Source organism: Lichenostomus cassidix, chromosome 9 (assembly GCF_008360975.1).
Source record: "Lichenostomus cassidix isolate B80296 chromosome 9, HeHo_3.0, whole genome shotgun sequence".
Taxonomy (NCBI): Eukaryota; Metazoa; Chordata; class Aves; order Passeriformes; family Meliphagidae; genus Lichenostomus; species Lichenostomus cassidix.
The window spans coordinates 13,721,026-13,865,204 of NC_139490.1; the positions used below are offsets into that span (position 1 = coordinate 13,721,026).

Genomic DNA, 144,179 nt, shown 5'->3' on the forward strand with positions numbered 1-144,179 from the left:
CTACTTGTCAAAAAATAGGCAACAGAAACCTATCTTGCACTTGCAAGAGATTAGCAAGGATGTTTTTTATATCTCCAATATCTGTGATTTAGCATTGCTCTCCCCACCATGCTCATGCATTTGGTAAAGCTTTTCAGGGTAGTTGCAGGTTATTAAAACTAGATATGATTTACATTTTAAAAACTTTGCATATTGTGTTTTAGTTATAGGATCAGTGGTTTGTAATTGTTTTTCCCCATGAGGTGCCTTCTCTGTGTACCATGTAGTGCAGAATGTAGATACTCTCCAGGAGGTCTCTGAGGTAAGAAAACATCATCTAAATTTGAACACTCTCCTCTGACACTTCACTAACAACTAATGGCAGGAGCTGAAACTTGGTAAGAGGAAACAAAGCAAAACAAAGGAACAAAATAAAACACAACCAGAGGTTCTAATTCAACACATTTTAGCATAAAAAATCCAACACATTTTGAGACTACATTGAATCAGAGATTTCAGACAATACTTCTAACACATTTAACATCCTGGTTCCTGCAGTGTTCATTTTCTTTCCCTATCTTTATCGATGATCATTTGCATTATGCTGAAGACCCAAGAACTCTAGAGTTTTATAATTTTTTATTCTTGTTTATTTATTGTGGATGTCCAGTGAAATGTATTACTGTGTTCAAGCCCTTGTCTCCACAGAATGTTGCAGCAAGAAGATACCTATTCTGTAAATACCTGTAATTAGTGTTGTTAGTGTAAATTCTCCAGATAAAGAGCTGTACAAAAACACAGAAAACAAAGAGCAGAGGTGATGTTAAAAAAACAACCTTCTCATAGAAATCTGTGGTATTTAAAAAGATTTTAGAACTAGAGCAAAGGTGAGACTACACAATATAAGCACTTCAGTTTGCATGGAGCTCAAAAAGTAAATGTGGAAATATGGATTAGAGGTCAGGGAAATGCTCCCTCTATACCAGCCTGGCAATGAGGCTTTTGGTGGGCTGTGGCATTCAGCTCTCATGTCTGTGTTTAAAAAGATGTTGAAACTCCTAGACCTTAGCAAAAGTGCTACAATAATTATTTTGCATTGTAAAACAGTTTACATTTTGAGAAAGAGCAAAATAAATTCTAGTTCTGAACATATTTACCTAAACAAAGAAATTTTGATACTGGACAACTTACTCACGCCTATATAAGATTCATCATCAGTTCAGCTTTTTAAATCCTGGTAAGATTTTTTAGAATTAACAGAAGTTCAGAAATTGAAAGATGTTATTTGGCTAAAAGCACCATTTACTGAAACTCAAGCTGTCTGTTATTTCTGTAGAAGTCACACCAAACAAGTTTAATGGTCTGTTCTCACAATAACAATCAGTCTATAGGTCTACCCAGGACTAAAAGTTAAAAATGTTGTTACAGCTTTTCAAAGCATTATCATTGAATTTCACCAATATTCTTTAGTTCTTAAAAAAAGCCTAGATAGCTTTCTCATTTTACAAAAGCAGTGAAGCTGCATTGCTAGCTCTGGAGAGCTTATTTTCAAGAGCTTCTGAAGTTCTCTCCAAATCCTACCACCCCACTCCTTTCAATGTCTTCATCTCTTGAAAATATTTCTAAAATACTAGGTCACAACCACCCTTCCATACCCCCATACTTCTTTTCTGTTGAATTCTTTGTAGAAGGACATCTAGAACCAAGTAGCAATTCCTAAGTCATGTAAGTGGTAATTTTGGGAATAATGTGTTCTCTTTCTACATTACAGAAATTCTTTTTCCAATTACCCAACAAGGACTATATCTTGTTTAACAGATAAAAAGACTGCCTGCTGATCCTGAGCCTACCTGATTTCATTTGGTTTTTTGGTGATGTTTTTGGGGATTTTTTTTGGTTGTTTGTTTTGTTGACGGTTTTTGGTTGGTTCACTGCAGGGTGGAGGGAGTTGAAAAAAGAAAAGGGTTTTCTTGGAGTCCAGTATGAACATGTGAATATTTGTTTCACCTTGCTGAGTCTATGTAACATTTGGGTAAATGATTTTCCAAACAATCGGAGCATTAAATCTAGAGACATGAATTTTCAGTGTTCCTAGAGATGCTCAAAGGACTGTTGTCAGTGCAACTGATATAGCAAATCCACAATTATCTTAAAACATCCATCAGACTGAAAACACAGAAGAATGTTACCCCTGCTATTACACTCAACATGGCTGAGAACTTTTTAAAAATTATATATTAAGTTTTTACGCACAACCATTTGTCGAAATAATTTGAGCTCCACGTGAGGCCAGCAATCCTGTAAATTACTATAATATCCAGGAAATTCTGACAGCTAGGAGCACTTTGGATTCAGTTATAGATCCCTGTAAAGTATCAAGGGTGAGCTGATATTAAGGTGTAAGTGTTGAATTAGCAGTGTGACTGAAAGGGGTTCCTCAAGCTTTATTGTTAATTGTTTTGCCAGTTTGAATTTGGTTGTTTGAAATTTGTCTTAGAGAGTAGTAAAGCAAAAAACCTCACAGAAACTACCTGTAAATTCAGTTATATTTTCCTTCCCCCTTTTTCTCAGATCAGTATATTGCAAATTCTGAAGAGAGAAAAGCTAGGTCAGAAGATATTGTTTCCTGACTTGTGGTAGTACAACATTGAAAGGATATTTGCATCTCCTATTCAGGTCTCAGGAAGATGTTAAATTATTTTTTTCCACAAGATCCATGTAAATTTAACCTACATCCTTGTTTCTATAGCTCTGAAATATTTTCTTTAAATATAAACAGATATCCTGGATTATTCCACAGGGGGAAATAGTTAGAAAGTTAAAATTTTAATCTATACCTGGTAATTATGTTTATACAAGATCCATTCCCCCTCTTCCCTCCATGGTGCACTGTGTGTATGAAGGTTCTCAGAGACAACCTCTCAGAACCTACCGCTTAGTCCATTTTCTTTTCAGAATAGTGCACTTGTTCTGTCATAAACAAAAGATAAAACAAAATGAAAGCAATAATTTTTTTGGCAAGCAGAGAAATAGAAGCAGAAAGATATATTTGAATTATTTGGCCTTTCACAACAAGCAAACTGTCTAAAAAATGTGGCTCTTGCTTATGGGATAAACTGTTTTGACACTCAAAAGGACAATCAATGATTGCAGAATTTCTTTAAATACTGAACAGTTTTAATGGAAATTGAGAAAAGGCTAACCTTGAAATGATTTGTTGCCTTTTCACAGGCCCAAATCCTTAATGCTTGCAAGGGTAGCCAATCTGTCCGTCAAGATCAATAGGAATAACAGCCTAGGCAATATCTCACAGGCAAAGGACAGCAGGAAAGGGAAAGGAAGTGATAGTTATGTACTGGTTTTGAAAAATATTTTTCAGAAGTTTAGATCTGGCCATTGAATCTTCAAGTCAACAACATTAGCTAAAGAACAAAGGCAAAGCACAGGATCTAATTCAAACCTTGCAAATGAGGAAAGAAAGAAACCTTGTTTACTTCAGAGCAGCAGACTACTTGGACCAATAAAAAGACATTAAAACAAAAAACCAATGGTGCCAAACCAATTCTGACTATGAAAAATTGTCTAAACCACCAGAACTCTTACTTTTTGATAAATACATTAAATTATAGGTAGCGTATTCAGGCTGAAGTTTTCAGAGGTAGCACAATTTCAGTGGAATGCAAGACTTTATCTTTCTCATTTCTTTAAAGATACATTCCTTCGGCTTTGGGTCCAGATTATTCCCACAAGATCACAAAGTCATATTTCTAGCAGAAGAATAACCTGTGAATGCATTTGATCACTTGGCAAATACACTTATCTTCATCTGTACCAATGATATGGAGCAATAACAACGTATTTGAATAAATGCTATCAGAGAGTATTTGGAGACTATTTTCTCAGCATATGTTATCAGTATAAATGTAATGTGCATCCTGTTTCCCAAGGATGCTCACCTGAATGTTTTCAAGATAGCATTTAGCAGCAAAGTCATTATAAATATCTATTTCTAAGTTCCTAACTCATCTAGATGTTACGGAAAATATTTTCATATAAGACTCAAACTGAGGATAAACATGACATGTTTTAGCTCACAGCAGGTAAAAACATCACAGGTAAAAGATAATTTACAAAGACAAACACAAGGGTCAAGCTAGCAAGGAACAATTTGCTCTAGAGCCCCAACTGATCTGCAAATGGCCCTTTTTCTAAGGTTAAAAGTCAAGCCTGAATTCACCTAATGCTACTCAGGGAATGTGTTTGGAGGCTTCTAGAAATCCTGCTATGGACTTCTGTTCAGTCTGAAGTGTATAAGTACATTCCAAAATGCGATAATAAGAGGCTGTCTGAAGCTGGGTATCCTCACACGAACCTACATTGATAACTTCCTCAAACAACAGGACTATCAGTAGTTATATATTAGAATGGAGTAAATAATTACCTGGTTATATGCTACTATCCAGAAAACACACCCAGAATAATTCTGCTTTTCACTTGCAAATACAAACCTATAAGAATCCTAAGAACTTCCCAGACACTATTTTCTGTAATCCTTATATCACCTTGAGGCTTTATTTTCAAAGCAAAACCTGACACTCCCTGTATGTGTCACTTTTACAGTTTCAGACACTCAGCCCCCAAACCCTCTGCAGGCTCAGTTTCACACCTTTGCCATTATGCTACTTGCATGCAGCACAGATTAGGTAACTTTATTAAAAGGCTCTTGGTTTGCTACTTTGAAGCAGGCAAATTACACTCTAATTTTGGATTTTAAAGAAAACTGAAGCACAAAAAAGCTTTCAGAGTTATGTGAAAAAAGCTCTGAGAGAACCAGAAAGGCTCACAGTGAAAAACATAATGGGTCAGAAGTCAATGCAACATGGCAGTGATTATTCACTAGAGCAGAACTTAAGAAAGGCCTGTACAATTCCTCCTCATTCCAAGCATTCACACAACTCTCAGACAGCTGATCCAAAAAGACCTTTTCTGCTACACCTGTCTGTCAGAGAATCAAGCTCACAGCAGGAGCTTTGGTCCTATTCTTGCCAGCAAGCTTTCCTTGCCTACCCTGCCCAAAACCTAATCAGTCTCCTCTTGGTCACCCTAATGATACTGGGTGGCTTTGAGGTGCTTTTTTATTAAAACAATTTTCTGCCAACAGAGAGCCTGAAGGAATTAAGGCCAACTGAATGGAAAGGGATCTGGCTTTGCTGGTCTTAGGCAGAAAATGTTATTCTACACTGAGCGTAAGAGGAATTTGAGGTCCAGAAGAGACACAGCTATAAGGTGGCAAGACAAACACCTAATAACACAGCTGGAATTTGCAAAAACACAAAAAGACATGCCAGGGCTTTGCATTCCTTTGCATTCACAGCATTTCTTACTGAAGTTTATTCTTTACAAGACCTATGTATATATAGACATTTTGAATGAGACTGCTCAGAATCAGATTTTAAAATCTTAGAACTCAAAAAATAGGACTGGCAGATACCTTAGTGCTCTACCTGATCCCTCCATCTGTCCCATAATAGCATCAGATGATTTAGGAAAACAGAAAATCACCTGCACTATTTGCCACCTTTGAATGTTCTGGGGATATAAGAGCATTTGAGTCACTTCAGGTCACCAGATTGTTGGATAGCTTCAAGTTTCAACTTCCCACTCAGTGAATTCAATGGAAGACATTGACTTTGAAGCGATCCCAGAATTCTGCAAAAATATCTATTGTCAAAAAAAATTTGAAAGAAACACTAAAATTGTCTTCAATGCCATCTGCTCCCTCATTCCCCAAACCCAAACCATGACCAACTGTACTTAACCATTTTTGACAAATCTAAAAAAAAATTCCTCCAGTAACAGAAACTCCACAATCTTTGTTGGAAATTTATTCCAGTACTTAATTTTACTTATTATTAGAAGGTTTTCACATTGTATTCTAACTTATCCCATTGAAATCCAAGGTCTCTATACTCTTGTGTATTAACTACAGTGAACAAAGAGAAGAGTTGCTTCCAATTACTTAATTGGCTAATTGAACACACCTGTAATCCTTGCCTTTTTTCTGATAATTATTTTCATGCTAAATTTGCTTTTCCAAATGTTTATTAGTTTTAAGTTTCAACTTCAAAATGGCTACTAATTTTAGAAATAAATTTTTCTCTTTCAATTAAAAAATTGATAGTCCTCCACCATCAAATTGCACTCTAAAAGAAAAATATCTATTATTTTTTTTAAGTTGTTATCAAAGACTTATTGAGGCTCCATAAGGAAAAAGTTCAGAAAATCTGAGAGAGAAAAGAATGTTCATCTGAAAAACCTTTTCTTCATGATTCACTTGATTGTGATTGGTACAACTATAGAAAAGAGTATGCAAGGAACAACAGTGATGGTTCTGTGGTATTAAGAACCCTTTACAGTAACCCTAAAGAGTTCAACCTGTTTATTTTATCAGAAAAGACAGAATGGTGCCCTGAATAGGATATAAAAACACATGTGGAGGACAAAAACCTACAGTGTGAGGTCTCTGCAGTGCAGAGAAGAGCAGTGAATGAAAGAAAGCTAAAATGAGCACAGAGAGATAATCAGCCTCAGCAGCAGCTCATCACTAGCAATGGTGGGTTCCCATCTGGCAAAACCTAAAAATCTGTTGGAATTCTACGATTTTGGCAACAAAACTGATGTATACAATTCTGGCAACTCAAAGAGGTAAAACGGGTACAATTATTTGATGTCTTCTAGCCTAGAAACTCACTCTAGACAAGCTGCAAAAAAGTTAAACCATTACTGAAGAAAAAAAAGAAAAAAAAATGGTTTACAAAGAAACATATTCCTAACTCAAGCCTCCCACAATTTCTGGTTTGTCTTGAGGGAGAGCAAGGGATGAGCCTAGCTGTAACTTAAAATATTTGTCAATTGCTATTCATGCTTTAAAAAACATGTAAATAATAAGAGTAATCAAAAAACCCCATGCTTTGTCCATGATCAAGGACTTGTAATGCTGCTCTCTGAAGGAAGGAGCTCTGATGTGAGGTTTTCATCTCTTGTTTGCTGTTCACAGAGCAACTGAGGAGTAAAACATGCAAACATCATAACCTTAGTCTGCAACATAAAGCCTTCTGGCAAAAGATCAAAGAAGATGGAACATAAAAGCTCCAGATAAGGCTTGAAACTATAAAGCTTGAACCAAAGGCGTGAGAATTCACAAGTCTGTTTGTAGAAGAAGTATCTCTAATAACAAGCATTGCCTCCATGGAAACAAGGCCTTGGGTCTGGGCTGGATCCAGGCAGTGACAAAGGACAGCAGACAGTGAAGGTGCTGCAATTGTCTTTAGAATCTGAAATATCACAATCCTCATAAATTCCAACCCTTTTAAGGGGGAAAAAAAAAAAAAGCATTGCAACGTGCTTCCTATTCTAATAACTTAACAGCCTTGCAGGGAAACCAGGCAATTTGTTAACAACAAAGGAAAGAAAGAAAACTTTATTAGACAACCAGACACAGGCCAGAATGTCACAAAGAAAGGCTGAAGAAGAGGTTTCCCACACACCAAATGCTCAAAAATGATCACCTCACAAACAGAACCTGAGCTCACACAGCTCTGCCCCTGCACAGACATCTGCCTCTGACAGCTGTCCTCTAATAACTCACACAAGAACCTCTTCCTGCCCAGCAGGAGCAGTGGAGCTGCTCTGAAGGATTCACAGGGTGATGGGTATGACCACAGTCCTTCACCAGGGCAAAGGACTCTGGTGCCTGAGCTTTAGCTGTTATATGTAATATTTCCTAATATGCATGATCATACCTTAAAATATTTTTCTTTTCTTGAAGATGTTCTGATTCCCAGTCTAAAAACAGGTAATAAATTCTGTTTCTTTATTCTTGTCCATCCTTTTCCTGGTGTAATTTATTTAAACAACTGAGGTGATAATTTTATTTATGATATGTGATAAAACCAGTAGCTGTTTAATGTTAATGAATCAGGAATTTCTACAACCACTATGCTAATAGGAAGAAGGAACTAGAAAAAATCTTGACTAAAATCTTTTCTCACGTTTAGTACATGTACTCCAATCATTAATTTATACTACCCTGATCCTGCAATTTTCTCTTACCCATAAGGCAGTGTGTGAATTAATCACCCCTAAAACAAATACCTTTTACTTCAAATTATGGAAATAAATCTTTAAAATTTCATGCCAATGTGAATTTAAATTAGAGAGTATTTATAGATGAAGCCTTAATGATTTTCTTTATTCACTCATTCAATTTGTTTTTAAGCAAAAATTCCCAGCTCGCTGGCTTCCCTTTTCCCCAGGTGCTCCCACTGCAAGTGTGCAGCCCTGTGCTTGTGACACTGCTGCTGCCTCCAGGAGGAAAATGCAATACCCCAGACATGATGGTATGATTTTTCTGCATTATTAATCAAGAGAACTAGCAGTGAAAGAGCAATTAACTTTTGTAGCACAATGAAAAAGAAAACTAAATTAGGAAGTCAAACAAGAGATAAGCAGATTGCAACTCTCCTGGAATACAGCCCCATTTTCCATGACCAAACTCCAGATGGGTGTGTTTAATGTCAGAGGGGTTTAAGCAGACAGAAGCAAGTAAGTCTTGCCCTGTGACTGATATGAGATATAAATGCTCTTTTCACCCTCTCTCAACCCCTTCACAGCACTGCCATTCCCTTTTGAGCCCCTGTGCTTGCCTGACTGAAGGAGGAAGTGGAGAAGGGAAGCAGTAATTCCCTGGGATCCAGCAATAACTTTGAACCATGAGATTTAAGGTGGAACCCACTTATCACTGCATTGAAGCTTCTCCACAAGGAAGGCTTTGTGAGACATGAACAAAGTTTAATGGAAAGCTAATATGAAGCTATTACTTCATTTTGCAGATCAGATTTGGTCACCAAGTCCTGTGTCCTGTCGTGAAAGCAGTAGTGCAGCTCAGAGTCCACAGATCCTTTGCTCTGTTTCTCATGAACAAAACGCAGAATTACTGCTTTCAGCCCCCTGCCCACAAACCACAACAGCCCCATCCACCATGTATCAGACACCTATTTACTCCTTGGTAAACATCTTACAAAAATCACAGACCCAAATGTACCAGTAACAACTCCCTTTATGCTAACAAAGACTCAACGAGTTTTTCCATGGATTCAGCAAAAAAATAAGTTTCATGTTAGCAGTTTATTCAGATTTTAGATTCATATTTTTTGAAGCATGCTCTGAATCTTCAGAAAGCGTTTGACTTGCATATGGAAAGAAAAAGTGCTACAACAATGCATTTTCTATTGCAAATTTCTCATACCCAATGAACCAGCAAAACTCCTTTTCTGGCAGTCTACAGACTTAGATGAGATATATTTGGTAATAGGTGCCAATGTAGCTTCCACTGTAAACTCTAATCAATTTAATTGACTAAGTCCTTATTGGCTAGGCAGGCTATTTGAATGTGGTGGAAGGGAAACAAAGTACTTTAATTGCTTTAACCACAGACAGGGTCCAGAGGCTGAAATGGTGGTTCTAGAGGGCAGCATGCTCACCAGTCAGGGTCATATGGAGAGGGGAAAAGGTCTGTATATGTAGTTTGTGCCCCATGCTGTGCAAGCACCTTCTGCTGGGTTCAAGAGCTCTCAAAGGCACAGCAGCACCTGCACCTGTCAGAGCAAGCTGAGCACTTTAATGAAAGAATGGTCTGGCAACATGCAGCTGAAAGGGAAGAATCCAGAGCAGCATTTGGAGGTAGAGGCTTTCATAAAAAATACTGGTCATGGCTTTGCTTTCCAACACTCAGGAAAAATGAATGTCTGGCTGAGACAGTCAGTTTAGCTGTATTATCTTGGCATCAGCCTGTTTTCAGTTTGCCAGCAATAAGTGAATAGTCCATTTCACATGTACTGCCAGCAATCAAAAAAATCAACTGAGTAGATACAGCCTCTTATAGGTATGGTGCTGCCACTGCATTAGCTCGCAGCAATCTGTTAACTCTGCTAATAGGAGCTGGGATCATTTCAGAGTAATGCTGTTTTGGCTTCTCACTAAACTTAAAAAAAAAAAAAAAAAAAAAAAAAGATTTAAAATATGACATTAATCATTCAACAAAATCACAGCTGATAGCTGATCTGAACAAGATAGATTTTTTAATTATTGAACCAGCTTTCTCAGATCACATCTTTAATTTTATACACAGTTTAGAAGAATTAAATCGTACTGAAAGTTCCTCTTAGGTTATGCTGGGCAAAAAGTTGACAAAAACATTGATAAGATTTCTAGGCAGATTTCACTGGCTTTTATAAAACATACTGTTTATAAATTGTTGACTAATTTAAAACCAGAAAGTATACCACTACTCCCTAGAAACTGAGTGTGCTTTTTCCTGCATAACATTCCTAATCCCCCTGGCAATACAAACCAAGATATTGGCATAGGAAATAATGTGAAAGCAGAAGAGGAGGATGGGTCTGAATTCCTTCTCACACCCTGTGTCCCCCTTTTATGTTTTGAGAGCTATGGATATGCTGATCCCTCTGTGTCCATGCAGATTGTTATTGTGGTTTCCATTAATATTAAAAGCACAGACACAATTCAGCGGATGCATATTCTCAGCTTCATAAACAGAACTGAGAGTGTTTTGATCAAATTGCTGTTCCTGAAGCTTCCCTCTCAAGGCCAGAAACTTAGTTGTCCAGATTTACAATTCTCTTTTCAACACGAAAGGTTGTCATGGCAAGCTAGGTGGTATTCTTTTACAGAAATTCAAAGTGTAGTTTATAAACTAAAATTACATCTATAGGGTTATTTAAATTGGACTTTTTGTTCCATGGAAAAATTATGCTGAAGAACAAATCTCCCGAGGACCACACACTTCCCAAAGTACCAGCATCCTCCAAATCCCTCATCTGCTAAACTGAACAGACCTTGGCTTAGTTTTCATTTAATTTCTTCACAATGCCTGTCATTCAGACACTTGAAATTACACAAAAGAGAGCCTCTGGAGCTCAGGTAAGTCTTCAGTCAATTCCCATTGTGATGGAATGGATTGCTCCCCTATTCAATCCTCATGTTATTTCAATTTTGGATTTTTTATTACTGCTATTCTCAGTAATTTTTTCAGTTTATGAACAAAAGCCTGTAATTAGTAGGTATGGATGTAATTTTTTTAATTCCGTTTTAAGGAAAGTTTTCAGATATTCAAGTTTGGAGCTGTTGTCCCAACTTGATTTTTAGGGCTTTACTTGCTTCCAAATTCAAATTCCAAATTCTGTATGAACAGAGAGAAGCCAATTTCTTTCTTTGTCATGATTAACTCAAGTCAGCTGAGATTGCATGGAAAGAAATGTAAACAAAAGTAGGCATAAAATTTCAATACAGAAGCTCATTTAAGAGTCAATCTTGAAATTTGACTGCTAATGTATTCATAACCTAGATCAAATAAGTTCAATTCTACTCTTACTTATTTGAGGACAGAAAGCATATTAAACCAGCAATTTCAATATTATTCACTCCCATTTTTACTTTAAAATTACTATTCTTTTTATTTTCTTTCTTCGTTTAATATGATAGTGATAAAAACTGAGAAGGGTTTGTGAAATCCTTATAGTGAGTTATTTTTGCTCAGTACAAATTGAAATGGCTGTAGCACTCGATAACAGCATAAGAAAAATGTGGATGACTCCCCACTGCATTTTCAGACTTAATGTATTCTCTGGCTTAATTGTGATGTGTTATTTTAACCCTCAGATCCAACATAGCACAAGAAAGATGTGGGTGGATGGTTGGCTGCCCTTAGTCAATGGATTGAGAGCAGCCCTGGGGAGAAGGACTTGGGGGTGCTGGTGAAGGAGAAGCTCAACATGCCCTGGCCATGGCACTCCCAGTGCAGAGAGCCAAACGTGTCCTGGGCTGCATCCCCAGCAGATTCTGTCCCTCTGCTCTGCCCTACTGAGAGCCCACCTGCAGTGCTGCAGCAGCTCTGGGCTCCCAGCACAGCAAGGACATGGAGCTGCCAGAGCACGTCCAGAGGAGGCCATGGAGATGATGCAAGGGCTGGAGCACTTCTCCTACAAAGACAGGCTGTGAGAGTTGGGGCTGCTCAGTCTGGAGAAGAGAAGGCTCTGGGGAGACCTTATAGGACTTTCCAGTATCTGTAAGGTCAATATTGATCAATAGAGATCAATAAAGTGAGTCAAGGCATGTCCAATCCCATCTGCAGGTTACTAGACAGAAAGCTAAGCTAGTTTATTAGTTCACATGTAGGACAGTTGGCTTAACCAAGCCCAAGGCATGGAAAACACCCACCAGCAGTCTATTCCTGAAGTGTATCCACATATTCATAGAGCACTTTTGAAGAGTGGAATTCCCTACCTATTGCATCAGGTAGCTGAAATGTTGCTCAAATCTTAGCTCTAACTCTCCCATCGTTGGGTGAAAAGCTCCAAAAGACAAAAAAAATTGCATTTGGAAGTACTTCCATAATTGTATGGCACACCAGAGTCTACTGCAGAGTCTGTACTTTGAATGCTATCCCACATTTTCTAGCAGGAGTTGTGAATGTCAAGTGGTGCAGGTGGAGCTAATAAAAGGTTGCAATACTGTCAGAAGTGCCATTATTTTTGTTGATTCGTCAGTTGTAGAGCTACTCTAATCCAGGTTTGTGAAGGGATGAGGGGAAATCAATCAGCTTCCTGCTGCTCTGGAGCCAACAGTTTTGATGCCCTATTTTCTCTGCTAGTATTAGTGTAAGATCCTCTGAGATATACACTGGCTCTGTTTTGAATCATGAATCAGTGTAGGAATGCAAAGGCTTTTGTCACCATTTATTTGTTTAAATACAGGGCTGTCAAGTCAAAATTTAAGCTCCAACTCAACTCATTTCCCAAAGAATTCACATGAGACACCATAACACATCCTGTGTTAGGTGTAGTATATTCTCTGCCAGCCACAGACTTCACCACCACAACTCCCATCACTCCATGACTAAATTACACTCCCTGGAAAGTAGTCATGAGAGGGTGATAAAAGAGAAAACATGGGCTGTCATCTCAATTCACAGTAAATTGCAAGTTTCTCCCATTTCTTGAAAAAAGTCAATAGAATAAAACACCTCTGACATCAAAGCACTGGTGCTGGGTAACCTTTCCAGGGGCTGGTGAGGCTGCCAGGCTCATGTCTGCTCCCAGCTCCAGAGCAGCAGGCACCAAGCTCAGCTATCCCCTGCCCTGCTGAAGCCCTCTAGGGAACAGGAGTCTGCTCTATCCCAGGGCATCCCTTCACATGTTCATATCTTACCCTGATAAACTGTAGTGACCCTTCCAATTATTTAGTGTTTACGAGACTCAGTTCTCACCTGACAGAATTCATTGTAAACCTGCAAGGTCACATGGATTTACATGCCTGAGAAATCAGGGGCTGCCAGCTGCACCTATCACGTGGCAAAAGAAGTTTTAAAAGTATTCATTGCTTATTGTTTGTATTCTCACCTGATTAGGAAAAAAAATGCATTACTTCAAGATTAATACTACTGCCAAATCCAAGACCAGAGCCCAGTTTAGGGCTGAATTATAAGCCTCTGAAAAGTGAGTTCATTATAAAAGTGCAGCATGAGTGGTTTCATCACTCCTCTTTGCAGTGCAGCAAACAGCTGAAGGTATCAGCTATTCTGGCTGTTTCATGCTGATTCAAGCTGCTCTTCCCAACCTACCCAGGAAGGCAGCAAAAACCCCCAGCCATTAACTGAACAATTATTCTTTATGGTGTTATCAGTTTTACTGCCTAAATGTTCAACATAACCATCCAACATGTTTTGAATTAATCACTAAAATTAGGAACCTTTGCTTACCTGCTCTTAGATACTATTTTGGCTTTCACTAAAAATATAGTGTTCTCATTCCTTTAATATCTTTTTCAAAATAATACTCATAAAGTTCAACTTTCCCTGGGAAATCACAGACAATAACTAAATCAGAGTCAACACTTCAGATGAATCAGCATTTGCCTGATATTCTCAGGACCAAAATAAAATACATTAAAAAAGAACAAGGACTAGGGCAAGGCTAAATAACTAAATAAAACAGTAAACCAGACAGTAAAATTCTAAGGAGATTATGGAGATGCCATCTGGAATATCAACTTCTGTCCTTGTATCCAAGTAACTAATACTCAAGTAATTTCATGAATTATTATAATCAAAACCTTTTAGAAAAGCAAAAAATTAACACCCAAAGAACAGCACTGAACTAACTGCTTCCAGTGACTGTGATCAAAACCAAAAATGGACAAGCAATGAGAAGAGATAGAGGGAGAGGAGGGGAGGGGAAGGGAAAAAAAGAAAAAAAAAAATAGGTGGTCTGTGATTTTAGGTAAGGCAACTGTGAAAATGCTAAACAGAAATATTTTCTGCCCTACTATGAAATTCCATCAGAACTCACTTATTTCCATTCAAAATGCTTGAACAATGGTGCATGTTTAAACACAAATCTGTATCATCTAAGCAATGAAAAGATAATCTAGGCTTGAACAAATTAATTGTTTCAATAGAATATCAATTACATTTTCCCATTGGGTGTGAAGGTTTCTTGGTACTGCCAGCTATTTACCCATATAAAATTTTGGAAAGTGACTTGATAACTATAAAAACATTTATGCTGAAGAGCTACACACTGTGATGTAGTAGGAACAGATTTTCCTTAATGTAGGTTTTAACTGCACATTAAAAACATTGGAGCACCCATCATATTTTGCTGTTGTTGTTTGCACTTACTGTATAAACAGATTAAATTCAAGACACAAACTAAGACCTTGACTTTTTCATTAAGTTTCATAGGCAGTAAAGAAAAGGTTTCCCAGCTAAGAGCGCGAATTGCACAACGGTGCAAGGTTAAACAAGATTAACACAGCTTAAAAGCTGTGCTTGAATTTCCATACCCATGGTGCATCTTTGCCTGATGGAGACAATTTTTTCACAGAGGCAATTACACCTCCAAGCAAGCAGGCATTTCCCAGAGGCAGAGCCAGGTGAAGGGCCCAGTGCCCAGCACCCACCCACTGGCACTACCCATGGCATTCCTTCGTGTGGCATCCACAGGGCAGCAAGTGGAATCTTAGGATTAAAATATGCACACAAGACTCACCATACATAAGCTCTATCAACCTGTCCTTCTAAAAACATCAATGAATATAATTTCTGAGTACAACTGAGAGCTAGAAGGAATGTGATGCCAATTAGACCATTAACACAACAAATGACATCTCTCCCCAGTTCAGTATTAATCACAATATTTTATTCACGCACACAAAACAAGCTGGCAGCTTTGGAAAGGGATACTTCAGGCACGGGCAAGGTACTTCCAGGGAAATTTCTCCTTCTTTTAAGGCTCAGCTTCACTTTTTGTAAACTCTAAGAGCTATTGCTGCCATTGGGGAGTCCCATGATGTAGCCATGAGCGTCTCTGCACTGGCCCCATTATCTGGGCATGCCATCTTTAGCCAAGGGAAACAGTCAAAGCAGTAGCCCTAGAGACTGCTCTGTCTTCTCCACAAGGGGAATTGCCATGCCAGGCACATCCCACAGGTGCCCCAAGAGGGCCCCTTGATCCCAGTGATTTGTTACCTGGACTGGGCTGGAGTGAGTACGAGCCAACAGGCTGCAGATTGCAGCCCCACTATCCCACAGTCACTCCTGAAGCTGCAAAGTCCTTAACTTAGTTTTCAACAGAATCACCCAAGGTCTTTTTTATCCTTCTGATTTATTCTAGTGCTTTTCTTGAAGACCTCACAGTCCACTGGCCAATGGACTCCAGCTATGTATTTTCGTCTTTATCATTGTAGCTGACAGAAGTGTTTTGTCTTTAAAATATCTCTAAATCTTGAGAGAAGTGATTTAGAGCCATCTATGCAGGAACAAAACTAATGACAAAAACCACCTGAATAGAAACAGAAATGAATTGCTAGAATAACGGGTGATCTATGACTACAACACATCAATAAGATTAGATAAACAGACTGTTATCTTAATGAATTTGTCTATACCAGCAATTCTAGAGTCTTCTTTTATCATATCTTTCTTGTAAGCCACACATATCATTTTACACACATGAAGCAGCTATTGATCTCTGGGAAAATGTGCTTAGATAGGACTTTCAGAAATAAAAAAAACAAAACAAAAAAAGAGGAATAGAGCAGAGCTGCCAAAATAGGGAACTGCTGCATTGCATCCCCTGTACATGCACACTGGGTATGTTTCAGTATTGGTTGTTGCTATCTCAAATGCAAACACTGTTACCAGAGAGAAGGAAGCTGAAATGGCTTTAAGGCACAGAAAGAAAAATATTTATCTTAAAATTTGCATCATCTCACTTTTGTAAAATTAAACTAGCTCATTAGTAAAAAATAATTAAACAAACAACAAACTCTGGAGAAAGATACTGACTAGTCCTGTCAACAGCCTTTGTCCCTTCCAGGGTTAGTGGAGTTAGCTGTACTACCTTCTGGGATATCACCACTGCCTTTGGATTAGGAAGGCTTAATTCACAGCTCGTGAAGGTGTGAAAACAGGCTTCATCTTTACAGCTCCACTTGCAGACATGTTCTACCCCAAGTCTTCAATGCTAGTGAGAAGAGACAGAGGAACAAAACGTAGCTAAAATTTTTCCTTCTCCCTAGCATAAAGGAGCAGCAAGGATGATTCAACTTGCTACTGAGCCTCCAAATCTTCTCAGTCATGCTGGTGTCTTAAAACCCATCCCTGTCACCACACCATTGCCTTTGTTAAAACTTGATTTAAATTATTATTTCACACTGCATACATTAAGCCCCAAACTACAGCAGGCTGAACTGAAGAGCAGAACATACAGGATCCACCACCAGTCTGAGCTCTACACCTCAGATCTCTACATCTGCAGAAAGCCACCTACATCCTTCCAACAGCTGAGCCTCTAGTCCTGATGGTAAGCTGGATCTCATCGCTATGATTGTTATGCATTTAAAAGCCACACTATGCGATATTCAGAGTTTGGAACATTTAATGTAGCTTCTGAGACTGTAACTCAATGAATACAACCCTAATTACAACTGCCTTTTCAGGCAGCATAAAAAACATATATGTGTTAAAAATATGTTTTAAAAATCAAATATTCAACTGTACAGGTCTCCTTGGGTGTTTTCCACTGTCTTTAAATCAAAATCAAGCGAAAAAACCCAACACTCAAAGGATAGCTCTTCCTCTAAATCACTGCAAAAAATGCAGATTCCACACATCTTATTGCTGGAAGTGTGGAATATTAGCAAAACTCAAAGCCAGCTCTCTGTTCAGCTCTACCCATGAGAGTTTTGGGGGAGGGCTATATGCTTACATCTATTTCACTGCATATCCAGAGACCTTTATATGATTGTTTTATTAATTATTCTTAGACATTAAGAGAAAGGATCTTTAAATTTAATTTCTTTCTAAAATCATTATTGCTTATTAATGCACAATTATCTTACCATTGCTCATTGTTTTCTCAAGTCAAGTTTTCATGTGAATAAAAATGCATGCGTGAAAGAGCTCTTGAAGTGCAGTCAGACCTTTTGCAGGGGTTTGTGCTAATTACCAGAGATTCTTTTGTTATCAGCCTGGACGTTAATGACAAAAGAAGACAAGTGTAGAGTCTATTTTGCTTGAGCTAATTACTAACCATTCCCCATTCAATTTATGCTCGGAGGAGTACAATAATCATGACACAGTGCATTAGCTCTGTCCCAGGCAGTATCTGCCATGCTGAGTGTTAATTGTCAGGACAGATTCCAGTCAGGAATAACAGTGTCTCAGGCATGTCTGCTCACGAGCAGTGCTCTAGCAATTTCTTCTGTGCAGTAAGACAGGCCCTTTTAATTTTTTATGTAGGGGAATACTGGAAAATTTCATCTTTTGCAGAGGCAAATGGCATTGCTCTCAGAGGCTCACAGTTTTTACGATTAACCACAGTACCTAGTTAGAAAAAATTAATGAACCAGAACTAAGACCCAAGGAACACGACACAAACTGAACAACTCATCTGGGCCTTTTTTTTAAAGTATATCTTTTGTGAAAATATAGCAACACAACTAACTGAGCTGTGTACCTTGCACCAAAAGCAGGGAGCTTAGAGGGCTAGTCATAGGTAGTAAGCCATTTCGTATTATCCAAAACCCACTGAATTTGAAAAGGTTTTAGTGGATTTAGCATTTCTTCAGGGTCTTTGCGATCTTGAAAATTAATGGATTTATGGTAAATCCTCCGAAAATCATTTCACAGAGTGTAATGAATAGTGATAGATATTTCAAAGTCATTAGTCTCCTCTATCCTGTGCTTTGGTGATATCACACTCTAAACTAAAAGCACATCTTCTATAAAGATCTAATGTATCATCAAGTCTTGAGGGGTAAAAAGGAAAAGAAGGCTCCTTTCTCCTCTGTGCTCACGCATCTTTAACTTATGATCTTCAAAAACCAAAGTGCAGCCACCCAAATTCTGCTCACGAATTTCTTCAGAATGTCACATGGTAAACAATGTACAGTGATCATGCCATCCTAAGAAACTTCATACCTAAACATGAAACCAAAATTTGGCAATCCTCAGTATAGTGGTTGCTTTTAGGATGATCATCTACAAGATACCATCACAGCAGGGAGGAAGAGGGAAATGTGTGTGAAACTATCCACACTCTCACAGCACCATCCACTAGTTTTCCTGGTCCAGTCTGCAACATTATTTAATGCACTGATCAACCCAGAATAACACTGGTTTGAGGTGAGTGACAGAAGAACACCCAGATAAAAGAATGAATGCTGTTATTAAGCTAATAGAACTTTAAGGAGGTACGAAAGCCCCCTTATTATCTAAATGCTAATGGAGACATAACCAAAAGTGCCTCTTCCACCCACTGTTAACAAGGAAATCATCTCCTCCTGAGGCAAAATGTTTGAAGTCAGTATTTTGCCACATGCTAGTATCACAAAGCCATGTCATGCAAGATTAGACAGATTCCACAAATCAGCACAAACTTTCCCAAACCAGCAGGAGAACAGCAAGAGCACAAACTTCTGCAGTGTGATCCACAGCAAGGTGCCTGAAGGACTGGAGCTGCACCCTGCCTGAACACTGCTCTCACAGCCTGCTGTGCATTGTAATAGTACTGCTCAAATATGGAGAGAGATGCATTCAAATACAGATCTCTGTAGAAAAGCATCTGCTGCCACTTGCAAGCCTCAGCACAACTTTCACAGACTGTTTAGTGCAGAGGATTTCTTTAATTTGGGAATAACATACTCAGTCCTGCCCTACAAAATAGAATTGGTGTCAGAAAAAAGCATTATTTTGTTTTATAAAATTGTTAACTTTACTTGCACCTATAAAAGTGAAATTAAAAAGACCACTGTTTTCCTAAGAAAACAATATTTTCCATGGCTGACCAAAAACATAGGATTCATGTTTTTAGTGGTGTCTCATTAGTAATGGTGGTCTCAAGCACACATTATGACCACGTTTGGGGTTACACAGAAATTGAGGTGCCAGGTTAGAAGGCTGATATCTTTCACAATCATTATCTTCCATCTCTCTTCTCTCCTCTCTGATAGAGCACTGAGAAGTTTCTCTTCAGATTTACTTCTGCATTTACAGTCATCAAACACCAAATTACTTTTGGTTCTCTTGCTGTAACAGGTGGGTTCATTGACACGCTCATTAATTTCTAACTTAAAAGCAGAGGGAAGAGAAAGAGCTAATTGCTGTAGCTGGCAGAGGTGGCATTTCCATGAACTGCAGCACACACATCCCTGTAGCTTCATCTTTTCCATGTGGTACCTCCTCGTTTGATGCAGCTGAACTACTCAAGGCAGCCCCATAGCATGAGTTTCAGTATAGCACAGCAGGGAGGAACATCACAACAAATGAATCATCACAGCTCTTCCAAGCGTCAAGACCTCCATTTTCCTAATTTACATTTCAAAGGGGTCTGCAGTTTGAAGTAGTAAAGAAATCATTTGCTTTTGCAAGATAAGTGCTTTTCCAAGTAGGAAACTCAGTGGCAATTCCGAAAAGTGTTCTGATTATAATTTTTGTCTGTATTAGAACTGACACAAAAGACTTTTAGAATCTCTCCATCAAAAGCTGCCCAGTATTCAGCATTTCTGCAATCTTTGACCATGTACTGCTCCCATGGTCAACACGCTCAGCTGCCTTGAACACTTGGCAGAAACAAAATGTTCTTTAAATAGATGTTTGTAGGCTACAACACAAATAATTGTGTGGAATAAAAACTCTTCCAAGGGCATTTTCAGAAGCAGCACAGAATGAGAGGATTATATAAACCTTGTCTCTTGAGATTCCTCCTAGAAGTTTTTTGGGGAGCAATGTTTTTGGAGCAATTTGCAGCATTATCCACTGGTGAGTTTCTGGGCAGAAAGAGGAGTTGGTGCCTCCAGCTTACTGCTATGTGTACAGCACGTTACTTTACTCACTCTCACATATTTCTGCAAGGCATGATACTCTAAATATTAGAACATCAGTGGCCCTAAAGGGAGGTGAGGAAAGAAGCAGAGCATGTTCTCACACTGCCTCTCACCCACACAGTCTCACTCTCTCTGCCTTGAACAACCAATTCCCATAGTAGGAATGACAGTGAAGTGACAGTCACTGCTCCAACCTTCCTTGCTCTGTATTCAGGCAGAATTACATAGATCTCATCACAGGCCCCAGCGTGATGTATATTTGTTTCTTGTTCATCTGGATAACAAAAATCAAGCCTCATAAAACCAATTTTCAATCATTAGCTCTTGGGTGTGACTCTTCTTCATCACAGCATGCCAGGTTACTATTAGAGGTTCGGCCTATAATTGAAACTCCAGTTAGAGGGAGCAAAGGTGCCAAGGATTCCCACAGTATAGCACACAGGAGCACTTCCCAGCAAGTATCTGGCTTTCCTCATGCTCCCATGTTCTTATGACAAAGCCTGTCGCGAGAACAGGTAATTGCAAAACAAATCCATTTCCTTAATGCCAAGAGGGATCAAAAAGAGGGCGTTACACCTTAAATTGTTGCTACTAATTGTTCTGTTTGAAGAACAGAAATCTTCTGTTCTTCAAACACTGTAGCTGCCAAAACTTGGGCTTCTCGTTAACTGCATCCAGGTAATTACAGAACTTTTTGGATGGAGGAGACAAGAGAATAATCCTTTTGAAAGCAAGGAAGCAGAAAATCAAAATGGTTCACCGATGTCCCTGTAGCCACCTTGTTGACTAATTTTGGAAAAAGGAAAATTCGCAAAATGAACTGACATTCTGTACCCCTGATGTAACAGGAGGCAACCCAAAGTTGTCTCCCTTTGTCTGGGAGATTCCATTATGCGTTCAGTCAAATCCATGTGTGTGGATTCCTCCTCTCATCACTGTTTACCTGGCACAGTAATACTCTAATTACTTAAAAAATACATTTTTGCATATAATGAAGCAGTTATGTACATAATTTAGTCACTTTAATTGAAGCTATCAAATACAAAATTCTCTTGTAATTTGCAAGGTTTAGATCTTTAATGCCCTAGATAATTCTGTGACAATACACTATTGAGAGGAAGGCAGTATTAAAATTAAAAATATTGAAGAAAATCCAACAAACAAAGTAAAGTTCTCATGAAAGCAAGTCCAATTGGATAGTAAATTTTACATAATTTTACATGACATTCAAGTATTTCATACTTGATACATCAAATGAAGTCTATCACAATATCTTGTTCCAACAAATAACTATTCCTTTTAGATGTGTGCAAAGAAATACACTAAGAGTCATGTTCTTTATAACACCATTAGGAAACCCTCCTGGCCTATGCAGTAGTGAATTCCAATACAGAACAGCCTAAGTTCAGCATCCCAACACCTGTTTGGAGTTTAGGAAAACCCCTCCATGCAAAGCATCCTCTTGGGTGGCCTGATTTGAAAGCCTGAGACAGACTGCAAAATAAAGATTTGCACGTACTTAATTTGGAATTTGCTTCAGCCACCAGTTAACATCTTGCAAAACAGGGTTTATAAACACTTTTTTAGGATCTACAAAATCATCTGTGTCCCACTGTCATCCTCTCTACCTCTAGAGACAGGCTCTGTCTAAAGCAATTGGCTTTAACACAGAGATGACTTGATGCATGTGAACATTTCTGGCTATTGTTGTTTCCTGGGAAACAATGGCAGCTCCTCTCAGCACACAGCAGCAGCATTGCCTCACACACCCTGCCTCAGCTTCACCTGGGAACCAAGTGCTGAATTCATTCTTTGTAATTAACTGATCCACTTCAGCCTTCCATTTTCACTTTCAAATACATTTAAAGTTTTGTTGAGTGCTTCCTTTCCACTGCATCTTTACCTTTTTATATCTGTATTCCAGCTAATCGTTTTTGCATTATCCCATCATTTTTGCATGTGATTGTGATGGCACACAGGTGGCAAAACTGTATGAGTCAATCAGGAGAGTCTGTTTTCACAAGGAACTGCTTTGTTTTTCCACAAGAGAACTAAACAAGTATTCTTGGAAAATCTTGAAGTACATTTTAAAAGGTCACACTTGAATTTGAGAACGAAAGAATGGCTATTCTCAATGTCAGAAAATAAATGAAAAGAAAAATGGGAAAAAAATGAAACAGACTAAACATTTCCATCTCAAAGCTTTTCATATGTAGGGAAAACTGTTCACGATGTTTTTTTAGTTGTGAAGAAGAATTAAACTGAAAAGCTGAACTTTGGAGGTGTGTTATGTCTAGAGAAACCCTTGTGCTGTTTATTTACCACCAACAGGAAAAGCACAGTGCAGATCTCCTTGTACAGTGTCTTCTGCACACTGAAAGTGCACAGTTCCTACACCAAAATCCTTCCATTTAATAGGAATTGACAGGACACCACCAGGATTAGATACCTCAGTGATCACAAATAACTTTTGTTGTTGTGTATGTTAACAGGAAAATACACTTCATGTTTCTGCAAAGCTGAAGCCTAGCTTTTGTTCTGATTCTAGCTAACAGTAAAACATGGAATTTGGTGGTGGTATTAGCTTGACCTGGAATAATAAGATGTTGGCCCAGGTTGGAGATGGGATCCTGTGTTTAACAAAGCTGGAAGTTAATGAATAATGGCAAATCCAGCCTTTGCTCTTTTGTTCTACCTCTGTCAGTGGAAAACATTGAAGAAGCAGTTTATACACACAGAATACTCTTAAATCATATCCCAGAGCAGATTTGGACTTGAAATTATTGCACATTTTGCTTTGCATCTACAAATATGGAAGCTTAAAATAAGTCTTGGCAATTAACAATTCAGCATGTTCCAAGGTTACAGCTGGTGGAACTGCTTTCAAGTGATTTATCAGCCTTTTAGTGATACACCCATAGTTTTATGAGTATGAACCCCACTGCAGTCACACGCTGTCTGGTGATCCATTCTCCTTATCATGGCAATGTTGTCTTGAGATTCAAAGCAAAAAAAAAAATGGAATTCTGTGCATATCAGAAACAGCAAAATGCTTTTGAACTCAGTAAAACACAAGCCTTATTTAACTAGCTCCAATTTATCTTTACTTCTCCAAAGTCCCCTTTTCTTAGAAAACACAGTAGTTATCTTATTTAAAGCCAGCTTCTTTTGTCCATCTTGTAGCTCATAAATACTATATCAATTTCATTGATATGAAACTAAGCTCAAGACAATTAGACGTGACTTGGTTAAAATCCAAAACACAAACCCAAATGTACAGCTTTCCTTGTATTTAGCAAACAGAAAATTTCATTTTTTAACAGTGAGGAAATTAAAACTTCTTGGTCTTCTCTACTGCAGTATTGTCAAAACCAATAATGATACTAGAATTCCAACTACCAAATATTTTCTGTAGAAAAGCTCTGCAGAAAACACTAATTGAGTACATTCAAGTACTTTGGAACAGAGCATTTTGGCATTGCCAAGGCAATCAGAGTTAAAGCAAATTAAACTATTGAAAAAATTCTTCATTTTTGAAGAAATTCCAGAGCTGAGAACAGCTGAAGCAAATCTCCAGTGTATGGATCTGGGAACATTGGGATGAAGTGACCAGGCAGCAGCCAGTCCACACACACATCAGCATGATACCTTTCCTCCCTTGGAACAATCAGGCAACAGGGAATAATCTCAGCAACTCCTCATGGAAAAACCGACACTAGATTGTTTTGGCAATCCTCAATCACCTGCCAGTTGGTTTATCTGCCTAACCTACACAGATCACTCTAGTGTGCTCCTCTAAAAGTACATGAGAACTCCCTTCTCCCTCGCATTTTCCAAATTAAATCCAGGGAGGGAGGAAAAGAAACTCATTTTACTTCTAGTTCAGAACTTCCTGACGCTACTTCTTACCACATGATAGCAGAACATATTCATTGACCAAAAAAAAAAAAAGCTCCACATCACAGCATGGTCCCTGTTCTCAGTCTGCATTCCTGTCTCCAAGAGAAGTTATAACTGCAATGTCACTTCAGTTCGAGGCAGCAGACAAAATAAATAGATTGTTAAAAAATGCAAGTATTTTCCTCTGTTTCACAAGTTTATATCAATAAAGGTAAGTACTTTAGTTTCTGGGGAAAGGAATTCAGACTGCTTTGTTGGAAATCTAGTTAAAAGGTTTTCCTCACCTTAGATGATGTTAGAGCTATAAACCCAAGCTTGCTTGCAACAACTATCATTCAATGGAGCGTGAGAGAAGGGGGCAGGGGAAGAGAATGTTTAATTGTTCCTCAACAAACTCTTCTATAGAATTATTATACCAAATCAAAGCTGTTCTTACAGAAAGAGGAAGCTTTTATTTTAAATAATGACAATTTGAGCTTCAAGAACCAAGGTCCTCAGAAACTGCAGTCTCAAATCTCAGTCACGATACCTCTGATCTTTTCAAAAGCCCTTAGGATATTTATTCTATGCTGTTCAAGGATTCCTCAGATAGTTGGCAGAGACAGCAAAGCAACTTGGTTTTGCCCTCCAAAGCCGTATAATAAAGTGCTAATAAGAATTCCCCACGTGTGATATCAAGATGCCAGGGTTTCTCTGAGAGAGCTTTTATCTTTGTAGGCCACAATTTTTGCCTGTATAGACAAGCAGAATGGGATTTTCAAAAGAATTCACTTCAGCCTGACTCAGGGAGGAAAGTCAAATTTCTAATGAGTTCAGAGGGAAGAGATGAACAGCTACTTCTGAAAATGCTTCCTGTACCCTACATAGTGTATGAAACCACCAGTGATGGAGGAATGCATTAAATATGGCAAAAATAGAGCAAACTCCTCAGGCAGGAGACTTGAGCCACCTACCCAATGCACAGGGGCAAGAAATCACGAGCAGAGAGAAAAGCTGGCAGCTCTCATAACTGTACCTGATACAATTGTTCAGGTGAAATCTTAACAGATAACTTACAGAAGTATAAGAAAATAGGACCTCATTTTACGTTTTGGACATATTTCCTATGCAAAAAGCCAAGATGGTAGAACAGAGCATATCTGGGAGGTGCATGGCATTCACTTTCAATCTAATCACATCAGAATGCATTGCAGTTTTGACAAATTTATTAAGCCTAAATAAAAATGTTCATTAATAAAGACCGAACAGTTGTTTTCTGAGGCAAAACCATCATGCATTATGCTGTAGAAATAGAAAATTTATGCTAAGCATTAAAGACAGAATAAAAAATATGGAGACTGCTTCATTTCTCCTTTCAAAATCTGTCAACTGTTAATGATCTTTCAGAGGCAGAATTGCTTCATACATCAAGTAGAAATCTGCCTTAGATTACTGCTTCAAAATGGGGTTTGTAGACAAAATTCTACCTTTGAGCATTATATGGTAGACCAATGTAAACGTTTTACAGTGGAGAAACTGAGTAAAAAAATGACAAGGTGGACAGTTTCTATTTCTAATAAATATTAATCATTAAATAAACCGTTAAAGCATTCAGCTATAAGTTGCTTCAGGAATATGGCTAAAGATATCAGTGATCTTCACAACATGGCAAGATGCTAAAGAAGATGAGAATGGCCAAGTCTGGGATTACATTTCTATGCCAGGATGTATGGGTGAACATTTCAAACATTGCTCAGTGAAATGAGAAAAACCAAAAATAGAACTTTCCTACTTCTAGGAGAATAGTTCATAACAAATCATTCATTCAATTAATTTCACTTTACCTATTCACAAGTTGCCTGAAAAACACTTATAATTTTCTCCAAGGTGCTACTTCAATTAATTCACTGTATAATTTCAGTGAATAACTTTTCAGCTGCAGATTGTGACAAGTGTTCAGTATTCATAACTTGAAAAGTGTTTATTAGCTCTGACTGATCAGGGGATGATTGATGTCAGAACAGGAGTCTGTCCTGCCCATAGCCCTCTGGATTTATTCCTCCTGTGTAACCTGGCACTTGCAAACTACCCAAAGGCTGAGCTACACCTGCTGTTTACATGGGGAGTTCAAATGCAGCTTTACAATGAGCATAAACCCCTTTCTGTTTAAACTTGGCTGCAGGAACTCGACTGTGCTTTGATGTTGCCGAGAGATAACCACACATGGCTAACTTATACCCAAATGACTATTTTTTCTGGATGGAAGTAAGTTTGAAAGAGCAGAAGCTCAATCTAGCAAAGTTTGATGAAACCAGGGTAACTGATTTCAGTAAATGACATCTCTTGTTGGGAATGGCCAACAGCCCAAGCAGATTCCAGAAAGGAACAAGATTTCTGTCTTGCTTCTACTGACAGCTACCAGAAACCAGACCGTAAAAAACCATAAAGCAAATCAGTAATTTGTGTAGAAATCTCATGATCATGCCTTGCCAAAAAAATAAGCATGAAGCAAATATTTCAAAGTGAAAGCCTTCAGCTATTTAGTGGTAAGGTCTGAGTCACACAGCTGCTGTTTAACTGCTTGAGCATATCAGTCTGGGTAACTAATACTAGTTATGTCTTCAGAAATAAAGCATTTGTTATACAGTGCCATAAGCCAACATGTTTTCCCATTTACTAAGCAGCAATCTTGAGTTGCCTTTGAGAGCTCAAAAGCAGGGGATTCCACAAAAGAAGTTTCAGGAAGAAAATCAAGATCAAATCTCCTGCCTGCAGAGCCAGCACCACGGCACCACCTGCCCCCTGGATCCAGTGACACAGAGCTGTGCTGTCACTGAGCTCCTCAGTCACCACCTCAATTTGCCACCTCCACTGCTGAGTGCTCTCTGTGAGCTCATATTAATGATCTGTTAGGTGTCTTCTCTTCGGCACATGACACACCAGCTACACCTTTTAACAACTGACCTCTTGTTCCTCAGCCATCTTTGTTCTTCCAGGACTAGATTTTAGTTTCACTATCATTACTTCATGTTGTTCTGTGTTACTTTTCCTGGCAATCCATTTCACCTCATATCTCTCATCTGACAGCCTCAGTGCTCACCATCTTCAACTCTTACGAGTCCTCCCCTCGCTCCTGCAGCTCTGCTGGTCTCCAGTGCCACAGTTCCTGCCTCTCCATCCTCCTCACACACAACACCTGAGGTGAAATGAGCCTTCACCTGCCGCCTGTCACACAGCACCAACCTCTCCTCCTCTGGAGAGGAGCTTGGCCTCTGACAAGCAAGCTCAATTCCATAAATTTTATATACACCTTCTACTCATTGCACATCTCCACATAAAGTATTTAGCAGATCTTCAGGTCAGAGGGCACCATACAATAATTTACCTATATCTTAATGACTTCCCTTATGGTTTCACCTTTAGATTTCCCCATGTATCAAATAATTTTCCCATATATTTGACCATAGATTGTTTTCAGAAAAAATCCAATATCAAGAGGATCAAAGACCGAAGCCCCTGAGGCAAATACACAAGTTTAGCTGGCAAAAATTCCTGCCTTGCCCTGAGCCTGGTGAGCAGTGTGACCCTGACAAGGTGAGCATGAGAGGTCCAGCAGGCCTGGAGGAGTGTGGCTCTGTGCACCAGCAGGGCTGGTCAGACATGTGGGTGCCACTCACAGGCACTTCTGAAGAAACTAGACCAACCAAAGCGGCAGGCTGTTGCTGTGCTGAGTGGCTGGGAGAGGAATTCCTCAGCTGGGCATGGAAAGGACAAGTTTGGCTCGCGCTGCCTGTGTTTGGAGTCCACAGAAGGTGACGCAGGAAGGCTTGCAGAACATGGCTCCCTGGTGAGCCATCCCTGCACACAGCTGTCCTCCTTCCATTTTCCATGGACAGATAAAATGTCCTCAGAGATATTCTCCTTTCAGTTGATGTGCAACAAAATGTCACAGTGATGCAAGAAACACCACTGTTGTATATGCCACTACAAAGATGTGAGCCAATGCTGGCAAACACAACTGATCTGAAGCAAGAGGCATCTGCACGTTGTTTTCAAGACACTGACAGACTTCAAAAATTATTAGTCAAAATAAGATGCTTGAGCAAAACAGCTCAGTTACAGAACAATGTTCCTCTAGATTCAAAAACGTGGCTCACACACTGGAATTAGTGTGACTGGCTGCCAAGTGGAGTTACCATCAGGGTTGGCAATGGCATGACATCACATAACATTCTGGCCCAAACAATCTGCTCTGCAAGTGCTCCAGGACCTGCATTATCTTTGGAGTTGCACAGGAGCTAACTATCTTGGGAAATATTCAAATTATTTCATAAACTTAATTTTAAGACACAGTAAAAAAAAAAAACAACCATCAAATGTTTTCAAATAGTTGCTGCCTAATGTTTTCTGACTATTAGATGCTCTACAAAGTCTCTGACTGGACACTCTGACACATTCAGGCTAGATTGAGAAAAGAAAAATCTCTTTTTTTTTTCTTTTTTTCTCATTAAATCCTCTGACTAATCTACAGAGAGTGATGAATGATTTTATGTATTCAGCTTCCCTTAAAAGCTATGGAGTTACAGCAGTAAAATCAACACACCTTTCTAAGTCTTAGGTTGAGAAACTGAAGTTGAATTTGGCAATACATTTTAGGTCTTTTCTCCCTCTCTAGTGTGGTCAGTAGAAAATCTGAGATTATTTTTAAGAATCTTTTAGACTGTAGCTTATGCTGAGAACTGGTGACTTTCTTTAAATATATGTCAATTTTCAGATTTAATAGGGATGAACAAAATTAAGGATAAATCTCCATGGAGTGTTAGGAATGATCTCAGACTTGGAATATGTCACTGGCATGTAGATATCCAGAAACATCACAGTTAAACTGACACCATTATTGAGAAAAAGCTCCTATATAATCACCTAGGCTACATTAAAGAAAGTATTTCATCACATTGCTGGACTATTCACAACAAAAACCCAGTCAAAAGGCTGTTTTATATAAGATCTTCATTCCTTTCCTGTAGTCTAAATGAAGAATGTGATTAAGAATTTAAAACTACAGCACGAGAGATTATTCATTTTGTAACAGCAATATAAAATACATTGGCTTTGCCATAGGATATTTCATTAAAAGCTGTTTTATAATTAGTTTTACCGCAAACTAAAAAACCCAAATGCAATTGCTTTAATGAAATTAGTCCATCTTATATTTCAATGATGCAAAGTCTTGGTGAGCCATAATAAGATCAAAATAGATTTTTCTCAGCATCCCCTTTACATTAGTGATTTTAAATCCAGAACTTAGTATCCAACTTCTGATGAAATTTCCTCTTCTTTCCTACCTACTCTCATAAGAGTTGAGAATTCCCATCTCTTACTGTACTAGCCTGAAGTTACTATTCAGCTTTAAGAGTGAAAAAACACAGAAATCTGCAATGCTCGTGTTACACTTAGTTTTTCAAATCTAATAGGTGGTATTAGAACTCAAAAGAAATGAAGGCTGTTGCCTATTTAATGGAAATTAAATGGGAAATCCAAGATGTGACTCACATTAGAAGATGATTGAGCTGTTCTCTTTGCAGTGTTTCTCTGAATATTGCATGTGACCATGTGAAAACATTGAAATTTTGAAACTCTAAGATCCATTTATTTCCCAGTTTATATGTACTTCCATTTCTACTTTAAAAGACAAATTTATTCAATGAAATATCAATACCTTATTGATATTAAAAATAAAGCAGCTGGAAGAGACCCTGTGGATTACAAAACTATTTAACTGAATATTTCTTCAGGATAGTAATCTTGTAAGGCTTATTTTCAAAACACTAAGTTCTATACTTTAGCTTACATTAAAACTGAAAGGAAAAATCCTTTCATTGCAGCTGTATTATGGTTTATTTCCTCTGCTTTGCTTTGGAATCTACAATACCTCATAGGCATGGAAGATTTGCTCCCCACCCTCAAAGACATTATTTTAGCTTTAGACTAGACCAGCTGTCTCCTGACAGGCCCTATTTTTAGTGCTAAATATTTGACAATATCTCTAAGTAAACATCTATTTATTTACTTATTTGCTTGGGCCTAAAACATCACTTTTTCTGCAAATGCAAACTAAAGTTTGATCTTAATACCTGTTGTTTTATTCCTTTCAAGGAGAAAAAATTGGCTTTCCTTCAGTATTTTTCTTGTTGAGAAGTAGATTTAAAACCATTTCAGAATGCTTTTTATACTCCACAGCAGCAGCTAATTAGAGATATTCAGATTATCTCTAATAATGCAGAGTTTATAGGCCATATCCTGCCATCAGTCACACCCATACAGCCCATCTTTAACTTCACTGATTTCTAAAGGATTTTCAATGACATAACTGGAAATACAATTTATCCATTGTGGTACCTGGCTTCATGACCTATTTAGCTCTCTGGATATCAGTTAGCCAAATGCACTAATTAGGATGTAAAATCGTTTTTACTGTTCTGTGTAAGACAGCTAGAGAAAGGTGGATCATATATGGATTTTTCTCTCTCCAGCAATGGCATAAAAATAAAACTATCTTGAAATTAATGAAATAGTACTCTTTTATAAAGACTTTCTGCTCTGACTACACAGAATTGTAGACAAACAATCCACAGAACAAATTTTCTGGTTTTCCCCTGAGCATATAATATCCTGTCACTGAAAATAACCCTCTGAAATGGCAAGAACAAATGTGTATCAAAACAGTGGTTTTTAATAATATTTCTCAAACTCCCAGCACATGGTAGAGTCACATGAAGTGACATGGGACTTCATGCATCCCTCTCCCATGTGACCATGTGTGTCCTGCAGTGCAGGTGCAGTAAGGTCAGTGCATCAGGTCCAAATCTCATTTAACACCCATGAGCAGTGTTCATAAGTGCTCAGTATGGGAATAAAAGTGAGCTCTGCTGTCACAAAATCCATAAGGCCATTTGCCTGGGATTCCAGACAGACTGATTAATTTTATCTGATCATCAGATGCCTATAAATATTAAACAAATATGTTGCATGGAAGAAGAAATGGCACATGAAAACACCTCAGTTTCATCAGTAAGTCAAACTACAGGGATCTCCCTGCTTACACAGCTCCTTATCTTCAGGGAAAGGTAGGAAAAAACATCCTAATAAAGTGTTTCTTTCAAACTTAAGATGAACATAGCAGCTAGAAAGAAGAAGGTACTGTCTGTGTACATGCAGGATACAGGATTTCAAACCCAACTGCAAATAGGCTGCTGGCGATGCTTCTCTTGTCATACTGAACTGCACTACTCAATCACTTTCCTTTAACAGAGAGTAATTCTGTACAAAAATACAGTTTGGAGCTACTGCCAAAGAGAACCACAGAAACTGTCTCAGACATCTTGAAGCAGCTGCACTGTTATGAGTTTGAATGGCTGAAACAATTCATGAATGTCTTACATGTTCCATAAAGCTCCCTAACTGCTTTTGCTATTTTTTTTCTAGTATGTGCATCCAGCCAGCCTTTCATTTAATAAGTTACTATCAACATGAAAACAAACTCTGGGAGTCTTAGAAGAATTACATGCAGGTAACAGCAGCTATCTTGACATCTTACTGTAGATATTTTAGAAAGACAAATGTGATATAGACAGGAGTCAAGTTGCACAAGTATTTTCATCAGTACAATTTGACTGTTGGTAAGGGTGAACACAATTTGGACCTTGATTCATTGGCCAGTATTCCTTGCAAGTCACTGGATGGGTCACCTTAATCTGAAAAGAGCAATCTCTCTGTTTCTAATTAGTTTAGGATAATGGCCTAAATTGTCTTTAGATGATGACAGAGATCTGGATTAATCCAAGTCATTATTACATAATGGTTCTTACTCTACCGTATTTAAGGTAAAAGCTGTTTGTCAGTTCTTCAACCTTAAAAGGAAAAGCACTGTGGATTACCTGAGAAGAAATATGTCCTGCTCAAGTCTAGTGCATTATTCCATAATCCTTGCTCTGAGAAATTCCAACTGTTTTCCAACATTTGAGATAAAAATTCTTGAGATAAAATAAATTTTCAGGAAGCTATATTCTTCTAGGCTATCACTAAATTTGGACCGGTGGGAGTTTTCTCTTTATAAGGATTTTGCAGTGAGATGCTTAATTAATTTCTAATGAGTTGCACTGTGGTTTTGCTGACTACATGTGTGTTAATTTTTTTTCCTGTAATTGTGAATTTTCTTGGTTCAGAGCACAACTGTCACATCCCTTTGATGTATAATAGATATATAAAGTCATCAAGGCAAGCCTGGAGCTCTCTGGTTTAGCTGTATTTAGGTATGCAACCAAATTGGTTCTCCTAATGTTCATCATGACACTTGCACTATATATGTAATCTGAAGCCTATAAAGTAAAACATGAAATTTCTTACAGACTTTCCAAACTACGTTCTAAACTTCATCAAAGCATTGCCTTAAGGAACTAATCAGTTTCAGAGTTATAATCAAGTGAATTATGACTACGTTCACAATGGAAGCCATATCAGAATTAAAACCCATTTTGCTCTCTAAAAGATACAAACCCCACCCCACCCTACTCCCCCCAAAAAACCCAACAATAGACAAAATCCCCTGGGCCCTAGGTCTTTGTCCCATTACAAAGCACAACACATATCATTTTTTGGCAATTTCTCATTGCCTTACTTCATCCTTCTTCCACTCTGCTCTGACAGGGCAGCGACTTCCTTATGAGTTTTTGTACTATAAATTAATTTCTCATCTGAATCTTTAAAAAGCCTGTTGACTGTAATTTGATGCTACACTCTATAGGGGACAGCACAGGCTTGTCTTTTCCCTTCCTTGCAAATATTTGCCTTCTCCAGTGCAAAGTAAAAGAAACATCATTTCTTTCCAATCAAATATTTTTACCATGAGACATCAGATTCCAACCTCTATTCTGTTGTTCATGATGACTAAAAAGTACATCAAGCAGTGATACTGATGTCATTTAGACCATCCAAAATTTTACTCAGTGTTCTTGAGCAACAGAATTTGGCCAGTTGTGATTATTTGCGAGGCCAGCAGTCAGAAAATTCTGAATCTGCCTAGGGGTGCTTTAGTAAAATAATTGCCAAAAAACAACCCTACCATTGAGACTAAAACTCAGAAAAGGTTTTTTGAGCTGTAGCCATTCTGTAGTTTTAGCACTTTCTACTATGATAAACCTGTGAGAAGAGGAAAGTGGTTCCACTCTTTGGCTGGTGAATCACACTGACACAGAAGACTAAAAATAACCCCAGCCATTGCTCTTGGTTGTAAGTCATTTCATCCCTGATATGCTAGAAAAACATAATTATTTTCACATTTCACTCATATAACAGATGAGATGTGAAATGAGTGTCATGGTTGATAAACACCACGGCGGCTGCTAAGTCTCGTGCTATGTAAACAAAAACTTCTCTGTTCACTGTACACAAAATTAACAATAAAAATTACTGTGGAATCTGGGTATAAAAACAAGCACAACTTCAGAGAGAAAAGGGTCATTACAGAGGAAATGAGTTGGTGACAGCAGCTCTCACAGCCAGCTTCAGCTGTAGGAAGTTACCCATTGACTTTGATGGGAAATCCAACCTGTGCATAAAATATTGCTTCAAATATTCTAATTCCTACCCATTTCTAGGGTTTAGTGGACCAAAATGAGGAAACAAGAAAGAGCTCAGTTCTGTGCAATGCACCTACACATAAGCCACCTCACTGTCACTTCAGTGTGACCCAAGAGGTCTCTGACACAGAAAGGACCTTTATCCAGAGCTGAGAGAACAGCTTTCACTAAATGCCATCTGCTGCTCTATACTCTTAGCTTTCTGAAATTAAAAGTCTCTCAGAAATGCATTAGTTATGCTCTACTCCTGCATGACTATAATACAGATTGACTAACACACCTGGAAGAATGAAAAAAAACCAAACCAGAACAATTGCAAGCACAGGAAAGTGCTTTGTTAACTGCAGCTTCCCCCCACACTCCTCCCTGCATTATTACAGAACATCTGCTATGAACAAGAACTAACCTGTCACTAACCAAATTCCAGTACTGATGTAGGCATGATTAATACATTCCCTCAATCATGGCATTATCCCCTTAAATGGGGCTGAAATAATAACTCAAAATGCTCAGGTATGCTCTACAGCAGGTGGATATTGTTTCAGCTTTCACTAAAAGAAACGTAGCACTGCATTACAAGATTTGGGTTTGAGCCTCCCTTAGCTGTTGCTCCTGAACAGGTAAAATAAGTAGGGCACTCCTCAGATTACATCAGAATTGGCTGATGCTGGTGACTCCAGCTGTGTGCTGGGTTCTGCCACACTGCTTACGAGCAGAGCTGAGTTTGTAGAAGTTTGCAGGAGACAAAGCAAGTCCACTGCACTTCTGCAGTTCATTACTGTGCTGTCCCATGGCAGCAGGCTGCTGCAGGAGCAAGGGCTGAGCAGCCTGCCTGCTGAACCATTGCCTGCTACAGACAGCTCTGTCAGGGCCATTCCATTACCTCTTGCTACTAAACTTCCTCCTTATATGGAAGGAGTCCCTTCAGGTTCTTTAAATTCATTAGACTTAAATTTCCATATTTCAAGACTCAACCAGTAAGAATATGGAAATAGCTTACTCTTAAACAAACAGCCCCCACAGCCTTTCCTTTTCCACTGCAAATCAGACACCACAGTGATATATGACTGTGGATATGGATAAGTGCAATGATTTAGGAACTACAGAACCAAATAGGAATGGAGACGCTTTCTGAAGACACAGACAGACTTAAAAACAGATACTGGAAAGGTGGGGGGGGAAAGGTACAATATTCCACTCAAAAAATTCCAGCCCTTCAAACTTCCAGCAATTTCTAAACTCTGCCTGAAATGTGAGTGACCATACAAAGATAATAGCTCTGCAGGAGGAAAGATCTCATATCTTTGCCACTCCCATGCACAGAATTCTCATTGTCCATAAAAGGGAAGTCAGCAGAGAGCAAGTGCAGCACAGGACACAGATACTATTTGTTGTGTGTATTACATAAGTTTATGTATGGACAGTACCTATAAATAAAGGCATAAGTGCAAAACTTTTGAGGACCTTTCTGCTCGAATAGGAAGCAGCACAGTGTGGAAGCAGGTGCTTTTTAAAGTGTTTTCACTGAAGTACACTGCAACCAGAGAATAGTTCCCATTAAACAGAATAGAAAGAGATGTTGGGTGAAGTAATGAATGGGTACCATTGTTGGCTTGCAAGATGGAAATCAGGAGATTGGTGTCAGGTTTTTTGTCTGCTTGGTACAACAGTTTCTTACACTGCATAAATGTGAAGGAAGAAGTGCTTTTTTATACTTGTTGGATTAGCTTCAGGTTTTCTGTGATAAGAAAAAACTGTTTTCTTAGACGTGCTGCCTGATCTTGCTGGCTTGTGCCATATTAAAACTTAAAGTATGAAAAGTTTTCTGAAAAAAATGCACTTTCTAGGTAGCTTAACAAAGTGGATCATTCTCCTCTGCACCATGTACAGAATAAACATGAAATTCTTCAAACTCTCAGGAAAGTTCTTTGAAATACTTTCCTTCTCAGTATGTTCCTCTTTCTCTCTACTTGTAACATTTTAAACAAGCCCAATTTACTTGCAAGCAGGAATCTTCCTGCTGTATGCTGAACCTGCTGAACCTGAATTTCACAACAATAGATAATTATGATAGGTGGATAGATTATGTAAGTTGAAACATTTATTTCAATACAGCCATTTTTCAGCATTCTAATGAAAGAACATTTAAAGTTGTGACAAGCTGGTGTCTGATGGGATCTCTCCTCACCAGAAGCAGTGTTTAGTTAGGCTTGTTAACACTGTTCATGGTAAACATTTAATTTCTTTTTAGTCTTTAATTTTTTCGTGGTTAGTCAGTATCCATGAAGGGACTCAGTTCTGGAAAGTTTACTTCTCTCCTAGCGTGTGAAGTGCAGACATTGTCCATACTGTAAATTGTAACTTAAAACAGCCCCCAAGGACCCCTGGCATCAGCAGAAAGGCAAGCCAGGTCTTACAGGCTTCTAATATTTAACTTCTCCTCTGAGGGAGTCATTGGCTACAAGAATACGAAGTTGTGGTCTGTCCCTTCCCTACTACAACCACTTCTGTACTCAGCAGATGATAAGCACCAACAAAAATTAGCTGTGGGATTTCCAAAAGGAGATAGGTGCTCTACAAACAGATATCCCATGAAATGTGACATCTCTTGGGAGTCTTTGACACTTTCTTTTGGGAATTTCAACACTTTGGCATCTAGTGGCATCACTATAATACACAAACAACAAATTACATAGGTGGCACAGGAAACACCTTTAAATGCCTATTTCCCCTTTCTCCCAAGAAGCAGAACCAACAATTTGTGCCAACAGCATGAAACAGTTTAGAAAAAGCAATTCTTCAAACAAAAGGATGCTTTTGGCAATAAGTGGATCCTTGTGAATTTTAGAGCTAAAATGTATATTGTTGTCTTGAGTTACATGAGAGCTCTGTATAGCTGAGAGTTAAAAATTGTGTGATCTAAATTAGTTTTTTCAGTGCACACCAAGTAATTTATAAGAAGCTGGGACATTCACACTTCCACTGACGTCAGCAGGCCTGGAGTATGTAGCCCTTTAAAAAAAAATCAGGACACTGCTCTGCTGTCTGCATAAATGTTTGTCACAACATTTGGGCCCTATTAAACCCACACAGACTACTTAGAGATAAGAGGCTCTGTATCTTATTAAGCAGTCCTTCCAGCCATGCAATTTTACATTACTTTCCTGTCATTTGTTCAGGCCCCGGAAACTGAGCTGCACAGCAGAAACCAAAAACTATACAGCAGCCATTATTGGCCAATATAATACAAGAGTCTTTGTTTCCCTGCAAAGTGCTTGTAGGACTGAACAACTTGTTTCACTGCAGTACAATTTAGCAGTGTAAATCCACATAGGATTCAACAGAGCAGGGCACTCCTCCAAAGGCATGGCCAGTTATGAAAGCCTTGTTCCACCTTTGTTTATCAGATCTCTATTCATCATCCTTCCAGACACTCCTGCTTTCCCATGTTTTCCCAGGGAGGGGTGGGATGGTTGATGGGTTGTGAGACAGATAAGACATACCTGCTCTGGGAGTTTGAGGAGTTTGTTTAAAGAAACTCTGTTCAGTGGTTTTGCAGACATCCTGTCATCTGACTGCTGCTGGCAACTTTGCGTGTGAAACAGCTGGAATTTTCAAAGCTGCTCTTTATCTAAAATAAATAGGTGAATGTACCAAAACAGATTTCATATGCACCCTGCATATTTTTAGATAAAATATCTTGATCCAAATATTTTTTGGTAGGCAAAAAACAGCCAGTAAGCACAATATTCCTGCTTCTCCTGGCAGTCATGGCTTACTCTACAGCACTAGTAAAAGCAAAACTCAAACAACCCTTTTACACAACCACATGGTTTCATAGTATCACAAGAAAATTTGCCATAATTTTTGAGTGTATTAAATTTCTTGGTTGATATAACATTCAAAGTAAAGCAGTACATTTGCCTTCACATGACAGTGAGAAAAGTATCGATATGTCTTCAATCAAGTGCATAACTTTTTATGTCAGTTCTAACTATTCAGGGAACAAACAAGTTAAAAAAATTAAAACAAAAAAGAAAAGGAAAAAGAAAAGCAAAGAAAAAGAGAGAGAAAATCCAACCCAGTAGAAACCTGATTAAAATTCTTGGTCAGAAGCAGTGCCATCTATAATGCCATAGTTTGTACCTATTCTCAAATACACATGCTTCCTGAAAGACGTATTATTTCTTATTAAAGCTGTGTGAGCCAAGAGTCTCTGCAGCATCTGAAATTCAAATCTTATAGAGAAGACATTATTTACTGGTCACATAAACTGCCGCTTAGTTTTGTCTTTCCTAAAATTTGCCAAGTCAAAGACTTGTAGAAGTTAAACTTCCATTTACTTCTTTTTTAAAAGCAACTAATGCTAGAAGCTTCAATTTGTCTCAGCAGGTGCTAACTGTAAAACCAAGTGGTAGTGCTTAAATACCTTCACTTCAACTGTTTCACTATTAATCACTTTGGCAGCCACGCCAAACCAGTGGTTATCAAAAGCATACACTATTACTTTATGCATGCAGAGATGTTGAGATAAGAGCTAATTCTGCTCTGGTTTACAGCACCAAGATATGATCGGGTGTGGCCTCTTTAACGAACCCCTGATCTGGACTTCCCCAACAGAGGAGAGAGGGGAATTATATCCTTTCCCAGGTACAAGATTTGCCTTTGCCACCTGCATGTCAAACCTGATTACTCCAATCTTTTTACACCAAAAGACTCCTTGAATGAGCTCTCAAAGCCTGCAGCTTCTCTCACTTCTTTTTCTGCCACAATCGTTTGTCTTTCATATTTTCCATTTAAAAATCTGCAGGACCCAAACAATCCATGCATTTCCTCAATTACACAAGTAAATACACCAGATATCCAACTTGAGAAACAGGAAATACAGCTATGGTAACTACAGTTGGCATTGATAGTCTTGGGAAGGCAATTTTAGAGAGAAGCACAGCACAATCCTGGGACACACAGAGTTCAACTATTACACAAAATACGGATCCTGTGCTTATTTTCTAGAATATTTGAGAAAGGTATTGTCTTTCCCCCTCTGACACCACAGTCACATCCTCTGTGTTCACAGAGCACAAACATTGCCCTGTCTTATGCAAGAGTGGAGAAGGAAAGCTTGATTTTAAGCACGTAGGAAAAGGAACAACTGTTAAATGAAACAGCCTGCCGTGACCTAATTCAAGAAAGCTTTGTCAGGTGATAATCTTTCTCACCCTTTCTATGTCATTCCCTGAAGTACATAAGTGTTCAAAACAGTTTTAAAACATTCCGAAATGTGAGAGAAGTAGCTGTGCTCCTGTGCAGCTCTGACAAAGATTAGAATTCCCAATATAGTTGCTGGTTGCAAAAGTGCTCTTAAGCTGCTGTTTCACTGGGTTCATGTCTGAGTGCCACTAATCAAATTAACTGTGATGGCTGCAGTAAGCTGTTTATAGAGATGAAAGACCTACCAAAAGAAGTTTCTGTTACAGATTATGAAGCTGAATACGGTTAAGTACATAAACACCCACTGCACAGAAAATCTTGACTTTTTTCTTTCTGCAGTTCCTCGCTAGAGGGTCAAGAGTACATAAATGTTCTTGTTAAATCTTCCACAAGCCCAAAAATCCCTTTTCCAATCATATAACTGTTTTTTTTCTTTTTCCCCTGGGGAAAAAAAGAAAGAAAAAGCATTTATTTTTGTTGTCTCTCTTAGAAAAAATAAAATGAAAGGTAATAGAAGCAGTAAACAAGGATTTAATAGAATATATTATTACAGTACGATGGTTGTGTCAAGCTGCAAGCTCTTCCCCATGGTGCAGTTAAAAAATCAAAAAGCAGTCAGGAGACTGTTCCAAACCAGGAAACTGCCAAGCAGGCACTTTTAGCCTGTCAGATTGTTGTGTCTTTGAAAAGGAATATCAGGCTGCTGATGTTTATGGAAAGCATCACTATGCCACAGAAAAGAGAGATAAGAGAGCAGCTACTGAGATGACACAGGAGACCCCTCACACACAAGCAATTCCCTAGCTACAGCAGCCCAGGAAGACAAAGGAAGGCAGCAGACACACTCTGTGCACAGACAAGGATGGTGGCCTCAGCTCTCCACCAGGATCTGCAGCAAATGGCTGAGGACTCAAGATCTGGGAGCTCTCTGCAACATTACAGATCTCAAGAGCCACTCACCCAGGATCTGTAATAAGCTTTCTCTCAGCTCACATCAGCCCAGTTGCTTTTTACCTCACCATCAGAATAACCACCTTCACTGCTGGCTGAGGAAGGTAATGCAAACAAGTGCTGCAAAGATGGCTAATTTATTAAGCAGAGAGATGTTGTCTAGGAAGTCTTATCAAAAGTTACAAAATCCGTCTCCTCTCTCCATTTTCTCATTAACATACAGGAAAGTCATAAAAACTGTACTTTTCAAATATTTGATACCAAAATATCTATTCTTAATTTGCACAGGCTAAGTGGAAAATGGAAAACGAAGCCTCAAACTGCTTTGCACCTGCAGCCCTTGCTGAAGGAGTACAAGGTAACTCTGCCACTAATGAGTGCCCACTCTGGAGCAGCTACACAGTGGGCACAGGGCTGGCAAATCACAGAGGTCCTTCTAAATTAGGTCTGAGAACCTTCCTGACAGGAAGAATTAATTAGTGGTATTAATAATGTCAGAGGTCTCTTCCTTTGACAGTATTACAATTCTCCTCAATAAATATGCAGCATAAATTTCCTCCGGATTTCAAAGCAGAGAAAATCCTGTTTTCATGTCTTTTTGGCATTACTAACCATTTATGTATCCACTGAACGTACAATCATTATATCTAATTATAAGATCACCCAGTCAGTCAAATGACTGCCAAGATTCTCTTTTATAATCCAACAATGAAGAAAACATTTCATCTTCTCACCACTCTGACATCCTGATATCTTCAATTTTTTTTCTCTCCAATTTTAGCTTTTAAGACAGGCAGTGCTAGATTAATACACGTTTAAAAGTGGTTCTCTGTAGACTTCACAAAAGTGGAGAATTATTTTTTTTAGCTCAGCACAAATTTGTAGCAACTCATACTTTACTAGAAACTTCTTTCTGAATATTTTGGTCCATAAAATAAATCTTTTCCTATTATTAATCTCAGTAGCCTACCTTTTCTGTACTTAGAGAGAGTTTCTTTGTGGTTTCTGGGTGAATTTATCAGTGATTAGAAATATTAGAATTGGTTACATTAAGATATTAAGGTGATTTCTAAATACAGGGTTCCAACTTGGACCTAGAAAATACAGAAATACTAACAAGCCATCATATAACCAGTTCAACAGCTATTTTAGAATTCAAATTAGGATAAAAATGGATAACAAGAAAATATTTTCCCTTTATACATGATGCATCAGATTAGCCCTCACTGGTCAAGTATTAAACATTACAAAAATATAAATACATAAAATGGGACAAAAGGCTATTAAAGCTTAGCATGGAGAAACATGAAATAACCCAACATCTCCTGACACAGCTTCCTAGAAACTGCCAGTATTCATTTGGCCAGATAACTTTCAGAGGCGGTGTTATTTTTCTGCAATGTAAATAGCCTCTGATGTTAGAGAGAAAATCTTTTCTCTCACATAAAAGCTGGCTTTTAACAAAGCACATCTTAAGCTTCACACTAGCCACATATTATAATTTCCTTTGAAACATGGTGTGCTTCTGGCATCGGATGTATCACCCTCACGGTACATCAAGCCAGGGAATTCTGCAATGGGGAGCACATTAGTAAAAATTAATTTTAAAGACCAGTGTTTGCATTCATATGCACAACTGATGTAAAACAGATGTCTACCTACTTGAACTCCTATTTTAATTTCAGACACAAAGCATTTTGTGCCTGCACAATGAGATGAGTGGCACCACCAGTCCCACGTGTGCAGCACTCTGCAGACCTGGCTGTGGTGATGTTCTGCTGCTCTGCCACAGGGATGGCTCTGCTCCCTGCCCGAGAGCACCCCATCCTGAGCTGGGTGAGGGGGGCTGTGCAGGGATGGGAACAGAGTGTTCAGGGCTCCCCCAGGCTGGATCTGACAGGCACAGATACACCAGAGCTGATGATGATTCTGTCTGTCTTGTGGTGAGCATTGACATGACCTATTGTGAAAAAGCACTTTTTATCTTTACCAACAAAAAATGAAGTCTTAGTGGGATTTTTAGGAAGGAAGTGACTACACCAAAGATGCTAATAATACCTGATTTCTTGCCAAGGAGACATGCAAAGCCTTACCAGGCAAGCCTGCAGCCACAGCTGCAACAGGAGCGCCATGGAGAGGATTCTGTTCTCACACATCTCCTAAGGCCTATAAAAGGCCCAGAGAGACCTCTGAAGCTCAGGTACCACCCTTGTCCTTACCCCAGCAGGATGATGGAGCAGGATGGAGGCAGGGGGAGACAGCTACACTGCTCTCAGAGCTGGCCCTGCCTCTGAGCAGGGCAAGCAGCACTCACCAGGGCCCGGCAGACTGTGACCACACTGCCAAGGCAGAAATAGAGATGCTCACAGCACAGAGAGGAGCTGCCCCCTCTTCTTGATCTCCTCACTTCTGCCACATAAGACAGCAACAGACCACATGGCTGCAGGGATTTCACCCACCACGGCCACGATTTTCACCCATCATCACTCAATATTATGTGTCTGGTGGTTCCTTTCCCCCAGGAGAGCCTGCACACCTTAAAGTTAACAGGATCAACCAAGGCACTGCTGAAGTCAGGTAGCCTCTTCCCATTGCCATGAGGTTTTTGGTCTGCTCCTTAATGTACTGCTGATGAAGTGTATTAAAATCCACACACTTGGCTTTCTCCAGCTTATTCAGTATAAGTGATGTTACTTCTTATCTACAAATATAAATTGTTTTGTTGTTGATGTGTCTTTGTAAAGTGAGTCCTTGCTGCACATTGAAAAGCTGCTCTCTTTATCAAAAGGCACGAGTATGGTTATCTATTGCCAGAGACACCAGTTTCATTTTCTGATTGGGGAAACATGCACCAATGCTGTTATAGTTAATACAGCAGTTTTACTGCATGAGTCACGCTGGAGGCAATATATCAACTGTCCTACTGAGGAACGCAAACAGCACAGAGTGTTTGGATTTCCAGCATCCTTGAGAAGTGACTTTCCTATTATACTAACAATGCCCCAGTGAGTAATGATTTTCAGGTAGTAACAACTCTTGAAAATAACTCTTTCAGTCTAATTACACTGCCGGATTAGAGAAAGCCTTTCAGTGAAGTTTATGGGCCAGATTCTTAGTCACTGTAAACAGTTATAACTCCACAGGTTCCAGGAGGAGTAATCCAATTTATACGCTGGACCTACCTCTCTCTTCTGTAAACCCTGTATTAAAGGTTATGTAATAATTAAGGATGAAGGAATAAAAAAGCCAAACACCCTGACTTGATTCAGGCAATGACTTTGCACTTACTGGAATGAGGATGAAGAGAACCAGGCTTCAAGAGATTATTATAACTAGGAGATTAGTTCAGTGCAATAAAGCCCATTTAGCATAACACCGAGGACTCTCCACCACATTTTGAAATAATGCATTTTAAATCTGTCAATTGCCTCTGAAAGTCCCAATCCTGCAAAGCTCACTCATTACTTAACTTTATGTGGTTTAAATAATCCCACTGAAATCAGACTATTCACAGTGCAGACAAACAAGCAGAGTTGAACTACTGGATAAATTAGGGGTTAGGCCAGGGGAACGTTCCCTGGATTCTATGTCTCCTTGAGACTTGACCCATAAACAAACAGGGAAATATTTGGCATTTTGCTTAGTAGAAATAGCCCTAGTTTTCAGTGGTTTTGGTTCTACTTCAAAGAAAATCATCTATTCTTTCTCAAACAAATGTGAATTTCACAAGAAACCACATAAAGGTCTAATTCTCTATAGACATGTTTTTAGTGCTCCCCCAAGATGGAAAAAAAAATATGCAACCAAAATTGCCAAAATAAGTAAGCATATACAATTTATTTTCATTAATTCTGCTACAGTTCTTGCCTTTGAACTCACTTGAGGCCTGTGTTCTAGATCAGCAGCACAATGTTAAAGCTGGTTTGAGACACAGAGCTGTTAGGTGTCATACACCAAATGACAAAATAGTCAATAAAGTTGCTGCCTTGCTCCAGCAAGAAAAATATTTTTCTCAACATGAATACAGAGAACTAAGAAAGACAGTTGCTTTCAGCTCAAGTGTGTTTTAGAAGAAACACACTAATCAGAGCCAAGGCAGAAAGCCAACCACTACTGGATCAAGAACCTGAAATTTACATTTAATCAACCTCAATTAGGGACAAGAAATCAATTTAACACAGTGTTTGCAGAACATTTACTCTGGAAGCATCTTGTATGATGCGGCACTGCTAAAATTACCCCCACAGAAATCAGATGTTATTAAGGAAAGTACAATGGCCAAAGAAAATATGCCAAAGAAGTCACTGAAATAGAACAAGGAATTTCTTTATTTGGTTTCCCAAAACTTCAAACGTAACCTTTGATAAGTTGAATGTTTGATCTTTTAGCTACCAGCACAATTTCCTAGTTACTTTTATAAACTGGAGCTTTCAAACTCCTACCTACTCCCAGTGATCTCTGCATACTGGCTTATTTAATATTCCCTCAGCTTATCTCAAGTCTCAGTGCAGCAAGGCTTTTTAGTTGCTATGGCCCTAAGCATGAAACATGAAAGAAAAGGATATCTGGGAGCCTCATTCTATATTTTTCATTTAAAAACAAGGCCTGGGAGCCTGAGGCATGTCCCCAGTCATTTTCAGTTGTTTTGGAGCTCCCACTTACACTTGGGGCATTCCATCTTCACAGGGTTCTTCTTCAAATATTCACTGAGACACACAGAAATATCAAAGCTGTGTCAGATCTGTAACTCAGTTTCAGTATGAAATGGGATGTCTGCTTGCGTAACTAGCAAAAGGGACTTGTCTGTTCAATTGGTCAAAGGGGTCTTGCCCGAAATCTCATGGCCTAGTTTCCTATTAGCCATTGTGGTACAGTCTTCCTAATCCCAGCACTCATACAAGAATCATTTACTTTCCACAACCCAAATAACTCACAGCTCCTTCAGTATAGCACCATTGCACTAATCTGGTTGTTGTCACAAGCCCAACAAGAGCTGATAAGCACAATATGTTACATAAAGTATGAACAGACAGTGAGAGAGCACTAAATTCGCACTGTGTGCTTTTGTTATTCTTTGTAAAAAAGGCGTGATATCTTTGTGAGCCCCTTTGAATTAATGTGCTTGTATCATCTTAGGCTTGCAGAAAAGGTAAATCATATGTAAGAGGTAAGGAATTTGGAATATCTGAGCACAGCTGTTCCTGTCCAGTTGTACCACTGAGAGACAAGCACTTAGCTTGGGAGCTGCACTGACACAGCTCTGAAACCTTTCTGAATTGGAGGCTGGGGTATTGCAGGAAATGCAGTAACTCTCACACTGCAAAGGCAGCGCCAGGTGGATCAGCAATGCAGAGTGACAAAACACACAAACTACACTAGACTGAGGTGCTGGCAGTTCTTCAGGAAGCTCCTCTGGCAAAGACAGCAGAAGCAAATGAAGCCACTTTATCCTATATCACTTCTCCAGGTAGAAGGGTTCATGACCGCAGGGCACTTGATTCTGCCAGCTCAAACACTTCATCACCACTGTCTGGAGCTGGGGAGGGCTGGACTCATTGAGGAGCAGGCCTGAAGAACTCAACAGTGATGAGTAATGACCTTTTCATTTTTGCCAGTGGTCACATCCTAAAAGTATATTGTGCTTGGTCCCTTGGGCTTCTTCCTTGAAGCAACAGCAATTCTGCATTAGTTCAGCCAGAACAATCATGACTTGCTAACCACTGCTAGTGAGAGAACAATTCCACTGACTCTGGAGACCCCACTGAAACTTTATGCTCAAATGCAGCTTACACCTCAAGCTTCATGCTGCTTGAAGTCTCTCTGTTATTTTTAAATCTGGCTCAGCTCTCTCACTGCAATGTATGATGTATTGAGCTCAGTTTGCCCTGTCAGGACAGCACAACCCAAGTAACTCACTGCCAAGGTCAAAGGGATGGTATATAGAAATGCGAGGATTTGCTGTTCCCTTCAGAGCTACTCTGACATCAGCAAGAGTCAGACCCCACCTCTTTCTCTAAATCTCCTCTCCTTCAGCAAAGAATGTTGTATACTTAAAGTAATCCAAACACTTAAGACAGTATTTCACATCCAACTTCTGGAATATTTCAACTTTTACTTTTTAAAAGTTGAGTTTTAAAGGAGCACTAGCCATAGAGATGTAAATATGGGTCCAAAGAAATCTACCAGATATTATACATATGATGAATGGAAACGATCTCTACTGAATTTAAAGCATGCTGTAGGCTCACATTTCCATTTTGTCCTTTGCTGTAAAGACTGGCAGACAGGTATAGTGGTATAGCAGAGAAATTGGGAGCCTTATGCTACTGGGGGGGATGCAGAGGTGGTGGATAAGGGTAAAAGATTAACATTCTCTGCTGTTTTCCACCTCCCTGACAAAAAATGCTGTGCATGCAAAAATACGGAAAGGCTGGCACATAAAGGTAAAGATAAAGGCTGCCTAAAATAAAAATATCCCAAGTAACAGGACACTTCCAGCTAATAAAGATACAAAAGTTGATAAACTTCTGTACAGAGAAAGAGTGGCTTAAATATGTCTTTTCCACTTCCAATTTCTGATTATTTGAAAAGCTTTGATTTCTGCTCTTTGAAGCTAACTGAATGCTAGGCACAATATCTGTAACTTAAAACCTGCTGGTTTTAAATCATTGTTTTCATGAGCAATTTTACTGACATTAATATATAGTGTTAAATATTTTTAAAAGTTATAAAACATATAAAAACATGAACTTTAAACATAATTTTTAAAGTTCATTTAAGAAAGAAAAATCCTGTCCTTGGAAGTCAGCACCATTTTAGATGAGCTCAGAAAAAGACATTACAATTCCTACATTTCTTTGTAAACTCAGTTATGATTTATATGCGCTTGCTGTTGTTCATTAAAGTTTCATAAAAAATAATGACTCATCAATAGAAAATGAAACTTTGCTACAGTGCAAATCTTTTGGAACTTTCCACCTGAATATCTCAAAGAAACTTACCTAAGTATTACTGGTTTGAGCTCAGCAATAACTGTGACATAGATACGAAGCATATGACAGATATTGCTGAGTGCTGTGGAACACGATTCAAAAATTATATAGACCATAACTCAGCAGATATTACTACTATGTCAAGTATACTGCAGCACTCAGGAAACTTCAGCTCCTTCTCCACTGAGGGTTCCTAGCAGTCATGTTCCTGAGCAGTTTAATGAAACAGGTATATTATTGATGCAGCCAGGAAAAGGAAGATTTCTGTGAGGAGGAAAAGATATAGAGGGGGTGTTAAATGCAATTTAAATTTATAATAAACTCCAGATGTTGTAAATTGTGCTCTGTTGTAGGGTAGTGCTATTCCCAAGCTTGGAATTCCATAGGGGCATGTAGAGATGTTCTAGGGGCTCACTTTCTAATCCTGGTTTCTCCTCCACCAGTACACATTTGACCCCAACACATGGAACATCTGTGCATGGAGATGAACAAACAAACTTGCAAAACTCCCTGGGTTTGTTGTCCCTGATATTTACACTCAAATCTGTCAGACACTGAAATAGTTCATGCATCAAACATTGATATAAGTTTTGCTCATTATAACAAAAACTGTATAGAGATGCCACAACCAAAGAAGTTTCGATGAAGATACCTGACTGAGACTTTGAACTGGAAGTCAAACTTCTGAGATTAGATAAAGGGAAACCTGTTGGATCATAACAGAATCTCACCACAGCATGTTGAGATCTAGCAGGGCTCAGTACTGGGGGGTTTTAAAGCAAGGTCAAAGCACTGGACCCCAGAATGCTTGCAGGGATCTATTCTGGTGCTCATCCCTGACTCCCAGCACAGGGGGCTGCTTGCCCTGAGGATAACTGCTTTCTGTTGAAGTCTGAGGTAAAGAAGCTATTAAGTACCCCTGTTAAGTCAACATAATGCAATTAACCTGCATGGCTCTCATTAGTAAGTTATGTGATTTTAAATTATGTTAAAACCAAATTTACTGCTCATCATAGCATTTTTGTCAATCAAACCTGTATTTCTGTGAAATGGATAACAGATATGTTTACCAAAAAATATTTTTCCTGAAGCCACATTGATGGACATCTCCCATTTTTATTCTTAAATTGAGTGTTTACATTCGTTAACTATTGCATTTATTATGCCTCTGCGTGACCTGTAGCTAACCAGCTTACAGTTTCTTATTCTTCAAAAACAGAATTTCCACCTTTTTTTTTTACATCAGTGAAAAATAACACTGTTGATCATCTGTCTTTTATGTCTCTGACAAATTTTCTGAATCTGTGGTTTAAAACACATCTTAATTTCAGTGCTACCACCTTTTTTTTTTCCCCCTAACTGGTGAATATTCTATTCTCTCAAAATCTGCCTCCTGCATGCATGTTCTTGCTTCATTCCAAATATAGGACACAAACTGTTGTTGACATTTCTTGCCTCTTTTGCATCACTATTCAGGATTTCACCATCTGTATCAAGCAACGAATCCAATAAAGGTTTCTTTTGATCCCAATTATATTCTAAAATGCTTGTTAGAATTCTTTTACCCTTTAGCCAGTGACATATTTCCATTAGTGTCCTTTATCAGATAAAGTTTCTTTCCAATACTGTGTGTTTTAACAAGGACGGCTTTTGACCACTGTAATATATTATTCAGGCAAGACTGCTTTATCTAACTGTGGTTTTGGTTAACATTTTTCACTTTAAATGTATGATGTAGGCAGAAAGTTTCAGTGGTTTTGAGTCAGGGAGTTATCACACTCAAGCTGTATTTTGTTATGAAAAGAAAGGGTAGTGAATTGTAATTAGGGAATGTACAAATTGCTTTTCTGAAGGAAATCCAACTGACTTACTCCACAGTGGTCTCAAAACAAAGCTTTACTAAGAAGTTACATTTCAATTTTAAAATATCTGATGAAATTGTTTAGTACCCCTGCCAGCATTCACCAGCTATATATAGTTATAGCTGTTATAAAAAAGGTTTTCTTCATGCATGCTATAGACTGGTGCTTACAGCTCAGATTGTTCCCCAGTGAAGCTTGCTTGGGAAAATATAACAGGAAGGCAGACACGCTAAGTTTGCTTGTATTTGAGTCTTACATCTAAGAGCAGTGGTAACAGCAATACTCTGTAAAAAGGGCTAACAGGGTGTCACAGCCAGCAGGTGATCTAACTTTAGGTCACAATATCTATGGACACCAAACTAAAATGGAGTTAGATGTCAGGAACTAACCAAAACATGCTCTGATGGATAGAGAATTGAGGTTTATGAGAAACACACTTTTGGATATTTGTTACCACTTAATAAAAGCAGTGGAAACACCAAAAAATTTCTTTATTCTCTTAAAAGAGAATAAGATTATTCTTCTCATAAGATTATTTTCTTCCCCAGTTAGTCAACTGGAGATACAAGGGGAAAAAAAAAGGAATGTTACAATGGAGCAGATTGCCTTAAATTATAAAGTTTAGCTATTTTGAAGGCTGGAAAAATATTCAATTTGTAGTGATGCATATCTAACAATTGTCATATTCCTCTTCCTATTTTTATGGAAAATTTAGCACATGCCTGATCCAATAGCCTTATACATGAGAAATTTGTAGAATTTACAAATCCATTGATGGCTTTTCATCTGTACAACTATTTGTAGTTGTTTCACTTTAAAACATATTCACTTTAAAAGGATCATCATATCTTTGTATAAAGAGAATCCACCCCAGCCTGAATCATCCAATATGATATTCAGCAACTAAAAAAGAAGACAGCAAATGAAGAGGAAAATAGCTCATATTCACTACACATTGTATGCAAAACTCCATTTACTTGCTTTATGAGGGATTTTTGGAAGGTTTAAAGAAGCTGGAGTGATAGGTTAGTTTTGTATGCCAAATTAACCTAAAATTTGCAATAGGCAAATGGAGCATGTAGCAAGATGAAATACTTTATTACTAGTTAAGGAGCAAATGTGGCTTATCTATGATAAAGTTTCATAAAGTTCAGTGTTTTCCACACAAAACACAGTGGAAAGACATTAATCACTTCTTGCTTCCTACATTTGGTTTGATCTAATGCTTACATAAAAGAAATATGCTGGCAGCTTGGAGAAAATAATAGGTGTTACAGAAAAGGAGATGCTTACCTAGAAGAGTATTTCTTTTGAAGTCTAGTGAAAGAATTGTCTGTGCAGTGTGAATGGGACACTACCAAAAACTACATATACTATTACTCCTAATAGTTATTATTCTGCACTCATTTAGATTCTTACAGTCTCATCTGTCGTCAGTATATGGGGACTTTCTTCCAAAATTCAATCACATTTCAAAAGAAAGTCTGTTTGCAAAGCTACTCATACCTCACCATCTTTATGGGCATTCTCAGAGTAGCAGTTCCAAAAATACTTTTTTCTCTCATGGTGACTGGAAAAAAAACAGAATCAGTTAGGGTTTCTTTTAAGAGAGAACACAATTTCATTTTGCTAATAAAATAGACTTTCATACAAAAACTTCAAATGAATTGCCCTAGGACCAACTTGAACTTTTAGCACCCACAGTGTTCCTTGTCAAGGAGATCACAGGCCTGCCTGCTACCCCTTAATCCTGCTCATCTAGTTTGTTTTGATCCCCACCCATCCTGGCTTCATACAATGCCCTCCAGTTACTATTGCTGGAAAAAACAGCAACAGCCAGTCTCATCCACACTTTGCATGTTGCTAATGATTTTATAGACTGCAATCATATGGCTGTTTATCGAGCTGAGAGAGCCTGGCCTCTTCACTCAGACACCAAAGCTAAGCATGTTCACTTTGGTGCTTTAACTAGATCCTGCCTCAGCTCTTTTATTGTTTTATCTTCATGTGTGGCACATAAAATGGAAAAAAAAAAAAAAAACCACCAAAAAAAACCAACCTTTCCCTCAACCAGTATTTGCCTCTGACAAAAATACTAAAATTTCTAGTAAATGAAAAGTATCAAGAATAAAGAGGAAAGAGAAAGCTTTTCTAATGCATCTGGGCTGTGAACAGACAACAGCCACTACTTTCTTGATATAATTTCCACAGAACTTTCCAATAGTTGCAGTCATCACTAGCACCATTATGCAGCAAACCCAGTAGAGAGGGCTACTTCTAGATTTTATATTCTATTTTTCCTTTCTCCCTCTCTTGAGCATCCTACATTTATCACACTCCTTCTTCTCAAACCCAGTTGCTTCAGGTTCTCTGAAGACCATAAATGATCTTTCACTTAGGTTGCTGATTAAAATTACTTGCTTTCAAAAGTGGAAGGGGAAAGAGATGATGAACACTGATATGATCCACCTGGCATTACATGGAAGAAAAACTCTTAAAAGGCAGAGATCATAGGTGGCAAGTTTGCTAATTTGACTGCAATAATTCTTTCAGTCATAAACCAGCTTTCAATTTTTAATTTATCTTTAGGTGCTTGTGTGAGCTGACAGCCAAAGGAGAGACACCATCCCAAGAGCCAGATAATTATCCCCATGGCCAAAAATTTCAAAACTTGAAAGGAGAACAGAAGGAAAAGAAATCAGAAAAATGAGAGACTGGCTATTCATCTATTTTTAGTGTATATTTGACGAGATGGTTTCAACACTTTGAAATGAAAGGATCTTGATCACCCAGTGGCTGATGCAGTTTAACTGTTTATGAGAGAGGGAGACATCACAGACAATTCCTATTCACAAGGCTGAAATCAAGTCTTCTAAAAAAATTTATTCCTTTTATTCTTATGAACATGCCAAATGCTGACTCTCAGGTAATTGACAAAATTGTTTATAATATTTCTATAACAAAGAGCATGATTGGTGAAAGGTATAGTCAGACAGAGAATGACTTTAAAAAACCCTATTATCTACAGAAAAAGGACAGAAAGTAGAGGTTTCTGCTAGAAGTCTGAAAAGGACTAAGTTGATAATGTGAAGTCCCTTGAGTAAGTCCAAATTTGACTATAAGCATAACTCAAATATAAGATTTGCATGATGCCCTCAAGTGTCATTATCACTGCTTGATTGCATTAATTAATACATTGCCAGCATCAGCTCAATAATCACTGGTCCCTGCTTTGTGAGTGATTCCTTAAATTGTAAGTCAGTGCAGGATTTTGTGAAAACAAGTTATTGTTATGTTTACTCCAGTAAGCTTATAGTTCACTGCAATTACATAGTAATATAAAATTTTATATGCAAAAAATTTGCAAAGAAATTTGCATTTCTAATTACTTAGGGTTTTTTCCCTTCAGAATTTCTGCTGCTGCATTTTCAACTGCCATAATGAGTCAGAGAGGATTCTCTCAAGGATAACGAGGCAGAATGGAAAATTCAAACCAACCTCCATAGACAGCAAGATGTCTTTCATTAGATTTGGTAGCATACAGCTGCACTTTGTTCTTTCAACCACACAGACAAATACTTTCATTGTGTATGTTAATCAGACTGGGAAAAGATACAGAAAATGGAAGAGTCAGATTTAAACTACATTTCTGAATAATTACATCAAGATGTGCCACTTACTCAGGGGGTTTTTTTCCCTAAGTGAAAAACATTAAAGAAAATGCACAGTAATTATTTTTCTTGGAGGATGCAAATTTTAATACTGCCATGAAAAAAAATGAACCAGCATATCTACTATAATAGATATTAATAGGCACCCCAAGGACAGTGGCACACACTGTCTCACAATACTTGAGAAAGGAAGGGAAATCAAAGCAGTTCAGTATCTAGCAAACAAGGTTTTCAATAAGTTTTTTTCAATAAGGTTTTCCTTCTATACTACAGGCTCGAGCAAAACAGTTCAGAGACCTTGCAAGACAGAGCAGGCATCAGCACACACAATTCCCCTTGGACACAGAGGTTACAGCCACAGTCCTATTGATTTTGATGAGACTATTGTGTACTGAAATGAATGCTGTTTGATTCAATGGGACTTCTTATAGATACAAATTACTTTCCTTAATTGTAATGGGGAGAATGGAGGTAAGAGAACAGTATTGGATCCTCAGTCTTTTTGTGCAGAGGAAAGAGCAATTTCCTAAGCTGCCAGACTGAAATGTTCCACCTCAGCAGGGAGGTAGGAGGTGCTCTTTCATCTTTGATTTTAGGGAGGTTTTGTCCTAATATTATTTATGAAAAAAGCATCCTTCATCTATGTTAGAAAAAAAAACCAAACCAAAAACCACATGCAACTGTCATCTTCTAATGTCTTTTAGTTATTACTGCAACAGTATTTCATTATCTTTATCATCTGACCTGAGCCCATTACAGCTGATGAAAAAGTTTTGCAGGCTTTTGACTAAGCCTATTATAACACAAAACTTCATTGCTATTCCTAAATCTCAATTTGGTATAGAACTACAGTACAATTATAGCAAGTTCTATCCAGGAAAAGAGAATTTACTGAGATTAAATTGCATCACAGTCATCATATGAATTCTAGATGCACTGACTACTCATAAAACTCAGTTGAGGTTTGTTTAAAGTAAGAAAGCATACAGAAAAACTGAGCAATTATTCAAACTATAAATTAAAAAATGTACTAGTATTTAAAGTCTGTCTGCCTGGTATGAAATGGGGATGAAAAAACAAGTGTTAAGCAGTGAGTAATGCAGAATACACATGCAGAACGTGGGGGGCTCCTGTCTGTGCTCTAAGCAGGAGAAGCAACCTGTGAGTGGATTGGAGCTCGCAGGGCTATGGAGATGATTCAAAGCACAAAGCAAGTCATCCTCTCTACACAGTTTACATCATCCCCAGTAAATACTACTGCATACTAGTAGTCTAATCAGTCTTTTTTTAACCTGGTTCACAGATCCTTCTCTGTGAAGCACAGTGTCATGACAGACATGATAACTTACACTGAGGTATTTTACCAGAATTCCATTGATGTAAGAGATTTCCATCCATTCCCACTACAATAAAGTTCATTCAGTGATTGTTACAATGACCTTCAAACTCACAGTAAAAGTGATGTATTTTCTGTGCTGGTGTATAAAAAAATCCCACCCCAACCTCAGTTTTTAACACAGAGAATTCTTTGAATAAATAGATAAAAAATATTAGTTAATTGACTTATTTAAAGTGCTGTAAGAATCATGGGATCCAATTTTATTTGGCATCCTAAAGTGACCACACTTGTTGAAACACCCGAGGCAAACCACTAATTTTGACCATTGCTAGAGGGATTCTGCAAAGGAAACACATTCTGACAGACAAATTACAACCTCAGCTTCTTCTGGATACAGCAGTCAAGATTATGAAATGCTTAAATAACTAGAGGACTCAAACTACTCAGTATGTAACATTCTGGCTTGGTCAGAACATAAACATAAAATTCAAGTAAAAATGTTTGTCTTCTCCCTCTAGAATGGTCTAGTCCAAGAAATCTCATTTCCCTTTAAGTAAAGAATATAGAATATGCTACATATGTTTTCAACAGTTACTAACTCAAGGGAATTGGTGAGTAATAGATCATTTAAATTCAGAAAGACAGAATTTCCTTTTTCAGCCAGCACTCCACACAGAACTATTTGAAATGGTGAGAGGAGAGGGAATTGTTTCAATCCTTTACACTAACTAGATGAGCTCTAAGAGGTAAAAGACTAATTACACCTTTGGTGGGTAACTAACCAAAGCTCTCCCTGGCAACAATTAGAGCATCTGCCTGGGATCTGGAATTGTGCCACTGGAAAATGGACAAACACCCATGGCATAAAGGAAAACCTGACTTCCTTTTAGGAAGAGAGATTTTTGCTGCCCCTCTAGAGCCTGAGCAGCTGCGTTGCCCTCGGGTTCCCTAGGATTTTGTGCTGTGGGCAGGGCACTGCATTCCCTAACACACATATCCATATCCACGCCCCAGAGGGATGGAGTGGCAGGAGAGGGGAAGGAGCAAGAGATTGGTGGCAAAACCCAAAACAACCTAAAACAACTGCTGTCTTATCTCAGGCTGGAGAAAAACCTACATGGTCTCTACTGGAAAAATTTCCCACTTTGTCCCTCTTACAGGTATTCTGTACCTCATTTGCTATTTTGCTTAACACAAGCCAAGTTCGAGCATCATCTGTGTTTCAGTGCTTTCTTCTCAGCTGGGTGGACCTGTAATTGCACATGTTTCTATTCATATGAAGGATTTAATGAGCTACCAATAAAAACTGCTATCAAAGGCAAATATGCAAGCCATAAGGACAAAAATTCGTGTGCACCTCAGTTAAATTTCAAACACCCTGAGGATCTATATGAACTTTCATTATGTCCTGCCTTGTGTCTGTCAGACATAGCATAATACATGAAAATGAACCAATTAAAATCCAAGCCTTTTACTTGCTTGGCTCATCCAATGGAGAAACTTTTGCACTGCCATGCCAGTGTGCTCCATGTAATGATGGTAGCATAGGAACAGAAATGTCCTTAAAGCTTCTAATTATAATGAACTGAGTATTGCAGGAACAATACCTGATGCAGGAAGAAAAACCCTGCCCTAATGTTTTATACTAAATAAAAACAAAGAGCATAAACTTTGTCAAAACAAACACACAAAAATCCAAACACCAGAAACAACAAACCTTAATTAAAAACTCTGAAAGGTGAAGTTCCCAACTATTTCTATGGCATTTTCTCATCTTTTTCAACTTTTTCTTTATTTCACCCTTCAAGAAAATGAGTTTTCACAGTTCAGAAATTATCACAAAGGAATATGTTTCTTATCAGCCCAATTTTACAAAATTATGGCTAAAAGCAACTGAAGAATGTTCTTACTAAAAGGGTAAGAAGCAGAAAGCTGTGCTGTGGGCAATCTCTTGTACCTGTGTTAGCTGCTCTGTGATAAGAAGGAAGGCTATTTTCTCTTGGGGTGAACATGGCAGAACAAATGAACTACTCAGAGACTGGCTCTGCTTTAGGAGGTTTTAACTGCAGTACAGTGAAGGGTTCTTGGAAATTATGATCTGTTTACTTAAGTAGCTCATTTAACAGTGAAATTCCCTTTAAAAGCTGCCGCTGAAATAGTATTACAGATATGCAAAAATTAACTCCTCGACTTGCTTCGGTTTCTAGTAATGTCAGAATTTTGAAGCATTTGAGGTGTGTAGAAACAGCAGCCTTCCCTTAATAAGTGGTAGACATGGTCAGCACTGAGCAGGTTCCCCAGGGAAGTGGCCACAGCCCCAAGCCTGACAGAGCTCAAGTACCTGGACAACTCTCTCAGACACATGGTGTGACTCTTGGGGTATCCTGTGCTGGGCCAGGGCTTGGACTCGATAATCCTGACAGGTCCCTTCCAGCTCAGCTTTTTCTGTGGTCCTATGATTAATATATCTGCTAAATAACATTCCTGTCTTTCACACTATTTCACACTCACAGTATTTCAGGTCGTTTAGTCTCCAGCTCACCCATAACTATCCTTGATAAACCTGTGGCAATCTAACCAATAACAACGAGAAATATTTGACAAAAGAAGAGAAAACTTTGCAAAACACATAGTGCAGTTCAATGCAATTTGGTTGTCGTACTGTGACCAGTTAGCTGTGTTTTACATGACAGTGTACATTCATCTCCACATGGAGTTTATTCATACTCTACATCTGTACTCCACAAACATGGACAGGCTCTTCTGCTAAGTAATCTACCTTTAAAAATAGAACAGAGAGTGATGAAAACATATTAGCAGTAAGAGCAAAATATATTTTAAAATAAGAAAAAAAATCAATAATAAGGTATTTTCCTTGACTCCGAGGGGACAAAGTATGCAAGCTTCACATGATGATCTGGATGACCTCAAATCCTTTTTTAATCATTTTTCAGTTATGATCAGACTAAAATTTGACACTTAAGATTGATGACATATACCCTTTTTTGTGGGCTGCTGCTATACTGACTTTCTTTGCTTCCCTATATTGCACAGTACAGAAGAGAAATATATTTCAAGTTCTGCAGGATTCCAGTTTCACTGGCAGTGAAAGTGTGATTTGACAAACATGAATTGGATCATATTCCACCATTCACCAGACCTTCACAGATCTGGGATAAACACATTAGAAGGGAATTGCCATTAATTGCACAGTCCCACATATACCTGATAGTGCTTCTAGAAAGAGTAAAGACATACATTGAGACTCTTCATAAAAATACAGTGAGAGTGGAATTCTGTAACAGTCAATAAAACTACTAACACAACACATGCTCCTTAGATATCATATCAATATCTATACTCCTTTATACTTTTAAAGGGAAAAATACCCTAACCATGAACCCATATGGCTTCACACATCTTTGCTAATTCAGTGACTGGTGATTTATAAATTACCACTTATAGGTCATAAATTTTCATGTCTAATACAGGCTGGTAACTCTCATTGTGTGCAAATGACTACATCAGCCCCCTTTCAGATGAGGAGGAAAGTTCTGCCACTAATCATCTTCCAATCATTTTGTCACAAAAGAAGTCATAGATTTGTCATAAAATGGAAAACTCATGACGACTTTTTCCCTCTATGACAGGCACACAGTTGTCAGTGTGCATGGGGGTCCTTTATTTGGATCAATGCAATATAGAGAGACAAATAAGCTGTAAAACTGAGGGGTTTTGGTGTCTATAATGCTCCTTACCAGTGGCATAAGAGAAAGAAAGAACATATCATACATGTAATATTATATTCAAGGGATATTCAAATAAATGCAGCATAAGTAACTCATTAGATCTCTGAAACTGTGAAAGGCTTGATATACATATATCAAAATATTTAAAAATATACTCTCTGCTCCAGAAACTTAAATTACCTCTCTGACAAAAGTGGAGAAAGAAATAGACTAATTAGAAGAAATAACTATAATCAGTTTGCTGAAGAACCTCAGCTATCCAAATTTTTAAAAGAAAATCTACTGTACCACATTCCAAATTATTATACCTTTTTCTCCTTACAAATGTATTCTACTTTCGAGATTTATTTATGAGAGGAGAGGCCTTTGCCCTAAGAAACACAAACAACAGAACTCATTAACTCATAAGAGTGAACACTTTGAGTGTTATTCAGCAACTCACTGATTCTCCATATTTTTGTAATGTACAAGACTGGCTTTATTCTAGGAGATGAAATCCCCATGCTAGGTACTCTAGGTGGTTTTACAGAACTGCACTTCCCCAAGAATATTTTATTGTAACCATAAATAAGTATTTGTGGAGTACCAGAGATAATTGATGTTGGCTGTGAGTAACTCTGTTAATAACAGCTCCCTCCAATGCTCTAAATAAAATTTATTTATGGCCACACAGGAACCATATAAAACACAATATACACACTACTACAGACATCAAAAACTGGTTAAATAAATGATGTTTCATTTGCATGTAAAGGTAATAAACATTCTTGCATTTGCTAAATTTATTTGTGCCTTACATCACTCTCTGGCTCCTCAGCAGTACATAAGTCTGTGAATCCACATGAGACTTCTAGCATTTCCTGACTCTTCAGCATCTTTATATCCCCAGGATTCTTCTTCTCCCATACTATCCCTACATTAGTTACCAGCATTCCTGTATCTATTTTCACTCCTGTCCCTTCAGAATAACACAATTTCTGTTATCAGCCTTTAAGCCTTTCTAAAACCCTAACTACAACATATAAATATTGACTCTCTTTAAATTAGGATCAGTAAAGCCACTGGCTTAGTCTTGCTTTCCATCAAATATATATTCTCATAGGGTTTACCAAGTTGAGAGATAAGCATTAGATATTTTTTATAGATGGCAGTTCAATGTGCAGCAGCATGTCATTAGCAAGGATTTTGTGCACAGAACTCTGTGTACAAATTACTGCACAGCAGCACCTTACACAGCCCAAGGAATTAAATGTTACCTGCAGAGTTAAAGCTCTGGAGCTAAAAAAATGGGATTGACTGTGCAGGTGACACACGTGCTTAAAATTTTATAAATTATCTTTAAATATAATACTAATTACATTAAATACAAATTTACATTCAAATATCAATAATCACAAAAGTTTGTCAGACCTCCATTCTATGACTTAGCACTTAAAAGACAAAGTATACCTACTCAACCTTAATCATATAATACTAAAATCCATTCTTCAGCCACCAATCTACAATTTTTCTGCAACCATGAAAAGAAATTCTGATTTCACTATTTTTTCACTAGTTCTAACAGTTTTTTTCATTTTCACACATACCTTCTACTTAATTTACACCATTTATCCTTGGTCTAAATATGCTTTATGCTCTTATATGCATGTGCTCAGCAAAAATCTACTTCTAGGACACCTTCCTGCATTAAGTAGAGCCAGAGCTAAAAATCAGCTGAAACAGCTTTGAATCCAATTAATCTTTTAAACAGCACATCAAAGGATTGTGGGTACCTCACCAAAAAAGGAATGTTCCTCACTTTTAAGTGATGTTCTAAGGACCTGCTCACACAAGGAGCTGACTTTTCAGAAAGATGCAAAAGTAAAGGGAGAGTGCCATCCTGAACAGACTTCTTATGTGAACAGTTATATGCTGAGACGAAAATGCTTCATATACCAAGCTAAACAAACAATCCCCTTGTAGATAAATTCTAAGTGAGCATCCCAGGAGGTAGTGCAAATCCTAGGTTTCTTGATAAGTTGATCACATTTTCTGGGTGACTCATTTTTATTACAAATCCTCTAGATCAAATAAATGCCAGCACTTTGGAGGAGCAGACTACACTAAACAGAACCCCAGCAGATAAAGCTACTCACTGAGAGCACAGCTTCATGTTAGATATTTTTCAGCATCACAGCCAGTGTGAGAGGTGCTGAGCCTTCCCCTCTGCTGCTCCCTCACTCATCACCCACTCAGCAGTGCCAGCTCTGAGCTGTGCAAGGCTGTGTCCAAACCTGGATCAGAGTTCTCTTTGGGTAAAGATGCCTACAAAAGGAAGGACAGGAACAAGTGAGCCTAGACAGGAGAAACCTCTCAGGGTTCTTCTGATCAAGTGACAGCCTCACCATCGGCTGTGTGTGAGGTCCCCCAGTCTGATGTCTCCTCCAAAATCCACCAAAAGAAATTTATTTAATTTCAGACTCTCTAAGAGCACAGTTATTTTTATTAATCTTCATTAACATGCATTTAGAATCCATTCTTGGCTATAATAATTGGAGGGGGGGGCATCCTTTCCTTTAGACCCACAAAACAACCAAGTCTTTAAAGAAAACACCATAGATGTTCACTTAAATGTAGTAAATGGCTCTAACACTAGATTGTCCTTTCCCAAGTCAGAGATGGAGGGAGACATTCACATGAAGGCAAAATTGCTGAAGCAGTCACTGAAAGACCTAGTGAGGAAGACTAGGAGAATGTTTGACTTTGACCTGCTAGTTGTGGTTTAAGACTAGATTACTTCAGGCCCTCTCAGACTATTCATAATCTATGAATTTTTCTTTTTTTTTTTACTGAGTTTTTTACTATTTGTAAATGCATTCATCTAAGCTGCCTGAATGGGATTTTTTTCTTTCTTCATAGCTTCAAACATTAAACAATTTTTTTTTTTTTTTGCAAAATGTGCCTTTCTATTGTCATTTTCTCTGCTATCTGGTTTTTAAAAAGGCTTAAGTAAATTTATTTTTTGGTCTTCTATTCTAAACACTTTCTACTTTCATCTGCTCTTCTCTGTACTCCATATGCTTTGCTCAATACAAAGATCCCTAACAGGCCAAGGCATGAATTTGATGTGTGTTTCCAAGATATAATTAAGCTAACAGCCTCCAAGAAATAATATCAAATAACATAGGGCCTAAGGGCTTAGCATATTAATAAAAAAAATAAATCCACAATGGATTTTTCATATTTGCAAGTGTATTCTCCTGTTATTTTTTTTAAAAGGTATGTATTTACCATGCATAATCTATAATTTATGTTTTGACTAGAATATGAGAGAAATGTGGAAAAATATACAAACAAATCAGTTCTCTTTAAGGGGAAAAAAGCCCTGAAAACAACAATAACCTCTTCTAAGAGTTATGAAAGAGCTGTGCCCAAGCTCCTCTTATCTCAGGCTTGCTATCAGACACAGAAGCTCCCTTTTTAGGAAAGGCAGATTTTTGGCAGACACAGCAATGCCAAATCAACAAGCAGGAAGGTCAGCATAATACACTGCTGAAAAAATATCAGAATTTGGAAAAACACAAATTTCATTTTAAAAACTGTAAAAAACCAGCCCTAGATATTCATGATAATGTTTCCTAAACCTTGCTGAAATACTGCAAAATATTCATTCTTTAAGAGACTTGTGAGGGATATGCAGCACAATATGTGAGGAACCCAACCCTGCTCAGTGAGTGTTGCAGAGGGAAAGAAAAGCTGAGTAGTTTCACATGGAAACTTTTACAATTAAAAATACTCCCTTCGTTGAACTAGAAATGATTTTTCAATTTCACATTCCAGTCTCACTAAAAAAAAAAAAGACATTTTTGTAATTTAAAGTGCCATAACCTTACCTAGCAGATTGGTTTCTTGCCATTCCACTTGGATTTTTATTATATTTTTGTATTTATGTTTTGTTCCTATTAAACATAGAGCTCTAATGCAAATATTCTATATTCCTCTCTCTTTCCAATCACTTTAGATTATTTTCTTTCCAAACAAACAATAAGTATAAAAAAAATCATTTCTGCTTCACAAGTGCCACTCATGTGGAACTAAACTAAATTGCACAACAATTAACAATATGTTAATGACCTAAGCCATAAGTTTAATGGCGATGAAAAAAGCATTTCTAGCAGTTTTAGCAAGGAGATTACTTTAAACAAAAGCTTCCTGCAGCTAAATACATCACATAAACAATAAATTCCAGTTTGTGATTACAAAAATTGATTTTTATTTGAAATAATTTGCAAATTTAGCAAAAGGCAGAGACTAGAAACAGAGAATTTCCTGCTACAGATAAAATGGAAACTTTATCATCTCGTGAAAAGTGGAGCATGGCAACCATAAAACACAGGGGTTTTGGCAAGTGATCCCCACACCTGGTATTATTTAATAGGCAAAATCCTAGCAGAAGGTATTGTTGTTTCAAACCGAAATTAACAAAATATTGGATTCAGAGTGCACAGTTTATGTTAAACTGATCTTAATACAGCAAGAAATGAGTTCTCGAGTTCTGAGATAAAAATATACCTGACATTATGAAAACCAGGTGGTTTATACCTCTGAAGTAGGTAAATATCTTGTTAGCGTGAATCCTGTTAATATTAATCTCCATTTTCATATGCATATTTTGCCTCTCCCTCACTTGCTGAATTGAATTCTACAATTATTTACAAAGAGAAATATTAGGCAAAGAAAGGTTAGGTCAGAAACTTGCAGAAATATTTATGACTATTTTTTCATCCTCCCCAAATTATTTTAATAGGATTTAATACTAAAACTAAAAAAAAACCCCATAAAACCCCCCACAAAATTATAAAAATTATTAAGCTAAGAAATAGCTAAGAAATCTTTTAGCTTGGAAAATTACTACACTGATTATAGTTTTGAACTCTCCATTACTGTTTCTCATCATTAATTTTCTATAAATCTCCAAAAGAGCCACCAATGGTATCCCCAGCACATAAATGGTGGGTGACATCTGACTGGGCAGGTTTGTGGAATTCAGAGGAGAAATGAAATTCACCCTTGTTTAAGATGCAGAGTATGTGTAACACACATGGGGGAAGGACTTTGGCAACATCTGTGACCATTCCTGGCCACCAAAAACATTCTGCATTTCACTACCAAGTACATCCAGGCTCATCTGTGTGCATCAGTTTCTCCACATTCCTAAAATGTCTTTTCTGTCCAAATAATTTTTTTTTTTTTTTTGCTAAAGACAAAAGAATTTCAGCCATTTTAGCATTGCCATTAATGTAATTTATCTTGTTCATTAATGATGATAATTCTGTTTAGAACTCTTTGTAAAGGTTTTTCTTAATGTAGTCAACTCATTTGTCTGGCATGGACTTTTCTGTTTGTCTATTGTCCATATGCTCATCAAACCCAAAATATAATTGACGGCATAAGCTTATTTGCATGGCTTCCCATCTGTCCCTGTCAAGTAAACTTTGGTTTATTATTTACTAATGGAAAATTAACCTTCTGTGCTCTTGAAAAACGAATCAGTCACCTCCATTAGGTAATTTATTGTCCTATTGAATTTGTAAGGCGGATAGCCCTTTGCAAAGGAGATCCCTATTATCGGCAAATATTAAGGGAGGAGAACAAGCACATGGGCTCTGCCACTTCCCAGCAGGAGCAGCACTGGGATGCACAACAGTTTCTGCTTCCTTAGATTTGATTAAGCTTTGTCACTAGTCCCCCCACAAGACACCCCATCATCATTCTGTAATTCAAACTAAAAAAAATATATATATATATTTTTATAGCACATGCAAAACCTGTAACTTCGTGGTGTTATAAAGTCATTCCTGGAATGATGCCAAATTACACCTCATTAATGAGTACTGATTTCTATACAGATATATTTAACAGATAAACTCTTATTACTACAAACACTTAAACACATACCAAAATCAGATATAAAAATGAAAAGTGAAATTAAATTCAGATTTCTTTATAATTATGCAGCAAGCAGACTTTGTTTAATTTAGACAATGCACACCAATTACAGACATAACCCTAACTCCCTGGCCTCTGAATGTATCTAAGACCACAGCTGTGCCACATACAGACACAAGCAGAGGGATACATTTCCCAAAGGAAACAGCAAGATCCATACTTTATCTTTGCACACCAAGGGGGAAATACCTCTTCAAGAGTGAGGCAAACCTATAGTAACAAACAGGGTGAGTTGGTAAGTACAACGCTGTGAGCAATCCCCATTCACTCAACTGGCAGGGAGCAGCTTTCATCAGGAACAAAGGTTGATAAGTTAGGTTTCAACATTCTTGTACAACTGTTTTGTGCCAAAATTGAACATAAAAAAGAAACTGAAGTAGTACCTGGGAACAAAAATTCACTTCCCTGAGGTTTCTAAGAAACATGGTGTAGAGCTGTGGTCTCCATTACAGCACAGATGCTGCTATACAGAGTCATTTAAAAAGCAGCATCACAGAAACAATGCAGTGTGAGGTGTAGCACACCATGTCCCTGGCAGCAGGGTCACATCTAAACATTGCAAACTGCCTCAGCAATGAGACTGCAAAGCACGTGAACACCATCTAAAAGTATGCAGATATATTTTATTCTATCTACATAAATGGGATCAGTAACCTTTACATTTGAAGGTTATTTCTTTACACCAAGCAGAAATAATCAATTAAGCTTTTAATTCATTCCCAAACAGTAAGACTGACTGGTGCATTTGCTTAGCTCAGTAGATGGTGGCTAGGTGTTGTTACTCACCCTCATATATTACTATGGGTAAAAACAGACGTTTCCCCCCAAGGTTGATTTGCACTGCAGGGATATCTCCAAGCAAAGTTGGAAAAATTTATTACCTGCTTCAGCTGAGCAAAAACCCTCAAAAAATGCATCCATACAAACATCTCCAAACAGCAGCAATACACATTTTCCTGCTGTAAATTCAACCCAAGCTTGCTATGACACAGGAGCTGACTGACATTGCTTTTGATTGATTTTGGAACCTAGGTCAGACTCCCAAGCAGTACGGCTCTGTTTCCAATCAAGACCTTTGGATATATCTAAAGAAAAACATAAATGTATTCAGATGCCAACAGGAAAACGAAATACATAAATAAATAAATATTTACACACATAAAAATACAGAGACCCCAGTTTGACTCACTGTCGATAGAAGTCCTTGGGTCTCACAGTGTTGCCTGAGAGCATGCTCAGTATTCAGATGCAGGCTTTCCTCACTAACTGAAATTAAAGACTAATTTATCCCCTCATCTCTCCTCTTGTGACCACAGAGGAGGGGACAACCACTCTCCCACCATTGTAGGTTTGCTCTTGCACAACTAGACTGGGATGCAAACACCAAAGTGACTTACTTGGAAAACCGGTGTGTTTTGCACTCTACATTTCCTCAGTTTTATATAAGTTAGAATTTGAACTTAGTTAAATATTCCTTGGGTTTCAGCGTGTATTTGTAATGTACGATGAAGGAAATAAATGTGAAATGAAATAAAGAAATTAATGTAGACACCTCAGACAGGTATACCTTCTACTTTCAAATAAACACGCAGTTCTCATAGATTTCCGTAGGAGTCCTGCGTGAATAACGACCAAATAAAAACTTTGCAATCTACCTTTATGTGTTTTTATACATTACAACTCATAAATATGCAATATGAACAAAAAATATCCTCAGAGAGACTAAACCTATCCTGAAAAAAAGAAAACAAATATTATAGCTTCTCTTACTTAATTTTTAAAAACTGCAGTGTTGTTGGCATACTTGTCTAACATTTCAGAAATTCAATTAAAATACACCTTTTGCATTGTTCCCAGATTTCGTAAACATGCTCCTTTGAAATATTGGGTTCTGCAAATGGAATTTTTTTATGGATACTGAGCACACACCTGAGCACAATTTAAGATAAAGGCATTCTGTGACCAGTGGTACCCAGGCATTGGCCTTGCTTCCAGCAGCATCTTGTGGTCCTTTGCTAAGGCTGTACAAAAGACCTCAAATCCCTGATTTCCATAATCCAGATCATTCCCATCTCTAGTGTATTGATGTGTGATTTGATAGTCTGCCTGGATGCTGATCTGTGTTCTCACCCAGGGGAGTACAACCCATGCTCAGTTCGTGTCTGGTCAGAGATTCTGGCTCAAAGGTCTCAGACTGCAGGTCCCTGCCCAGGGTGCAGCTCTGCAGCCTCTGGTGCTCCCATGTGCTGTCAGAATCCAAGCAGTAAATCCCAGTTGATAATCTAACCCAGACAGCTGCACCCCAGAGCAATTAGCAGCTTGTAAACTTGAAGCACTGCTCTAAAGCTAGAGGTGCTAAAGCCAGTGTGAAAGAGTCTGGAGGATTAGATGTGCAGACTACTTAGCAAGCTTTGCTTTGCCACAACACACTGAGGCTAAAAATCGTGAAGTGATAAATTCCTCAGGATGCTGCTCTAATCAAGGGGGTTTACATAATCATGTCCTACCTGTGAACTGCACTCAAACATGGAATTATTTAATCAAAAGGAAATTTAAGTGCTTGAAAGGAAATAAAGGTTTTATTATCTGCAGGCAATTGTTCAGTTGTAGCATTCTCATTTCATTGTCTGGGGGAACTGAGGTGATTCATGAATATATTCTGCTGTCACTTCCACTACAGATGCAAGTTAACTGCTAGAATATCAGAACAATTTTTATTTTGGTCCTGCTTAACTGTGCTGTCTTCTGTCATGTTTTTCTTGGAAAACATGAATTATCCAAGCGGAATCAATTAAAACTAAATTGAAATCAGAGATCAAAATTTCCATGTCACAGGGTCATTTTCCTCATGTTAAAGGTGTTGGAAGTTCTTTGAAGTCCAACAGTAAGGTGGGGAAATTAGGACCTGAAGAAATGGTGAATGAGAAAGTCTAAAAATTAGGTGTGATTTATTTAGTGTTGCAGCATGAGGAGCTCAAGAATCAGCTGAAAGTATTCTACAACAATAACCAAAAAAACCAACCAAAAAACAACCAAAAAATGTCCATTTAAAAATAAATAAATAAAAGGCATTAGTGTAAGATTTAATGGAGGATTATTTTAAATATCACTTTTACAGAAGTTTAGTGGAGATTTTGTGTTTGATTTTTCTTTTAATTGTAAATTCACTTTTGTTGCCAAGTTCTTGCTTAAGAGTGGGAAAGTCTGTTATGTACCTGTTGCTCAGGACTGACAAATAGACAATTTATGATCTTTCCCTCAGCACATCCAATTACAGTACAGAGCAGGAAGAGTTAAGAAATTATCTCAAATTCTCCACATCCTTGAGTAGAAAAATAATGAATAGAACACCAGCCTGCAAAGCCTCATCTTACTGAATTACTATTGACTCAAAGGCAAATTCACTGTACTCCATATTTTATTTCTGTATAAATGATATTTGTGCTATATTTTCATCATCATGTTTTTCATCAAAAGTCATTGTTTGCTGACATACTTCATTTAGGTGTGATTTTGACTCTCAAGTGATCATATAAACAATGGCCTCCTTTCACAGTCCATTATGTTAACCTAAATCTGCAAAACTAGGATTATTTCAGCCTCAGAGCAGTTCAGAGACATTAAATATTCAAAAAGTTTTCCCTTTTAGCTGCTCTGTGACTCCTGCATAACCATTAAAAAAAACCTACCCCCATCTAACGGATGCAATTGTAAAAAAAAAAAAAAAAAAAATCACTGGTTTGTTTCACACTCAGTTGTTACCCTCTTTTGGCAGCAATGAAGTGACAAAATGAAGGGGAAAATGAAACACCTGAACTGTGGTATCATAACACAGATGCTGGCTCCAGTGAACTATGCAGATCAGGTCAAGTGTACCCTGTCTGTGCTGCCCCCAGAGAGGATGCCTGGCAGATCTGCAGCTGCAAGGCCAGAGGTTCTGCTGTGTAGCACTGTGACCTACATTTAAGGTGCACATACCCTTTGCATTTGGAGTAAACCAGTAACCTGCAATTAACATTTCAAATGCAAAATGTACTGCAGAAGGGCGGTGCTGTTCAACCTACTCTGTCACAAGTAATCATCATTCCCCACTCCTTACACCACCAAGGCACATGCATAAAACATATTTCTTTGTCTGTCAGCATCCTCAGATTTCTGCCACCTTGCTACATCCAACATCACACTGACAAGCTGAGGCTCCTTTGACCACACAAGCATAAACAAACATACCAGGAAAAAAACAACTGTATGAACACAAGGCCCTTGTGGAGAAAAAAGAAAATATACAGGTGTAAACAACAAAAAGTTTACAGAGTGTGCATGGAGAGGCAAGGCTGAAATCATCAGACCACTGGGAACACTCCCCATATTCCACCTGCGGTGCTGAAAGATCAGACACTGGACAGATAATTCCCCTCTGCTAAGCAAGGTGGTGGTTTTGGAGTGAAGCTTACAAAAGTGCTTTACCTGATTCATGGGCCAGCTCCTCAGCCTTGACTTCTGGCAGACCCAGAAGAGAAGGCAAATCAGAGATACCTCAAAATTAGTCAGGAAACAATTCCTGACTCAAACTCCTGACTCCTTAGCAGCTCCTGTTCTCATCATCTCCTAGCATAGGAGAGCTCAATCAATTTGGGCAGAATTCTGTGTATTTGCTGATGATGAAGAAATGGTTACCTGACTGCCTATAAAACTGTAAAGAGCTAATCTTGACCTCCAGGTGAGGAATTTCACATTTATATAGCATTCTGTGAAGATCCTAGGAAGGCTGGAGAAATGACGAACTTTAAAGACAACTCATGAAAAATTTGATAACCATGAAGTTCAGCAGTGGTTTGGCAGCTAAGTAGAAAACAAAACAAAAAACAACAAAACCAAACAACAAAATCAACCAGATGAGTGCAAGTAGGCCTAGTTCAAACATTACTCAGAGGATCTGTGCTATTTTATTATGTGATTTCTGTGACACATCACAAGTGAGCAATGCTCCAAAAGAAAACAGGACACTGGGTCAGATCCTGATTTTAGTGACAAACACTGACTGCAGCCCCAAAAGTAAGACACTGAGGTGAAATACTTTGTGTGTCCCAGTATTTTGCCTTGGAGAATCAGTGAGTCACTGACCAGGACACAGATTTAACAGTTTTCAGCCCTGCAGCAACTTGCTGCGTCATCTAATTCTCCAGATGTACACAAGAGTAAAAGAAAAGTTACATCAAAGCCAAACACAGACTAGCTATCAAATGTAAACATGAAATTTGGAAATCATCGTGAAAATTGTAAGCACAGTGTATGATCCTGGAAACCAGGCAGGCATAAAATTGAAATATGGGAATAGGCTTATTATACTTTTATGGTCTGCTCACATGCCTAAAATAATATTTTACTGAAACTAGGTCAGAAAGCTCAGAATCTTGCAGGATCAAATGCAGAAAGAAACAATATTAGGACTAAAAAGAGAATTGGTGATGAAATAGGGTCCTGGTTTTGCGTAGTGTTCCTAACACATTTCCACTATATCCACTCTCTTGACTACTCAACTAATTCTACAGGTATCATAAACCTTTTAAAAAAAAACTGTTACTGGTTTTGGGTTTTTTCCCCCTCTTGAGGTATATAGCTATAAATCCATAAGATTGTCCAGGTATGAAGTTATGGTGTTTGGAAAGCAGAAGCTCAGCTGGAGTTGAGACTTAATTACCAAGAGCAAAGAGAGCTTCTATAGCTACATTAGTAGTAAAATATTCACCTCGGAGCTCTCCCTGCTTTCAGGTGGAGATGAGGCTGAGGTTCCTCCCAACCTGAACCATCCCATAATATTAATACTATTTTTAATACTATTTCATTAAGTTATATTAGCATTTAGTAACTTAGTTATATTAATTTATATTAGCTGTAATTACATAGGAAAAATCTCACAAGATGATATAAATAAAGCAAAAAATACATGCATGATCCAGAAATAACTTGTGTGGGAATACAAGTCAAAAATTTGCTTTTCATAAGTGTTCTCTAGTATTTGTTTGAAGTCCATAGCTACAAAATTTGCAATCATTTGTATTCCATGAATACCCTAATGATCAATTCATCCAAAATTCATCTGTCATTTTTGCATGTATTCATACAATGCTCAGTACAAACACGTAAATCCACTGAGGTCCTTCAGAATCCCATAAATTGGTGTCAATTTCTAGCATATTCCTGAACTTTACAGTGGCTGCTCACTGTCCAAGAGGACACATCAAAAGACGTTTTGATATATGGGGTAAAACTTTTGGCCTATTTTATTGTGATAAAAATTCTGTTAAGATCAATGGACCTGCAAATTATTGAATATTATTCCAAGCCAATGGCCAGACAGATTTAGAGAGTGGAAAGCACCACTCTCCTGCAAAGCAGCCAACTTCAGCTGAGGAGGAAGGTAGGAAGAAGATATTGAAAAAAAAAAATAAAAACAAACTGTTAACACTCCATTTGCCCCACTGTTTCCTTAAGCCATCATGTAATTCTTCCCTTCTAATTACCTCATCATTTCTCCCCCGCTATACCAATTTTTCTAGAACAGGAATTATTATGTAGCAGCAATTAATTTATCTGCTTTCGTCAATTTACAGTGTTGAAAATCATGTAGAAACTTCTATTTTACAGTTATAATCAATGTCTTCATGACATTCTGCCAAGAAAAAAAAAAAAAATCCTCTGCTTGAAAATGGTGAAAGCACTCATGATAACCAGCAAAAACCTTTCAAAAACATAAACATCTTCACCAGCCACAGAGTTAGAAATGCCAATATCTCCAGGCAGAAATGGTAAAAAAAGGGAAATATTAACACATTATCAGAGAAATGTTAGGAACGAAAATTCCTGATAATTATTTTCTGGTGGCTGGAAGCCACACCAACACATGCATGACACTGCCAGATGATCGTTCCATTTTTTCCTACTGGAATTATTTTTAAGATTAAAGAATCCTTCTGTTTAAAGGGAGCTTCATTTAAAGCTCACTCTTGTTTTATTTTAAAATATATACTTTCTTATGAAAAAAAAGACAATATTTTACCAATCCTAACAGCAGGAGGCTTGGTTCATGAGATAAAAAGTTTTAGAAAGCCCAAAGCCTGTAATCAGGAGTCTAAGTTCTCACAAGATCAGGTCCCAGATGCAAGCGAGGTGAAAAATCTTCTTATCAGAGCTCAGCAAATTAGGTGTTAATAACCTAAATGTGTCTCTTTTTTCTTTTATAAATGCTTAAATAAGTAATGAACTTTTTTATTTGCTATAAACCGAATCATTGGAGTCTAATTTATCCGGAATGCACTAGAAAGATTTCAAAATGGGATTCTTCAGTTAGTCTGTAACAGAGTACTCTAACTCACTCCATGCCAAAAGCTTTTATAAAAAGTTCATATGCAGTTGACTTTCTTTTCCTCACAGAAAACTTGTGCAGTAGCTATGAGACTCTCAAAATCCTGATTAGCTGCACACAAAACAGAGGCACAGGCAGTTACACACCAACTACAGCAAAGTAGCTCAGCATGCAAATTCTAAAAACCTTTCAATTAGTACCATGAAGCACAAACCTAATTTTCTTAAGACTGCTATTTATGAGCAGGAAGCAGTTTTTTCCTGTTAATTAAGTGTTAATTCTGATCCCACCACAGTCCCTGGCTGGTTTCCTATTGAAGATGCTGCACCGTATTAAGCAGAATACAAATTTTCTGGTGCTCACAGGAGGGAGAATTGTGACCTCACCATCCTTGGCTGGCCTGAGACACAGCAGCCTTTTCATCTGAACTGCAGTTACAGCTCAAGAGTGTCAGAAAAATTTCAAAAATAAATATACTGATACCATATGGAACATCCTACTGTGCAGTACATGGAACTGGAAGCCACAACTTATTGACCAGCTGACTATCACTAATTTTCAGTATCTGCAATTCTGCTAAAACCTTGGTTCTGCTTCCAGTGCATTCTGTCAAATTAAAAAAGCTGATGACCCAAGCAGTGAAGGCCAAAGACAAAGACAACAAAAAAACAACCTCTTGCATGTGTATTTGGGAATATCAGTTGCAGAAGGTTTTTCTTCCTCATCTTGCTCAGGGCAAGAGACCAAAAAAGTAGAGTTATTATAGACCTTCCTTTATTCTAACTCAATTATTTGAGTCCAAATCTCACTTGCACTTGAGCAGAGCGTTACCTCACAGTGCAGAAAGTACCAGCAGCTTCACTGGCATTAGCAAAAAAGAGAAAGAGGGCGACCCTAAATAATTTAACTCTAATGTTAGATTTCAGTTTTCTAATGCATTTCTAGGCATCTAAGTGAAGCCTTCTTTGTATTATTTCTCTAAAATATCATATATATCGTAGAGAAAAAAATAATTGTTTGCAAAAGTCCCTCATTACAGACTTGACTTTGTTTGCAAAAGTTGATGATTATATGACTGACACATAAACATCGAGCTAAATTGAACCAGAAGTTGCCTGAACCAAGAGCAGTATGAAATACTCCTACCAGATGGGAACTCTAAACATTATGGTTTTGACCCTGATACAATAAACAGTGCAGAAACAGATAGACACCTTATTTAGACACATATTAACACATTTTTAGGAAAAAAAGGTGTGTTTTCTGACAGTTGTATTCAGTTCTCTTCAAATGAATGATGAATTGCTTTTGCTTATAAACACATTCAACTGGGAACCTAAACTAAATAGATGTAGTGTGCCTGCCATACCTTCTCAAGCATAGCTTTATGCCATTTAAAAAGAAAGCATTGGAAGGAACACAGTGATATGTAAACAGCCTTTTCATTGCTAGAGCTGCCTGTTTCCTGCAGGCTCCTCTGTGCTAACAACAGCCTCATAAGCAGCAACATCCTCAGAAAGGAGAAAAAGGGGTTGAAATCCAAACATCTTTTCTTTAAAATTTCAGCAAGATGTAGAAATGTAGAAAAACCTGGGCTCTGAAGTGAGACAGACCCACACAAACCAGAATGCTCTAAATCTTCTTGATCAGTCAAGAGAAGACTGCACAAAGCCATGTGGTTACATGACAATATCCACACAGAAGATGGAGCAGGTAGGAGTCATGAGATCTTGGCCCTCTAACCCAAGTACTTAAAAATCTTTAATTGCCACTCACAAGAGCTGTGATTTCAACTTCTTCCTATGGCTTACTGCAGTTCTTCAGACTATTATTTCTACATCACTTGCAGGTGATAACTCTTCAGGGGCTGCCCAGTAAGATCACAAACACTTTACAACTGGACTGTGTTAAATCTGTTGAAACTCCAGTGTACATGGTATACAAGCAACAATTCATAAATCATCATTAATATTTGCCCTTGCAGGAGGGTTATGGCAACTTATGTGCTTAACTCTGATATTAAGCCAATTCATAAGATTACTCTATGTGGGATGATTTTGCTTTTCCTTGGGAGCAAAATTTCAGGCTTTCTATTTACTTCATTTAAATGCATATATTCATTCTTCAAGTCAAAGCACCAGTTCTGGGCACCAAATTTAAAGTATTATTTCCTACCAGAAGTATATCAAGTGAAAGCAGAATTATATAAATAGTCAGTTCCTATGTTACTTTATTCTTCATTCGAAGCTCATGGCTTCCTGACACTGAGACCTTTAAGAATGGTCACATTTTTTGGGTCCTCTGGGTGACACAAAAACACCTGCACTAAAGAGGTATCAAACATTAAGAGGTTTGGTTTTTCTCTAGTAGCCCTCTCTCTGCAATCAGGAGTGAAAATTATTTTCAATGACACAGTGAGTCAGGCACAAAAAACTGAGTAATTCCTGTGCACTGGGAATTGGTATGTAGCACTTCAGGATTGCAGGCACCTGAGCCCTTATTCTCCACACATCCCTGTGCTGGGACTTCACACCAGAACAGCAGTGTACATCATGCATTTCCTAATGAACATCAGGACAGGGAAGGGACATAATTTCATCCAGACTCTCTTCTCAAGAACAGTAATGTTTTCTTTTCAGTCCCCCTGGTCAATGCTGGTGACCCCAAAGGGTGGAAAGAATGTAAAAAGCTTAAGAGCAGAAACAGAACACAAAGATCAGAACAAACACTTTACAAGAAAAGCATTGAATGCCTGGAGAGCAGTACAGCAAGGACAGCCACGGCAGCAGATTAAACAGAGGAACAAGCCTCAATTTAATCACAGGTTTCACAGGTTTATATGCTATGACTGTCTCTATCCAACCAGTAGAATTGTAGTCATTAGTTTTTTGGTTTTCTTCCCTGTTATTTTGATCTCAACATGGTTCCAACTTGTCAGGTATTAGGGATGTAAACCCTAATTAGTTATGAACAGGAATAAGTTTGATTTCACACTACAGAATTTCACACTTGATTCCAATCACAGCAAAACAAAACAAATCTAAAGTCTCATCCTAGAGAGACAATACTGGAAATTATTCTAATGATTTTTCCAAAGTCTAACTGTAGACTTGCTGGAAACTGTCATTTCCAAACTTCTTGTTTGTGGACTAGGCATCCGACTAGACCCAGGAAACCTGGATTCAATTCCCAATCACATGTTAATCTGAAGAGTCATTTTCCTAAGAACAGAAATAGCAACCACTTCTCTAACAGGCACTGTTCCTTATTTCCCAGTCTTGCCTGCTCTATCCTGCTTTGTTTTGTTCTAAGCTTGGTGAAGAGCACAGGCTTGAAAACCTCTCCAGCAGATACTCGACACTTGAAGAATACATCAAGCAGACGCTGTTTCCTCTCTTTCTGTTTACCTTCTCTTTTAATTTTTTTCCAGTAGCCCTTCACATTTCTGTTTCAAGTTGTCAAGCATTCTACTGCTTTGAATATACCAAATATTCTTTAAAAATGGAAAGAAAATTCTGCAGTACGCCCTCCTTCCCCAAGCTATTTGCTATCCAAATCTCCAGCTAATAAGATGCTCTTCACCAAGAGGCTGCTAAATCACATCTACCTCCAAAAGTGACATGCAGCTGTGTGAGTGCTGCAAGAGAATATGCTCTCAGCTTGAGACAGAAATTGTGGATAAGAGAAGGGTAAGCAGTATATTTAGGTAGCCATTAATCTGGGCTAAGAACACAGTCTATCAGGAAAATTGCCTTTCCCTACCACTTATTGCAGTTACAGTTTCATTTTATAAATGTAACCATTAGCATGTCCTACTGCAGGCTGTGCAAAGGGAGATAACCACAACCAGAACACAAACACTGGTTTGTGTCATGTTTCAAGAGAAAATGCTGTATTTTTGACCCCAGGAGCTAAAACAAAAGGTGAAATTCATTTGACTAATGCACTAGGCCTTGAGTGAGCTACATGCAGCATCCATGAAAGCTGAGTATGAGAAGGAAATAATGAATTTATGGACTTACATACAATGAACATTTCTTAGGTTTTGTAGCTCTGTGGCCACTACGGGAGGCATTCAGGCAGACGGGAGCATGCTAGTTACTACACAATAGAGATACAACTTAATGACAGTTTGCAAAGCAGAGGTTTTTCATTTTATGGGGAAAAAGACTAGTAGTGGATAAAGACAGAAGACCTGTTTTCAAAGAGAGAGAAAGGTCTTTAACAGTTGTCAGCCTGTACATAAGGAGACAAGAGTTGGGTTTCCAGTACTCTCTCACTCCTGAGCTGGCCTTAACAATAATTTCAAAGTTCACTGAAAGAATTTAAGTTCTCCTTAACCATGTCACTGTCTGCACAGCTGCAGCGTCTTAGAGAAATATTTGGCTCCATGTGCTCTAAATTCATGTTTTAGTTTCCTTGTCATAACTGTTGCACTTCCATAGCAGAAGTTTAGACTTCTGTTCCACTGCAATATGTCTGCACGTTATTTTTCATCTTCAGTTTGTTTAGTATCAAAGGCAAATCTGGGGGAGGACGACAAAGCACAGCTGCATTTGCTTGTGCAAGAGCCACGGTTGGCTCACAGAAAATCTCCTGGAGTTTGCAACCTACCATGGCAACTCGGGGTTGGGGACTATCTCCTGCCAAGTTTCCCTAGTCATGTCTGCAGCTGATACTGCTGAGCTTCACGTCAATGAACTTCCAGAAAGGGAAGGTGACAGAAAGAAAAGTCACAACTTTGAGAAGCCCTCACTCCTCAGACCCAGCCCAACTCATCAGAAGTGGCAGTCTGGGTAAAGCAGACAACTTCTACATGCTCCAGGAGTCCACACTATTGTCACAGCTGCTACACTGGTGTGGGAGGCAAACTGCAACCTGCCCAAACTGCCTTTTTTGTTACTCACTGGCAAGTCTCTGGAGAAACTGGAGTAATCCTTGAAGAATTAGAAACAAGCTGCTACATGCACAATAATGTGTTAATCAGGAGTAAAGGAATGAATGACTTCATTTTGTTCATTTGCAACTTACTGAAACCAGTTGTTATGGTTAAATCCTACAATTTTTACTCTAATCAAATTAATGATAGAATTAATTTATGACTCCCTATATGCACAGATCTGCACTTGATACAAAGGGATGTTCTTTTCCCGATAATCTGTATGCAAGACTATCGAAGCTTCGTTTTGTATTCCCTTTTCACTACCCCATCCACCAGCCAGTGTCATCACCAGGGAAAAAAAAGAGACAAGATTTTCCATGCTGTGCGACAGCACTGTAAAACAGGCCATGGAGCCCATAGCTGAGAAAAATACAGGAAAACAGACTAAAGGTATTCACAGAACAGCAAGTTATTTTGCTAGTGAATTTCCATAGGTCAGTGTCAGCTACGAGATAATGATGACTGTGATTAGCACCACAACTCACACCTCCTCACTCTGGACCTAATTCCTGGTTTTGATGGACTGATGGCTGTAGCAGCTCCATCCAAAGATTGTAAGTCTGGCCCTGAACATTCAGGACGCAGCAACACCAACAGAAGGCACTGCTCTTCACACTGAGCTGAACAAAAGCAGGCAGCCTGTTCAGCTGTTTCTAATGCTCACACAGGGAAATGTTTATGTCCAGACCCAGAGCTCTTTTACTGACAATGAGAAATTACTGGAAGGAACAGGAATTGGATTTGAAGGCAGGCTTGCTGGGGAGGGACTGAGAGCACCAGTCACACAATAACAGCAGAACATATTGATGTAGTGTGGGATGTTACATATAATTAGCCCTAGAAATCCTCAATTCCAGTTCTTTTAATACAGACCAAGGCTTCCCAAGGCAGAGCAATATTTATGCTTAAGTGTTGAGAGACCTGTGGAGGGCACAAGCCAAGTCTGCTTGTGACACCTGTTCAGAGCACAGCAGTTCCTCGGGAGACATGGCTGAGGGAGTTACACAAATACAGGGGGGTTTGTCCCAAAAAGGTTGCACCATCTGATGGCTGCCTAGGAGTCTCTGAAGTGATCACTTGTTGTCAAACCACCTTCTGGAAGAAAAACCTCTATGTCCAACTAAGAGTCCCAGTCATCCCCCTTCCCCCATTCTCCCTTGAGTTTCATGATTGCCAAGGTTATAATTAACCCAGGAAGCTGATTAGAACATTGTTATTCCCTGCTACACAGTTGACTATTGTATTACCGATGGATTTCCCAGGTATACTAAAACAGTTAAATAAACTATAACCAGCTCAGGGGACAGCTGTGTGTTTGACTGGGTTCAGTTTACATGTTGACATAGATAACAGACACCCCATTGATAAAGACAGGCCTAAATTCTGGGGCTTATGGATATGGCTCATTTAGAAAAGGTCTAAAAAGTCAAGGTCAGCACCTTTGGGGAAGAAAGATCCAAGTAGCAAACACAAAACTTATCCCATGCCTTGCCAAAGAATGTCTGTGCTGTCTCATTTAAAGTTTTTATGGAGAATAAGGATGAGTAACTTTTAATAATTACATGAATATTGAAATTTCAGTTGATGAGAATAACTTTAATGATTGTATATTAAAAAGTGACTCTATTTAAGTTCTAATAAAATGTTGCTATAAATTAAATCTTCTTCTGACTGTATACTCAGTGGTACAGCCCCATGAAGATCCTGTACACTGTAGTACACACAGTACAGCCTTGTACAGGCAATAGCTCTGTGAGACAGGATAACCTTAATCCAGACACATAGAGAAAATTGTTTCATACAATGCTGATTTGGATTTGCCTGCACAAACATGACTATTTAGGTTCTTGATACGTAGTTATCACTGAAAACAAAGCATGTTTATAAAACTCCAAGACACCCTTTTCCAGCTACCATAGAGGGAAAAAAAAAATTTTTTTTCATCTTTTTCTGCAAAAATTATATCACACCCTGACAATGAGATCCAGACTATTCAAAAATGTAAGCAGCCCCATACATTTTATCTATATGTCTAAGCTTGGGGTTGAGCTCACGTAACAGGACAGAGTGCAATTTATGCTTCCTAAAATGGAAGGAGCAGCATGGCAGTATTAACAAAGCCCTACTTCATGCCAAGTATGTTAACAGACATATGTTTTCAGCACACTCAGTGGATAGACAGGATCCTCCTGTTAAGATTCAGATTATGCTTTTGTGAACAGTGTCTGCCATCATCATCCTCATCCACAGAAGAGTGTAAGGAAACTGGATTCCCTAATTAATCCTAATTAAGGAATCCCTAATTAATCAACATAAAATCCCTCTCCTTCCCCACACCTCTCCCTTCCAAGTCAATTTATATATGTTTGTTTCCAGCCAACAGAAAAAAAGCTTAGTTAGTTTTTCTTGGTCACACCTATCTCATGGGTGTGGGGGGTATTGCATGTGCTCCTGTCAGCTTGTTGCACACTTTGCAAAGTGTGAATACAAAATGGTTACCCAGGTTATTCAGCTGCACAGAGCTATTGGCATATGGTCAGTCATGGAGGGGGCTTTGAGAGAGGTACTGCACCAACTCCTTCAAGGTTAGTGTGAAAAAACAGCATCACAATAAAGGGAAATAATTCTCTTTTGGGGTGTGCTTATCTCTTTGCAACCTCTGAGAAAATGCTTCAGCATTTTTCAGATCAATTTTTTCTTAGGTCAGAAAAGAGCCCAAGCAAAATTCAGAAGAACTAAAGTTCTGAAAGCTAAAATACCTTCACTCTCAAAGAAAATTGTGCAAAATTATACCTTTTAATTCAGTGAGCAGCAAATATATAACTCTGTAGCCTTCAATATCAGCAGGTATTTATTTATACTTGAGAAGTTCTACACCCTTCTGGAATAAAAGAATTTCTGTGCTGGTTCAAGCTGACATGTTAATTTTGCCTACAATTATCTTGTTCCTTGCAGTGAATGGATAAATACCCTGTGCTCTAACAGCTGTGTCAGGCACTTGCAGAAGAACAAAGCTGTTCCCAGATGGAGCAAAGCCCTGTCTCATGATACCTGTGGTGAGGTGTGCTACCAATATATTCTCAAGTTGCCATCAGGTGCTCCACATGTCAAGTCCACCTCAGCTGCAGTTACAGTATGCTATTATTTCAGGAACATACCAAAGCCAGGGTGCCACTTCAATAAATATGTTCTGCAGGTACAGAACTACCACAGCAAAGCAGCTTAGATATTTTCCAGTTGTGTGAAGGTTTTTGACACCATGGAGAATAAACTGGCAGACACAACAAACTAATCATGCTTTAAAAGAAGAGCAGTGACAAGAGAGCTGTATTTTTCATTAATTATTTCAAAATTTTCCTGCTTATACAAGTGCTGGCTCCTTTGTCACTGTTTTCTAGCACATAAAAAAAAACCCATGCATTCAAAAAGTGTGGCTTATCAGACATTTGAAGCCAAGAGATGAAACAATTCCCAAAGTAAAAACTTTTCTAAATTCCCAAAGCATTACGAAGTTTCATTCTATTAAAAAACTAAATTGCATACACTTCTGAAAAATTTGCTTAATCCCATGACCATAAAACAATTAGACTCTCCAGAAAAAATGAGGTCTAAGTTATACATGTATAAATACATGTATTTTAAAGTGAATAAATATAAAATGTCAGTGAACTATACAGTAAGAAAAAACCCTAAATCTAAAGAAATTAACTAAAGTTAAGGTCTCATTTTTGTTGAAAAAGTCAATTTTAATCGACTTCTCCAAAATGGTTTCATTGACATTCGGAAATGCATCTTTTTAAAATGTTTTTCCTACTGCTGCTCTGATTGTGTCCTCTCAAGCAATTTCTGAAGGTAGTTTCAAGAGAAAAGTGAGTAATTGTAGGCTGACTGATCAGTCTAGAGACAGTAAAAGGGGTTGTGTTAATTTTCACTAGCATGGAGCAGGGAGGAGACCTTCCTGTAACTGGAAAACCTGCTGAATAGAATGACCTTCTTTTTATACTGCATAATGTTCTGGGCATGGGCCAGCTTTTCCTGAGACAGCTATTCATCTGCTTAACTTGAATTAAAATTCCCTGCTCCCCTAGCATCAATTTCCTTGCTCTCACACCTACATTCTGACCAGAGAGCATCACAAAATCAGGTAAAGCAGTAATTGTTTCAAGTGCTTCTTGGTGGTTTGAAAGAGACCCACACCTTTTCCAACCAGTAGAAAATCAGCCAGGGAATATTACGCCAAGAACTAAAAGCAGACAGAATAGAAAAGTTCAGAATTAAAAGTGGTTGAGTGGATTTTAATGTTTTCCAAAAGCACAGAAAGCACTCTCTTCCTTTCTGCAGCTGCTCGGGGAAGCATGTACCATGCCCTTCTTGAAAGCCTCTGAGAAGGAATTTATCTAACACTATCCAGACGCACCTCCTCCTCTCCCAGAATTAAGCAGAATCAACAGAAGCACAGAGACCAAACATTTTCTTCAAAAAACAAAAGCAAAAAAAAAAGCAGCTTGTTAAGTCTTCATTAACTCAATGCTGAAATTCTAGTCCACAAGTCCCTCTGTTCCTGACGTGTTCTAAAATGCTTGTCCATCCTCAAGGGACCAAGCTCTACCCCAAACGGTTTTGGGACATGCCTTGGTTCCAATCGTTGGCACAGATGATCCTATAATAACCACCAAAGTTTTATCTTAAAGGTTCCTTTTTATGGAACCTTTTCCCAGAATATCTATGTTGCTTTTCCTAATTTGGAGAAATTAGAGTACAAGGCTACATATGTGCTTTTCCTTTTCCTCTGACACATCTAGATGCAGGAGAACTCCTGTGGAGAATGACTTTATTACATATAACCATACAGTGATGATAACAGGCACCATGTGTAATTGGAAATGTTAAAATTCACCAAGCAGAAATCTTCCAAGGGGGCTGCAGGAGATGCCTGCTGAATACAAGGTTCTTTGTACACTTAAACAGATGTTCATCCTGCTTATTCATTTTAATCTGCTAAAAGTATCTTAGCTAGAAACATCTTAGGAACAATTTTATCAGCTTAACTGTACAGTAAGGAATAGAACCTGGAACATGATTAGAGCACAAAGAATTATAAAAGCCTTGAATATGTGCCACATATAAATTGGCATTAAGCCAACCCAAAAAATAACCATTTTTCTTTTCAGAAGGATACATCTTCATAGAATTGCAACATGTAATTTAATGGCTCTTATAAATCTTCAGTAAGTACATAAAAAACATAATGAAACTTAATGAGACTTAACTATGATGTAAATCTCAATTCATCTTACTCCAACCAGTGATTTTCAGGGATTTTTATGGCAGTATTTTTAAAGCTGTTTTCTAATGAACAAGAGATTTTCTCTCACAGTGTCTCCTTAGGTTGCCTTATGTAATAAGTTTTCCAGCAGTGAAACACTCCTTGTAGTCTAGAATTCTATGTGTCACAAATGGAAGCAGACAGCTGCTTTGATTTACCTTCTTATATTCAGTTGTCTTCCTCCCCATTTAATGCAGAGACTATTAAGAAGATTAGGTAAATAGATTCAATTTGCCATGTGCCAATGAATATTACTGAATCAGTGTGCTTTTTGTGATCATAAATAGAAAACAGCACAAGTTAATTGCAAAGCCACATATCACAAATGACTACAAATGTGCTCTAACTATCTCCATTTTTCTTTATTTCTCAATGGCTTTAGTAACCTTCACACTCATCTCACTGAACCATAAAGCCAATGATTAGGGGCACTAAATGACTGGAATGTTCCTGGGAGCTGATTACATGCATTTTGCTTATGGCTTATCAAGTCTTATCTACTCATAAGGTCCTCCTCATCTCCCTCCTTCAGAATACCAGCTGTGGGATTTGGGAAACATTCCACTGGTTTTATCTAGGACATAAATGAACTGGATCTTCACTGATAAAATTCTCTGTGGTCTAAGGAAACAACATTTCTTTGCCAGTTTACCCACCCTGTCACTGTGTTTACAAAGCAGACACTGTGGATTCCACTAATCGATACTTATTTGGGTTTAAACATAGCATGATATATTTGTTTCAGGATCTTTTTAAAAAATATTTTTCATGGCTTTAAATATGTAGTTTTGAACTGGACTTTTCCACAGAAGTATCATCAAAGCCAACAAATAACCTCCAAACAAAAAAAAAAAGCCCAAAAAAAACAAAGACACCCCAGCCCACTGCCAAAAAAAAACCAGTAAAATTAAACCAAACTAAAAAAAGCACTTGAGTTACCAAGCCAAACAATTCAACTCTATGAAGCACAAAGATGTAGAAATTAAATACTTGACAAGAAAGATTGATCTTCCCAGCTGTACAGTTTTCCATGAAAACAGTCACAGATCAACAATTTTTTCCCACAAAGGGAGAAAACAGAAAGAGTACAACAGGTGCACTTTATAACTGTAAATTTCTTGCACAGCTGATGGACATGACTCTCCACTGCATCAATATTTTGAAAACTGGCAAGCACTGATTCCTTGTTCATTGTTTTGGGGATTTCTATGAAGGAGCCTTAAGCCAAGGGTGGGAAAAGTTTCTTTACAATGAAATTTTACCACGCTCAGCTCTACAAAACAGTTACAGAATTAACTTGCAAAAGCATATAGGATGTGTCAATAACGAAATCTGCCTGACCAAATCATCTACCAACATCTCTTTTGGAAATAACAATATTATACAGAAAGAAAATCATTTTAATGTATTTATTTGTAAATAGGATTTTTATACATAAATTTATTGAGAATTTTTAAAAAGAGTTTTCATAATCTCAATGCTTCTCAACACATGAAAACCCAATTTAAGTAATCTGGCTTCATTTTGACCCTGCTAACATAAGTCTTAAGCACATGATTATTCATATCTGATTTAAGTAACAATGCTAACAACCACAGATGAGTTGACTCTGCTCACACTGTAGGCCAAAGACTTGCCTGCAATATATTGACTACTCTCATTACTTGGAGATAAACATTTAAATGCCTGCATGATTAGAAGTTCAAAGCCTGTTTTGAATATTATAACCCTGCGGATGTTACTTTTTTTCTGAATCAGTTGTATAAACACCAAGAACTGACAAGCCAAACCAATCAGAGAATGAATGATTTTGTTGGTGCTTTCACAGTGATTATTCAATATCTTGTACCCAGATAATTGAGTCCTTTTCTTTTTTACACATTATCTATTGTTCCTTCATCTCATTTTTCCTGAGATATAAATATTTTGTGTTTTTTAATGTAATAAACCTTATACAGATAGCAAAGCAGTTTAGGATTATAGGTACTTAAAAGTTAATCATTCTTTATTACTTCATTCTTCATTATAGTTCTAACTTTAAAGAGGCATAACCAAATTAAAAGAAAACTAATACAAATATAAATATTTTTTCACCTGTAACGTAGTTTTGAAACTTAAAACCTTTCCTCTGATATTTTCACATAGTTAATTTTTACCAAACCTACTCAGGGGAACATTATGGGATTGCTGGAAGGGAGGAGGAAATGGTAGAGGCATCACTATTAGTGTGAAACTCTTGGTTAGCAAAATGAGAAATACGTACAGAAAATAGGTGGTTTTTAAAGGAACTGTGGTTACAAAGCTGGCCAAGTGTGAACACCCACAGAGGCACTCAGACACACCAACTCCAAAGGCACCAACTGCAGTGAGATGAGGGACTCTGAAGGTTTTTAACAATATTTTTCAGTAATCATTTAGTCACAAAGCGCTTGGGCAGTGAACTGACCTTGAACCATCTTTTCATTAATATAATCTTCCTCTCATCTTTCAACACAGAAACGTTTTCATGTTCTAAAACAACTGTCCAAATATCCCAATCAGAACAATTCTTCTCAGGATGAATGGAGTCTGACTACATTTAACTGTGAAATACAACAATATTCCTGTTCTGCTGCTTTCTGCATATTCCTGGCACACTCCCTGGCAGGGATAATGGATCTGTACTGAAAGCACCAAATTCAGGCAAGTCAGAATGGCAGTAAGTGAACCAACAAACTGGTGTTAGCCTTCCTGGGGAAGATATTCTAGCACTGTTTGTGACAATAGGAGGAAAGGAAAGGAGAGATGAAATCATTAGCTCCATGAGCTTTAATTAAACATATTTTAGATTCATTTTTTAGACCTTAAAGAATGAGTCCTGTCGTTATTCTTGGCAGGGAAGTGGCTACAGTCTGGAAAGCAATACAGTCAATGCAACAGTTCTGAGGTCCTCACTTTACAAGCAAAGACATCTAGGAGAGATGAAAATTATCAACTGCCAAATCCTATGAATGTTTACGGTAATCACAAGGATGATTTCTGGCTATCTATTTCAACAGCCACTGCAGGATGCTACTTCCTAAGTTTCTGTGGTTCCCCATGATAATACAGTCATGCTTCCTTTCACCACTTCCTCCAGAAGCAACTCAAGCCAGGCTTTTGTGGGTAGGAACTCAGAAAAATGCAGAGACACAGGGTAAGTGAGAGATGACAGGAAGATGAAGGGATGAGAAGAACATAGGATAGAGAGGGATTAAAAGCAAAAGAGAAATTGAAGCTGAAGTTTTTAAAACATGTACCAAGGAAAATGCAGTATAAGTGATTTTTTTTTTTAGGCTTATATTGCTTGAATGCTTATGACTTACAAGTCTTCAACACTGCAGAAACTCATATAAGGTGCAATATTTTCTGGACTTGGATGGGATAGAAATCTTTCCAGGATCCTCATAATAAATTATTGCATTATACACATAGTATAGATTTTAGAACATATTAAAGCATTTATAGCTTTTAATGTCTATTGCAGTGTTCATTAACAATTCTGCTAAAAATTCCACTACTTAGCATTCATGTAACCAGTGTGCATTAAGCAAAAGCTGATGAATAAAAATAAAGTTATTAATGTTTAGCAATCCCTCCTTTTTCAGCAATTAAATGACAAGCACCTGCATGCTTTGGTATCTAATTAAATTTCCTAAAATACCTTTCCTACTGATGTAATTTAGATGTTTCCTAGAACATTTAAAAGTTGCTGGAATTGTTTAAGTTACCATGCTATTCAACAACTGAATGACAGATGAGTCAGGGAATGCAGTCTGTTTACTTTACACAGATTCCAACATTACTGACTTATGTTAGCAATAATAAATAGCTGATATGATTCTCTAGATTGTACAAATTATACTAATTTATGCTTTTCCAAACACATGTTACAATAAGCAGTGTATTCTTGCAGTACATATGGGAAAGCTTTATCTGAGGTCCCTCTCCTTACCAGTAGATTACTGACATTTATTTACATTTATTTGTCCTGGTTTCTGTGGCCACAAGTGTGCTATAGATATACTCCTCCACAAGCATGCTCATTGAAAATCCCAACTTCAGAAGTGTGTTTACATTTGCACATTATTAAGATGGGCATGTTAAGACCTACTGCTTTTTTCCTCACTCCACACCCACCCATCCCACATAATTCCCATTGATTAGAACTGAGCTACCTCAATCCTGCCTACCCAACACACATCATTAGGGCAGCAGCAATACACCCCTCAAGCAGATCTTTGCATCTTTAATTTCTTGCAAACTTTTAAACCACAAGCCCTGTGGGACAGGGACAGGTATTCACCCCGTTTTCCTCAGACCTAGATGAGGCTTTCTGACACCATGGCAATATTTGACCACAAACTACATCAATCAGCAGCACAGTCCTCTTGACTCCTCAGTCAAGGCTGGGGATTCCAACCCTGCAATTAACATGCTTCCAAAAGCAAAAAATGGCACATCTTAGACTCATTCATCTGTTTCCTACATCACAAGCAGCAGTAATGTAGGGCACATTCTTTACTTTCCTCTTTTTATTTCCCTTTCCTCAATCCCTTGTAGAATAACAGAAATTAAAATCTAGAATTTCACTTACTTACAACATTCTTTATTCTTTTATTTGTCAGACTTACTGCATCTATACAATTCCCCTAGTAGATTAGGAAGCCTCAGAGGCTATTGCTCAGATTAAGCAGTAGCTCTTACTGTAATCTTCTTATTCTCAATGTTTCTATCTTCTGCTCTATCCACATGATTAAACAATAAGTATATTATATCTTTCAGTACATCTGTCAGTTCAGGTCCCATCACTCAGCCTATTTCTGACACAGCCCATTGCAGTGAGACTTGGTATCTGTCCTTCATAGACAGTGCATTTAGTCCAATTTTCAAGCATTCTAGAAAATTGTCTTATTCAGTGATGCCTATGTTATTTCATATGTTGCCATTTTCTGCCATCTTTCAGTACAAAAGGTCTTTAATGAGGTACCAGGCAGGCCCATTACTTAAATTACAAGTGATGCTATGTGGGTCTAAACAGAATATCCTACCTTTAAAAAATCATATCAATCTTCTTCTGAAGTATAATGTGACCATTAATTTTAACACAATTTGCTGCCATGGGAAATAGGCATAATCCCACTCACAGGCTTTCAATAGTTTCCAAGAAAAGGCTAGACTGATAGAACATTATTACAAATTCTACTGAAAGACAGTTCAGCACCTCAGATAATGAAGAGTATAGAATACTCTAAGTGTAATGCATTTCTGTTTTCCTCCTTTCTGGCAAGATCCTCAGCAGTTCAAACAATTAAATACAGACTAATGCAGAGAGACTTACTGAGGAAACATTTTATCAAATATCTCAGTAGGCTAGGAAGAATATTTTTGTTTCTCTTGGAACCTATTTATCTGACAACAATAAATATTTCTTTCCTATTATTAGCTACTAATAATCATTTGAGTGCATTAAAATATTAAAAGAAACATGAGTATTAGGATGTGCCAGAATCCTAAAACTTGGAGCAACTTAAATAACATTCTTCTAGTCAAAATATACCAAGTTCAGGCTCAGTCCTCCAGAATATGGAGGGTTCTTCTGGCCTGGTGATTAGAATTAGGTTGCCAATTAATGAAAGCCTGACCTTTTGATGAGGGGACCCAAATATATTTGTTACAGCAAATAAAGCTCCAGTGAGAAGCATCTGACTATGATCCATCATTTTAATGGCCCTGAAAAGGTTTCATCGCTCCACTGCTGTCAGTGACTGAGTAAAGCCAGGAGCTGGGCAGCACTTTCCAAGAGAGGGAATGAAGGGAGTGGGATAGTGGGAGAAAAACCCAAAACAGAATGGAAAAAAAAACCCCAAAACCAGACCTTGGGTTTGATCTGTTGGACACTATGAGTTAAATACTTCACTAAATCAGCTAAATATTACCCAAAGCAGAAACAGCAACTTCCGTTATCAAGAGTTGTGCCAGGACAGTCTATAAACTTCCCCATGCAGAAAAGAGCTGTAGCAATGAACCCTAAGCAGAAATTACTAGAACTACAACCAAAGTTCCTGTTTCAGGAAGGGGGAAGGAAGGTACTATTTACATGCAGGACATTTGGAGGTGAGCAGAAGAGGATGTAGCATCTGTGCTTTTGCTCCTTGGTAATTATATCTAAGAAGTGGAATCCTAGGTCATGTTTAGAGCTCCTAAACAAACTGTAACAATGAAACTTCACCTCTTGTCAACTCTACAGGGACTAAAAGATCTAACAAAACAATAATCTCATTAGTAAAGCCAAGAAAATAAGCTTTAAGCAGCTGTTCATTATCTCACAGAAAACATTAACATTCCAGACTTCCTTGACACAATGAACAAAAATAAAACAGACAAACAGAAAAAAAATTAAAAACTTGCTTCTGCAAGACACCAACCAAACAATACAAGTATTCATGTCAGTCATACTCCTTACGTTTTCCATATCCATTTTTTGAGTCTCACATTCCTTCCTGTGTCAGATAAGGTACCAAGAAGTATCTTTTATTTCCATCTAAACCTCTCATCATTTAAACAGAAGGTTTGAATGTGCTTTTCCTTTCCAACTCCACCTCCTGTTTTTCTAGAATCAGGGTAGCAGCTACTGCCAGGCCTTTTGTCTCAGGCACTTCGAAACAGTATAAAAATACAATAATAATAATCCTGAATTAATCAGAATAATTCTACTCTAGAGACCTTTTGTAAATCTGCACATGGTCTTTTTCTGTGTCCTGGAAAGTCTGTGGTATGTTCATCTTCCATCCAGCTCTCTTAAAACCTACTGGAGCAGAAGCTCGGACAAAAGACTGATCCAAACATCAATAAGAACAATTGGAAGGACAAACAGTAGGGGAGCCTAGGAAAACCAGTATATGGAGACTGGACCAAAGCAAGATGGAATTTCTTTCATTATAATAGAGTATGAAAAGTGAGGAAATTCTATTGTGACAAATAAAAACAAGGACAGCATTTTGGGGAAAGGACATAATGCAAAAACGAAGAGAGGCACAGCCCCTTCTTCAGTATTCCCAAAGTGTGAACTCCACAAGACTCTACAAGCCTGCTGGTGGGATTGTGTCTCCCAGTTGCTCCAGACACAGGCTGCTCCTCACAGCACACAGTCCCCACAGTTATTACTACAGATCATCATCCACCATCACACCTCATCTCTGGGCATCTCTGCTGCTCTCAGCTCTCCTCCTGCCAGTCCCAGGCACAGGCTGTGCACACAGGACTCTGAAACCAGGGCTTGTGGCACTGGGGACAAATAGAAGGATTTGTCACCACTTTAAAGGAGGCACCATAACACGACAGCTCTCAGGAGTGAACCATCCTCTTCCCAAAGGGAGCTAAACACAAGTGTTTCTAGAGAACCACTGAACAAAGTTATTGGTCCGATTTGCTCCAGGATTTGAACTACAGAGAATGCAGAAGGATGTCCAGCTACAAAAGAGCACTGACCTGAGATACGTAGGAGTGCTAACCTTCAGTATTATCTCCAAATATTATCTCTGTGGGAAGGGAGTCATTCCAAGCAATTACAAACAGCTTTTACAGACTGAAAGGCGGCAGGGTCACTTTCCTCCAGTTACTCACAGTACAGAGATTTTATCTAATTCTAGTGCATTGGCTTCCAGCATTTGTAAGATTAAAGCACAGTCATTTGGCTTCTTGCTGAGGAAATATGTTGTTAGGCTAAGAACTGATGTTAGAGATCATGTCATATATGCAAATTATGGTGCATATTCATTAATATGCAAATTAGAATACAAAATCAGATTAATCCCAAAGCCTAAAATCTCCAGCTCCCATGACCCACAGGCATAAATTGTGCACTTACAACTGCTTGTTCATCAGTGTGACTTTGGCTTGCTTCATGATTAAATACAAACCAACCACATACACATAATTTTTTTATGCTATCTATGTTAAAACTGAAATATTTGTTGTAAAGACCTACTCTTCCAAATCCCTTGCAAAGACTACTCAAACATCTTTGGGTTTGGCTGTTTATTCCAGCTGCTTCAGGCAGGTGTTCAAGAGCACCAGCTTTTCTTTTTAACTCCTCATGGAATGAAATGAGTTGCCAATGCAAGAAGTCCATTTATTTAGCTTTTGGTTGATTTTCTAGGAGTTACACAGCAAAAAAACTCCACTGAGGTCTGATGAGCTGCATGGGGACAGCAAGTGTGCAAAAGTCTTTGGCAACCAAGAATCAATTGAAAACTTCTTTCAAAACGTTGTTGAAGGTCTTCACCATATTGGATTTGCCCACACAGCTACTGGATAACCGAGTTATGATAGTCTGCATTGATTAAGCAATTTCAAATTTGCAAAATTCTATACTTAAGTCCAGAAACTGCCCTCTACTGTGATGGAACCTTTGAAAAAAAGGACACAGAGATAAAGTCACTCTCATCAAAAGCGATCACCGGCAACACTTTCCTCCAAACTCTGTCAAACTATCATCTTCATAATTTCAGGAGTGGGAGAAATTAATTTTGTTTTAACTGGATTGACAAAGTATTAATTCTGATATGGTAACTAAATCCTGCACAGCACAAATAGTCAAAATAATTTGGATTCACCACGTACATTTTCAGCAGCTACACAAGGCTTGATTGCATATGATTGAAATGTTCTCATTTAACCATGGATTTATTAGTCCTTTCATAGATGTTGATTTTAGTATGAAACAAATTTTCACCATGCCATTTATTTTGATAAGGAGCTTCCCCTGTTTTAAGGTACAGTATATTGCTGATGATATGTCTGCAAGTAAGGCAACTACATTTATATCCTCTTCAGATCTGTCTTAAATGAACAGCCAGTCATGGAGTGATACTTTACATTCCTTAGATTAAGCACTTTTAAGAGAATTATGGAGGTCTAAAAGACAATGGTGTATTCAGAAATTTATAAATATAAGCTAAGGAAAAAATATAAGCCCGACATTTTTTATCTCTGAAGAATTCTTCCCTTGTTTGAATTCTGCAATTCATTCTTTTTGCTGTATTTTAAGCACTTAAACACCTGCTGTAGCCAGATCTTGGTCACTGGGTCACAGGGTGGTCACAGTTCTCTCCAACAGGGACATTACTGGAAAAATTGTAATGGCAATCTAGATACTTATTCATTCACATCCTATGATAATTTAGGAATGAATTTGATTAAAAATATTGATACTTTCGTTTTCTCACTTATACGTGCTTGTTAGCAACTCCTGACAACACATTCACAGTTACAGACAGATACTCTGAAATCTGTGAGGTAACTAGTGAAAATCAGAATTTGGGATAAAGTTAACAACACCAACTAAATATAAAATTTTTATCTTCCCATTCCTATGTTAACACAGAGCAAAGGTCTGAAGAGAAAATATGTTAAAGTCAGTATTCCCCCAGAAAGTAACATTCCATTTAGATTTTCTGCCTGAATATTTTGCATTTTCAGAATGAGAAATGTAACAAGGATCTGGAAGGAGGTGGTGACAACACACAACACAGACACACCAAACAGAAAGACATAATTATAATGAAGCCAAAGGGCCCATCCTTTCCCATTCCACAGAGAATAATCAAAGCCAACACAAGTTACCTTCAAGCATTCTAACAATCTTTTGTGTTTTGAATGTTTTGCTTGAGGGACTTGATAAAATTCAATAAGAAAGGATCTGGGCTAAATCCTTTCCTAACATTAATTTATAGGAACAACAAAAGAGATGGATTTTATCTGAAGGGATGCAGAGTGCATTAGAGAGCACTAGATCCAGATGTTTGCATCATAACCCTCTTGCCATAGTGCTGACTGACAGATAAGAGACAACTATAGACTTCTAGTCAAAGACTGGAGAGTCCAAGTCAGCTACTGGACAACACCAGAGTTTCAAACATATTGAATATGAGAGTTTGAGAGATATTTTGATTGTATCCTTCTCAAACCCATTTTTCCTTTTTAAAGAAATATCACATCATGTTGTCAACCTCTGCTCCCCCCGCTAGATTTTTGCCCACTTAAAAGGGCAGAGCTCTTGACCCCAGCTACAACAGAACTCCTCCTCTCCCTGCAATAAAACTCCCTGATCTCTAAATATGCCAATACAAGCAGATAAACATGTCAAAACAGCCACAATCTTCCCCATAAAAAAGCATGGACAAAAGCCTGCTGATTGGATGTACACCACAATAATCATCCAGATTTGCCTAGTAACAATATGGGATTGACTTGCTGTAACCTATGGTTTCAGCAGGGGCTTATTAAAACATGTTTAGCCCACAGAAGTGAATATTTGAAACTGATGCAAGTTGCTGCAGCCCCAACAAAAGAACAGATGGCTGTGAAAGCTGCTGTTCTACACCAGAGCTCTCATATGTATGCAAATGTGTGCTGCAGTATATACTGGGTCTGGTCCCTCCCTCTTCTCCTCCACCATGTTACTTCAATGTACAATTAAAATATTTAAAAGTCCTGCTTTTTACCTTTTGCCAGCAGCAGGAATGAGCACTGAACATGTGACCCTTCCAGTCACCTCATTCCTAACATCCTCTCCAAAAGTGAAATCTAGGAGTCCATAGGCTAGAATCCAAATATGCCTCAAGAGTTTATCCTTTGTTGCACCCCAGCATGTATTTTTAATTGGGCTTTTAATGCAAAAATAAAGAGAAGACAATAGAAAAAAGGAAACTGAAAAAAACAGCAAAAATATTTTTCTGGCCAGATTTATTAAGCTAGAATAGCAAGTTTTAGTTCTTGCCTTAATATACAGGCATATTTTGGATTTTTTTTTTTTTTTCTCTTTAAACCCTTGAGACTGCACTAACATTAACTATTAAAGTGAAAATCATGTAAATTCACATTTATTTCAGTGTCATGTTTTAGAAGAAAGTAAGGAGCATATTTCTTGTGTGCCATTACAATACAGTGCTTCTAACACTGCCTTAGTTACCATTGTGTCCCACATAAAGATGGCTTCATATCATTTATTGACACTGTTTTAAGCTCCCACACAAACATAACCACAACTTGAAGCACAAGCAAATATTGACTTCATCTGCAGCCCAAGAGCTGTTCCAGTGATTACTCAGGCTTTCTGGCAGCGTTTCCAACCACCAAGAAAGGCAACGGAAACTTTTACAAGAATGACATTAGTAAACTATTCGTCACATTATCAACACTAAATATGTTATCATACTTCAGAAATGTTGAAAGGTTCAAAAAATATTTAATGCAGGGCCTTAACTTGTTTGGGCTTACCAAATAATAAAGAAAAATATTGTTTTTGTTTCTGTGAGAGAAGGAAGAGAACAGAGAAGACAGAGGAGGCATTACTGTTATTCTTGGCTCTGGGTCAGATGGGTCTGGTTTATTCTGCTGAGTGAAAAGGAGAGTGGAAAACTACTTAAAGCTGAACAAAATAACAACATAGATTTTGACTACTTTTTATCTGGTCCAGTGGCAAAAAAAGAAAAAAAAAAAAAAGACACACATTCACATGCCATTATGTTGGTCTCAGAGAGAATATGAAGGAAAAGAATTGTTTGCATAAGACTGTGGAACGATTTCCTTTTAAAACAAGCCAAGTTAAAAAGAACTAGCAATTAAAAGGTTACATTGCTCATTAAAATAAGAAAAGAATGCTAAAGATCAGTACCAAAACTGATCTCTACCCAAAAGTAGATGTTTAAAACTAGACTGCTGAATCCATACTCAGCCACATAAATTAGATCTTGTGGATTTAGGTGATTAGCCATATGAAGAAACATTCCTAATTCTCATCTCAGAATCCACAAGCAAAAGAAACAATGATATGTCAAATAATATTCACACACACTTGTCTGTGATGATTTGGAATGAAGTATTCATATTTAGCATAACACTTCTATTATACAAGGTATAACTTTCTATTATACAAAATTTGTAATAAAAACATATTGAAGACTCTGCTCTCTGTTAGTTATACATATAAGCCATTGCCTCAATTAAGATCTTAAAACCTCTGGTGAAAATACATTAACCTAATAAAGCTGTATCACCACCTTATGTACACCACTTGGTGATATCGGTTCTTCCTCACACAAGCATGCATGCAGGATGCATATAAAAGGAGTGGCAAAAAAGAAAAAGAAGAAAGAAATATAAAAATAAAGAGAGCAAGTAGGCTAATTTTGGGATGGTTCCTAGAACTATCTTGAGAAACACTAGTAACACAGATGAAGTGTGATTACACTGTGAGATCAAGGCTGGACAATCCTGTAGCAAAACCTCAAAATTCACTGAATATTGATATGGCTGGAGTGATTAACGTGTGATAGAACTCACACAGGTTTCAGAATTAAAGTATTTAAACCCCAGATTTTACACCATTGCCTTTCCCATGGAGAATACTCACACAGCTCCAGCCTGTAGCCAGCTGCCTGTGAGATAACAGAGATGGGAAAGGAGGAGAGAAACAAAAGTTCAGCTGGGGTGAGCAGTCTTGAGCTTTGCTGAGGAAGATTTGCCAGTGTAAGCATGATACCATATAACAGGGCACACTGTGAGACTTTTAAGGACCAATCCATTGCTGGTTACCATAGTTATAAACCAGCACTACTCTTGCATATCCCTTGACAGGAAGGATTTGCTCAGCTCTGTACAAATCAGAAGTCCTTGTTCTGCAGGTCTATACTAAAAGGTGCCAGCTCTTTAGCTCTGCCACTGTGAAGCCATTAGTACTTAAATGCTCTGCAAGAACAAAATTAGAAATCTCTGATCTGGCAGGATTAGGATGTCAGTGCATATAAAGCAAAGATATAGATGAGAAAGAATAATGCTTCAAGAACAAAAGACTCCAGAGATTATCCAGAGACAGAAAAACCTTTCAAAATACATCCAATGAAAATGAAGTATGATATTCACAAGATGATGTGGATGAAAATTAGTTCATATAAAGCTTTACATGAACAGGAAAAGAATGAGAGATTTTTGTAAAGCAGTGTTGATTCATCACTGTCTTTGATAAAGAAAAAAATCATATGCAATGAAATTTACACTAAATTCTACACTTAAAGAAATTCTAGGGTACTATAATTATTACTAAAAGAACTAATTAGAAATACTGAACACTATTTCTTCATGTAAAAAATAATGAAGATCAAAGTTTGTCCTCTTTGTTACTTTGCTGCATCCTATTTTCAAGGGCAGACTGAAAGAGGCAAATGTTAAAGCAAACAAAGCCAGGACTACCAAAGTTAAAACCAAGTGATGCTGAGCTAGTTACAGATATTTCTGTCATCCCAGCAGCTGCACTGCCAGTCAGAGCCTGGCCTGGCCACACACTGCCAGCAAAGGGCCAGAGTGAGGGAGCTCTGCCTGCAGACAGGGATTGTGCTGCCAGCTGTGTGCTGCTTAGCCCAGACTGACAGCACCGAGGGACAGGCAGCTGGAGGGAGCAGGGTCTGACATCTCATCCCTAAATCTGCTGGACTTCATTGGTTCAAGACCTTTCACTTTTTCCCCCAAGTAAAACCCAAATTGCAAAACACAAAGTTGAATTCAGCCTTGGTGAAAACAGATGTGATTGCAAGGACATCAGAGGAATCTTTCAATTAAGCTGAGGCCACACTTATGCATGAAAAGTTATTAACCATATGGCAAAGGAGGAGACGAATTACAAATAAAATTCCCCAAAACCTCATCCACATTTCGTCTTGTTTTTAAAGTGCAATTATATAACAAAGATATTATTTCAGAAAAATTGTATGTATGAGGGCCATGGACAAAGTAAACAAAGTCTTAAGAATTTGAAAGCAAGCAGAAGAAATATTTAGGTTTCTAAGTTGCCCTTCAGAACTAAATGTTTGGGGTTTTGCACAACTAGAGTGACTTCATATTTGAGAAGTGAAAGCGGGAAGAAAAAAAAAAAAAGACTCAATGCCCTCTCACCCCAATCATAAAACATAAAATACAAATAAAGATTTGTGGCTTTGCATCTGCAAACAAGCATATATTGTACTCAATCAATGCTCATCCAGAAAGTCACAAAGCACAGCTACCATTAAAAGCTTCTAAGAAACAGCTCCTTTTTATCGCTTCCAACTGCTCTACCACAGTGTAACTAGTCTCAGTGCAGTGTAATCAAACACACTGATGACTTGGTGACCCAGTCACATTGGCAGGGCCCAGGTAATGAGGGTAAATGCCCCTGTAATCCTGTTAAGCAATATGGTTTTTAACTTCAATCCCACCCATATTGTAAGGATTTAAAGAGATTGGAATAAACTTGCTGAAGCCAGCACTTGGAACAAAAAAAGTAGACATAAGGTTTTGTTCACATATTTCATACCAAAACAGTTATTTGCTGTCTTTTGTCTCATTTTAAATGACATCAGTGCAGTGCTTTACAGGAAGACATAAAACCACAGAATAACCCTGAAGTAAACTGGCTACCTATTTCACCTGTGCCCTTTTTGTAGGTGACCACTCCCACTGATTTCCTTAAAATTTCCCAGAGCTACTTTCAAGGAGGAGTGCTTTTCATCAACCCTCATCAGGATAGCCGATACAAGCCTCTAGACAAAACCCAGAAGTCTCCAAAGGCTGTTGCTATACTGAGGCACACACCAGAGCATTGCCTGGAGCAACACATACCAGGGCTATTATTCAGGCCAGGAAGGGAGACTCAGCCTCACAAGGTGGACCTTCCCCTGCTCCCAAATAGCATTTTTAGAACAGTAAAACTGAAAGATCAGCTCCAATGGAAAGTCAAACTTCCAAACTTTACTAATCAAGAGTGATCAATTTTCTTATTTTATGCTGAGCATTCTATGGAGCTATTCATTCAAAACAACTGAAAAAACAGAATTCCTGGGGAGGCCAAGTAGACCACGAAAGAAACAACTACAAATGTAGTTCTAAGAGCACATCTTGCAGTGGCAGTGCCAATTTGAGTGCTGCCTTCCTCCATTCTTATCATGCCCTTGGTTGTGCCATGCACTAAAGAAATTAACCTGCACAAGCTCACCATGCTGCCATGTGATCAAGGCATCACCCCTTGCCATGATGATTCCCTAGTACCACCAGCATGGAGAAGAGATGCTTAAATCAGCAGTGGCACTGATGGAAACTTTCCTCAGTGTATGGCATAACTGCAAGCAAGTCAAGGTACAATGCTGTGGTGATATTTAAGGCAGTTCCACTCAGACTAGAACATTGTGCTGAAGAAAGTGAAGGAAATTCTGCAAGCTCTGTTAAAGCAAGGTTTGGTTCTTCTAGTGTGATTGGGGGGGGGGGGGGGTGTTTGTTCTTTTAAAGGCTGGTTGATGGGGAGGAACAGTGTTTAGCCTTTAACCATCTGAAAACGCATGAAAAAGTTCCAAGCTCTGGGATGCCTCCCTTCAGAAGTTCTGAAGGAAATAGAGCATAAGGACTTCTCCCCTTTAGCAGCAGGGGTAGCTCAGGTCTTTCCCTTCCCTCTTCCCTGCCAGCCTTGAGCTCCTGTCCACCCACCCGCTTGCTGCCACCCTCCAGTTGTGCCAAAGCAACCATTTGTGGGGCCACTCCAGGAAGCTGAACAATGAATTCATTGCTTGGTGTTTTAAAAAAGGCAGGAGAGATTCTCTGACTTACATGAGTCTGGTTACAATGTGCTACACCAGTGAAAACAAGTGGTGGGAAGCAGGAAGAACAAGCACAGGAACTGCTCAAGAGAAAAAGAACTGCCAAGAAAAGGTTCCTCAGTATCACTGCCTGCAAGACCATGATTTAACCTAATTAAGTTAATTAACTGGAAAATTTGAGAGAAAGAGTAGTTGGCATTTGAGAAAGGGAAAAAAACCCAGGGAACAGAGAAGGCTGTCAGCAGGAATACAGATAACAGATCATCGGCATCTGTAGAACAGAGAATAACACTGTAAACAGAGAGAGCTGAAAAATTTTCAGGGACTGATTGACAAGCAAATATGTTCACCCAAACTGAATTAGAAATTAAATATGCAGAAAAGGCACATCTTCTAACTTATGACTTCAAGTCATTTCAAATCTCCTGAGCTCCAGAGCTCATGGTCCAAACCTGAGCTTGAAATCTATGCATCAGTCTCTGCACCAGTCCCATGAAATTTGAGCATCAAAATAAATCTAAAATATATATGTAAAATTTGAACTGTTATAAAGATGATGCTCTTAGTGAAGTATAAACAGAGTTTTTGAATCATTTTCTCAGTGCACAAGTTTTCAGAGTCATGATGTCCCAAATAGCATAGAATAGAATTCATTTTTAAAATGTCATTTTGTGAAACACAGGTAATACCAGCTTTAAAGACAAAAAAGCTATGCATAAAATTATAACTCTCTTAGAAAAGGACTTGGAAAGGAAAGCACTTTATCACCCCAATTACAGTAGGATAACAATTCAGCCATCTCCACACCTATACGCAACTGCAATGGTATAATTACAAATCCAGAATCAAAACACATTTAGTCAGAAAATTCTTCAGAGACAGCACACACAACAAAACAGGCAGGATTAATGCTTTAAGAGCAATGGCAAGCAGCATCAGAGAATAACTGCCCAATGATGACCCATTCTCCTAAGTTTCATTGCTTGTCACTCGATAAAGCAAGTTATTTCAGTGAGTTCTTTCTCTCCTCCCTCACCACTGATTGAGTCCTTTTATATTTTAGGTTAGATGAACTGGAAAAACTAAGTTGGATCATTATAAGACCTCACAGAAGAAGGCAAATTGGCAAGGTAGGGACACCACCAAGTCCATTAACAAAGTTCAGGAAAACAGAAAGATGCCTCATCCTGAAGCAGGAAAAAGGGTCTAGTAAATTCGGGAAAATAGGTCCAAATCCTTTACCTTGGGGAATTCACCAGATTAAAACTTTGAAATCTGTAGATACCTAGGCACTACAGTATTGTGTATTTCTCCCACCAACCTCAGCACTGTTATATACACCTGCACTCTGGTAGCTGCAATGCAGGCATGATACCTTAAATACCGAGCACGCCATTCCTCCAGGATGACTTACAAATTTTTGCTCCCAAGAGAGCAAAGTGGGACTTGATGTAAAGGAACCAAAATTAACAGGCCCATTCAGGGGATTTTCACAACTTAAAACAGCAGAATTTTTTCTTTGAGTATCATGAATATTGCAGGAAAGGGTCTATTGTCACTACTGTTTAGCAGTGTTTATAGAGTCTCTTTGGCTTGAGTTGACCACATAGAATCTGACTCCTGGCAAAACAAAAAAATCCTTGATTTACTCTATTTATTTCCTTTCAGACACAGTTTTAAGTAATGACAAATACAGACAGGAAGAAAGGTGGCCAAGAAAAATAGACCACAAATATCACTCCATTTAATTTCTCTTTTCTCTACAAAAGCAGTACTCAGTGGTGTGGTCAAACTGCCTGTGTTTGGTGACAGAAGATGAAAATTCCTCTCTACTGGGTTTCCAAAACAGTAAGACATGCTCTGCTTTAAGAGTCATTCTAGTTTGAGCTGTATAAAGCCAGGATTCACACTCAACTGAAGCTCATTAAAAACACTTTTGATTGCTTTTATAATGTATGGTGACAAGCCTAACTCCATTAACCTACTGAGGCTTAAAATTATTATTGTGCTCACTGTCCTCATCACTAAAGGATAATAAAGATGTCACAGCATATTATTTAAAGAAAGTTACCATTAAATAGACAAAGAAAGAGGTAATTGATCTGGTACAAGGTTTCAAATGCACTCTATCTATACTTATGAAAACTTTCAAGGGATGCTTGTATTTTAAAACAGAAAACTTCATAGATTCGTGCTACACATTTGCAAACATTAAATATGAAGTGCAGCCTTAAGATTTTCTACAGAGAAATATCAGCCACCTTTAGCAGAGCCTGAACACAAGGCAAGCAGAACAGAGAAGCTTCTTGCAGGAAAAAAAACACCATGAATGTGTAAGAAGTGGAAGGGAACCAATTTGCAATCAGTGGGGAGAGAAACCACACTATCACTCAACTCCTCTCTACTGCAAAGGCAAGTCAGGATTCTGAGGTCCTTAGGTCCTCACAGCTTTCCTGCAAGTCAGCATTAGCTGCTGTTATAGAGCAGCACAACTGCTTCATTTTGCTACTTCTGTTTCTTATTCTAACACTGAAATTCTTTCTGCATTATCTTCTCATTTCAGCACCATGCCCTGCTGTCCAGTTTCTATTCTTCACTCATTACATGAAGGAAAACTAAAACAGCTTCAGTACAGCCTTTTCCTTTCTCTGCATTAGTAATGACCTTAACAGGCATCTGAAGACTCAGAAAACCATGCAGCACTCAAATCAGTCTATAAACAACATATGCACCAGCAAGTACTTGATTTCTACAGGGCTGTTGGTTTTTTCTTTGCTCTTTGTTTCATTTTTGGAGGGTTTCTTTAGATTTTTCCTCTGCAGAGAGTGTGTACCATAAAAATGAAGGCTTGAGAGAAATTACAGCTAGAAACCACTGACAGTCTTCTTCCTGTCATTTTTCATCTGCAAGACTGACAATTAAAAAAAGACAAAACCACCTGACAATGTATAAAAGTAAATTTAAAACAAACAAACAAACAAAAAGACCCAAGCACATAATCAAGCCCAAAACAAACAATATAAAACAAACAAAAATCAAAACCAAAGTGTTCTTCAAATATTTCTAGATCTCCCACCAGGTGGAGGGGCCCACCTCACTGCCTGCCTCCATGCAATAAAATACACTTGTGTCCAGGCTAGAAAACAGGTGGGCATCTCTCACTAATAAAAATAAATAAGCAGCCTATTTAAACAGGGAGGGCAGTAGGACTGTTAAACTAGCAATAGGTAGCACAGAGTAGCTTAATAAGTGGCATTTTAAATAGCATCTAGACAGGCCGTATCTGCTGTGTGCAATTTTAGCTAAGAGTGAGTCACTTCTGTATGCTTGGATGCTATGAACTTGAATTTGGCCATGCCAATTAAAGCTCAGCATTCAAAGCTACTGAACTAAAAATGTATTTTGAAATCTCTCCTTCTAAATATTCTTCACTTCCAGGAGGAGGGGGGAACATGAGCACTGAATGCAGGCTTTGGAAATACAGCTGAGTCATGAGCTAGAAGACGAAAAAAGCCATCTCCAAAAAGAATACAGCTACTTATTAAACCCAATTCAACCAAAAGCCAGGAGAAATAAAGAAAAAAATGCAGAAAAAAAAATCAATTCTTTTATCTTTTATTTGCATAGAAAGCAGCAAAGTTACAGGTAACTTACCAAGAATAAAAGGAAATGTAAGTGATTGTGGAACTTAATTGTGTTACGATGTCCAAATATAACTTAATATCTCTAGTTATAAAATCTTAATAATAAGCTTGGAATCCTGATGGACTTTAAACAGAAAGGTCAGACAAATGTCTCCAACAGCAAATCTCTGCCAATAATAGAAACCACAGATTTGTAAAAAAATATTGCAAAACTGGAGTTGACCAGATCTAGATGGAAAAGCAAAACGTCTGCCCTTTTCCTTTTTTTTCTTTTTAATGTCTAAGTTCCTGCTGCAGCTAGACAGAAACAGTAGCCAAAGCAAGGTTGGCTTTAAAGTGAATCACTGTATTATTACTGAAGCATTTCTCTAAATTGTGTTGCACACGCATTTGTAACAAACATAAAAACAAAAGGAAGGAAAGCTTATAGAAATCATGCCATGTCTCCACCATGAATCCTGTCGTTTCAAGACTAGAGTTCATGAATAAACATTTTCTTTACAAAAGGAATAGAGGCAGTGCCTGGTGGCCTAGCACAGCTGCAGTGCTAGTACAGAACAGCTGGTTTCATAAGCCACAGCCCTGCTCTGTCACACATGCTCAGCTGAAATTAGAAACAGCAGAGTTCAGGGGTTAACAGAGAAGTTTACATGACACACCAACTACCCAGAGCATTACTGGAATTTGCTGGTGAACTCTCACTCAGGGGAAGAATTTGTCAGGGAGGTTTTCAGCAGGGAACAATGGATGGGAGCTCTCAAGCTCTCAATTTGTAACACGCCGTCCTGGCAGTGAGCAGGCTGGGGAATCAGAGACAATGTTTAATCAAGCAGAAGTTTTACAGTACATTTCTATGGTTTCTGTTTTTAATTTGATCAGTGCAGCCCACGCTAACATACTCTTTCTAAACTGAAATGCAGTGTTGTGTGGATAACCAGCACGAGAGCAGTGAGACATCCACTACTTCCTTCCTCTACATTTCGTGTTCAAGCTTCTCTCAAACTGCTCATCCCACATGGAAAATCAATTTCTACTCTGATGCCTTTTCCCAATCCTCTGCCACTTTCTGCAGTCAGGGAGTTTTTACTTTCCTCTCAGCAGGAGGAAGACTACAAAAAAAAGTCTATAATCTCATGTGGAACACAGATTATATTTTAAGTTAAAAGTCACTATATTTTAGTGAAATGGAGCTTCACCAGTTTCCACAAAACTTTTGTGCCATTCAGCAGAGCTTTTCTACATGTAAGGAGTCTCAAATCTTTTAATTTATTTTTGGAATGACATTGGAGTCTCCTATTTAGTGTTTGATTTATCCACTTTACCCAAAGACAGGTGCAGGAGGATAAGTTACTTTAGAGACTATACCACCAGTATCAACACTGCAGCCTTTGAAGAGCTCATGCCACAGCAATTCTTCCAGTCTAGACCCTCTTGGTGACCTGGGGCAGAACAAGCACCTCCCCACTGCTGGGAACTTCTGGCACAGTCCTGCTGCAAAGCACAAGTGCCATTGCCAACACCACAAACCAATGCTTATTCTTCAGAATATCCTTGCTGCCAGTATTGCCTCATGCCACTTGTCTCACCATTTAAGTGAATCCTAATCATGTATGGATTCCCTCCCCCCACAATGGATACACTATCTGACCTTCTAACACTTCCATTTCAAAGACAGAATAAAGGGGAATGAGTCGCATTGTTTAAAAATCAGCTCTGTAATGTGGATCTTACTGAAAGTTGTTGGAACATCACTCATGCAGTCACATCATCCTCAGAAAAAGAACCCTGCATTCCAGCCTTCCTCATTCATTGTCATAAAGTGGGTAATTGGCATCATTAACATTCTTCCCAGCTGGAAAGAATGTCCTTCTACATCGCAGCTAAAATAATATGTTGTTCAGAAATGCCTGTTCCTCCACAGACATTCAATGGCAATTTAGATATTCCGTTTACTCCTTTTATGTAGCAGTGTTTTAATAAAGAAAGTATTCCTTGAACTCTTAAGGAAGCTAAAATACATCATTCAAAGAACAAATCCTGCTACAACTATAAACCAGCAATGACTATTTTGGCATTTCAGCATGACTAGATCATATCCATTCCTATGACTGGAAAAAACAGAACTATGACTACTAAAAGAATCTAGCTGTGTGAAACCAAAACCACGAATCCCTTTCATACAGAAAGCATACAGTGGAAATTAATACCAAGTGACAGAAACTTAGTCTTTTTTCTTATGAAAGTTTATGCATGCTGTGATTTGTATGTCTATATCTATGAAAAGCCAGTTCTCTTTATATAATTGGAACAGCTCTTGAGGCTGGAAGAATATAATAGGCAGTAATGACTTCGAAGGGAGAAAGCCTCTCTGGAGTTAGCACTACGTCACAGCCAAAGCACGTTGCATAAGGAGAGTGCTCAAAACAAGAGACAAAAGCAAGCTGGGGGAGGAGCAGCATTCAGCTGCAGACATTTTTCCTACTCCTTGGCTGTGAACATGAATGGCTGGAAAACTGACAAGTTTTCACAGGCATGACTGAGCCCAATCTTGCCTCAGAATTAATTGGGACATAAGGCTTTGGCTGGCCAAGATCACTAAGCATGAACAAAAATTAAAACTAAAATTACCTTCACTGTTTATATCAGTGTAAGAAAAAGAAATAAGCCCAAAAGCAATTGGGAATGGCACTGTTTGTTGCTTGGCAGGAATTCATCATTGCTATGGACTAATGAGAACTGAAAAGAAAGAAAATTAACCCAAGTGTTGTTCCAACCTGGACAATAAAAAGTAGTAAATTCTTTGTTGCCCAAATTAAAAAATAAATTAATTTTGTTTACACCTATGATTACCATAGAATATGGCTTAATTTTTGTAAACTAACGTGATCCTGCTTTGGGCATTTTATACTTCATCTGCACTTGTACTTCCAGCTCCTGCAAGTGCCCTGCTGGGATGCACAGAGCCTGTACACACCTTCTCTGTGGTGCTGAGTGAATGAGCAGGAAGGGTCCATGGTAAAGCTAAACCAGCAGTTTCCATGTTAATGATGCTGCCCCACAGCAATATTGATGTGTGGCAGTTGTTATTCCAGCTATTCCTTCAAGACAGTGAAGATCAGCACCACCAGAGCACCAGGACAGTGATGGCAGCTCTCACCCACAGCCCTGCAGGCAGGGACTGCAAGCAGGCTGGCAGAGGTAACTTAGCACTACCTACATGCCCCATCTAGAACTGTGCAGCTCAGAGCTCTTCCCTTCCCCCTTAATGACTTAATAAAGCTATGGGTTACAGACTAAACTGAACTTTTCCATTTGCTCATGTCAGAAAATAAAAGGCTTTGTAGTACTTTGTACTTCTTAGAAATGAGACTGAGCTGACAGGCTTTCTGGCACTCATGACACTTGAAACCACGCTGACTGGACAAAAAACCTGATGAGCAAGTTCCTTGGTGGAGTCTGGCAAGCAGCTTCCAACCATGGTTATCTCTTTACAATCAAACAGAAAACTGCACTGCAACCACATTAAGAAATATAAGCTGGAAGAAAAATAAGAAATTACCAATGAAGTTCTTAATGTCTCTTCAAAAACCCTTAAAACCTGAGTCTATTTACATCATTTGGATAACAAAATTATCCCTTACCACCCCTATTCCAGCCAATATAAGCTAACTACTTATTCACCCTAAAAAATAAATAACTTCAGTCCACTCAATATTAAATGACACAAAAACAAAACCTTGAAATAATTGCTGCAATCTTAGGTTTCAATCTTGCAAAAAATTAAGTGGATGAATAAATCTGCACCCAAGATTTATCCCCATTGGCTTCTATATATGCAGAGTCATCTTTAACATCATATTCCACCTATATGTAATTTACATACACCTGAGGAGATTCTACAAACACAGAGTAACAAACATTGGTTTAGTGGGATAGAAATTGCACACAAAAAGACACAGGAAAAATATTTAAATTTACAGTTCTAAAAGTTATAATATCTACACAGAAACATACTCCTGGAACCAGTAAGAGGAAAGCATGGTTAGGAAATAGGGAATCATAATTCATTTTAAATAGCATGCTAGTAAAACAGCAGAACTACAAGCAACTTTTTGGTTAAATTTGGGCCAATGATGAAAGGTGGGAAAGGTTGTGGAAATCTGCAAGTTTAAAACCAAATTGCAGATAAAAGCAGTGTTGAATAACACAGAAGTAACGGTGGAGAGCAAGCATGCAAAACCTCACAGTAATACTGATTAGCTTTCATCAAATATTACTATTCTATTTTTGAAGACTGCTCATAAGATATACGATTCCTTTTCCCTGTTTATTTGGGTTCATATTCTCCACTACACATGTGCTGCTATGCATCAAAACAACTCACAAAATATGCAAAAACAAGGTTCAGTACTACTTTGATCTTACCATCTTTGACAGCACCAGATTTTTGTGAAGCAGTTTAAAAGTTTTATGTTTATAGAAACAGAAGTGTTACTACCCGAGCTGTTGTCCTGTGAGACCATGGAAGACAGTGGCAAGGACACTGGAAATGCTTGCTGTTATATAAAAAGCACAGCAAATCACGATGGTGTCATTGTACCTCATGTGGCTGTGGTTTGGAGAGGTGGCCAAAAGAGTGTTGAAGACAGGAATGTTTTAGCCATTGCTGGTCCACACTTGCACAGGGTCAAGGCCTTTTGCATTTGTCATGCTGCCCTGCAAGCAAGGAGCCTGGGGCTGCAGGAAAAGCTGGGAGGAAGCACAGCCAGGCCAGCTGACCTCAGCTGACCACAGGGATATTTCCCTACCATACAGCACAATGCTCAGCATATGCAGGTGGTGGAAAGAAAGAAGAGGGAGATGTTTGCAATAACAGTCTTAGGATTCCCAAGCAATCATTACGTATGGTGAAGCTCAGCTTCACTGAAGGTGGCTAAATATCTGCCTTCCCAGAGGAAGCAGAGAATGAATTCCTTATTTTGCTTTGCTTGTGCATTCAGCTTTCACTGTACCTAATGAACTGCCTTTATCTAATCCCCTGAGTGTTCTTACATGTATGACACTGTTCAGACAGCTCTGTAGAGCTTCTAGCTCAGGTATCCAATGAGAGAAATAAGTGGTGGATAATACCAGTGAACTGCTATCACACACTTCACTTCTGTTCTCCCTGCCAAAGTAGGGCAGTATTTGATGTAGATGACAGTATCCCTTCCCATCTCATTTATACTCTTTCAACTGCTCCTATTCCCCTAAGGAATCTCTTGTGCAATAGTCTAATCTCACTGAGCTAAACTGAAATGTAGACTATTCTCCTTTCCTAGGGAATAAGAACAAGGTACAATTTCCCTTTCATTTGGTGCTGTACTCAGACGTCAAGTTGTAACACACAAAATTCAGCAGGATACCTATGAAAGTACTGAAAGCAACAGGTGAGCACTGGAGAGAGGCTTAGCTCCAGTCTTGGTTCTCAAGAAAGGGAGCTGAAACAGCACAGAAGTGAAATATCACTGGCATGTAAATCACCATAGCCCTCAATAGGCATAGAAAAGACACTTGTGACTGTTTCTGGACTAATTCTTCCTGAATTTCTCCTGAAGTACTTGCAACTTGCTCAGTGTTTTGCTCCAACAAAACCAAAACTTATGAAAAATCTCCACCACACCAAAAAAATTATTTCCTTGCATTGCTGAAAAATGAAAGTTCTTACAGACACAAATTAAATTAGCTGTAGCATATGAATACTACACTCAGTCATTTAGTTCCTTGTATGACAAGGCTGTTAGTCTTAAAATTTAAGCTGCCTTCATAAGCTTTTGGTCCAAAATTTCCATCCATTTCCACAGCCTCTTAATCTGAACCCAACTGCGTGAGAGCCTACTAGCTATGCAGCTTCTACTTGTCCCTTTCCTTTAACCACAACAAGAATAAAAACATGAAAAATTTTCAGTAACATTTTACAGAGACAATTAGGCATTTTTAGGACATTTTGGCAAGCTGGTAAATCATCTCCATCAACCTCTATTCACAGTTGAGCCTTTGCTTCAAAATAACTGGGCAATGCTCTTCCCTTCTGAGCCAGCACATCCATCTCTCCATAGCCCAGACTGACACCCAGTGTCCCCTTGCTCTGAGAACATTTGGGTTCATGGCAGGGAGATCAGTGCATGGGCAAGGTAATAACAAAAAATAGAGAATATTTAAATCTCACTGCTTGGAGATTATTCCTTAAATTTCAGCACAGAACTCTGAATCCAAGAGAGAGTCCCAGTCTTGGATAATAGCCAATGGTATGATGTTTTTCTTTAAAACATTGAGAGAAATTTCACTTCCTTCTCCTTCCACATTAAGAAAACAGACCTTACATAGATCCAGCTGTTTACCCAACAATGTACTATCTTTCACAATATCTTCAACAGCATCTTTTAGCTGATCAGAGCCAAGGCTAATATCCAGACATAAAATCCATTCTCTGTCCTCCAATACTGCAAAAGGCCAAAAAGACATTTCACAAACAGCAAGATTTTTTTTTTAAGTAGGCATCCATCAAAAATGCATTTTTCCTCAGTACCTTGGCGTTGAAAACACTGCATTTTCCAATTTCCTACATGCTGCTTAATGTTATGCAGTGTCAGTCACACCACATTGTGTCATTTTATATAGCAGGTCAGCAGGAGCCACCATGTTCAGAGGTACCTGGTATTTTGCCAAATCATTTGGCACATCTCACATTCTCATCAATTTGAATTACTTGTAGATCATTTCAAAAGAGAGACATAATTATTGGCAATCTTTCAGAAAATGGCAGACAGTCTGAGTGCTTTGCTGGAATTTTCCCCCATCTAGAAACTGCAAGATAGACAGATTCCCCTAAAACAATGTAACTGTATGTCAGATTAATACCTGGGAAATTCTTGCTTACATTTACTATCTTGGAGAAATGTTTGACAATTCTTCCTTACAGTGAATAGTACTTCATTCTACAGCTTCCCTAGAGGCAGCTCATAATCAGTGTTATTAGGAATACCAGATTCTGACCCTGAGGCAGAGATTAAATAATACTTTATGCAATTATTAATTCAATACCATATATTTTCTAAAGTAAGTTTATATCTTTCATTCTTTCTAGCATTTAATTTTACAGTAATTCTACACCAACTAGAATAAAGCATTCTTTACATCAAACTCCAGGTGATAAATCTCCTTATTATTATGCACATCTATTTTTGTGTCACTTAGCATATTGCATATAGGAGCACAACAGGTAAATAGTGCCAAATTGGTGTTTAAGTTCTGCTTACACAAACAAGAACATTCCTGAAAAGGCCACAAGTAGTGAAGGGAAAACAAAAACGAGACTATATATATGTGATAACAGTGAGATATTTCTCCACAGATGGCTGCAAAACAAAGCAAGGAGCTTCTCTCTGTACAGAAAAACTTTGCCATCAGAAATTACAGGGAACTGTACTGCAGCCACAACTGACTGCAGGTCAGCAACAAGAAAGCAAAGGAAATGAAACTGGAAAAGCATTCATTTTAAAGTAAAACAATACAAGCTCTTCATCTAGTTGCAAAACAGGCTCCTATACACAGAAAGAAGACTGCAGAGCAGCAAATAGACCAGAGGCTAAAGATCTGTAGTGAGTTTGCACAGATAAAAAACGTGGGCCAAGAACATCAACCAACAGCTGAAGTCTGATGGATCTGACAGACAGTGAGTTTGGGGGATGTGCCAAGAGCCTGCAGCCTCACCCAAGGGCAGCACTGAGCTCCTAGACTGAAATGTCAACACTCTAGAGCCCATTTATGAAATACAAGCCCCCAAGCAGAGAAGACTTGACATTTTCATCGGTCCCTTGGCATAACTGCTTTCCTCAAGTATAGTCACCTAACTTAAAAGCCTTGATTTTAGTAAACAATAATTTAAAAGGGGGCATAATGGATGATTTACATAGCTACCAAACCAAATTTACAGAAAATACTCCAAATCAAAGCCAAAAAAAGCCCCCTGAATTGGATTATAAGAGCATCTGCATCCTACAAGCATATAAAAAAATGTTTGTAATGGTTCATCACAACAACAATAACTGGCCATTCAGTGTATGTTTGTAGAGATAACGAGGAAGATGGAGGCTGTAAACCTCATTTCCACCTTGAAGAAGGAGTGGCAAATAACTCCTCACAGGCAGAGAATGAGAGCAGTTCAAGACTGAACAAGCAGCTTCCCTTGTAATCTGCCAAATAGTGACAACCATTTCAAGTGAGAATATTTTAGCTTGTGCAGGGGATAAAATCATCTTTAAGTGTCGCAAGGCTACTAAAGGTTACTCAAAACTGTATCTAATTTCCACTTACAGTTTTACCAAACCCAACCATTCATAAGGTGTTTGAAAGCAAACCCAAAACCTATGTGACCTCATGGACTGCTGAGAAGGTGTTTTGCTGTCAATACAGCTGTCACCTGTTTAAGATAAAGGAGGAGTCCACAAAGTGGAAGGAAAAGGAGAGGAGAAGTGAGAGTTAGGAAAGAGAAGATTGTGTCTATTGGAGGTGATATTGCGAACCTTACAAACACTTACAAACCTTATAATAAACTGGTTTAATTTTCTTATCGTTAAATGAAGTCCATTGTCAAAAGAATTTAGTATTGCAAATTTTCAGTACAAAAGGCTTCCTTAAGGTGCAGTGAAAGTGAGGAGGATTTTTTTTTTATATTCCATTCTATACTGAAGAATAGCACTTGTCTAAAAATGGGCTTAGACTCATACTACTTGTAATTGCATTTTCCTTTCAATCACCTTCTCTTTCCTCAATGAAATTCCCTAAAAGTGAATGGTCTCTTTTCTCCTCTGTCTATTACATTTGCTGCACAGCTGCTTTAAGACAGACACAGGAATATGCCACCAACATTTCTTCACTAACTTCTCCTGTTCTATAGGCACTTCAGTTAGGCTTCTATCAGCAATTTGGAGTCTATCCCAAACAAAACTAGTACAATAACTTTTCTGATCAGAGGTGACACAAAACAGAAGGTTTATCACAGAAGAATGTGTGTGCTTTCAAATTTTCCTTCCATAAATAAAATATTTTTAGAAATCAAGTGATTGTTTTCAGTCAAGCCAAATATTGTATTTTACCCCCAAAAAGTAAGTTGTCCTCCTTTCCCAGCGTTTAAACAACAGCAGTAAAATCTTTGGACATAAGTAATCAACATGATACAACCACATACAGTGCTTGTGTCCAGATGTTCATTTGTTCACAAGCTTGAGCATTAAGAGTTCCAAGGAGCAGCAATTTGAAAAGCAGAAGTGCACAGTGAGAAAGATAAATCCCTTCAGAGTCCCTCTAGTACCTACAAACTACATTAGACAGATAAGAAAACATCAGCATATGTCCTTCTAACCCCCACCCGAAATTACTGCAACTTCTGGTTTCATTTAAAAGAAGTTCCATATTTCTCTTCATCAAGAAGGAATTTCAGTACAGATATGGGTTAAAAAAAAAACAGGGCAGGACAGGGGTTATGGTCTCCCAAAAACAGGCAGGTATTTACCTCGTTTCAAACTGGTACCTTCTTTCAACACTATGGTTCATCTTTAACAGCCTTAGAATCTGACTTGTACCTATCATTATTTGTGAGAGCTCCTACAAACTAATTCATCTGTTCCCTTGTTTTGTACCCAGATTCAGAAAGGTTTTATGGAACACAGATCTCCAGTCAGTCATTAACACTGTCAGAGCACATAAAAGCCCAGCTAAGGTCTGCTCTGAAACAAGGAACTTTGGAAGGGGCCTTTGGCCCAAGGAGGTTAAAGTTTTCAACTAATACTGAAAACTGTTCTGCACAGCTTAAGCCAGGGTTAACTGCACTGCAGACACAAGTGTCAGGCTTCACAAGTGTAAGATGTGAACAGATAATTATGGAAAAAGAAAAGATCAAGCTGAAAATAAGATCACTTAATTATACAGCTGGGTATTATATAAGTACAGTACAGGCTGATGGCACCTGAAGGTATTAATTATCATTACTATTTCAAGAAATATCTTCTGTGCAGCTGTAAGCCACCACTTGTTCATACATTTTTCCAGTTACAGGTATCTCAGTGGAATTATTTTCTTTTTTTTAATTTATTTTGAAATAACAATAAAAGTTTAATCTAGTGATTATTTTTGTTCCATCCTGGTACTTATTTGAATAGGACCATTTTTTGTTCTTGAAACTGAAAACATATTTTAGCACTTTTCAGAACTAAGCAAGAACATATAATCCATAGGCAGTCCTACAAGACATGGTCCAACAAACACAGACAGCATCCCTGCAGTCCATTGAAAGAAGCTCAATAAGAATCTCTAGGGAATACTAGCTAACAATAAAGCTCTTTTCAAATAATGGACACACAGAGGACTTTGCAGCACTATGGCAAAAGAAGTCCAGATGAAAAGGTTGTTTCCAAGGTGCTGTGTGAACAGATCCCACGTTCTCTCAAATGAGCTGGTTGCACAGGACTGATAACATGGTTCTGAACGGGATGCTGTGCTGGGGAGTTAATAAGACAACACTGCAATGCCCCCTGCGTGGGGAGAGGCAGATGGACTCAGCAGGTTTTCATGCTTGGTCAGGTGTTATTAATCTATGACCAAGAGAGCAGGTGGCTGTCATAAATTGCAAGAATTTTTCAAAAATCATTCAGCTCTCCAAAGCCTGGATATGGTTTTTAGAAAAGAAAAAGGAGAAAGTAAGAAAGAAAAAGGAGGGGGAAAAAAAAAAAAAAAAAGAGGAAGAGATTGCAACCAAGTGCTGTTTCAGTAATTGCTAAGTTTAGACAATGGTGCATAGTCAACATAGCATGACAATTTTTCCCCTCTAAAACTTAGCCTAGAATAGTGCTTGCTCAGCACATCAGTGACAACAAAACATTTCAAAATATTCAGGTTTTTTTAAAAACCCACAAACCACACATCCTCTTGACAGTAGGTTCCTCTGAAGGATTACCATGGTAAACTGTAACCCAAACCCCAATTGCAAGGTTCCCTGAAAGAACATATACAAAACCTCATGTAGAGACAACACACAGAGGTCAGATTATTGTCTCTTATGGGTGTCTGTCACATAGTAAAGAGGACAATTTTTCACCAGGATAATATATGAGAGAATATACCCAGTGGGGATTTTATGGACTCATGTATTTAAAAGTCACCAGCTTTTACCTTCATAATAAAGGAAAATTGCAAAATAGGTCTCCCCTTTTCATAAATTAATGCATCTGGTTACACTTTGCTCAGCCTCAACAACAAAACTAATTTTGGATGAGCATAGAAAGTCAGTTCCAATGTTTCATGGGCAAAAACTGTCTCAGAAACCCTCTTATCTGTGCCAACCACAGTATCCCCATCCAATATAAGCTTTTACATTTTATCCATTTACATTTAAAAAATAAACCCACATTATCTACAAGAGTACATAATAAAAAGTTTAGAAAAGGCAGTTTCATCCACACAGAATGTAAAAGAGATGTTTTCCTCAAAAACTCCTAATTCTGCTACTCTTCTATTTAACTTGGATCCAGTGAACCAAATATAACACTGCAATACTGACATTTGAAATAATTTTTAATTTTTTTTTTAATACTCTCTATACTCCACACTATTCATATTTTCTTGGAGTACTGTTTCTCACTTCCTCAATGTTTCGGGGATTGGATGGTGCAATTAGGTGAACAAAACAAACTAAAAGGAGCGAAATCTATCTTGTGTTTCAATCTAGGCAACGTTACTGGACATAATGACTCCATTCCCCATCTGTAGGAAGACCATGCAAAATTATCTGCTGCAATACAGGCATATTTAAGCAAAAGTGTCCTTCCACTACAGAACCTTTCAGACTAACACAACCTTTCTCCTAGCAAGGAAGTAAGTGGCTGTTTTTAACTCAAATGAGTTCTTCACCCTTGTCACCAAGCCTACTGCTCAAAAAATGGGAACTGAGAATGCAGGGCAGGGAAGAGAACTGACTAGGCTATACCACAATTGAAAAATTACTCCTGGATATGTATCTTCAGTGTCAGTGCCCCAAGACATTGCATTGTGTTAGAAAATGAACTCTAGATTTGCTGGCTAAGTACTGGCTAAAAATCCTTTAGGGAACATCAGCAAAAACATATTGTCTGCTAAAAAACACAAACCAGCAGTGATGTTTGAAAGTAAAGGAGATGGACTATTTCATTTACAATTCAGTTGAAATCTGATTATTATTTCCTTCCTAAAAGCAAAGGCACTTTTCTTTTGAAGAAGGAACAGTTTAAAAAAACAAACAGAAGAACAACCTTGCTATGTTTAATTGTAATGATTGTTTCTGTCAGCAAGGTCATTCATTAACTACAGCACTGCCATAATTGCCTCTTTTTATTGCAGGGGTTGCCCAAGACTTGATATTCTGTTACAGAATTGTTGAACAGTAGAAATTCGACACAGGTTCAGACAAACAATGTGGTCATTTAACCACCACAAATATGAATTGCTGTTTCCTCCCTGCTTGCAATAACTCATTATCTCAGTAGGCATTTTCTATATGGAGACTAGTGGCTTTAATTTTACATATAATCATTAAAATCTAATTGGTGTGATCTTTCCTTGGAGCAGACAAGATATCTAATATAGGAGTAATTACTGCTTAAAACTTACATTATCTCAGGCTATTTTAAATGCAAAGGAAGAAGTACTGTTATGACAGTCACAATCTTAAAAGACAGAAAGTTACAAAATATGACCGTTGGAGAGGAGCAGAATTCCCATGCAATATATTCTCAATAGGCAGTGCTGAGGAGCTGGGGTTGGTTCTTTCTGCGATGCACAGGTCTGAAAACTTGATCCTCTTAACCTCAACATGGTGAGGCAGTACTGTCACAATGATCCAGTGATGCCTGCAAGCAAATAACCCTGACAGACCCTATCCAACACCATCCATGACACAGTCAATCTGGAAATAAATGCAAGCTGACTACCTCCCTTCCTAAAAAAGCCAGTTTGGAATAGTGCTAGTATTTGAGAAGTAGCTGAGAAGTCACACTTATGCACTGAGGCAAACATGTTTCAAAAAATATGAGTTTCTTCAACTGTTTAGCAAAAGAGATTGGGTTACACCTTCAAAAGCAAAAAGTTTACGTTCCAAAATGTCTTCAGAATTGCACAATCTAACAAACAAAAGACTACTTGAAAATCAAAAGGACTTAAGTTTTTACGCTACTATCTAGACTGAGTGGTGAAGACTTTATAGAAATTCTTTACATAAATGTCAAACAGATATCAGCCAAAAGACAACCACCAACATCAGAACAACAAATAGTTTTAGGGAATATGCATAAATTGCAGAATAGCCTAAATGAGACTCCAGGTGGATGCAAGGATCCAAAACTGCAAGATGAGATAAGTTTCCTATTGCCAAGCATTTAATAATAAAGAAAAATGAATAGTCTTTCTATAAAAACAGAGGCTGGGAATTTATTTTTCTCTAGTTTTCATCTCATTGCTGCTGTAGGCCTAGATTAGTATTTGCAACAATCAAAATCTGTATGCAAAAATATCACACTATTTCTCTTTGCAAATTGCTTTGGCTGCCCTGTTCTCTGAACACTGTCATTTTTAGAATGCTTTTAACACATACTTTTCCTCTAAAAGCTGTTAAAAGGCCTCAGCTCTGTTAACAGGCATCCCTTTATCTGACACCAATGATTTTTACCAGGTCACTGCTTTAATGCCTCTAAGCCCTTTATAAATTAATCATCAGTGCACCTAAATGATTTTGTCAACTTCCGAACACTATCTGCAGTTCTGAGTAACTGGCTTCCAGTGGAAGATCTGCAATGAAAACCCCCTCAGCAATTTTTTAAATCTCCTTCTGTCCATGAGAGCTGCGAGGAGCATGCTGCTATGATTACAATGCCATATCCCACCCTTACAGATGGCAAGGCTTGACAAAGGAAGGGAGGGGGGATGGAATTTCATCAGGGCAATTGAGGCATTGTTATTTCCTAGGATTTAAACACCCACCCTTGTCTGCACCCCTGGACCAAATCCAGGAAACCATTTCAGCTGGAGATAGCCCTTGCTGATCTCCACTGGCCAAGTGCATTTTTAACATTAGGCATTGTTTCAGTGCTTGTTGGATCAAGCTACAGCACTAGTTACTGAATGAAAAGGTAAAAGTACAGTAATGAAAAGGTAAAAGTACAGTGTGAAATCTTATACACATGGAAATGCACTTATAACTCAACGTTATACCTCTTTCTCTATTTAGCACTCAGTCAAAAAAAGAGGTGGCATTATATAACAGAATTTCAGTCTCCCTTCCAGAAATCAAATTCCTTCCTAAAAAAATTAGAACTCTTAATCCTGTTACAAAAGCAGTCCACGTGGGCCTAAAATCACTGATAAAAGAGTGCTTAAATGAAGCAAATTTATATTATCTAATGAGTTCTTCTCATGACCTGTGAAGAACTTCTGAAGAGAAGGACAATTCCAATTAACCATTCAGCACTCCAATCAGCCCTGCTTTCCTCCTTAGAGTACTATAGGATTTTGGAGCCAGCCTTAAACAACGCCTGCAAAATATATCCACGTGGGAGACATGCAGAACGCACTGATCTGAAAGCACATCTGTCTGGGTCAGGAATCACCATCAGTGGGTGGCAGATTTCCAGTCCTTGGCAATGCTGCATCTCCCCAAGGAGGACAGGGTGTGTGCAGGGTGGCTGAGTGACCTTGATACACTGAGCTGGTCACAAGTCAGCATCGCAACACCACACTCCAGGGAAGTTGTGATGGTATCAAAGCAAGACAACACGAGAAATATTGCCACAGGCACTGCTACTACAACAAGAATTTGTGAGAAGGGGGAAATGAAAGAAACAGAAGTTGGGAAAGAGGATCATGACAGGGGATGAGTAACCAGCAGGCCAAAGAGAAAGAACTACGTGGATGTATACAAATCTACTTTATAAAAATAGCTACTTGTTCTGAATTTTCACAACATTTTTGGAAGTCAGGCACGATGCAGTTAAGGTACAAAGGAGCTGTGCACAGGTAAAACAGTATCCTGTGTGTTACAGATGTGTTGAACAAATAATTAATTACCTTGTTCTTACAGCAACTAGAAATCGCTGGAGGTAGAACTGTCTGGAAAACAGATCCTGCCCAGAGAGAGGCTGTATTTATTTCTCAAGATGAAATGTAATGTCTCTGAAGTTATATGCAACTGTCTAAGGCAATTCTTATGATACATAATCCTTTTCTCCCCCTCACTCATTGCTAATTTTCTATTCGTTTGGAAAAGGGGGTAGAGTTACAGCACAAACTGTCATTTAAAATACCTGAGCATGTTTAAAACTGCCATTGCCATTCCTGTACCAACACAATACCAAAACAAATGGGAAACTGAAGGCATTCACAATTAACATCAGCAAGTAAAGAGTTTTCTATTCTGGACACTTGTGCTGAAACTTCAAAATCGGAAAGGGAAAGGGAGAGAGAAAGGGAAGCAGGGTCAAGTCTCATTGCTTTGACTTGCCTTAGAGTAGTTGTAGTCTTCATTCTTTGCTGGAAACATGAACCCCACAGTACTTACCACCAGGCTGAACAGAAAATGTTTGGTTCACAGGATTTTAATTTCAGCATTAAAATTGCTTGCTGGCAATTTCTAGCAATCTGTAGCTGTTGTTGCCAGCAAGTGCTAACAATCACCAGGAACCAGATTCCAGCTAAACCTGTCAGCACTTCAGTTTTTGGCAAACATTTCACAGATAATGTTTTGACGCCTCTGTGCTCACTTGCAGTCCAGTTAGATTAGCAATCACAGGTTGAAGTACACTGTGCTATTGTGCTCTTTACAACAATTACCCTCTGTTGCTCTTAGAAATGAAGGAGACCAGCACTGACTTCTTAACAGATGTTTCAAAAGCAGCATACATTCTGTATGACCTTATAGGTGAATTGCACCTATCCCCATGCTGGTTTCCACGAAACAATCATACAGGTATTGAACTAGACAGTCTTTGAGTTCCCTTGCAAATCAAACTGTATTATGATATGCAGAAGAAATCATTTTTCCATTGGAACATGGGGGAATTTTAGTACACAACCTTAAGATGCAGAAAACTTCCACATCAAGAAATGCAATAGCCAAGTGGCACCTTTGCATTTCCAGGGCACTTTGCAGCTGTATGCTTGTACTTAAATTTCAAAATGAACGTCAGTAGCCACCCAGTGAGGCACCTGCAGATATGCACAGCAGAAATTCAAATTAAATTAAAATGGAGAAATATCTTTAAAAGGGCTCATCCTAAATCTAGTCTCTTACTGTTTCTCCTCACCTCCAGTCTTGGTCTCTCAGCTTCTTGTGGCCTTCCTTGTCAGATTCACATTACCTATTGCAAGTCTCTCACATATTTCCTACCTCACTTCACCTTAGAGGAAAGGCATTAATATATTGAACTCTGGCCCCATAAATGTTCCCACTGGAGCACATTTTGTACAGGAATATGCCCCATTGTGACAGCAGCAGGAAATTTCAGACCAGAAAATGAAACAGATTTTCAAGAAAGTAAAATAATGTGTAATTAACCTTTATAAGAGCTTATCAAGGTATGTGGCAGGCTTCCAACACTCACCATGTCTCAAATCAAAAACTGAAGATTAAAGATCTGCAACCATTTTAGCTAGTGGGCATGATACTGGAGTTATCTGAGAAGTATTCCCACATATTATAAATATTATATAAAGTCAGGCAGTAAGATTCCTCTTAAACATACAGACAAGAATATCAGCCTGTAGTAACAAAGAGACCTTCAAATATGGCAGCATGGCTTTATAGATTTCCACAGGAGAAGACTACCATGTATGTTTTGGCTGCTCAGAACTCTATGATCTTTTTCAATAAAAGGACAGAGTTTCTGTTGCTTCATCAATATTTTTTGGAAAAATTCTGTCCACGACTGCCTTAGGAAAAAGCAACAAAAATCTAAGACTAGAGTCCAGATAGATTACTAACAAGACACTCCCAGGATATGAAGTACAACAGGCATCTTGTTTGCAAACCAGCAAACATAATCAAAATAGAAGAACAATAAGGTGGCTGGAGTTAATACAAAGTAACAAAAATCGTTGTCTCTTTAGTGATCCCAGCAGGATCATTCAGGCAGAAAATAATTATCTCTTACTTCACCTGGTTATACTTGATAGTAGTTTTAACATTTTAGGTCATTTCAGGCAGTTACATCCAAACAAATAAAATATCTTAAACAGTTTTTCCTAGTACAAATAGTAATTTCAAGTAACCTCATTCAACATACTATAAGTTCTGATATTAAAAAAAAAAACCCAGACAGAGAAGGTTGCAAACAAAATTCAGACTAGAAATACTACAGATATATGTGACCATGAAATAAATCAGTTAGATATCCTAACATATTGACGTGATATCAAAACCAATTACTGTTGTCACTTGAAACTAATAATAAAAGTCATCTTGCCTTTGGCATAACTCAGAAAGGCTCACTCATGTTGTGATAATACGTAAAAAAACTGAACCTTATTAAAGCATTGAAGGGTTAAGCTTAAATTATCTACATAATCTGAAATGATGCCTGAAGAGTGTATTACTCTCCAGAGTACTTTTGTTTTCTGACAGCTGCTTAGGCAGCCGAGCTGTGTACTGAATACACTGATGATGAAGCATTCATGAGCTTAAACTGCAGCACCACTTTGCTGTACACTTGTACATCACTTTTGAGTGCGTGCTTTTAGGATGACTGTTTTTTTTTTTTTTTTAGAAAGTTTGTAGACAAAAAATTTTAAAATGGCAAGGTTTTGAGTTGAAAAGAACAGCCATCCCAGGGAGGAATTGGGTGGTTTGTGCCTCCCACAAGGCTGGGGCTCAGGCCAGGGCAGAGCGGTTTGGGTGGCAGTGCTGCTGTCACCTACAGCGTGTGGGTTCTGCACACTCACAAAGGAACAAACCCAAAGGACATCTCCAAGGGGGAGCCAGGATAAACTCACACCAACAGCGCTCTCACACCAGTCCAGTCCATTGCCCTCCTGGGCCATGGCTGTCACAGCAGTGACAAGGAGCTCCCCGTGCAGATGTGCCTCCATCAAAGTCCCCAGCACTTGTCCCTGCAGAGCTGTGCTGCCAGATCGTGCTCTGCTCACCCTCACAGATGTCACAGGTGCCATGGAACACACGGACAGTGTCCACAGCAACAGCACCTTCCACAGCCCTCAGGGCAGGCAGAGCATGGCCCCTCACGGGGCTCTCCAGGTGAGACCCTCAAGTGTGAAAAGCCTGCCAGGCACCAGCAGGACACTCTAAATCATTCTCCTCTCCCTTTCTGCCTTGTCCCAGCCATGTTCCCCATCAGACCGCTGCGTTTGGCTCTCTGGGCTCCCACGGGATGCTCTCAGCACAATGTCCCTGTGTGCCAGAGCTGGACTCCTCTGGGACAAGGGAAACATGGCACCGCCACAGGGCCTGGCCCAGAGCCATCCCAAGGAGGAACACACAGCAAAAACAAAACCAGAAACACTGATAAAAAGAGGAGAAGGGTGTGAAAAGCAAGGCTTTAACAGCCAGAACACTCAGAAAGTATTGACCAAGTGCAAATGATTAGTATAGAGAAAACAATGTTTGGACAGGCCTAAAAGCTGCAGACAGACTGAGCTCTGTAAAGAGCCACTTTGCTTTAAAAATAAGTGTTCCTAGAGGTGACTGACAATCAAATGGGTGCATGAACTACAAGCTTTTACACAAACATATCCTTAAACAAGTATTTACTGCAATACTCATTTTTCCTACTCAGCTAACGAGTTATCAAATTCTGAGAAGTCAAAATTAGTACTGGAAAAGTCGCCAGCCATCTCCAAAGTCTCACTGCCAGTACTTTTTTTAATTGGAATAATGTCAAGGAGCATCTCTTGCTGGTACAGAGCTATAGCAGTGCAGCACACACATGGAGCTGGCACACAGTGCCAGGCTCCACAACACATCTATGCTGAGAAGCGTGAGGAAAGACGAAAGAGCAAGGCAAAAAGGGCTGATGGAGCTTGAAAAATGAATAATTCTGAGAAGATCACGATGTTTCTTCAAAGTTTATGTTGATGAAAATATGCTGAACTGTTCACTCTGCCTTCCAAGCAAGGCATCTGCTGACTCAGCTCTTACTGCAAATTTTAAGTGATGTGTCTTCAGGGTATTTTGCCAAACTAGAAACTAGTAGAGTCATTTCACAATTAGCTTGTGAGATTAAGCTGTCACAGATTATAAAGAGGGTCAATCATCAGAGTATTTAAATAAATATTTACTCTGTCATACATTAAGTTAGTTTGATACGCAGGAGGGCCATTTCCTTATTTCCTCCTTCAATTCTGTTACCTAAAATAAACCAGAAACTTGGTACCGAATACAAAACAAACCTGAAACCTGAAAAAAAAATGGAGTATTGCATTACCCAATAACACATCCCATGGGATTCCTGTAAGCTTCATTAGGCATACTTTTGAAGAGAAGGTGGATTAGCAGGAAAATGTGGAATAACCTGTAAGATCAATAGGCGAGGCAAAGCTATCTCTTTTTGTAGGCAAAAGCTATCTCTTTTTCCAGGTTAATAATAAAAAATGTTTCAGTTAAATTGTCATACTGATATTTTTTCTTTTAATAGTAAAAATTTTATATTCATATGGCACTATGATTTGACTTCAGTCTCGTAGAATAGTACACAATCCTTGCAATACCAATGAAGAAAAGATCTCTACACAAGCCACTTTCTCCTCATATTTCATCATTTAATCTATAAATAGTTCCATACCCATGTGTCCGTCTAGTTGAACAACCAACACACAGACAGCACAGGCAGAACAGTAACCAGGCAAGATCAGATCTCAGGAAGGAGAAATAGACAGGCAAAGCAAAAAGAACAGATGCCTTTTGAATTTACTGATCCATGTTTTTCTATACAGCCCATAAACTATGCTTGCTGGTAGACCTTTTAAACTGGTGGAATGAGATCAATCTCCTTTAACATAAAACAGAACTGCATCTATTGTGTACTTTAAATAGTAATTGACTTTGAGATCATTTGAAGAAATGAACTAAATTTCATTAAAGATGATAGTATCTTTAACCAAGAGGCCCCAGAAATGATGGGCTGACAAGGGCAGTAAGTATGCACACCAGAGATAACAACCATCCTTGCAGGAGGCAAATTGATTTTCTGCTACTGTGAAGCCTAACAAATGCTACCACATGCTTTGTTCCCAAATCACTCTCAAACCAACTACCATATTTGTCAGATTTACTTTTTCCCTTAAAAAAAAGTTTAATTTTTTTTTAATTATCTGTTTATCTTTCAAACCTAGTATCATCTTATTAGACCTCTAAAAGCACGGCAGCTGGTAACTACTGTGCTAGGAAATTTCCCTTCATCCCCATCATAACAGAAGCAGTTTCTAAAGATATTGTCAAGCTTAATGAGATAATTGGAAATGATTGACTGTCTTTCTGCCTTCATACAATTTACTTACTCCTGATTTATTATTTACACCACCTTACACATATAATAAGGGTAGACAGCTCCAGTACAGGACTGACAAAAGATCATTTCTTTTCTATTTGCTGAGCTAGCTCTTTGGTAAGAACTATCCTACTAATATATAGCTGAAGCACACCGGCATAAGTTCCTGCTTGTGTTTTCATGTGCTATGTAGGTACTTGCTATATTTAAAGCAGATTACTGTCCATAGGAAAAATAATTCATTTGGATCCAGTAGAAATGCACTGAGGTGTACAGCACACTTGTCAGAGAGATTAATGTAGACCTCAGTAATAAGATTCACCTCAGCAGTAGGGTTAAGCTCTATCTGAGCCTCCCTGCAGACAGACCAAGGAAACCACAGCAGCAGAACGCACCCCCAACACTTCCCCACTCCAAGGCCAGCAAATGCCAAAAGCCACATACAGACAAAACCACTTAGTCCCTCGGGACTAAGCTATCTCTGCCAAGGTTTAGGCAGCATCTCAGAATTGCTATGGGGATGCTCAGCCAGGTAAAACTCAGGAGGAGCCAGGGACCAACATACTTTCCTATCTCTGGGCTAAACCTCAAAAGAATGAGAGAGAGGAGCAGGCAGACACCAACTGGGAGCTGGGGAGGCCCAGACTGACATACTTCCTTTGCTTTCTGCCAGTTGGTCATAGTTCCAGGGATTTCACCCCAAAACATTAAATATACACAAGTATGAATCCCCTCTTACAATAGCAAAAGACAAAAGTCATTCTTGGTCTCACCTGCAGCTCTGTAGTCTGATTTATCTACTGTATTATTCTCAAACAAAAAAAGGGAAGTAGTGCCAGGACATGGCAGAAATGGACTCCTTCTAGGCAGCCACCTAGAAGAGCTTCTTAACTAGGCAGGCAGAATTTAAACCTACTTGATCACAAACCAGCCCCCCCCCGCCCCCAAACTCACAGGAATCAGCTACACAGCTGCCACAGTCACAAAGGTGTTAACCCCCTCCTCTAGCACAGCTGATTCTGCAAGCACAAATTACCACCATCTCCTCCCATCAAAACCTGCAGCCCTCAAATAGTAACTGTATTTGAAACAGTCTTTATTTCCTGGGTATGAATTCAGCCACCTACAGCATAATTGCATCTCTTGGTGTAACTCCAAACACATCCCAAGCTGTCTGATTAGGCAGTGCCAAAAGCTGCTAAGCCAGTCTTGGATCAAAAGCCAGTTTCTAGCCAGATGTGCTCTAAGTGAATACACTAAATGGGATTACAGAGAATAAAACACAGACAAACACATTTTGTAGATGCTCCATATCTCTTAAAGACTTGATTCCTGTGAGCACCCAGGAACACCAAACTCCTATGCTTTAACAGTAATTGGAGATGAGAACAGAGAAGGAAGTTTCTTTAGTTCATTACTCCCTGAGACAAGATCAGGTTTTGCTGCTGTAAAGTTAAAAAGTAGGGAAGCTGCAAATTTCTCCTAATACAAACTACTAAAACAAAATAGTCACTAGTAGAAACTACTAAAACAATGGATCTCCTGTTACTTGGAGAATTTAAAACTGTGTTAGCCAAAACACCAAAGTTGGTATGTAGCAATTTTCTACTGGCAGGAAATTGATATAGAAGAGGAAGATAATCTTTTTGGTTACAGTGAATTAATATTTATTCCATTTGTACTAAAACAATGTGATTGTACTGAAGCAGTAACAAGTGTTTCATTTTGCAAGACTTAAAAGGCACGGTAAAAGACAGAGCTGTTCAGGTCATGTGTTGGTTACGTGTGTTGTCATGTGCTGTCACCTGCAGAACATAAACTGCTGCAGGCCAGACTGTCCTTGGTTACACCTCTGCAAATCCTGCTGAAAGCTAATAGATTTGGACAAGTTTATTCAAAGTTGTCTTTTAAGAGAGAAATAAATGGGGGCAAAAAAAATTTTAATGATGGCCTCATTTAGCCTGTGGTGCTCTTGCAAACAGCAGTGGGGTTGGAAAGGAAAGTATCCACCCTGACTTTCAGCTCTTAGGTGAGGTTTAGAGAGCTAAAAGGGATCAGAGAAAATCTTTTATGCATAATCAGAGCACAGCTGATAAAACTCCATGACAAAAGAAAAAGTCTTCTTGAGTCATTGACGCCTTTACAGACCTAGCATAACCAAGTTTGATTTTGGCTTGAGAGACTTTTTTCTCGAGACCTACTTCTAGAAAGCAAAAGAATACTCTTATCTTGTCATCCCCTGTCCACAATGGCACACCCCATTCTCTTTCTAGAAACTACATTTATTGAGATCATGAATATTAAAAAAGTGAAAATCTGTGCTTGTGCCACTGAAGTAATAATTACAGGCATTTACATAAAAAGTTTTACAAATTAATTAACTGATCTTAATAATGATGCTACCAAATCCAAAGTGAAGCAATAAGGATAAAGCATGAATTGCATGGAGAAACAGCTCAAAATGAGCAATGAAAAGAAGGTAATGAAGATTATTATGTCATCTATCATCAAGGAAGCCATGGCATTCCTGAGGGATTACTGTAACTAGGGAGGAACATGACTCTTAGATTAAGGTCAATCAATATGGAGCTAATCAGAAAACCATTGGCTTATATTGATTTCATGCAGCAGAGCTGAGGTTAAGAACACCACAATGCTTGATCTATTGGCACTTGAAGATGAACTGAGTAACTTTAATATTTCCATAAGAATAAATCCTTTAAAGCAAACTAGTAGTAAACTGGCCTCTGCACCACTGTATTGGAACTATGCTGTTGTCCTTGTAGAAAAAAAAAGAAACTTTCTCCAGCTTTTGAATGGGGTTTTTTTTTTTGGCCTTCATATTTGATATTAGAGGGAACCCTCTGATCGAACCAAGCACTTGTACCTGCCATTGGCAAATTAACAGAGACTATGAACTCCAAAGGAGGTGGTGATGACCAGCTGGAGACAGTAATCTCTGGGATCAGCAAGGAGGATACAAACCACAGTCTCACTCTAACATTTTTGCTTATTGCTCTGAAAGAAAGGGGCTACAGAGCCAGTTTTTCAATCCTGTCCTGGCTTGTGGAGTAGCATTTACTCCACTTTCTGCTTGGAAACATGCCCAGAAACAGTGTATGTGAACTGCCTCAGGAGATGAGCAGGTCTTTGCCAAAGTACCTCTAAAGAAAGCCAGGATTTCTGTTCTGTCTCTTACATGTGGAGCTGACAGTACCTCTTACAGTCAGCACATTCAAAGCCTTCCATGATAAGACCTATTTTTAGTTGTTTATAACTGCCAGTGTTGACCATTCTGAGGAATTTCCTGTGCTGCTGGGAGCTTGCCTCAAGCTGAAAGATTTTGGAAAGCGTCAGCTTAAACAAATGAGCCAATTTCAAGAAAGATGCAAGTCAATAATGATCTACCATTCCAAAAAAAAAAAGAAAAAAACTTTTCATTTAAAGATTTTGATACCTCCAAGCTAGAGAGTAAGAAATTGAAATTTGGCAGAAGAAAAACATCACTGCAGTGTCATGGTGTCATCCTCCCAAATTTGTTTAAAATATAAGCTTCTAAAATTCCAGTTCTCACGTGAACAGTTGAGATTTTGGGTACAGCCTGACAGTAAAATGCTTTGAATATGCAATTTCTGGCCTGAATTAAAGAACGGGTTTTTTCTGTAATTGCACAATTGCCATGGTTAATTTAACACCATACTTGAGAAACAAGAAAAGAGAAACTCCTTTTATGTTTTTGTAGCTTTGGCTCTGAAGACAAGAGTGAGCTGTGTAATTCAGAAGAAAAGAGCTGGGACAATTTGGAAAGACAAGAAGTTAGAAAGATTTGACAGTGACAGGGAGAAGAAAAAAAGGTTTAGTAAGAAAGACTGAAGAAAATAAAAAGGATACAATTTAGTAAAGAAGATACGAAAACGAGTGGGAAACTGTGTAGAGACAGAATAGGTACAAACACCAAACAGGACAGGCACCAGGACAGGGCAGGGAAGGTGCTACCAAGGTCCCTGTGGACAGCTCAGGCAGTTGTCTCAGAACAGGTGACATCCCTGACAGGCACATGCTAAGACATGCAAATACTTGGACCTTCATTATTCATGTGAGAATCTGTGATGCTTCACATCCTTTCTCCTCTGCCACAGCTGGTAGGATCTGAGACCAGTCTGGTTTGTCTAAAGCCTTTCACTGTGTTCAGTCTCACCTGAAAGGAAGTGAGCTGCTGAAAAGAAGAGATCAACAGTTCATCCACATCTCCTTTTACCTAACTCACAGTCATAAAAGGTGGAGTATTTTGTGGGGTTTTTAAAGGATTATAGAAGCAAGCAATCAATCCCTTGGCAGGTATGTAGTCCCAGCAAGAGCATTAAACTGCATAATAGCACTTTTCTGTTCTCTTTTGCTCAGCAAGGTTCAGTTTCTCCCTTCTCATGCCAATGTAACCCTTTGTTGGTGAATATGGTGATGACCTGCTGGGCTTGAGCACAGTTGTAAGTTACTAAATAAAACAACAATACATTCTCTAGTTTGCAGGCTTCAGAAATTTGAAGTGGTGGACCCAGGTCCACACCACCTCAGAAGGGCTGTTTTCCTTTCCTGTTTTCTGCTAGAATGTGTAGGACTGAATACTTTCCAACAGTATACTGAAAACCTTGATCTTCTAATCAGAAATCAGAGAAAATGTAATGCAGGAGATGATAAATTTACTCATGAGTTATATGTGGAGAGTGATTATTTTGTATAGTATGAGGGAGGAACAGAAGGGTAAAACTTTCCAGTCGCAGTTATCAAGGCAATGCAGACTTCAGTAGAACCATAATATAATTAAGGAGATGTCTCTGATCAAAGCAAGTTGTGCTCTTGCTTTTGAACTCCTTCTGAGGAAAGGCTCAGTCAGCACTTTGCTACTGTAAAACTGAAGCCCTCAACCTTTGAAGTTATTACAGACTTTAGAGCATTTTTCACAATGAAAAAGCAAAGTTTAGCTAAGTCTCTAAGTACATTATATTTGAAGTAAGCATTTCTTCTAAAATCAAAACTAAATATTTCACTTGCTGTTCTAAAGCATTTTTGTGGTGTTGCTTCACACAGCTAAGCAATAACTGCATCACATTTTAGCTTTTAATGGTTCAGTCAACACAGTTCAATTTACATAGAGAAGAACATTTTGGAAGGTACAAATTTACTCCCTTCAGGTGCCTGCAGAATTAAATAATACATGTGAATATTTTATTTCAGAGACATCTAGTTCTACCCTACCCTTAAGGAGAGGATGTCTGGGATATTAGGTAGGTCATTTCAGCGACAAAGTCTAAAGAGAACTGCAGTGCAGGCACAAGCTGCAATGCTGCCAGCCACTGCTAAAGATAAATACTGGGATTGTTCTTGTGCCCTAGATAGGAAAGTGGTGCATTAGAGGAGCTGTATCCTCCAGCCTGTGTTGAATAAGTGACAGTGGACATCAGCATGCTTTAATTGCAAGTCTATCTCCATGGTCAGATCGGCCCTCCTCAGTTTCCTCATGGATAATGGATACAGAAAGGCAAAAGACACATGCATTTCTACTGCTTGATTACGGATAAAAATCAGATACATGTCAGATTAAATTACAGATTTGGTGTTTAGATTCTGTGTGAGTAAAACCTTTCCATTTTCACAGGCAAAATGCTCTCAAACTATGGGTAACTTTTCACCACTTTGCCATTCCTCAAGTAGAAAAGCCCTTTTTCAGTAACAGAGGTTACTGGTACCTACATGAGGCTCTGGCAACCTCCACAGCTATCTCTGGGCATTCTTCACTGTTTCCTTTCATGTTTATAGAGACTTGGATGTTTACGTTTTCCCATACCTTATAATTTTTTAGCCAGTTCTTAACTCAAGCCAAGCTCTGCTCATCACAGAGCTTCCAGCCACCAGTCAATGGCTATTCAGCTGCTAAGAAATAAATGACCAAGACTGCAGGAGAATCCTTTAAGATTAATTTAAGATTCTGCATGGGACAAACTGCAGGGTTCATGTGAACCTTTAAACCTATTTTTAACGAACTTGACCAGATAGTTGTTTCTACTGCCAACAGTAAAATATCTTGTACATACAGTGTAAGACCAGAATTGATTGAGTGTTACAGCTAAACAGTCACTGCTTATTTAGTTCCACATTTACTGAATGTAGTCTTCTTTCATTTTCTGTTCCTCAAAGGAAAGAAAAAAGATAAAAGAGAAATGAGCATAAATTAGTTCTGTTCCTTACCTCTGTGCTCCAAAGACAAGTATTCTAGCAGAGGTGATTTGTACTCATTTTCTCAGTCACTCTGCTTTGTTTAGACACAGCTATTGCTGATGAATGCTAACAGGTAACATCAGGACTCTGTACAGAATTCAACCTTTCAAATAGCTTTTCAAGCAGACAAGCTGCCACTTTATGGGCAGCTGGGGGTTGCAGTGCTTTCCTAGTGCTCACCCCTTTTCAGATGATATATTTGAGATAATGACAAGAGTGCCTCTGCTCCATTGATCAGCTTTTTCAGTGCATTACTGAACTTCCAGCGACATCTGAGAACAATAAAATGAGTGTATAACTTCACACCTTCACCATAGGCCTGACATTGCATTAGTGCATCAACACTGTATGGTACACTGCATTAATTATGCTAGATCACAGACACTGGAAAATGAGGCTTCTGTTGTAAAACAGTTTCTCTTGAGAATAAAGTCATTTCAGAAATCTTAAATAAATACCTTTGCTTGCTAATAATAGTGTTCTTGATATACAGAACATTTTAATTCTACAGAGGTTTTAATGTTCCTTGAGTCACTAATTTGACTAGTAAATTCCATGCACTGCCTGGAAGCAAACATCTTCCAGCTGCATAGGTCTGAAATGAAAGATAAAGACAATTGGACTGCATCTCAAATTATGGGGTTAGGACAGCATCAAAAATTCTTGGAATAGGCTGAAAATTACTATGAAAAGGGACCTGCATTTTTCTTGGCCATTTGACAGATTTTGTTCCTTATTCCACAGTTTTAAACATAAAATTGCTTTTACATTGACTCTCTATTTAACTTCTAACTTTATAGCCAGGAGCCTTTTGGGAATATCTGATAACACACAAATTGAGTTCCCACAAATGGTCGCATTGTATTACACACTATGGCTTCACAGTTTCCAAATCTTCAGCTCTTGGCTAACGAAGCACTTCTGAAAACCTTCAAATACCACCCCAGAAAAACCTTTTTTTGCTTGCTTCTTAATTTAGAATTTCATGATTTAAACTTTTCCCAGGACATTTTCCAAGACAAGTTAAAATTTTCATTTACATAACTTCTTAGCTGCAATTTGTAGATGTTTCCATTACCATCAGTATGAGTCAAAACTATTGTAAGGAAAAACAATTTATTCGGCTTCAAGTATCAAGTACCAAGTTTTCTATTTTCTCATGGCACTAGCAGCTTTCTTGTCAATATGTTTTGCCGTCTTTTTCCAAGACCTTTTAAAATATTTAATCTTTTTATTAAAGTATAATTAATTCAGGATAATAATTGTATTTTACAAAATAGAAGTAACAATTTTTGCTTGGCATGAATTATATGAAGTAACTCATATTAAAGTAACTCACATTACTTTATAGTCATATATTCCAGAATCATTGCTGACCACTCAGAACTGAGACAGGGTCCTGGTCTGACTGAAATTTGCCTGTTGCAGTTACTGATAATCTAAAAATATTCTAGTATGAGAAGCTGCTTTCCTGAGTAGCATTTGCAGTGGCACCTCAGTGACTTTAAGGCCTAAACATGCTTTTTTAAGTGAAATTGGCATTTATGTAGGAGCCCAGTTTTGAATGTACCACCAGCATTCAATAAACAGACCTGCAGCCCATTGGATCATGCAGGAAAGCATTTGCATGATTTGGAAAAGCCCAGTGGGTTCTTTGGCTGGTCTTCAGGCATCTAAATCCATTCAAAATCTGAAATCAGAACTGATAGTTAACGAGATGCGGCGCGAGGGAAGACTCACGGCACTCTCAATATGAGATATAAAGTAAGCTCCAATTTTATTTCACCAAACGAGAGACTTATATACCATTACAGAAGTTTCTATTCATAGATACACACGTACACCTGCAGCTGTTCTCACACACCCAGGGATCCTCCTGCTAACTCCCTTATTCTTTTCTCATAACACTCCTGACTCCTAATCTTTCTCATGGCATTCTTCCCACAAAACATTCTCAGGCAAACAACCACTGCAGCTTGTCGGAATTTCACTGAGGCCTGGGAATACTGAAACCTTGCTTAGCCCTACTCAGTTAGCATGAGTTTTGCTGGAAAACTACGTTTTCCAACAATTCCCCCATTTCTCTTGTGAGAACAGACATTGTTTTGTTATCAGATTAATTTGCTTTGCTATAAGTAATTGTTATTATTAGAATTGCTATAAATTTACTTAAGGAAATTTCACTAGTTAGATATGTTGCCATGGTCTAGAAATTGTCATTACTAAAAACATTCACTTCACAGGTAAAACTTAGAGAACCTTTTCCGGACAAGGGCTCTAAGTTTACCTAGAAGAAGATTTAGCTTTTATAAATTCAATTTGGTAAATGAAAATTATCTGATCATATTTTGGTACAAAACACTTTGGGACTCATGGCATATTTCCCAGCCAGTTAGAACCAAAGCTTGGCCAGAGCTTAGGTGCTAAGTGGAAGGGTTTTCTTAGAACATCTTATAAACAAGTTTTGATTAATATCAATAAGGAGAGTATCTTAACATGTTACTATTTTTGTAGATAGCTATATAAGGTGAGATGAAATATTTGAAAACAGTAGATATTATTACTTAACTTTAACTAAGAAAGATAAAACTGCAAAGCTTTTGTGAATAATAATATAAACCAACAAATTTAAAACTTAAAATTAATATCACTAAAAATGAATAAAACTTAATCTTAATAACTCTTATCTTAAACTAACAATTAGAACTATAATGAAATTTAAAATTGATATCACTTTAACAACCTAACTCTAACAAGACTTAAAACTTAACAGAATTTAAAATTAACATCACTTAACATTACAGAACAGAACTTACAACTTAATAGAATTTAAATTCACTATTACTTAACTTTAATAGAATCTATGCTTAACTAAAGATATTTAACAGGTAATTTAAACTATTCAGTATAACTTCACTCACAGGTTTTCATTCACACATTAAAACTCTCAAGAAATCAAAATCACATTCTCATCAATCACAGCCTTCATTTACACATTAAAGCATTCAAAACAAACATTCTCAGTAGGCCTACAACATTCACACATTCACACAAATGCTTTAGCAAAATTCAATTTTCGTTCAATGCTTTAGTATTCAAGGTGTTATTATTTTTTTATCAGGATAATATCTTGTTACAATGCTTCTTTATTAGTAAATTGCTTTGGTCTCGGTGTCAGTGCAGCCAGGCTGAAGGAAGAGCCGATCTGCTCCATTCTGCTCAGACTGTTTCTGCTGGCAACGCTGTTGGTTAGCTCTGGTTCGCTGCTGAAGCTGTCAATCATTTCCTCAGCCTTGAGGAGGTGTAGAGTTTAGAGTTTCATCACAGACGTCACAGTTGGGCAGTGAAGGAGGCGTGGATGGCTCGTGACTCCACCCACCGGGGTACCCTCTGGGACTTCCGCTCTGGTTGTCATTCGGCTGGAAACCACGGTTGGAGCAACTTCCGGTAGGAGCCTCCTTTGTGTGGCGTGCTGCAGGGTAGGGGCCGCCGCCGCTCCTGGGTCACTGGTCACCCTCTGTTTGTTCTTTTTGTTTCTGCAAGCTTCTGTGCTGTGAGTATCTTTGTTACAGCGGGAACACCAAGTTTTTTCATTGCAGATCTTTTTTATATGTTCCCAACTCCCGCATCGGTAACATCGGAATGATTTCTGGTTACTCTGTTTCTTTACCCGCAATATCGGAGCTCGTTCTAACAAAATATTCGGTTGTTCTGGCAAAAGTCCAACAGTGACTCTCTTAAACAAAGCAGCTAAGATGTTTTTCGTTGTAACATTGCCATACTTTGTGATATATTGAGACAGAAACAGATTTTTCATCCAATCGAGCAACTTTGTATTCTCGGCTATCAGCAGTCTCTCCCCTCCCCTCCCTGGCGGGGGGGGTTTCCCTGGCAGCTGTGCCGCGGCTGCCGAAGTACTACGCATATCAAAAGCGGCACAGTAATTCACAGGCTTTTCTCTGCTTAATGCGGGTACTATGTCCTGCGCCGTGAGCCACGTAAGGTTTTGCTCTGTGGCATGTATTTGTAAGCAGGCTACAACTTTGCTCCATGGTTTGCCAAGCTTTCTTGCAATTTTATCACAGTCCAAAAGCAAAACAGCTCCGTAATTCAACCATTCTGTTACACTGAATACTGTAATAGGATTTATAAAAAATCCATAAGCTTGTCCTACTGCCATCAGGCCAGCCAAATATAACAGGCTACTGAGTTCGCGCTTTTCTAAAAAGCATAACAATAAAATTTGGGCTACCTCTGATTCCATTTTGGGTCCAGCTGGTTTTCAGGGTCCTGGTCAACACCGTCTAAGCACTCGATCGAGGCTCGCAATTGCCAGAGTTGTGCAGTTTACCGAAGTATAGCCCTCACGGTAGGCAGGTACTAATTGACCTGTGTCTTCCGACCTTTCCCAATTCGGGCAAAGACTCGACACGCTGAGGCCGCACTCCCCAAGCACCTCTCCGTTCGCACCGCTCTCCCAAGCAGGGTCGTAAAACTCCGCTGTCAGGGTCCGTAGTTGTTGGTTGTAAATCCTGCTGCTCCGTATCACGTCGGGGTCACCACTTAACGAGATGCGGCGCGAGGGAAGACTCACAGCACTCTCAATATGAGATATAAAGTAAGCTCCAATTTTATTTCACCAAACGAGAGACTTATATACCGTTACAGAAGTTTCTATTCATAGATACACACGTACACCTGCAGCTGTTCTCACACACCCAGGGATCCTCCTGCTAACTCCCTTATTCTTTTCTCATAACACTCCTGACTCCTAATCTTTCTCATGGCATTCTTCCCACAAAACATTCTCAGGCAAACAACCACTGCAGCTTGTCGGAATTTCACTGAGGCCTGGGAATACTGAAACCTTGCTTAGCCCTACTCAGTTAGCATGAGTTTTGCTGGAAAACTACGTTTTCCAACAGATAGTGAGATTTGGTTTATGAACTTATTTGATTCTTACTCTGACTTACAAATATTCACTTACTATTTGACATGGTAAGAAAACCAACAGAGCAGCCTTGTGCAGCACACTCAAGGTTCTATGGGGTGAGAGCAAAACCAGCTTCGATCACTGTAAGGCCTTTCATTGACTTTAACAGGTTTTGGATCTAAACCACGACTGACAAAAATCTCTGTTGATTGTTTTCAATAACACCACTTTTCATCTATTGAATTATTCCTCACATGATCCTTTAAAAGGTTTTATTTTCTATATAATGCATAGTAAATTATGCTGATAAAGCATAATGTGACACCATTATTTCCCAGAAAAAATAGTCATGGTTCTTGTTTTATTTTCTAGATGTTTAATTCACTTAAGCCTCTTTTTTCTCTGAACAGAGGAAACTATGTATATAGTGGTTTCCAGCAAAGATCAAAGAAGAGCTTATTTTCATGGCTTATCAATAAAAAAAATCTTTCCTTTTCCCAACTAATGTTTTTATTCATAGGTTGGAAACTCAGATAAACTCCCACAGAAGAATAAAAAGGCATTTACTCTCCTGTGAAGGCTGCAGTCTGCTTGCAGTTAAAAGGAAAGCAGCTCCTGCCAGACTGGTAACTCCCTGACTAAATGGTGGGCAGAAAACAAGGACAGTTTTAGTGCTGCTTCTTTTGCAGCAATTAGCACAGGGAATTCCTCCACCAAATAGAGGGGGAACAAGGACTAAGTGTGACTTCTTGGCTTGAGAGAGCCAGAAATTTGCTACTTTTTTGTAAATGGCATTGCTGCTGTTCTTTGATTTTTCCCAAAAGATGAGGAGAAGAATATTTGCCTTATGCAATATGTGGGGATTTGAGGATAAAAAGCACAGAAAGCCTCGACATTATACACTGCTGAGCAGTTCTCTCAGATAATTTCCCATTAGTCCAGGAGCTGACAGGGATCCTGACCTTAAATCTTCAAAGAATTCTGCCACAAATATCAGACTACTAGAGACAATCCTGTATGTTTGACTAAGGTATAGGAACAGTATGTGATATAAGAATATATATATTAATATGTCCTGAACCTGAATTCAGTTACAAATTCAGAGCAAAATTAATTACTAGCCAAGGTTATGTCTCCAAAAATAACTAAGTATGACTAGCAGGACTGCCCTGCTTAAACCAACATCCATCCTAAAAGCAAAGGACCTGTGAGAAATAAGGAACACACTGAATCCCAGGGAGAATGAAGCACATTCACCTTGTCTGTACTTGCAGAACCATCAGCCTTGAGTAAGAAAAAACATATGACTATGGTTTTCTAATAAAAGCCTGCTTTATATGAGAATGAGATTCATTATATTGATAAGGATTTTAAAGTATTCATTTTGGTTACCGGGGGAAAGTCAGAGATGTAGAACTGTTTAATAGTAATTTTTTAGCATAAAAGGCAAGTATTGGGATGGGATGGTCCTTGACTGGCAGTGCTGCCAAGTGTATGATCAATCCCAAACCTCTCCAGAAGCACCAGGGGCTGTGCTCACAACTCACAGCTCACCACCCAGACAAGCACAGAGCCTCCAGAGCCTGCTGTAAGGAGAGAAACTTCCAACAATGTCATTTTGACTTCAAATCCACTTCCATCCTGATGTGAAAGCACGTTTCCTTGGCCTACAGGAGGCAAAAGGGATGTGTTCAGGTCTCCTGGCCTGCAGCCCTGTGCCATTCCACCACAAGGTTTAAAAGTTTTCCGATGAGGAGTGTGAATTCCAAGTTCTTCAAATCACCAAGACGATGTTAGAGAAAAATGAAATATATATATATACTTGAACTCACCACAGGGTTTTTTATTGGAAGAGGAAGGTTTGGCTGCAAGAGTCTTGTGCTTAAAATGTAGGAAAAAAACTGTGGGTTTTCATCCCTCTGGGATTTTGTCTTGTTTATTTTACAAGGCTAACATCTCAAAAAGGTGACTTATATTCCAAAGCCATGTGTGAGTAATTTATATAATTTAGTATAATTTTAAAACAAAACAACCAGATCACTGAAATTCTGACTCAGTAAAGCACTGAAATATGTGCTTGTATGCCACCATGAATGGATGGTTTTTCCTACAGCTAAGCTGAGCACATAAGCAGGCAGTGGCATGAAGAAGTAACTTGTAATAAATCTATTCATTTGGCAGCCCCACAGTGTATCCCCTATGCATCCTCTGTGTACTCCCTGTTGTATCAACACATGGCATCAAAGGCAGAGAAGTGCAGGACAACTCAGGACAACCCCTCACAAGCAGCACTGCTGATTTTTCTTTCATGGAAATGTCCAAGTGTGAAAGAGAAGTCAAATGAGGAAAGGAACAGCTACAGAAAGCTGGTGCAGTGGCCCAGAGGGTAAACTGGTAGATTAAATTCTGAGGTAAGGGACAGAAAGGAGCTTCCAATACTTAATATTTTAACTAAAAGTCTAGAAGAAAACCAGAAAAGTTGTGCTGACAACCATTTTCACATGATGCTTTCCTGCATTTCTTATTCTATCCCAATGTGTCAATGTAACAATATTTCCTATCTTGTCAAGGCTTAGAAGGAAAGGCATAAAAAAGGAAAAGCTGAAGAGACAACAGTGGAAGAGTAAACATCAGTAAGAGAAATGTGACTTGACAGGAAAGTTTCAGGCTTTTTTTTTTTCCCCCTCCTTTCTCCTAAATATAACTGCAAATTCCTAGGGTGCAGTAGTGTTCAGATTTTGACCCACTAGTGTTTATCAAACAGGAGTCAGCGTCACTCAGCCTTCATTCTGATTTCATTAGTCATTACAACTCTGTGTTACAGACTTCTCACCCTTCACTTCAGGTTTCTGGTTATTTCTATCAAAACTGGCAGCCTCTCACCACCAGCGAATTCTGATGAACATAAGGGGATTTAGCAATTAGGAGAAGCTGAAGGCAGCAATGTCTGAACTTCCCCTGCCCTGCAGAGGCCTCTTACATCACTGTAGCCAAACATGAAGTCTAACAACTTGCTGTATCTTGTTTTCCAAGATCTTACTTTAGAAAGACCTACTCTGTTTCCCCAGACTACTACTCCCTCAAACAAAATGCATGCAAACTGGCCTCTTTTCTGCAAGGGAGTCACTCATGGCTCACATTTCTGGGGGACATTCACACTTCTACATGAACCAGAAAAAAACCCAGAAGCCTCAGTTCTGCAGCTAGGCTACACAGCTAAACTATAGCAGGGAAGCAAATGGGACAAGGGCAGCTAGAGCAGGACCAGTTCTTCAAGATGTAAGGTTTATACAAGTCCATTAATAGTGAGGAAAATACAGCTCTAGAAATAACTGTCTGCCATAAGCATCAGTATTTCACAGTGGCCTAAAAACTTGTTTTCCTATCTATCATTTAAAAGGACACACAAAACAAGCCAATTTCCAGCCAGCTGCAGCAATACAATTTTCAAAGGTAAAAAGACCTTATGTAAACACTACCTCCAGCTCCACTTCTCTTTGTGCTCAGAAAGAGCAACTTATTTTTAAACCAAAGTGCACTGGTGATCTTTGCTTCTCCAGCCATTCCTAAATCTTTAATTTTTTGCCTCTCAATAGAAACACCAGTTTTGTGTTTCTGCTTGAAAACACTTTAAAATTAGTTCTGTCATTTCCCATATTATTTGAGAGGCAAACAACAGGGGCTTCTAAAATTATGTCGAAATTTCATTGCAATAAATTTTACATAAAAATATGTCAATAATTATTGTCATTTCAGCTTCCAGTGTATTCACTGTTCACAGCACCATTTACAGTCCTTGCCATACACAGTGCTGGAAGTGTTCTCCCACACTCACTGTCATTGTGCCAAAGCCTGTGGACCTGAGCCTGGATCCATACAGATGCATTTTCCAAGTCACCCAAAGCAGCAATTGTGAAATTCAGGTTCACTTACACTTTTATGGAGCATTACTCTGGCTCCAAAAGACAAATAATACCTGTTCAGCATAAATGAACTGGTACAATGTTAACTTGTCAATAATTTAAAAACTTATCAGAACATGCACAGGTTTTACACAGAGTCAGCATTTTTGCCATGTGCCCATAGCAATTTTTCAGTTCTAAGAGGGAGTGCTAAATTGGGATTTATGATATCATTAAGACACAGCCCAAATCTGCAAGCTGAGTATCTGGACAGAAGTGCAGTCTCCCAAGAGGGAAGGCCTTAAGATCCATGGACAAATTTAGGAATTATCATAAAGCGAGGGTGTAAGGTGATAACAGAGACACAAGAATGGAACAGAGTGAAGTTTAACACAGTGCCTGTCAAGGTTTAACAGTACAAGAACTATAAAAGGCCAAAATATCCCAATATATCAAAAGCTCCAAAGTCCCTGTATGTCACTGTTGAGCAGCTAGCAGAGTAAAGAACTCAGTTCCCTTTATTGTTTTGATTTCATCATATACATAGAGTTTTCTAAGGTCACCCAGATTGGTCAGTCAGAAACCTCCCCCTAGGCCTGATTGGCCAGGCCTGCACCGTTCAAATCTTGGGACACTGTTTTTAATAACATCCAAACTTTATCTTTATTTATAAAACACAAAAAGAATTCTCATGGGAAAGACCTGTGCTAGCCACACCTGTAAGCACCATGGGGAATTGCAGAGGGGCACTGAATCCAAGCATCAACAGAGGGACATTGCACAGCTGTGCCCTGGCTCAGTGCTGTCCTCAGATGCACGCAGCCAGATTTCCCTGCACAGCTGGTTTCGTGTGATACACACCCCCACCATTCTACCTTCCTTCTACATGTCAAAAACTCCTCTGGATCCATCAGAATCCACTGAACAGCTAACACCTCAAGCCTAAAGCCTGCTGCTCCCTTTTAAGATTCAACAAGACTTGGCAGCATTGCCAAGAGGCATCAACCTCTACGAGCAGCTTTAAATTAAGTAAGAGCCTCTAAACTTCATTACATGTGGTATCCTGGAAGGCTCAGCTGAATGAAGAGTTTACAATAATAGCTCAGCACAATAATTACACCAGTCCCAGATGTGTTGGTTTGAAGCTCATCCATAACCTTCAGTTTTGGTTTCACGCACACAGATACCATGGTTGCATTGTCATTTTAGTTTTGGTTTGCATAGATTTTTTTCTATGCTAAACAGTCTCAGTTTCAGCTCCCACTTGTGCTACATCACATCTTTGTGACAACTTTCTCACAAGCTCTCAGTTCTTGACAATGCACAGTAGATTAAAATAATTGTTATTAATATTTTACCATACTGGTTCTTTTCCAATACAGCTTTGTAATTTCATCTGTTTCTCAGCATTGGTGTGTTTTCCTGAGCTCATAATCAATCTGAACTGGTTTTTTTGGTTTTTTTTCAACTGTGTCAGCATAGAACCCTAGATCCACACTGGGGCATTGCCTGATATTGGAGTGGAGAATGTCCTGCAACTAACCCTTGGGAAGCACTCCCCTTTAGGCATCCAAAATTGAGCCTGTGAAGTCTCTACTGCTATGACAGGTCTGTGCTGCTGTTTGGGGCTGCCTGTCATGGTGCTGATGGCTCTGTCATGGTGATGCTGAAAAACAAACTGAGAATCTCAAATGTCATTTATTGTTCCAAAAGCCACAAGCATGGAGGAGATCCTTGGCTGTTACAATGCTGGGATGGGTTTCAGCTACAGTCTAAGTGATTTTGTGGTGCCAGTGGCACCTCTGTGCCTCTTAGGCAGGACACAATGCATTTCCTCTGTTGGTGACCCCACATGCTCAGAAGGTCATGCATGGTTTTGGTGAGCAGAATGACACCTCTTTTTCACATGACTCATTTACAGCTATTCACATTGCCTCCTGCAGTGTCTGGTCAGCTTCACCAGCCTCAAGACAGAGCACATATCCATCCTCAGAATGAAATAGCACAAGACAGCAACTCAGAGGGAATTTCTGCAGAGTCCAAGCAAGTGAGTGACATGAACACATTCAATGGGTGTTTCAGAGCAAGCAGGAGGGAGCTGCAGTTTTCCAAGGTGCACTTTCTGACCTAAGCCCTGTCAGATCTGCCACCTGCAGTGCTGAGAGGCTGCCTCTGGCCCCAATGCATGGAGGCAGCTGAAAGCAGCTAATGCCCCAAGGCCAGCCCTGCTCTGTAAAAATAAGAAGCTGCTTCAGCACCCTTACTGTGCCTCTGCCTGACTGATTTGAAATAGCCTCTTGTCTGACCCAAGGATGTGCTGTGAGGGATTTGGGTATTGTGTTTTAAAAGTGCTGAAGGGCAACTGTGCCACAGGGACAGGTCATTACTGTTAATCATTGGCTCTGTGCTGTTACTCAGTGAGATATTGGGTGATTGCTGCTTGTTTTCTTTCTACACTAATTGTAATGTTTATTCACCAGTTTTCTGTGCTTTAATTTGGTTGATTGAAACGCCCAGAGAACAGAGAGTTCTGGTCCTTTAATAAATTCAGAAGAAAAACTACCACAAAATAAATCAGCTCTGGCATTAACCTACATTCAAAAAAAGTGAACTACTTAGCTGATGTGCAGTTTTAATTGTGCTTTTCCTGATGCAGCGTAAAATCCTATCCTCAGCGTAAAATCCTGCCCTCAGTGGAAGAGGCCATTCTGGGGACAGGGAAGAGTGCCAACCACGTTGTTCCCAGAGCCATAGTGCCACCGCAGTTCAGCAGCCCCTCTGGGCACAGAGGCACACACTGCCGCTGGTTTTAGGAATCACAATCACTGCCATATCCTCCAGCAGAGATAGCATTAGGCTGACTGGGGAGAAGAAACCTAACGATACCTCCCAACTGACCATCAGTGCATTCTCAGGCCAGCTCCAGGAGTGTCCTGTGTCCCACCCCAGCCCCACCCAACCCCTTCCAGCATTTTCTCCAGCAATGGAATAAAATCTAGAATGTAACTGCCAAGTGAACTGGTTCATGGAGCTGATTCAGAAATCCTGGAGCTGGAAAGCTTGTTTTTCCTCATGAGTTTTCAGTTCAGCTGCATGGAGTGGCTGCCCAAACAACTGCAGGTTTGCCAGTGTCTGAGAGAGGACGATGGCAGAACTAGGGAGCTGAGGGTGCAGCAGGGGAGAACTGAACCTGCAGGCTCAGCTGCTTTCTGGAAACTTTCCTCTGTCTTTGGATGGCTTTTCTCAGCTACAAAGGCAGCCAAAGAGCAAAAGGTACTTCTCCCAGTAGTATATGTGCAGATCAAAGAGAATTCTTTTCCTTACACTTATTTCCTGAACCACTATTTTAAATCTGTTCCTAAAACATAAACCTGAATTTAATATCAGTAGTATCAGAAGTATTTGGACATGAATTAAAATCTTCCTCTCCTAAGTCTCATCTCCATCCTGTTCATCAGTGAATACTACAGCTATGTTGTGCTTTTCTGTCCCATCTAGTCTAGGCTAGCAGCACATGAACATTTAGTTATTCTAAATTCACATCAGTATAATTGAAAGCACAATTTCTCTCTAAACCAACTAAGCAGAGACAAAAAACCCCGAGTCCAAACAAATGCTCTCTCCAGGAAAAACAAAATAAAACAAAACTCCAACCCAACACCATTTACAAAGAACCAAGAGAAAGCAAAACCTAAAATCTCACCTCTCATTTCATTAAAAAAGCTTGCCATTTTTTGCCCCACCCTCTTACTGTTAAAAACTTTCTTTTGCAACCTTCTAAAAATATTTTCCACATTGCTTGTGCATTGTATAAATTCAAATTAAAAGGTAACACACATGTCTGAAACCATTTAATAAGCTTTGATTGTAAAACTTAAATCACTCAATAAACCTTCCTGTACAGCAAAACCTGCCAACTTCATAGCCTTAGAAAGCCCTGAGATCCTGAATTTCTAAAAAAGAAAGTAAAAAGTGAAGAATTTATTATTTTAGATAACTTGGAAAGGTTTCTGAAAGTTAGGTACAATGCCTGAGGTCACTACACTTAAAATCTTAATCATCAGTGTCTCCAACACTTTGGATATGAAGGTTTTATTAAAACAGAGCTAATAGACATTTTTAAGAGTCTCTAGCCTTTAAAAGTAGTAGGTGCAGAAATAATGTGCCATCCCCTCAAGAATTATTGGCACAGATTTGATATGACCTACAAAATTAAGCCATGGCTTCACCACTTCAGACTTGAGCTCATGAAACCTCTGAACTCATTCCATTTCTACTCTCTTCTACAGATACAGAATTGAACTTCAAATCAACGTATAATCCAATTACTAACCTCCTGAGCAACAGAGTGATCTTTCTCAATATCCTTTCCCCCTACTGTAAATGCATACATGGGCTAACAGATTTTTGAACATTTCATTGTTTATAGTTTGTTTCATGATTGCGAAAGGAATGCAATTTTGATGATTCTCAAATCAAAAATTTGATTAGAAAACATTCACCACCCAAAAATGAGCAACATCTAAACAAAACCTCCTCAGAACCTGAAATGGGGCATCCACATCACCACCATTTGAAAATAAAGCTCTGTGTGCATACTAGAAGGACACATCCCATAATTCAAAGCCTAGATGGTGTGCACTGCACAGGAGCTCTTGGGGGGAACAGTCTCTTGATTCTCTTTGGTTTGAGCAGCATCTATATTGCCACACCAGACTTACCAGTTTGGCCTTTGCTGATGTACTGTAGATCTCACTTGGGAGTTTAGAATGGCAATTTTCCCCACTTCTCTTGAACACTTAGGCACTCTCCAAGGCAGGGATAACTCAGTGTGGCTCGAGGCAAAAGGCTCCTGCAGAGTCTCTGCTAGAAATGCCATTAGCACAGCTAACACCAAGGTCACCCTCAAAGCCTCTCAAGTGCAGCTGCACAAGTTCCCCACCTTTTTGCACTTGCTTGAACTTTAAGATTGATTACATTAACAGATGCACATAATATCTGATTTTACTGAATGAGGTGTAACATTTCTTGCCAATTTGTTTAATTGCTTGGGAAGCAGAAGCTGCAGACATAAATGTATCTCCAGCAAAACCATTAATATACAGCCTCATTTAAAAGTTTGCAAAGACACTATGTCTTGGTACCCTGACCTACACAGTATTTTGGGGATTTTAGGGAGTTGAAACTGTGATCTCTGTATATTTTCTTACATACAGATAAAATAAACTAAAAAACTTAAAACAACCCATTACTTCAATTGCTTGTAAGTTTTAGGCAGTTGGCAGTAAATTTACCTTTATATAAATAAATGTTATCTCATTACCAACAATCTCCATTAGGATCTAGCAGACCATGAAATAGACTTTGCAAGATCAAGCAGTGTGCTAAGGCCCAGAAAACCATTACTTCAGCTCCCAGCTCCAGAAATTATGAGGGAAATGAAGCACTATATTACAGTGTGAAGCACACACACTAAACAAGGCTTTTTAGCCAAGGCATTAGGAAAAGAATCACAGATTACTCATTACTGTGAAAAGTACAGTTGGGTTATTTGGCACCTGCCTCTTAGTTTAATTTCCTACTGTTATTAGCTTCTCACAGAATGTGCTTTTTGCAGAGGAGAGGCTCTAATACTTCTAATAGAGGATCATGACAAACTCATTTTAGACACTAGGGGAGGCAAATCTGTTCTAACACATTACCCAAAACTACTTACCTGTTCAGAGAAAAAAATATTTACAGATCTGTGGTTAGAAAAAAAAATCTAAGTACCTCCAGAAAAGGCAAAAATATTGCTCCAAATACTAACTAAAATATTTGAGCTTCCACTCTGTTTGAATAGAAATAATGGACAGTTTATCAAACACACAGAGCTTTAATCCCCCCATGAGGCTAAAAATATACGTTTTAAGTCAGTTCACTAAAATAACAGAGGATCACATTTGGGTCCTTAGATGCCATGAGACACCTGAAGCTCAGGCAAAATGCAAACTGCCAACCAAATACAGTGCTGAGCCATCCATCCAGAGCTGGTGGGAGGACAGGGATTTTTATTTTGTAAAGGAACTGTGGCTTCAAACTTAACTGTACTTCTCAAGCTTTCTTGTCAGCTTGGGTTTGTTGAGAGGAGAGACCCAAATTAGTAAATCCCAAGAGGAAAGATTAGCAGAATTCAAAAAAACTAAAGGTATCTGCTTGTCAGCAACCCTTGGAGGGTCAGCAGCCTTCTCTCCAAACCCCAGCACTGCTGTTCCTGCCCCATGCTCAGATGGAAAACAAGGGAAACCAACTCTGGGGGCTCAGGATACAACAAAGTCCAGAGAAAACATGTTTAATTCATTTAAGATGTTAAGAAACAACTGGTTTCTTTTAGCTAAAGCAAATATATTTTCCAGTCCATGAATATTAAAAAAAAAAAAAAAAAAAAGAGAGAAAGACAAAATGTTGTGATCCACAATAAGAATGCTTTTGAAATTCTGTATTTAGCACTTCTTCCAGCCTTATTTTTCCTGAATCCACATTTAAAATTATCAGAATCAATTTTTAAATTGCCATTTAATTTAATATTATGTAAGAACATTATGTAAGAACATGGGCAACAATTGAAACCAAAGTTTTGTGACACAGAAATCAAACCATCACAATAATATTTTAATAATCATAATGGTAATCCAGTAGCTTCTAAAAATGCATTCAAATACAGGTATATAGGAGCTTTAAAATAATTCATAAATTAAACAGATTTTTGTGAGAATTTACAGTGCAGCTGTCCAGAAATCCCAGCTTTTGCTTTCCAAAATGTTAACAATGATAAAAATTCTTTTCAGAAGCCCCAGTTATTCTGTGCAATTGGTTTCATTATAGCTATACCGTTATTATAAAATCAGAACAAAAAGAAAAAATGTAATTTTTTGCCATGTTAATGATGTTTACAGTAATAGCAATTCTACAGGTTAAAAGCCAAGGTATTATGAACACTGTATTTTTAAAAAAAATAAAGGAGAGGGACATTTGCAACCAATTTCACTGCATGCTCTCCCCCAAATGACTCCAAAATTATAGTCTCCTATGTATTATATTATTTCTTCCAGTCACACTCTTGAAATCAGCTGAAAAGCTTCTAAATCAAAAGATCTTGAGAGCTTAAGACTAAGACTGTAATTCCTTTGGGCGATTATAGCTTTTTCAGCTTTAGCTGATAAATAATAGAGGCCAGAAAAGCCAACAACACTTTTACTGCAAGTCCCTCCTGCTCTGTTCCTGCAGCTCCTCAGCTCTGTTACACCCTGAGCCAACCCTCAGCCTGGCAGTAAAACCCCAAATCAGCCACTGCTTTTCATTCCTCCCTTGGTCCAGTTTCCAGGGGTTTGGGCCATTTGCCATCAGTTTTGTTATCATGCAACCAGTAGGAAATGTTTGTCTTGTGTGGGATTCAGTGGAAGATCACATCTTCCACCTCTGATTACTGGCATATTTCAGGGTATTTGAAATGAGTACTGAATTTTGCAGCTCATGGAACCTTGTTTTTAAAAACAGAGCACAGTCCTTTGGGGTTGCTGAGGTAATGGGGAATTGTTCATTTCTGTGGAGGGAATTTCAATTGCTACAAACTCAAATCCAGTTGAGAGAACTACTGTGGGCACTAATTTATCTGTGTGCTGGAGAGATAGAAACTCACTCACTGCAGGGCACTCCAGAGAAATTCTACTCAAAGTCATGCTGCTGGTCTGAAGGGGATTTAGTCCTTCAATGACTTCAAACCTACTGGAAGGGTTCTATTTGGGTTCCAGTATAGCACCCATCATCCAAATGCCCATGTGCCTGAAGCACTCAGGTCTCTCAAGAGTTAACTTCCATCCACCCCTC

General features: G+C 38.5%; 1 long non-coding RNA gene across 1 annotated transcript; it reads right to left on the reverse strand.

Moving 5' to 3' along the window:
• Positions 1-736: 736 nt before the first annotated feature.
• LOC146433315 (uncharacterized) lies at positions 737-118,891 on the reverse strand. Its single transcript, XR_014853937.1, has 4 exons — positions 118,696-118,891; positions 13,325-13,399; positions 2,817-2,949; positions 737-764 (listed from the first exon to the last, which is right to left on the reverse strand). It is a non-coding gene; the product is annotated as an uncharacterized LOC146433315 (long non-coding RNA).
• Between the last annotated feature and the right edge of the window lie 25,288 nt (positions 118,892-144,179).